This window comes from Rhinatrema bivittatum, unplaced genomic scaffold (genome assembly GCF_901001135.1).
Source record: "Rhinatrema bivittatum unplaced genomic scaffold, aRhiBiv1.1, whole genome shotgun sequence".
NCBI classification, from domain to species: Eukaryota; Metazoa; Chordata; class Amphibia; order Gymnophiona; family Rhinatrematidae; genus Rhinatrema; species Rhinatrema bivittatum.
In genome coordinates, this window is record NW_021820805.1 from 57803 (window position 1) to 175211 (window position 117409).

A 117409-nucleotide genomic window follows, 5' to 3' on the forward strand; every position below is an offset into this window, starting at 1 on the left:
GATATTTGCAGCGTTGCAGGGAGCTTGCTGTTTCGGGTGGAATATTGCAGCGTTGCAGGGTGCTTGCTGTTTCGGGTGGAATATTTGCAGCGTTGCAGGGAGCTTGCTGTTTCAGGTGGAATATTTGCAGCGTTGCAGGGTGCTTGCTGTTTCAGGTGGAATATTTGCAGCGTTGGAGGGTGCTTGCTATTTCAGGTGGAATATTTGCAGCGTTGCAGGGAGCTTGCTGTTTCGGGTGGAATATTTGCAGCGTTGCAGGGAGCTTGCTGTTTCAGGTGGAATATTTGCAGCGTTGCAGGGTGCTTGCTGTTTCAGGTGGAATATTTCCAGCGTTGCAGGGAGCTTGCTGTTTCGGGTGGAATATTTGCAGCATTGCAGGGAGCTTGCTGTTTCAGGTGGAATATTTGCAGCGTTGCAGGGTGCCTGCTGTTTCAGGTGGAATATTTGCAGCGTTGCAGGGTGCTTGCTGTTTCAGGTGGAATATTTGCAGCGTTGCACGGTGCCTGCTGTTTCATGTGGAATATTTGCAGCGTTGCAGGGAGCTTGCTGTTTCGGGTGGAATATTTGCAGCGTTGCAGGGTGCTTGCTGTTTCGGGTGGAATATTTGCAGCGTTGCAGGGAGCTTGCTGTTTCGGGTGGAATATTTGCAGCGTTGCAGGGTGCTTGCTGTTTCAGGTGGAATATTTGCAGCGTTGGAGGGTGCTTGCTATTTCAGGTGGAATATTTGCAGCGTTGCAGGGAGCTTGCTGTTTCAGGTGGAATATTTGCAGCGTTGCAGGCTGCCTGCTGTTTCAGGTGGAATATATGCAGCGTTGCAGGGTGCCTGCTGTTTCAGGTGGAATATTTGCAGCGTTGCAGGGTGCTTGCTGTTTCAGGTGGAATATTTGCAGCGTTGCAGGCTGCCTGCTGTTTCAGGTGGAATATTTGCAGCGTTGCAGGGTGCCTGCTGTTTCAGGTGGAATATTTGCAGCGTTGCAGGGTGCTTGCTGTTTCAGGTGGAATATTTGCAGCGTTGCAGGGTGCCTGCTGTTTCAGGTGGAATATTTGCAGTGGTGCAAGGTGCTGCTGTTTCAGGTGGAATATTTGCAGCGTTGCAGGGAGCTTGCTGTTTCAGGTGGAATATTTGCAGTGTTGCAGGGTGCTTGCAGTTTCAGGTGGAATATTTGCAGCGTTGCAGGGAGCTTGCTGTTTCGGGTGGAATATTTGCAGTGTTGCAGGGAGCTTGCTGTTTCAGGTGGAATATTTGCAGCGTTGCAGGGTACCTGCTGTTTCAGGTGGAATATTTGCAGCGTTGCAGGGTGCTTGCTGTTTCAGGTGGAATATTTGCAGCGTTGCACGGTGCCTGCTGTTTCAGGTGGAATATTTGCAGCGTTGCAGGGAGCTTGCTGTTTCAGGTGGAATATTTGCAGGGTTGCAGGGTGCTTGCTGTTTCAGGTGGAATATTTGCAGCGTTGCAGGGTGCTTGCTGTTTCAGGTGGAATATTTGCAGTGTTGCAAGGTGCTGCTGTTTCAGGTGGAATATTTGCAGTGTTGCAGGGTGCTTGCAGTTTCAGGTGGAATATTTGCAGTGTTGCAAGGTGCTGCTGTTTCAGGTGGAATATCTGCAGCATTGCAGGCAGCTTGCTGTTTCGGGTGGAATATTTGCAGCGTTGCAGGGTGCTTGCTGTTTCGGGTGGAATATTTGCAGCGTTGCAGGGAGCTTGCTGTTTCAGGTGGAATATTTGCAGCGTTGCAGGGAGCTTGCTGTTTCAGGTGGAATATTTGCAGCGTTGCAGGGAGCTTGCTGTTTCGGGTGGAATATTTGCAGCGTTGCAGGGTGCTTGCTGTTTCGGGTGGAATATTTGCAGCGTTGCATCGAGCTTGCTGTTTCAGGTGGAATATTTGCAGCATTGCAGGGTGCTTGCTGTTTCAGGTGGAATATTTGCAGCGTTGCAGGGTGCTTGCTGTTTCAGGTGGAATATTTGCAGCGTTGCAGGGAGCTTGCTGTTTCGGGTGGAATATTTGCAGCGTTGCAGGGAGCTTGCTGTTTCAGGTGGAATATTTGCAGCGTTGCAGGGTACCTGCTGTTTCAGGTGGAATATTTGCAGCGTTGCAGGGTGCTTGCTGTTTCAGGTGGAATATTTGCAGCGTTGCACGGTGCCTGCTGTTTCAGGTGGAATATTTGCAGCGTTGCAGGGAGCTTGCTGTTTCGGGTGGAATATTTGCAGCGTTGCAGGGAGCTTGCTGTTTCAGGTGGAATATTTGCAGCGTTGCAGGGTGCTTGCTGTTTCAGGTGGAATATTTGCAGCGTTGCAGGGTGCTTGCTGTTTCAGGTGGAATATTTGCAGCGTTGCAGGGAGCTTGCTGTTTCGGGTGGAATATTTGCAGCGTTGCAGGGAGCTTGCTGTTTCAGGTGGAATATTTGCAGCGTTGCAGGGTGCTTGCTGTTTCAGGTGGAATATTTGCAGCGTTGCAGGGTGCCTGCTGTTTCAGGTGGAATATTTGCAGCGTTGCAGGGTGCTTGCTGTTTCAGGTGGAATATTTGCAGTGTTCCAGGGTGCCTGCTGTTTCAGGTGGAATATTTGCAGCGTTGCAGGGTGCCTGCTGTTTCAGGTGGAATATTTGCAGCGTTGCAGGGTGCTTGCTGTTTCAGGTTGAATATTTGCAGCGTTGCAGGGAGCTTGCTGTTTCAGGTGGAATATTTGCAGCGGTGCAGGCTGCCTGCTGTTTCAGGTGGAATATTTGCAGCGTTGCAGGGTGCCTGCTGTTTCAGGTGGAATATTTGCAGCGTTGCAGGGTGCTTGCTGTTTCAGGTGGAATATTTGCAGCGTTGCAGGCTGCCTGCTGTTTCAGGTGGAATATTTGCAGCGTTGCAGGGTGCCTGCTGTTTCAGGTGGAATATTTGCAGCGTTGCAGAGTGCTTGCTGTTTCAGGTGGAATATTTGCAGCGTTGCAGGGTGCCTGCTGTTTCAGGTGGAATATTTGCAGTGTTGCAAGGTGCTGCTGTTTCAGGTGGAATATTTGCAGCATTGCAGGGAGCTTGCTGTTTCAGGTGGAATATTTGCAGTGTTGCAGGGTGCTTGCAGTTTCAGGTGGAATATTTGCAGCGTTGCAGGGAGCTTGCTGTTTCGGGTGGAATATTTGCAGCGTTGCAGGGTGCTTGCAGTTTCGGGTGGAATATTTGCAGCGTTGCAGGGAGCTTGCTGTTTCAGGTGGAATATTTGCAGCGTTGCAGGGTGCTTGCAGTTTCAGGTGGAATATTTGCAGCGTTGCAGGGAGCTTGCTGTTTCGGGTGGAATATTTGCAGCGTTGCAGGGAGCTTGCTGTTTCAGGTGGAATATTTGTAGCGTTGCAGGGAGCTTGCTGTTTCAGGTGGAATATTTGCAGCGTTGCAGGGTGCTTGCTGTTTCAGGTGGAATATTTGCAACGTTGCAGGGAGCTTGCTGTTTCGGGTGGAATATTTGCAGCGTTGCAGGGTGCTTGCTGTTTCAGGTGGAATATTTGCAGCGTTGCAGGGTGCCTGCTGTTTCAGGTGGAATATTTGCAGCGTTGCAGGGAGCTTGCTGTTTCGGGTGGAATATTTGCAGCATTGCAGGGTGCTTGCTGTTTCGGGTGGAATATTTGCAGCGTTGCAGGGTGCCTGCTGTTTCAGGTGGAATATTTGCAGCGTTGCAGGGAGCTTGCTGTTTTGGGTGGAATATTTGCAGCGTTGCAGGGAGCTTGCTGTTTCAGGTGGAATATTTGTAGCGTTGCAGGGTGCTTGCTGTTTCAGGTGGAATACTTGCAGCGTTGCAGGGTGCCTGCTGTTTCAGGTGGAATATTTGCAGCGTTGCAGGGAGCTTGCTGTTTCGGGTGGAATATTTGCAGCGTTGCACGGAGCTTGCTGATTCAGGTGGAATATTTGCAGCGTTGCAGGGAGCTTGCTGTTTCGGGTGGAATATTTGCAGCATTGCAGGGAGCTTGCTGTTTCAGGTGGAATATTTGCAGCGTTGCAGGGAGCTTGCTGTTTCGGGTGGAATATTTGCAGCATTGCAGGGTGCTTGCTGTTTCGGGTGGAATATTTGCAGCGTTGCAGGGTGCCTGCTGTTTCAGGTGGAATATTTGCAGTGTTGCAGGGTGCTTGCAGTTTCAGGTGGAATATTTGCAGTGTTGCAAGGTGCTGCTGTTTCAGGTGGAATATCTGCAGCGTTGCAGGGAGCTTGCTGTTTCGGGTGGAATATTTGCAGCGTTGCAGGGTGCTTGCTGTTTCGGGTGGAATATTTGCAGCGTTGCAGGGAGCTTGCTGTTTCAGGTGGAATATTTGCAGCGTTGCAGGGAGCTTGCTGTTTCAGGTGGAATATTTGCAGCGTTGCAGGGAGCTTGCTGTTTCAGGTGGAATATTTGCAGTGTTGCAAGGTGCTGCTGTTTCAGGTGGAATATTTGCAGTGTTGCAGGGTGCTTGCTGTTTCGGGTGGAATATTTGCAGCGTTGCAGGGAGCTTGCTGTTTCAGGTGGAATATTTGCAGTGTTGCAAGGTGCTGCTGTTTCAGGTGGAAATATCTGCAGCGTTGCAGGGAGCTTGCTGTTTCGGGTGGAATATTTGCAGCGTTGCAGGGTGCTTGCTTTTTCGGGTGGAATATTTGCAGCGTTGCAGGGAGCTTGCTGTTTCAGGTGGAATATTTGCAGCGTTGCAGGGAGCTTGCTGTTTCAGGTGGAATATTTGCAGCGTTGCAGGGAGCTTGCTGTTTCGGGTGGAATATTTGCAGCGTTGCAGGGTGCTTGCTGTTTCGGGTGGAATATTTGCAGCGTTGCAGGGAGCTTGCTGTTTCAGGTGGAATATTTGCAGCATTGCAGGGTGCTTGCTGTTTCAGGTGGAATATTTGCAGCGTTGCAGGGTGCTTGCTGTTTCAGGTGGAATATTTGCAGCGTTGCAGGGAGCTTGCTGTTTTGGGTGGAATATTTGCAGCGTTGCAGGGAGCTTGCTGTTTCAGGTGGAATATTTGCAGCGTTGCAGGGTACCTGCTGTTTCAGGTGGAATATTTGCAGCGTTGCAGGGTGCTTGCTGTTTCAGGTGGAATATTTGCAGCGTTGCACGGTGCCTGCTGTTTCAGGTGGAATATTTGCAGCGTTGCAGGGAGCTTGCTGTTTCAGGTGGAATATTTGCAGGGTTGCAGGGTGCTGCTGTTTCAGGTGGAATATTTGCAGCGTTGCAGGGTGCTTGCTGTTTCAGGTGGAATATTTGCAGTGTTGCAAGGTGCTGCTGTTTCAGGTGGAATATTTGCAGTGTTGCAGGGTGCTTGCAGTTTCAGGTGGAATATTTGCAGTGTTGCAAGGTGCTGCTGTTTCAGGTGGAATATCTGCAGCGTTGCAGGGAGCTTGCTGTTTCGGGTGGAATATTTGCAGCGTTGCAGGGTGCTTGCTGTTTCGGGTGGAATATTTGCAGCGTTGCAGGGAGCTTGCTGTTTCAGGTGGAATATTTGCAGCGTTGCAGGGAGCTTGCTGTTTCAGGTGGAATATTTGCAGCGTTGCAGGGAGCTTGCTGTTTCGGGTGGAATATTTGCAGCGTTGCAGGGTGCTTGCTGTTTCGGGTGGAATATTTGCAGCGTTGCAGGGAGCTTGCTGTTTCAGTTGGAATATTTGCAGCATTGCAGGGTGCTTGCTGTTTCAGGTGGAATATTTGCAGCGTTGCAGGGTGCTTGCTGTTTCAGGTGGAATATTTGCAGCGTTGCAGGGAGCTTGCTGTTTCGGGTGGAATATTTGCAGCGTTGCAGGGAGCTTGCTGTTTCAGGTGGAATATTTGCAGCGTTGCAGGGTACCTGCTGTTTCAGGTGGAATATTTGCAGCGTTGCAGGGTGCTTGCTGTTTCAGGTGGAATATTTGCAGCGTTGCAGGGAGCTTGCTGTTTCGGGTGGAATATTTGCAGCGTTGCAGGGAGCTTGCTGTTTCAGGTGGAATATTTGCAGCGTTGCAGGGTACCTGCTGTTTCAGGTGGAATATTTGCAGCGTTGCAGGGTGCTTGCTGTTTCAGGTGGAATATTTGCAGCGTTGCACGGTGCCTGCTGTTTCAGGTGGAATATTTGCAGCGTTGCAGGGAGCTTGCTGTTTCAGGTGGAATATTTGCAGGGTTGCAGGGTGCTGCTGTTTCAGGTGGAATATTTGCAGCGTTGCAGGGTGCTTGCTGTTTCAGGTGGAATATTTGCAGTGTTGCAAGGTGCTGCTGTTTCAGGTGGAATATTTGCAGTGTTGCAGGGTGCTTGCAGTTTCAGGTGGAATATTTGCAGTGTTGCAAGGTGCTGCTGTTTCAGGTGGAATATCTGCAGCGTTGCAGGGAGCTTGCTGTTTCGGGTGGAATATTTGCAGCGTTGCAGGGTGCTTGCTGTTTCGGGTGGAATATTTGCAGCGTTGCAGGGAGCTTGCTGTTTCAGGTGGAATATTTGCAGCGTTGCAGGGAGCTTGCTGTTTCAGGTGGAATATTTGCAGCGTTGCAGGGAGCTTGCTGTTTCGGGTGGAATATTTGCAGCGTTGCAGGGTGCTTGCTGTTTCGGGTGGAATATTTGCAGCGTTGCAGGGAGCTTGCTGTTTCAGGTGGAATATTTGCAGCATTGCAGGGTGCTTGCTGTTTCAGGTGGAATATTTGCAGCGTTGCAGGGTGCTTGCTGTTTCAGGTGGAATATTTGCAGCGTTGCAGGGAGCTTGCTGTTTCGGGTGGAATATTTGCAGCGTTGCAGGGAGCTTGCTGTTTCAGGTGGAATATTTGCAGCGTTGCAGGGTACCTGCTGTTTCAGGTGGAATATTTGCAGCGTTGCAGGGTGCTTGCTGTTTCAGGTGGAATATTTGCAGCGTTGCACGGTGCCTGCTGTTTCAGGTGGAATATTTGCAGCGTTGCAGGGAGCTTGCTGTTTCGGGTGGAATATTTGCAGTGTTGCAGGGAGCTTGCTGTTTCAGGTGGAATATTTGCAGCGTTGCAGGGTGCTTGCTGTTTCAGGTGGAATATTTGCAGCGTTGCAGGGTGCTTGCTGTTTCAGGTGGAATATTTGCAGCGTTGCAGGGAGCTTGCTGTTTCGGGTGGAATATTTGCAGCGTTGCAGGGAGCTTGCTGTTTCAGGTGGAATATTTGCAGCGTTGCAGGGTGCTTGCTGTTTCAGGTGGAATATTTGCAGCGTTGCAGGGTGCCTGCTGTTTCAGGTGGAATATTTGCAGCGTTGCAGGGTGCTGCTGTTTCAGGTGGAATATTTGCAGTGTTCCAGGGTGCCTGCTGTTTCAGGTGGAATATTTGCAGCGTTGCAGGGTGCCTGCTGTTTCAGGTGGAATATTTGCAGCGTTGCAGGGTGCTTGCTGTTTCAGGTTGAATATTTGCAGCGTTACAGGGAGCTTGCTGTTTCAGGTGGAATATTTGCAGCGGTGCAGGCTGCCTGCTGTTTCAGGTGGAATATTTGCAGCGTTGCAGGGTGCCTGCTGTTTCAGGTGGAATATTTGCAGCGTTGCAGGGTGCTTGCTGTTTCAGGTGGAATATTTGCAGCGTTGCAGGCTGCCTGCTGTTTCAGGTGGAATATTTGCAGCGTTGCAGGGTGCCTGCTGTTTCAGGTGGAATATTTGCAGCGTTGCAGAGTGCTTGCTGTTTCAGGTGGAATATTTGCAGCGTTGCAGGGTGCCTGCTGTTTCAGGTGGAATATTTGCAGTGTTGCAAGGTGCTGCTGTTTCAGGTGGAATATTTGCAGCATTGCAGGGTGCTTGCAGTTTCAGGTGGAATATTTGCAGCGTTGCAGGGAGCTTGCTGTTTCGGGTGGAATATTTGCAGCGTTGCAGGGTGCTTGCAGTTTCGGGTGGAATATTTGCAGCGTTGCAGGGAGCTTGCTGTTTCAGGTGGAATATTTGCAGCGTTGCAGGGAGCTTGCTGTTTCGGGTGGAATATTTGCAGCGTTGCAGGGAGCTTGCTGTTTCAGGTGGAATATTTGTAGCGTTGCAGGGAGCTTGCTGTTTCAGGTGGAATATTTGCAGCGTTGCAGGGTGCTTGCTGTTTCAGGTGGAATATTTGCAGCGTTGCAGGGAGCTTGCTGTTTCGGGTGGAATATTTGCAGCATTGCAGGGTGCTTGCTGTTTCAGGTGGAATATTTGCAGCGTTGCAGGGTGCCTGCTGTTTCAGGTGGAATATTTGCAGCGTTGCAGGGAGCTTGCTGTTTCGGGTGGAATATTTGCAGCATTGCAGGGTGCTTGCTGTTTCGGGTGGAATATTTGCAGCGTTGCAGGGTGCCTGCTGTTTCAGGTGGAATATTTGCAGCGTTGCAGGGAGCTTGCTGTTTCGGGTGGAATATTTGCAGCATTGCAGGGTGCTGCTGTTTCAGGTGGAATATTTGCAGCGTTGCAGGGAGCTTGCTGTTTCAGGTCGAATATTTGCAGCGTTATAGGGTGCTTGCTGTTTCAGGTGGAATATTTGCAGCGTTGCAGGGAGCTTGCTGTTTCAGGTGGAATATTTGCAGCGTTGCAGGGAGCTTGCTGTTTCGGGTGGAATATTTGCAGCGTTGCAGGGAGCTTGCTGTTTCAGGTGGAATATTTGCAGCGTTGCAGGGTGCCTGCTGTTTCAGGTGGAATATTTGCAGCGTTGCAGGGAGCTTGCTGTTTCGGGTGGAATATTTGCAGCGTTGCAGGGTGCCTGCTGTTTCAGGTGGAATATTTGCAGCGTTGCAGGGAGCTTGCTGTTTCGGGTGGAATATTTGCAGTGTTGCAGGGAGCCTGCTGTTTCAGGTGGAATATTTGCAGCGTTGTAGGGTGCTGCTGTTTCAGGTGGAATATTTGCAGCGTTGCAGGGTGCTGCTGTTTCAGGTGGAATATTTGCAGCGTTGCAGGGTGCTGCTGTTTCGGGTGGAATATTTGCAGCGTTGCAGGGTGCTTGCTGTTTCGGGTGGAATATTTGCAGCGTTGCAGGGTGCTGCTGTTTCAGGTGGAATATTTGCAGCGTTGCAGGGTGCTGCTGTTTCAGGTGGAATATTTGCAGCGTTGCAGGGTGCTTGCTGTTTCAGTTCTGGCCCTTCATGCTGTATTAGTATGGCAGGCTTGCTCTAGTGGTTCTGAGTGACCTTTTGCAGGTTTGTCTGTTACTTTACAAAGTGCCTGGTAATGGAGGGACATTACTGAAGCGACAACAAAATCTGAATGTTTTTCCTATGGTGAGCAGCAAAGGGAAAATATTCCAGTTCAGCCCAGCCAACCATTTCCGAGCTTGCCTTCAACCAGTGCAGTATGAATATCTTTTCATTGATAAATGTAGGTATTTCTTAGGATTTGTTTTCAGTCTATTTCCAAAAAACACATAATACATATTCATCAGACACTGACATGATTTCTGAAACATATATTTTGCAAAACATAAGAACATAAGAAATTGCCATGCTGGGTCAGACCAAGGGTCCATCAAGCCCAGCATCCTGTTTACAACAGAGGCCAAACCAGGCCACAAGAACCTGGCAATTACCCAAACACTAAGAAGGTCCCGTGCTACTGATGCAATTAATAGCAGTGGCTATTCCCTAACTAAACTTGATTAATAGCCGTTAACAAAAGTTTAATATTTAAAAGTATGATGTCCAGTTATGTGATGTTACAGAATTATCCTGGGAAGGTTTGTGGTGGGGATATAACGATAATTGAGTTTAATTATAAACACTCAGGGGGAGCCTATGAGTCAGAAAATTAATTGAGGGGGGTGGAGGAGAGGGGAGGGGACTCCCGCTACTGGGCAGGGAGTGGGTGAAGGTGAAAGTGGTATGCAAGACAAGTAGTGGGGGGGGGGTGTGGCACGAAGAAAGAAGAAGACCTAGGGCTGTGTTTTGGGACCGCTAGGAGAGCGATCCCAACTTGAGGGGATTGTGTGCCCTTGGGCTTCAGCACGATCCCAGAAGAATCCAAGACAGCACCAAGGGTTGGCGAGACGTGTCCCAGCATGGGTGAAGACAAAGTCTGACCCTCTGCTGGACTTGCATGCTTCTGGAAGCCAACAACACTATGTTGGTTAGTTAACAGTCCTCCGACCGTTCCTAGCCCTTTCGGACCTGCCGCTGGGTATCAGCAAGAAGCAGCAGGCCAGACTGAGGATGAGGGCAGACAGAGACCTTGTGACACAGAAGACATAAGACGTGGACGAGAAGCTTGGAAGACTCTAGACGAGGCGAGGAACTTGGAAGACTCTGGATGAGACGAGGAACTTGGAAGTCTCTCGACGAGATGAGGAGCTGGGAAGGTTCAGACATTGGCACTGTCTCTCAGGGCGCCCTACACAGCCCACCGACACGGGCGGATTCAATGGGCTGGTCACGGACCACCCTGTCCCTGTGGCACGCCCTACAAAACCTGGAGAGTTTGGTCACGGACCAAGCGGAGAACAAGACTAGCGCAGGAAGGAAATCCAGCTGAGACGAAACTCCAATGACGAGAACAGGAACCGATGAGATGGATTTACCTCAACAAGGTGTCATCTGGAGAACCAAAGATGCTGGAGGGTCAGGGGGACTCGGAACGAGCGAAGGAGGAGCGGAACCTCGGAACATCAGGAAGTGGAACATCAGGAAGTGAAACATCAGGAAGCCTGGACTAGGAACCTCGGAACATGAAGACAGGGAACATTAGGAAGTACGAAGACTCAGGAAGCAACGAAGACTCAGGTGAGGAAGAACCAGACTAGGAGTAGCCTCTGGGCCACTTAGGAAGTGAGAAGCACTGCGGTCCAGGCTGCATAGGCACGGCAGCGGCAAAAGGTAGGTGAGAAGCCTGCTCACGGGAAATAGCTCCGCGGGCAGGAATCATAACAAGGGCAAATGGTAGGGGGGATACAGCGCATGGTGAGGAGGGAGAAATAGGATGATTCAGGGCACAGAATGGCGTGGGGGGAGAGGGAAAGGAGGCAGGGATGGATTGGCCTATCGGGGCTTTGGGCATGCCCTGGTGGGCTGATCTGGCCAATCACTTGGACTGGTGTTAGTCACAGCAGTCCCATGCTTATGGAGGCACTGCAACCAACACCAGCCCTGCAGTAGCAGTTTTCAGAGACCTGGAACCTACACCGAGGCTCTTTGTGGTCTGCTTCTTAATTTTCAGGGTGGCAGTGATGACAGCAAAGGACCTGCTTCCCACTGTCCTCCCCAACTGGCTGTACAGCAGGATAGGCCTGGGGCCTGCTTCCTGCTCTCCTCAGGCACCCCTCCCCCTGCAACACTGGTGGCGTGAAGCTCTCTCATGACTTCCCATGCATCTCTGCTTTTGTCTCTTCCTCTACTGGTGGAAGACAGCCAGCCAATCTCCCATGCTGCTGCCTCACCACTGGCTGAAGGCTTCTCACCTTATGCTTGGCCACAGCAAAACATAACCCTAACACAGCATTGGGTTATTTCAGCCCTTCTTTTCCTACACCATGGGGTACTTCTAGGATTATCAACAGGGAGCCCAGCTTGGATCCCACCTAATCATTCTAAGTAAAAGTGCTTTCTTTTTACTTCAGATGCAGAGGGGGTGAAAACTGAGTGAGAGTGTGTGTGAGTAAGCATGCATGAGTGTGAGCATGCAAGTTCATATGCATGTGTGGGAGCATGTGAGAGTTGTGTGTGAGACCATGAATGTGTGAGAGAGTATGCATGTGTGGGAGAGTGAGAGCATATGTGGGAACATGTGAGAGTGAATGTGGGAGTATGAGAGAGCATGAGTGAGCATGCATGTGTGAGAATATGTGTGAGAGAGCATGAGTGTGTGGATGCATGTGTGAGAGTGAGTATGTCAGAGAAAGTGCATGTCTGGGAGCATGTATTAATACCAGTTATTAATAATAATACCAGCATTATTGTTAGTTCTATTGTTACCTGTTTTATTGTTCAACTGTTCTATGTAAAGCCCACTACTCTTTTTGGGCATTTAAAAGTTGTATGTAAACCGGATTGATTTGTAGTTCCTACAAGAACTTCGGTCTATAAAAATTAAAAATAAATAAATAAATGTATTATGGGATTCTGGAATGAATGTGCTTGAGAGTGGATGTCTTGGAGCATGCATGTGGGTCTGAATTCATGTGTGGGAGCATGCATGTGGGTCAGTATTCATGTGTGGTAGTGTGAGAAAGTGTGTCAGAGACATGTGCAAGAGCATGTGAGCAAGCATGCATGAATGTGAGTGTGAAAGAGTGAGCAAGCATGTGTGTGTGATTATGTGTGCCAGTGAGAGTTTGTGAGAACATGAGAGAGGAGAACGTTTGTGTGTCTCCTCCCCCTCCTTGCCCTTAACTAATCCATAACAATCTCATGGTGACTGGAATCAAAAGCTCCCAGATATTGAGAGCTAGGGATTTTTTTTGGTATCTTTATTATTTTTTATTATTGGGTGGTGTTTGATGTTGTAAAATATGGTGATGTTTCTGTTTTCCATTGTTGCACTGTGTACAAAATCTGGCTTGTTGCAGTTTCCAGTTCAGTTTTATCTACACATTTCTATTTATACTTTATGGTCACTTTATTCAGTATTTGGTGAGGGCCTATCTGTGTTCTGCATGTGTGATTGAGGTGAGGTATTCTACTAGTGTACAGCTTCTATGCAGGGATCTATAGCAGCCTGACTTGTTCTGTTTTCTTAATAGGAGATGTATTGGTGTTTTACAACCTGGTGTAATATTTTCAGTGTTACCTTTTCATGGGTAGGGTTGTCACCATGTTTAAGTGCTGGCAGTTAGTGCTGTTTTGATATGGGATGTTTAATATATTGTAATTCTAATTCAGTTTACTCTTGGCTTTCTGAGGGACAAGCCCACACCCAACATGCATTATAATACGCTTAATGCTATATGGGTTCCAAGTATTTTTTTTTGTTTTGTTTCTTTCACAGGGTTTTCTAGTTGGCATCACAATAATGCAAGTAAATATAATATACATGTTGTGATATTTTTACCTCAAAAAACTGTACTTTGAACGTCCTTTTCCATGTAAAATATGTTATTATAAATTCATCATTTTTAAATTGTGTGTGTGTGTGGGAGGGAGAGAGCAAGGTTGTAAGGTTCACCTAGGGCACTTCATTCCTTTGCACCAACCCTGGCTGCACTGGCTCCATGTGGGAAAGCAGGATTCCATCTGGAGCTGGGCTGCTTTTGGTCAGTGGCTCTCCCCAGTATCGGCCAGGACTTAATTTTTCTTTTTCTTAAAGCCCTGGAGGAACAGCATGGATCTCTTGTAATACCCTCTCTGCTGCAGTAGGTAGGCAGAACAGAGTCTGGGGAGCCATAAAAGCAGCAGACTGTGTAGCACACAGGCTACAGGAATGTCCTGGAGTGGTGGTGGTGGGGGGGGGGGGGCATGCAGAAATGGCAAACTACAGTCAAAAAAGGGAGGGGGTGAGCCAGGAGAAAGTGTCTGTGCAGTGTCGGGGAGTCTTCTGTCTGAGGTGGCTGGGGCTGAGCTCTCATAGGGGGCAGCTGGCTGTGGGACCAGTGAGCTTTCTCGAGAGTGGGGGGGGGGGGCCAAGAAGGGTGGGAATGGGAAAGGGAGGGGGACTGCTGTAGGCTGGGGAAGGGTTTGCAGCAAACAAAAACATGGCATACTGACATGGCTGAGCACATGAGCAGCAGCACAACAGCAGAATGTGCATGTCTAAGGGAGAGTGAGTATATGTCAGAGAAAGCACCCCTACACACACACACACTTTGTATCTGTGAGAGAGTGTGTGAGTGGGTGGTGTCTTTCTGACACAAAGTGTGTGTGAGTGTGTGTGTGAGTGTATGTGTGTGTGTCTCTGATCCAGACACATAACACGCTCTCTTTTTCTCTGTGATACAAAGTCACACCCACACACTAAGAGCAAGAATGCATGTTTGTGTGAGTGTGTGTCTTTGGGTCAGAGAGAGAGAGAGACATACACACTCTATATGACGTATTAGAGCTGCTGAAGCTTGCGCTGCTGGAAAAAAGTGTGCGAGAGAGTCAGACAGATCCCGCATGGGCTGGTTTTGAAAACATTCCCCAAACTGATATTTTCTTACTTCCCCTGGAAGCAGGCGAGGGCACGAGCAAGGGATTGCTGGGCATGGTGTGAGGAAAGAGAAAGAGGGGGGATGCTGGGAGGAGGAGAGGGAGAGAGGGCTGCTTTGCTGGAGCTGCCACCTCTGTGCCTTTGCTGCTAAAGAGGAAAGCGCTGTGTCAGGGCAAAAACCTCTGGTTTTGAGCTGGTAGCCTTGAAAGGGCACAGTCTGAAATAGGGATGTGTCTCCATTGCATCTAAGGGCATATTTCCATGCTAACTCAATGGGATTTATTACACTAATCATTAGGAAGTCATTAAGAAAGAACCACTAATGCAAATCAGCCATGGAACTTGGAGCTCATGGTAAAGGGGTTCAGACTTCAGAGGGACCGTAATGGTGGATAAAAAAAAACCAAAACTATGTCCGAAGTCAAGCAAGGGTCAGTGGTGCCATTGAAATTTGCAGATTAATATAATTAAAAAAGAAATACAATTCTAGCATTTAGGGTTCAGCTTTAAGACCTCAGGCTGGGGCCAGAAGGAGATTCAGCTTTGAGTTAGGCTCTGCCGTCTCTCCGAGATGCTCACTGTGGTGCTCCAGGAGGGAGGGAGGGAAGAGATTGGTTCTGAGGGAGGAGACCTACCCTCCCGCGCTCAGCTAACAAGAAAACCTTAAGTTGTACTGGGTCATTCATCTCAGGAAAGGCTAGAAAGAGGGTAAAATATGGAGGGGGTCCGGAGGAACGATAGTGGCCTGGAAGCAGGAGTCCGTGGTGCTGTTTGTTCTCTAGGGCAGGGACCTACCACTACGACAGGTCTCTATCCTAGGAAATTCCCCCAGGGACAGCTGAGCACATGAAGCTGAGTGACGGCACCATCAAAAAATATTAATCCCTAGAGCGCAAACAGGGTGCAACTCAAAAGTCCTTTAGACTGGCATCCTGTTTCTTAACAGTTTCGCCCATAATTCATGCCTCTGGGTTTCATTTTATTTCTGCCTTCTGTTGTAAAGCAACCGAGTTTTTGCAATTGTCTACCCAAGAATATTTATTTATTTATTTAAAATCTTTTCTATACCATCGTTCAGTGTACTACCGTCACAATGGTTTACATAGAGGCACATATAGTACATTGTACATGTATATGTTCCTATTATAAGAAGAGGGGGGTGCCTTGTAGTCTCGGTTACATATTCATAATAATGGCTAGGTGTTCCGTGTTGTTCAATCTGACCTGTGGCTATAATAAAGACTGTTAGATATTGTTAAGAACCTGGAAGTGTTGATAAATTTGGACATATATATTAATGATAAACCAAGGAACCAAAAATCATGAGGAATGAGACCTAATTAACCAATGACTTGATTCAGAGCTGGCAGGTACGCCACGTGTATGGGAAGGGATTTATGTGTTGGAAAAAGCTGACTCAGACATAACTGGGCCCTGATTTATTAAGAGCTGTTTCCCCCACGCTGCGCCTACGAGAAAAACCTTTTTATAAGATCAGGACCAGTGCCTTTCTGTTTCTTATCTTACCGTTAGCCATCTAGGTTGTCACAGCTCCTAAAAAAAGAATATGAACTGATCTTTCCTTTTCAGCATTACCTCTCTGCTCAGGACAGTTTGAGGGCAGTTTCCATAAGCCATTTGAGCAGGTAAAAAAAGCATTTTATCCAACTGAATTGGCCACCTGAAAACCACCTTCCCTCCGTGTTCCACAACACGTGTACTCCCAGGCATATTAAGAAGAGGCATTCCTGGGGTGCGTTGTGCTCAAGTCTTTTCAAATCTTTGTGCATTATCCATGATCACATGTTGCTGTGGACATGGCCCCCTTGTCAAAGGTAGACTCGGTTCAACCTGCACGGGGGAACCCTGCAGGTCCCCCACCATTGGCTGGCGGAGCAAAGGCCCCCTTAGGTCCCTGTGGTGCCGGGGCTGGCAGGACTTAGGTGCAGGCTTCTGAGGTGGTGAAGACCCGACGAGAAGGGAAAAAAAGGCTCAGGCCAGGATCCAGTGCAGGTAGAACGCAGGTAGGAGTCGGACTCCAGGCAAGAGTCAGTGGCAGGTGGAGGTCAATCAGAGCTGGTGTCCAGGCAGTGGTCAGTGGCAGGCGGAGGTCAGAGTCTGTGTCCAAGCAGAAGTCAAGCGGAAGATCTGTCTGAGGAACCAGGAGGAATGAAGAGGCGAAGGGGCAAGGAGAAGCCAGAGTAGGAGCAGAGACACTGAAGACTGATCACAAAGAAGACAAAGGGCTGAAGATGGACCACGAAGAAGGCAAGAACGCCGGGACGTAGATCAGACTGCCAACACAGGAACAGAATCAGGAACAATGAAGACAGGAACAGGAATCTGGGAACACGCCGAAGCAATGCATTATCTCCAGGAAGTCAACCTATTTCCAAAGCCCGGATTGATGGGGCAAGGTCCTTTTAAGGACTGGAGGCAGTGAAGTCATCAAAAGGGGCCGTGGGCTTGTACCGCCATGGTCCCTTTAAATCTAGTCGGAGGGCACGCATTCGCTTAAGAGGCTGAATGTCGGCAGCGGCGTCCAGGCATGAGAGCCACCAGCACCATCCTGCCGCAGACAGGAAGTAGCCCATGAACCACCGAGCCTAACACACATCCCTAGTCTTGCAACCACGACATTGGCTCCCAGTTCACTGGCAGATACAGTGTCAACCAGCGGTCAGCGTTCATAGTCTCCTAAATAACATGACTTCACCCGAGCTTGATATTCCATCTCCGCAACTCAGCACGCGACAGAGCAGTCCCTAGGCCTGCAAATCCTCAGTATAGAACATTCCAGCGTTTCCATCCTTACGGGATTAGCCACCTGACAAGACATCAGATACCAGCAACGTTAGTTTATTGTGTGTGTGTTGATGTATACTATTTTATATATTTATTTTCTGTGTGTATTTTGTGTACCCGCCCCCAAGCTTTGGCAGGGGCAGGAAACAAATAATTTAACATAAAATAATTCATAGTTTCCATGAAAAAAAAAATGAAAACCTGAAGAAAAAAAGTCGACTTTGTACCTGTGGCAAGTTTTCAACCCAGAAGTACTCGCATACTTTTGCTTTCAAAGTTGGAGCAAAGCCTGCAGGTAAAAACTCTGTTCTGATACGGACACAAAATTGCCCCGGGGACACTGGTCACATGACCATGGATCTACCAAGGCAGGGAGACGGTGAATTATTAGCACCCGCCCAGGTAGAGGAAGGAGACCCCCCAAGGGCAGGATCACCGACACGCAATCGGGCAAGTGCCTAGGGGCAGTCGCCCCAGTGCGGCAGCAGCCCTGTCACTGGCTTCGTATCCTCAGCTGTGGTACCGCACCATCTTGTGGTGGGGTGTGTGTGTTGGGGGCTGGGGATATAAATCTGCAGCTGGAGGTCCCAGCCTCAAAGAGCGCCAGTTCTCACATCTAATCATGAATTACACTTCCATTTCTGTTAAAATTATCTTTCCAGAAATCCGAGCTTGGACTACTTTGCATCTTTATAATTTTCGACGGAAATATTGACTTGATTTATTTTGTTTATTTATTTGATTTATAGTCCACTTTGCGACACTTAACTTGTCGCACATCTGCTTCATTTGTTTTTCGTTACTTCCTCATGGACGGTTGCCCCCACCTTCATTGTTAAGGTGGGCTCTACTTCAGATTATATTGTAGCTCAGTTCTGTATTCTGCTGACTATTGTCTATGTTGATGATGAATAATCTTCATTTTGTTTTTGTTAACCTTTTGTCTCCAAAATGCAATCTTGTGCATATTTTTTTAAATATGAATTGTCCAGCTGGAAAAACTACATTTTCTAACTAATTATGAACATGATTAACCCAAATTTAGGATTTTGAAAACTTTCCAGCAGAGGGTTAGTTGCCAAATAAATATATTTGATCGTGTCTTTAAAAATAATTTAGCTCAGAGGTCCTGTGTATTTCAGGAAAACAGAAGAAATCCTCTTTACATGGCTTTTAGGCCCGTTCACCACTTTACATCACATGAGACATTTCCATCTTCATTGCAATATGCGTATTCCTCAATATTTCTTTTCAGACAGTTAGAGTTTCTCTCCCAACATCACTAACATCTGAAATTGGATAGGGGCGCTAAAGGCAAGAAGCCAAACACTTGCCTTGCCCTACATAGCCTCAATTAAACATCCTCTAAAAACACGACCTACTCCTAGGAGTGAATGGGATAAAGGGGAAAAAAAAGAAATGGAAAATACACGAGAAGGAAGTTACAGACAATGATATAGAGAAGTTAGAGAAGCCTCATATATATATATATATACAGGAATCTACAACATGAAAATAAATGCTCCAGCCTCTTCTCATATTTTGCCTTACCCAATTTCCTTATCAGCAGCTTTGCATATCAAGGCATTATCAATTCCTTGACCGACAAAATCTGACCGTTTTTTTATACTCTGAAGTTCATCGTCCGTTTTGCTTTCCTCGGATAGAATGCCCTGACAACTCGGAACTGTACTCCACAAAGCGATCTAGCATACAAAGTGATAGGACGGGGAAAGGGAAGCTTAACTGCCTCCTATAAAAACCATCCTCAACGTCCAAACACATTGCAACACTGGACAAGTACAACAAAGACAACATAGCTCTTCACCCCACGACTATGAAGAAGAGCTTGCAGTTAGATGCTTTTTTAAAATAAATCATCCATATTCTGTATAATTCTTATGTGTGTTGTTGCTTAATATGTTCTGAATTATTGTTCAGTATATGGCAGAAGAAATAGGCATGGTGGTGGGGTGAGTTTTTAATCGAGAAGATCTTTAGAAGCCGTAAAGGAGACTTGTTTGTTAAACTGAGGATGGGGTTTTTGTTTTAAAGACCCCGTCCCTTTCTCATGATGTTAGGCCCAGTTCCTCCATGGAAAAGGGAAGAATTCCAATGGGATGAAGATCCGCAGGAGCTAATAGTGTGGATCAGAGTCGCTGAACCCCCTGCTACTGAGGCCTGCTCCAGTTGCTGGTGCCCTGTGTGAGCCCAGGAGGAAGGGGAGCCAGATAGAATGCTCTGAGCACTTTATTAGGGGTTGGGGTTGTATTTTATGTTTAATTTGATGTTTTACTTCATAGGTTATTTATATTCATGATGTTTTCTATATTACTGTATTATTTTGCTGTTGTTCACTGATTTTGCATTTTATTGCTATTGAAACATGCGTTGAGTACAGTTTTCTATGGAAAGACAAGAACCAAACAAAAACAGAAACTGAAGATTGAAGTATTGTATATGTGGTGTGAAGGAAGGAGATGAGGGAGATCTGTGTACATTCTCTTCTGTGTGAGTGAGATGTACAATGTAGCACTAGAAGTAGTCACTGCGAATGAATTCTGCTTTCAAATATAGCAAGACAATAATATCTATATCTTCTTATCTTTCCTCAGTCCTAGACATCCATATTGCTGTGCAATAAAAGTATGATGTATGGTAAAGATGAGAGGTGAATATGTTGAAAATTACATGTTTGTGTGTGTGTGTGTGCGCAATTGTATTTGAATTGTAATGGAATGTTTATGCAAGAGTTCAAAGGTGTAGGCAGTCAACAGACATGGGGACCTTGTTAGGATTGACAGCAGGGATATAGGTGGCCAACAGGGACTGGAAACAGATCCAAAGGAGTTTGAAAATGCTTGATCATTGCTATACAAACTATCGTAGCATCTTAGCAAACAAATCATAAACCCATATGGCAAGAACAGGAACGATCCAAGGCAGGTCAAACAGGAGTAAGGTAAAGAACGGAACAAGGCCAGGTCTGGGGCAAAAGCAGAAGCTATCCAGGACAAGTCAGACAGGAAGCAGGAAACAACTTCATTGAGCCAGTTTTTAATCGAGAAGATCTTTAGAAGCCGTAAAGGAGACTTGTTTGTTAAACTGAGGATGGGGTTTTTGTTTTTAAAGACCCCGTCCCTTTCTCATGATGTTAGGCCCAGTTCCTCCATGGAAAAGGGAAGAATTCCAACGGGATGAAGATTCGCAGGAGCTAATAGTGTGGATCAGAGTCGCTGAACCCCCTGCTACTGAGGCCTGCTCCAGTTGCTGGTGCCAAAGCGCGTCCAAATGCCGGTTAACAGTGCGCTCCACCGGAGTCTCCAGGTAGTTGCAAAAGAAGGATCATGGAGCAAAATCCCAGCACTGGTTCCAAATAAGCTGACAGTACAAAGGACCAGGAGGGGAAAATATCAAAGAGAGAAAGGGGCCCAAAAAATGCTCTGTGGGCTTATCTAAGAGAGTGATTTGTTCCAGCTTGTGGCAACTCAGTAATGGCTTGGGAACTGCCAGAGGGGCAAGGGAGGCAGACTCAGGCTGTTCCTTAAGTGTAGTTTATTTACAGTGAAAACAAATAAACGTGCACTGCACAGCAAAACCAAACAACTTAAGCAGCTCACCTTGACTTCAGGTATCTCACAAATAACAAAGGATAATGCAAAGCAAACACTTAGAGGCAGCTCACCTTGACTTCAGGCAAGTCCCAAACTTCAACATAGCAGGTCTTCTCATATGATGGGAGTCCTGTCTCTTCCCAAGGGCCAGCTTAACCCTTCTAGGTCTTGTACTCTGGTGAAGGGCTCCTCCCTTCACCCAGGATTCCCTGTGAGTCTCAGTGTTAAGGAGGACCGGGCGAGACAGCTGTGCCCAGTCCTTTAAGGTATTCTGAGGGAGTTTTCAGTACACTCATAAGAACGTAAGATATGCCATACTGAGTCAGACCAAGGGTCCATCAAGCCCAATATCCTGTGTCCAACAGTGGCTAATCCAGGCCATAAGAACCTGGCAAGTACCCAAACATTAAATGAATAGATCCCAAGCTACTAATCTTTATTGATTAATAGCAGTTTATGGACATCTGTTCTAGGAACTTATCCAAACCTTTTTTAAACCCAGCTACACTAACAGCCATGACCACATCCTCTGGCAATGAATTCCAGAGCTTAATTATGCGTTGAGTGAAAACGAATTTTCTCTGATTTGTTGTAAATGAGCTACTTGCTAACTTCATGGAGTGCCCCCTAGTCCATGTATTATCCGAAAGAGTAAACAACTGATTCACATTTACCCATTCAAGTCCTTTCATGATCTTAAAGACCTCTATCGTATTCCCCTCTCAGCCGTCTCTTCTCCAAACTGAACAGCCCTAATCTCTTCAGCCTTTCCTGATAGGGGAGCTGTTCTATCCCTTTTATCAATTTGGATGCCCCTCTCTGTACTTTCTCCAGTGCAACTATATATTTTTTTGAGATGTGGCGACCAGAATTGAACAGTATTCAAGGTGCGGTCTCACCATGCAGCGATATAGAGGCATTATGACATCCACCATTTTATTTGCCATTCCCTTCCTAATAATGCCTGTTTGCTTTTGTTGATTACCACAGCACACTAAGCCAACAATTTCAATATATTATCCACTATGACGCCTATATCTCTTTCCTGGATGGTAATTCCTAATATGGAACCTAACATCGTGTAACTACAGCATGGGTTATTGTTCCCTATATGCAACACCTTGCACTTATCCACATTAAATTTCATCTGCCATTTGGATGCCCAATCTTCCAGTCTTTCAAGGTCCTCCTGCAATTTATCACAGTCTGCTTGTGATTTAACTACTCTGAATAATTTTGTCATCTGTAAATCTGATCACCTCACTCATCGTTCCCCTTTTCAGATCATTTATAAATATATTGAAAAGCACCGGTCCAAGTACAGATTTCTGATACACTCCACTGTTTAACTTTTTACACTGTGAAAACTGACCATTTAATCCTACTCTCTGTTTCCTGTCTTTTAACCAGTTTGCAATGCACAAAAGAGTATAACCTCCTATCCCATGACTTTTTAGTTTTCCTAGAAGCCTCTCATGAGGAACTTTATTGAACACCTTCTGAAAATCCAAGTACACTACATCTACCGGTTCACCTTTATCCACATGTTTATTAACCCCTTAAAAAAAGTGAAGCAGATTTGTGAGGCAAGACTTCCCTTGGGTAAATCCATGCTGGCTGTGTCCCATTAAACCACGTCTTTCTATATGTTCTGTGATTTTATTCTTTATAATATTTTCCACGATTTTTCCCAGCACTGAAGTCAGGCTCACCGGGCTATAGTTTCCCAGATCTCCCTCACACAGTTACTTTCCATTTTGTGTGATGGGGCTTTGCAGTCACTAACATTTGTTGCCAAGTATTATTTATTTATTTATTTATTTATTTATTTATTTATTTATTTATTTATTTATTTTCAATCTTTTCTATACCGTCATTTAGTAATGCACCATCACAACAGTTTACATAGTGGCACGTACATTTAAGTTTGATTGTTAACATTTTTGTCTAACAAAGTGCCAAAAAGGTTTCAGTGACATGTTTTAATGATAATTTGTACTTTTTCCAGCAATGGATATTGGGAGGGGTTTTTGGATATTCAGGATTCTTCCCCTTGCCATAACCCCCACCTTTTTGGAGGAAAGTCTTCAGCAGGGTAGAAACTTCGGCAGCCCACATACTAAAATTGGAACGACACAGAGAAGATTAGCATGGCCCCTGCGCAAGGTTGACACACAAATTCGTGAAGCGTTCCATATTTTTCTAGGCGCCCCGCCTAGCTTAGGCATTATGTTTATGCTTTTGTTTCTTTATTTAGTTTATTCAGTTATGCTGTCCTTTGTTTCCAGCTACCTTAGCCCCCCCCCCCCAAGTTCTGCCTCCTTGTTATATGTAACTTCGTGTCTTGTTAAATGGTTGATTAAGTTCTACCCCTTCTTACATGTAAACCGATTTGAAATGAATTTATTCACGAAGGTCGGTATAGAAAAGTGTTAAATAAATAAAATAAACTCCTCTGGAGCATGCTCAGTGATTTAGTGGGTTGGAGAGTTGTGGATTAGGTGAAGGAGCTTGGCTGTTGGATCTTTTCTTCATCTGTGAGGGTCTTGGTCAACAGTTGGGATTTTGGGAGTTGAGTGAAAAGCGATTTTTGGAAGAAGATTGATTCAGTCTGGAGGGAAGTGCATTCCCCCCAGTGTCGTGAAAGGCTACTTCAAAGATCTTTTTTGCCTAAGCGAACAGAAACAGCAAGAGTGAGAAGAAGTTGAGATTCTTGGGTAGAGGACTCAAGAGACCTGCAGTTTTTTGGAGAGTTGGATAACAGTTTGCGAGTTTTGACCAATCTGACATCGTTTAATATTTTTTGAGCTTGGGGGATCTTTCTGCAACTTTTGATCCATGTATGCTGGAACTTCAGTCGAGTTACCCTACCCTTCAAGGGGAGGGCTTCCTCAACATGCATGGTGGTGCAGGAGAAAGGAAAACTGTAAGATCTGGAATGGACAAAGAAATGAAGGTTTAAATCATTTTAATCTTGTTGATGCTATTCTTTATTGTTTCAGTTCTGGCCTGGATATTCATTTTCTAGTTAAAGTAAACTGCTTATTTTGAACACCACCCAGGACTCGGTGTGGTTATTTTTCTAGTACGCCTTTTATCTGTATGGACGGACATTGGGTCGATTGCTACTAAACCCTTTTGTTAATTTTTGCTTCCTTGCTCCTATTTTCGGCCCTCGTGTGCGTGGTGGGCACCATCCAGCTGGAGTCTGGGATTGTGTACGAAAGAGTTAATGTCCCCCCCCACCTTGGTAGCCCATAGCACCCTTGGATGAGGATTACAGAACAAACTGGGGACTGGCTACATGTGGCCCTTGTCTGGCCACTAGAGGTGTCCTAGTGTGAGTCTACGTCTTAACATGACAGCTGTTCCAACAGTGTTCAGCGGTGTTCTGGAGTCTTTTATATCTGGTAACATTGGGAATCTTTTAGTGCTGGAAATTCAGAGGAGGTTCAAGGGGTGTATATGTGACATTTATTTATGTATTATTTTTTTTTTTAATACAAATATCCCAATGTTGCACTTATAAAAACATTAACATTTACAAAGTAGATATAACATAAAAAGCAAGTGTCCATCAGTATTAATGTAGTAACAATGGCAAATTAGTATGATTACGTAGTTAGATTTATATACTGTGTGCCACATTTTGGCACTTCAGAGTGGATTACATTCAGGCACCGCAGGTATTTCTCTATCCCCATGGGGCTTACAATCTGTTTGTGTACCTGAGGTAACAGAGGGTAAAGCAAGCTGCCCAAGGAGCGAGCCGGGTATTTGAACGCTGGTTCCCATGGGTTGTAGCCCCACTGCTCTAACCACTAGGCTACTCCCCCACTCCGTCTTACTGGCCTGATTGGGGGGGGGGGGGGGGGTTCTTCCCCCAGAGGGAATGGGACAAATAAGGGAGAGTATAAAATATTCCTCCCAGGAAGCTCTTGCAGAGTCGGGAGTTGAAAGCTTCTGAAGCTGGGGTTCCCAGGAGCACCGGCAAAAAAAAAAAAGGGAGTTGATTGGGAGCTCCAGTTGTGGAAGATCTGGCGTTATGCTGAGGTGAGAAGCAGTGAACGAAAGGAGCAATAAGCAGCCGAAGTTTCCTGGCCTGTGGAGTGTGCTGGGACGGGAAGAGAAGCTGTCTCTGGGGGGTATTTTCAGGAGCGAGACCTGCAGCAAGCTGAACCCCAGAATGAGGGAAGGATTTTCTCGGGCCATCAGTGAGTGTCCGTGCTGTGAGCAAGACTGACATCTTTCCGGGAACAGAGAGCCTTAGGAAGATAATTACAACCTATGAAATCTGGAGTTCTGGCAAATAAGTTAGAGAAATAGTGGACTGTGTGGGTGTGATTTTTTTGTGACTGGTTATTTCTACTGTTTTGTCTGTTGTGTCTGTTTGTTTTGAACTGCTGAAGTGGTTGTTTTTCTGAAGTAATCTTCTTTGTCTGTTTGGCGCACAACACTGCTGTGGACATTGCTTTTATTTCTTAGGTAACCTCTGCCCAGTTTGGCAGTGCAGGAGTTCCTGCCCCCCCCCCCCCCCCCGTTCCACTGGAGACTCCCCCTCCCCCTGGCTGAACATAGCCAGGGCTCTCCAGACCTGGAGACCCCGCTGGCCGAGGAGGGGATCAATAAATACAACGTCCAGCAGTTTAAGAAAAGGTTTTTGAGTGGCAAAGTCCTTGCATAGGAAATAATCTCAGCCGTGGCACTGCTCTAGCTTGACATTTTGCCAGCTTCATGCAGGAGTAATATATTTGGTCTGAAGGCTGATGAAGGCAAATATAATGTGTGTGTGTGTGTGTTTGGGTGGATCAGTATTTATGTGCATGTCTGTGGGTGGAGGACAGTAGGCAAATGTAGCATTTGTGCTGACTCCTCTCCTGCATGCATGCTGCAGATAGCGTTTTAAGTCAGGGCATATATTTTCTTTGCTTTGCTTTTCTATTCTTTTTTGCCAAATACCTCATGAATGTCTCCTTTTATGATATCTGCTGTTCGGGCAAAACCCATATATGTTTCTTGCGCTCCAGGGCGACTGCTAGGAGCTGTTTGCTCCGAATTTTCTTCCACAACTTCCAAAGTCCCTGCTTGCTTACAATATTGTTGTGAAGGAAGGAGACAGACTCGTGCGGTGCGTAGAGCGACTGCGATCCCGAGTTTCAGATTCAGAGTAAGCGGCCCTTAGAAAATTCTACCAAAAGGCAAGGGTAACCGCTTGGCATCATAATGCTAACCTCTATAAACATTAGAAATTTATTGTTCTACCAGTAAGCATTGCATTTACCAATGGAAAGCGATACCCTTATTCTTCTAGAAAAACCTATTTCCTACTGAGTCTCTGGCCTCTCCACGCTGTTTACTGCTTCTCTTTCCTGCTCTCATTATTCACAGGCTTTTCTTTCTGTTGCAGCCTTCTATATCACCGTAAAAGTTCATTCTCACTCTCTTTAGGCTTAACAGAGGGTTTCTTAGGGAATAAATCCATTTTCTCCTAAACTCCCTATTGGACAGTTTGAAAAGCGCATTCGACTTATTCAAGTGGTTTAGCCTGGGTTTTCCACTCTAGAAACCAGAACACTATTTCATTTTTATTGGTTTTTAAGACTGCTTTCTCTCTCACATTATGGCGCTCATGCACTGAGCATTTGCCCCATGGACTCAGGATGGGGAAAAACCTTTTAGGATAGCGGGCCCTATGTGGATTTGGATTCGTACGGAGTCCACCAGCTTATTTCACAGAATAAGCAAGTAAAGGCAGCATCTGGAATACTAGAGGGAGAAAGCAGTGACGGGGTGAGATTCCCCACTTCCCTCCACAAAATCTAAACAAGAGTTGGCAAGTGGAATTAGTAATACACACATATAGATAGATAGGTATCAAACTGAGTAAGCCCTCCGACAGGATTTTTCCTGAACCAGCAGCCCCTGGAGAAAATGATAAGCGTAATTACTGAACAAGAAAATCACAGTCACATTTTGAATGTTCCCTAATTTAAACCAATTGCAATGCCTCAAAACAGGCAGCTTTTTTAAATAATAGGGTTTTTTTTCCTATAACTTTGTAAAAGTAAATGAATCATTTTCCTAAAGGCCCCGCTTCGATGATATTGGGGCCTATGCATAAGGTTTAGCATGCTGTCTGGTCCATGAACCTTAGTGGGTAAATTAATTTAATTCTTTTTATTTATTTGTTGAGTTTTATATACCATCATTTGGTAAAGCCATCATAACGGTTTGCAAAGTTCAAATTGCAAGACTTTTAACAATTGAGCAAAAGGCATAACAGGAAGCATGTTAAACAAAAAGAGAGACATCCAATTACAAAGATATTAACTAGAACTTGCACTACGGATTGCACTAAGGGGTGCACAAAGGGGAGAGCCCCTTTGTCGCGCCCCTTCGGCGCGCGGCGCCTGGTGGCAAGGCGCCTTTCAACGGTCGGTGCTGCCCTTGATGACATCAGGGGGCGGGGCTCCCGCTCGGGTCTCTCTCTCATTTGCTGTTTCCTTTCTTTTCTTGCTGTTTTTCTCCTTTTTCCTCTCATGGCGGTGGAGATGTGCTGCCTTGCACACAAAGGAGGCTTTCGTGGGAGTGCACGAAACAGCTTGATAGGCCGTTCACCATGCAGCATATCCAGCACACTAAGACCTAAAATGTCACACCTGCCTTGGAGCAGGTGTTACCATTTTAGCAGGCAGGAAGTCTCAAAATCCCTCATGCCAGAGGCATAAAAGAGAGGATCCAGCCTATGGGGACTCTCCTTGGGGGAGGGGGGGTCCAGGGCAGTATCATGGGGGGGAGGGAGCGGGATCTTCCTTGAAAAGAGCATGTCAGGAGGGTTGGAGAGGGCTGCCACAGGCTGGAACAGGAGGGGGACGTTGCAGGTCCATGCTGGGAGGGCGTCTGGCTTTGTTTGACCTTAAAACAACATAAACTTGGCCTGTCCAGTCCTAACTGAGCTCATCTCCAATGGCGCAGGACATGCATCAAATCAGCAAAGCATCATCCGTCCACTCGCTGTGCTCTGCTAGTGACAAGTTACTAAATGGTCCGCGTGCGTCCACACTAGGGGATAGAAATACTGTGACGCTAAGAGCCCCCCGTTCACTAGTGATCTGTTTGAATAGATTCCCATCTTGTCACCAGCATCCAGAGACAAAGAGGGAAATCTAATCCTCCAGAGAGAGACCCGAGGCAAGCACAGGTGGGCAGTGGTGACGCAGCAGCCCTCCTGTGAAGCTGGAAAGAGGTTTTGTAAGAGGAGGAAACCAGCTGGAGAATAAAAGCCGCCTGCTCCTGTTTCCATCGCTAATACGGTGCAGGGGGGGGGGGCAGAAGAAGGCAGACTGGGTGGAGGGTTGCAGCAGCGGCCGATGAGTGCCTGGGTGGGAGCACGTCCATGAGTCACACACTGAGTCGGATGAAGCAGGTGAGGGATTTGAAGAAGTAGAGGAAGGGGATATGGAAAATCTGCAAGCCAAGGAGGGTTCGGAGCACCTTGTTACACACATAGTAGTGTGATATCCGGGGAGGGTCAGCAGGCAAACAGCATAACCACAGAGGCAGTAAGCGAGCCTGCCTCTTCCCAGATCACCCCCCCCCCCCCGTCGTCGTCAGGAGCTTGAGAGATGCCCCTGGCCTTTCACCTGCTGGACAACCACTGACCCAGCAGCAGTACACAAGGATCGAGAGAGCAGATCCCGCAAGACATCAGAGGTGTGGAGGCATTTCACAATTATGATCGTTATGTATGGGTATTGCTCATGAATGTATGTCTTTATTATTTGGGATGGTTTGTTATGCTTAGTTTTGTATTAAATTGCTTTTAAATTTAATTCACCGCGATATTTGAATGATTGGTGGATAACTGCATTTAATAAATTAAATTAAATAAGTGAAATGGAGAATCAGCGTTTTGCAGAACGCATTCACTGCCAAAGACCACGCATAGAGGGAAGGTACTGGGTCATCTTACGAAACAGTGTTTGCTCCATCATTTGCAAATCAACGCCCGTCGGCCTCAGGCGAGGCCAGTTCTAGTCCCGGAACTCCTTCCTCCACTCCGAGCATCAGCAGGAGCAGAAAAGCAAAAGAAAAGTCCCACTTCCCGAGCTGGCCCCCACCAGCCCCATCCCCCAGAGAGGCAGCGAGCCAGCAGACCCCCCACCTCCACGTCAGCAGGAAGCCACCATGGAGCGCACGGGGATGATGTTCCACGTCACGAACCTGAAAGCAAGAGGCAGGCAGAACTGGAGACACGATTTCCCTTGCAGATGGTTTAAGAATGCGGGATTTGTTTGTCTGCTGCAGATGTTACCCTCAAGTGGCAACTTCCCCTCCAGGACAACACTGAGTAGACGTGTGATCCCTTACCCTGCGCGCTGGTAAAGGAGAGTGGCATCCATGTCACCAGCAACATCTGGACCAGCCAGAATGCTACGTGCACCCACATCTCTGTGATGGCACCCTGGTGAGAGCCAGACAAGGCAGTAACAGGTAGCAGCTCTGGCTGAGGAGCACCAGCAGGATGAACGTGGGCTATGGGTGATGGACCAGAGCCAGGCCTCAGCCCATATCTTCCTGGTGATAAGGGGGGAGAGCAGAGGGTTGGTGGCTGGACCAGAAACATATGCGCCATCCTGATATTTTGTTCCAAATAGTGGTAACAACGTGACCAGGGTAATGGGCATCGGGCAATAGGGGGTTAACAGGGGAGCCAATGCTTTGCCCACTTATTGCACCCGGCAGGAAGGGACTCCCTGGGGCTGGTGGCCAAAGAAGCTAACAGGATAGCGTTAGCAGCAGCTCCGTAGCAAGCAGTCGGGGGGAAACATTTGTACTGCTTTTCCCCCCTCACAGTGCCCCAGGGGTCTTCATGCTGCTGTTGGTACTGCTTTGCCTATTTCACAGTGCTTTTCGGTGTTCATGGCACTATTGGTACCATTTTGCCCATTACATGGTGCCGTGGGGTGCTCCTACCACTCTCTTGGCGTCTTAGGGTGCTGTTGCCTTTTCTGCTGCCGCCTGCCAGCAAGTTTCATATAACTTGAATGGGGAAAACCCCCGTGTTGTAGTCAAAAAATAGGATGCGTTGCTTTCCCCTATTGACTTTAATGGAAACAAATAAGCTTCTGATCCAAACTGAATGAAACAAATGAAACAGAAAATCTGACCGGAAAAAAACAAACTGAACTGAAAATGTTTATATGCAGCCTCCCCTCCCCCCATTAATTACCTATGAGGCTCCGTGGTGCACTCCATTTCTTGGCTAAGCATCTTGAAAAATGAATGCACCGAACCACGCTCAGTGCATCTCTGATTCATACAGCTGTGTTATGTGCTGGAAAAACCCAATTTGCAGACTCCAGGAACAAGCAAAGACAGGTGAAATAATAAATAACATGATTACATGGATCATGCAGATAACAAGGTAAAGGTTATGGACGACTATCTTGTCTTTGGCATGAACTGCAAGATTCCCAATTTAAACAGTATATTGAAGGCACCAGCATGCAGCCACGTGCACCCAATCTTAAGACCCTTCTGCTCCCCTTCCCATCTCCAACTCAAAATTCCTTCCCACCCCCCCGGCCTAAAATTCATGGTAGGTGCTGAACGTGAGACTCTGTCACTGCTTCCTCCAACCATCTCCCTCCTTCCCCCTATCTTCACCCAAGATGCTTCTCGAGATCCACTTGTGTTATAATATTACATTTTCTTGTTTCAGCATCTATCAAGCCAATATAAACAGATGCATTCACTTTTGAGTCAGTACAGGTTCTGATCACAAAGCCATTAATCCTTTTTAATACACCAGTAATTCTGTAACTACCAATAATGAACAAACAAACAAACAAAAAAAAAAAAGCAAACAGCCTGTTTACACAAGCTTAGTTTAGCTGAACATGACAGGGAATGAAGCAGAATGATCCAGCCATCCCACTGTGTCTCCCCAGGCAAGCTAAATGGTACAGAGGATGTAACATTTTTTTGTATTAATGAAGGGAAGGAACGTGTGTGAAATGTTTTCACTCAACGGTGGAGAGCTTGTTTTCTGCCACAGCGGTTTTATTAATGTGAGACAAGCCCGCCTCATGTCTGCCTCTGCTGTTAAAAGGCTAAGGAACGTCCGGCTAATAGCGGCAAATGGTGTTGGATGATAAACTGTGCAAGTTTCACACTTCCCAGCTAGCCAGAGAACACTGATTCATCACTTGTGTTCAGTAGATGGCAGAGGGTAATGCTAGGATGCGTTCTGCTTGCAGGGAAAATTCATCAGCTACCGTTGCTAAAATTGAGGTCACTCCACCTCATCCAAGATGGCGCTTGAATGAGCACAAGTCCTTCTGCCAGTCTGAACGACTGCGACTTATCTTCTGGGTTTTATTTCCTTCAGCTTTGCTTAAATAAATGTAATGTTTAAGAGGAAGGGGGGAGATGCGGATACACTCTCCACCCTCCCTTGCCCCTCCTATTTTCAATTGCATCACCCCAAACATCTATAGAGCACTTTATTCAGCCCAAAGCTGCTGCTGAGTTGAAGGCTGTCTCCATCGCTGGATTTGTTTCAGGAGCAGCATCCCGGCTTGAGTCAGATGCCGTTACATCTGTACTGTGCCTGTTCTACTGGCCTTTGAGCATAATTCATTGAGTGTGCCAGTATCTGCCAAAGATCTACAGAGTGATAGCCATGTTAGTCTGGTGTAGCAAAAATGACAAGAGGCAGGTGACACCTTATGGACTAACCAATTTATTGAGGCATGGCCTTTCAAAGACAGATGCCAAAAATGGCAACATTCAGAAACCAGTAGGAGAACATTTCAACTTTCCAGGACATTCTCTATCTCACCTTCCAGGGCATTTTCTATCTGACCTTATTGTGAACCCCTGTGGCTGTGAAGAGGTTGGCACAGCCTATGGGGGCGAACCCTGTAGGCCCTCAGCAACAGCTGGGGGAGGCTGATTGGCAAGAGACTGGTATAGGGATTCACCTATACCAGCCACTTTCCCCACAGATTGAGCCCTTGGATTCCAGGAGCCAGCAAGACTTAGGCAATGGTCTCTTGAGATATGGCATAGGCGAAGATCCAGGGCCAAGCAAGGGTCAGAGTCCAGGCAAGAGGTCAGAGGCAGGCGGCAATCAGAGTAGTCGATCCAGACAAGGGATCAAAACCAGTGGTCAATCCGAAGGAAGATGAGGAGGAGATAGGGATGATGATAAGGAAGAACTGACAGGCAGATGGGGAGAATAGATATGATGAGGCTGGGCAGAGAGACATGGAAATGCTGAAGAGCAGGCTGGAGAGAAGAGGCAAGGCTGAATGAGGTGGAGTAGGCAGGACAGATGAGGCAGGGCAGGCTGGAGAGATGACAAAGGACGCTGGCAACTCACACTACTTGAAGTAGCAGGACCAGTGGCAGCATTGAAAAGAGAGGATCACCTTGCTGGTGACTGGAAAGAATCAGTAAAACTGCTTGGAGAAATTTTGGGGCGAAGTAAATTATTGGGGTATATTATTTAGTATGTTTGTGTGTTTTATTTTAAATAGGTAGTCAGAAAGTCAGGCAACAAACTGAAGTTTGTGTATTTTATTTTAAATAGGTAGTCAGAATGCCTGGCAACAAAAAGAAGTTTGTGTGTTTATATTTCCCAACCCTCTCATCCCTCTCCCACCCACCCCTAGCTCATCCTTTAATTTATAGGCAGGTGTCACTTTCACACTTAAAAAATAGCCTTTGCCCTTACTATGTCACAGGGGCTACCGGTTGGCCCCTGTCACATGGTAGAAGCAATGGACGGCCGGTGCCATCTTGTGCTCCTACCATGTGACAGGGGCCGACCAATGGCACCGGTAGCCCTTGTGATATAGTAAGGGCAAAGGCTATTGGCACCATTTTGATTACTGGCAGCCGACGGCCCGAGTGCAGGAGATCGCTCCTGGACCCATGCTGGACCACCAGGGACTTTTGGCAAGTCTTGGGGAGGTCAGGAGGGTGGGGGGTTGTAGTTAATTACATTTTAGCCGGGAAACGAATAAGAATGGAATGCATGAACGGATCGGGGGCCCCCCTTTCCGAATGCAACGTATCTGCCCCCCGACGAATATGAATACGGAATGTAACATATGCGGACCCTCTGCACATCCCTAGGAACTACCACCCAGGAAAAAGATCTAGGCATCATAGTGGATAATACTTAAAAATTGTCAGCTCAGAGTGCTGCAGCAGTCAAAAAAGCAAACAGAATGTTGGGAATTATTAGGAAGGGAATGGTTAATAAAACAGAAAATGTCATAATGCCTCTGTATCGCTCCATGGTGAGATCGCACCTGGAATACTGTGTACAATTCTGGTCGCTGCATCTCAAAAAAGATATAATTGCGATGGAGAAGGTACAGAGAAGGGCAACCAAAATGATAAAGGGGATGGAACAGCTCCCCTATGAGGAAAGGTTAGGCCTGTTCGAGACAGCTGAGGGGGGATATGATAGAGGTCTTTAAGATCATGAGAGGTCTTGAACGAGTAGAGTGAATTGGTTATTTACTATCTCAGATAATAGAAGGACCAGGGGTCACTCCATGAAGTTAGCATGTAGCTCATTTAAAACAAATTGAAGAAAATTCTTTTTCGCTCAGTGCATAGCTAAGCTCTGGAATTCATTGCCAGAGGATGTGGTACAGCAGTTAATGTAACTGGGTTTAAAAAAAAGTTTGGTAAGTTCCTTGAAAATAAATCCATAAACTGCTATGATGATAATTCATAAGCAGTAGCAGCTTGTGATCTGTCTAATATCTGGGTACTTGGCAGGTACTTGTGGCCTGGATTGGCCTCTGTTGGAAACAGGATGCTGGGGCTTGATGGACCCTTGCTCTGACCCAGTATGGCATCTTCTTATGTACCTGATGCTGAGGCAAGGCAGGGAAGTCAAGGAAGCCCTTAAGTAGTGCAAGCTTGCTGACATCATCTCAGGGCACCACGAGCTTATCCCGGCGCGCGCCCTTTAAATGGCAGGAAGTCGGGGACGCAGGCGCACATCTAGAAAGAGCAGGAGATGGCGCAGCAGGACGGCAGGCCAGTGTAGGTTCCTGAGGATGGGTGAGATGTGGTCTCCACGGTTGGTGTTGGTCAGTAGTCTCGCCGCGGCGTTCTGTATCATCTGCAGTGGCTTGGTGGTGGCTTTAGGCACAGCTTTGAGAGAAACTATGCTGACCCCGCTCCTGGCAGGGATCTTCCCCCAGGAAGTAGGAGGAAGGTTGGGGGGGTGTTAATTCAGATTGCATGGGAGGGAAGGGCCTGACCTCTAAAGAAGGGGTTTGTCCAGGGGGGGGGGGGGGGGGGCCACGGCGGCTTTGTCATATTTAAAGATATGGGGGCTGGGGGATGCAAGGTCCGAGAGGGCTACTTTAAGATTAAGTGGGAGGAAAGAAAAAAAATTGGGCCATAGGTCCCTTTAATTCTTGGGGGGGGGGGGGGTGGTTCCTTGCAAAGGTGCTACTTATCTGGATGTCTTTTGAAGATATCTGGGTAACCAGCAAGGCTGGATAACTTTAGATCTACTTCTGATTAAAGTTACCCGTCTAATTTGGCCGGATATAGGTGATATGCGTCTACGGCAGCCGGATAACTCAGCTCCGCCCCTGTACACCGCACTAACGCCCCCTTTTCACCAGGATGAAACAGAGCCCGATAAGTGGCTGAATATGCCAGTTGTGCCATTCGGAAGGACAACCTTGGAGTTATCCATCTGAATATGGACCTCACTTACGTTCATAAAACTGGTAAAGGGAGCGAGTGCTTTCTTGTATTGGAGATATTTGTGTCTTCTTTCGGAGCAGAACTGCCTGGTATTTTATAAACTGCGCAGGTCCCACCACACAGTCTATAAAATGCTAGGATAAATCGTAGCGCCGTCACTTATGCGCGCAAAGCCAGGAACATAAATACGTTTGAAAGTTTGGCTCTGGGTCTTCAAGGGGCCTTAGGGGTCGATTTTCAAAGGGTTGCGTACGTAAGACACGCGCGCAAGCCCCGAAAACCTCCCCCTGCCTCCCCCTGCGCGCGCCGAGCCTGTCTTGCATAGGCTCGGCGACGCCCGCAAGCCCCGGGACGCGCGCAAGTCCCGGGGCTTGAAAAAAATGAGCATTCCAGGGGCGGGGCCGTGGGCGGGGCACCGGCCCGGGGGCACATTCCGGGGGCGGGACCGAGGCCTCCGGAACAGCCACCGGGCCGGGGGATGGAGAGCCGGCGCGCACAAGTCACGCCTGCCCGGAGGCAGGCGTAACTTCTTCGACAAAGGTTTGGGGGGGGGGTTTAGTTAGGGCTGGGGGGGCGGGTTAGATAGGGGAAGGGAGGGGAAGGTGCGGGGGGGGGGAGGGGGCGGAAGGAAAGTTCCCTCCGAGGCCGCTCCGATTTCGGAGCGGCCTCGGAGGGAACGGAGGAAGGCTGCTCGACTCAGCGCGCGCAAGTTACTCAATTGTGCATCCCCCCTGTGCGCACCGACCCTGGATTTTATAGCATATGTTATAAAATTGGGCGTAGATTTGTGCGCGCCGGGTTGCGCGCACAAATCTACGCCTGCGCGCATGTTATAAAATCCGGCCCTTAGTGCATGGCCCGCTGTCCCAGGTAATTTTCAGAAGCATTTCTATCAGTAAAATAGTGTTATAGCCAGAAAAAAAACGGCTTTTCACAAAAGTGATCGTTCAAAGTGCAGGTAACGCTATGCGCGTGTGTTCTGCTCACATGTGAGTTTACCCAGACTGAGAAGAGGCGCTCCTAGGAATGGTGTTAGGAAGTTTGGGCTTAAAGTGCATACTTAACGGATTTTCAAAAGAAGGGGGATCATCTTCAAAGGGATTTACCTGCACAAAAGTAGCAAATAGCCTAGAAATTTTCAAAAGTGCATTTAGGTGCATAAAACCGTTTTAAGCGTGTAAATTATTTTGAAAATGACCCCCCATGTGCAGACATTTTCCCGAGAATGTCCCAATACACATAGTAGTGGGTGTAATTGTGCACCGGTAAATTTGGTGGGATAATTTTCAAAAGTGGACTTATCAGGTCAGCTTTGAAAACCGATGTAACTTATGCACGTTTTTGTTGCCTTATCTAAGTGGCTTGTTTGAAAATTACCCCCTTAGAAAACAGGCCCCGATATGCTCTTATCAATGGCTATATGCGTGCACTGATTTTCTTTTTCTTTTCGTTCTTTCCTGTTTCATCTCTTGTTTGTTTCATTTTAAATGAGAAACAAAGGAAAGAGAAAACTATCAGGTCAGGTCAGGGCCGCACCGTGTCAAAAAAAAAAAAGTGACTTCTAAATTTTACAAAGCTTCCCTGAGCTTGTGGCCAGGCCCCTAACTCCATCTCATACCCGTCTAGGAGTCGTCACAAGGCCGGAGCAGATCCCCAATCAGAGTCACGATTAATAAATGTAAATAAACATTGTCAATACACATATAAGGTTATTTGAAGATGCTACGCTGCATGAGCTCTCGGGACTGTGCCGTTCCTTACATCTTTGGCTAATTCTGATGTCGGCCCAGTAGAAGCTGCCAGAACCTGCAAAGAAGCCAAGTTTCTGTGGGACCGCTGTGGCTGGCTATTAAAAATCTGCACTCCGGATAAAAAAAAAATATGGTTGCAAGCAGGCAAATAATCTGGAAGGGTATCTGCTGAACGTGGAGCTCTATTTGGAAATGTGTGGTTCAGCCTGGAGCAGGAGTGGGCCATGGTGGTAGATCTGCAGATGACTGACAGGGCGCCGGCTGGGCTCTAACACTTACCCTCCTGGGAAAAGGTTTGCGGCTGGGATGGTGCCAAGCTGCTGGGATGAAAGAGGAGGATGGGGTGATTAGGTGGGGTGGGTAAAGTGCACCAGAGTGGGGGGAATTTTTCAGTGTCTCGCCTTATTTTTATAGCTTCCACAGCTAAACAGAGAAATAGAAACACACGCAGGCCTGAAGTGGGGGGAGATATAATCATGACACGTAGGGCAAAAATATTGCTATGTAATAATGGGCTACCACACATGGTAATCCCCTGCTAACAGAGCCATATATAGAGATTAGAACTTGGGTGCATTAATTTAAGCGTGGCCGCCTTTGCTAAATAGATAAATCGCATGGAAATAAGCTCATTAGTCATTACGGCAGTGTTTACCAAGGTACAATACATTTACTGCGAGCATGTTGCGCAGGTCGGTTTACCAACGGGCATGCTGTCATTTAACAAAGGGGAGGACGCTGTCTTCCGGCCCCTTAAAAATGATCACTCTCTCCTAGCAGGCAATCACCCTTTCCCCTCTCCAGCAGTAACACCACCCCCCCCCCCCAACTCCTACCAGGACATCATAAGAACATAAGAACACGCCGTACTGGGTCAGACCAAGGGTCCATCAAGCCCAGCATCCTGTTTCCAACAGTGGCCAATCCAGGCCACAAGAACCTGGCAAGTACCCAAACACTAAGTCTATTCCATGTAACCATTGCTAATGGCAGTGGCTATTCTCTAAGTGAACTTAATAGCAGGTAATGGACTTCTCCTCCAAGAACTTATCCAATCCTTTTTTAAACCCAGCTACACTAACTGCACTAACCACATCCTCTGGCAACAAATTCCAGAGTTTAATTGTGCATTGAGTGAAAAAGAACTTTCTCCGATTAGTTTTAAATGTGCCCCATGCTAACTTCATGGAGTGCCCCTTAATCTTTCTACTATCCGAAGGAGTAAATAACTGATTCACATCTACCCGTTCTAGACCTCTCATGATTTTAAACACCTCTATCATATCCCCCTCAGTCGTCTCTTCTCCAGGCTCAACAGCCCTAACCTCTTTAGTCTTTCCTCATAGGGGAGTTGTTCCATTCCCCTTATCATTTTGGTAGCCCTTCTCTGTACCTTCTCCATCGCAATTATATCTTTTTTGAGATGCGGCGACCAGAATTGTACACAGTATTCAAGGTGCGGTCTCACCATGGAGCGATACAGAGGCATTATGACATTTTCCGTTTTGTTCACCATTCCCTTCCTAATAATTCCCAACATTCTGTTTGCTTTTTTGACTGCTGCAGCACACTGAGCCGACAATTTCAATGTGTTATCCACTATGACACCTAGATCTCTTTCTTGGGTTGTAGCACCTAATATGGAACCTAACATCGTGTAATTATAGCATGGGTTATTTTTCCCTATATGCATCACCTTGCACTTATCCACATTAAATTTCATCTGCCATTTGGATGCCCAATTTTCCAGTCTCACAAGGTCTTCCTGCAATTTATCACAATCTGCTTGTGATTTAACTACTCTGAACAATTTTGTGTCATCTGCAAATTTGATTACCTCACTCGTCGCATTTCTTTCCAGATCATTTATAAATATATTGAAAAGTAAGGGTCCCAATACACCACCCCCCCCTTATGGAGCCTCCCACCCCACTCCGGAACCACCTGCGGGCCACTCCTACCCCATAGTACTCACCCCCCCAGGCTGGCAGAAGACTGCCTGCTTGACTGCTAAATCCTGGATCAAAACGGCGACTTTGGCCATTCACATTATGACCTGCACCTACTATCAGCTAATCTTAGGGATGGCGAGCTCCAGTCCTCAAGGGCCACAAACAGGCCCTCGAGGATATCCACCATGAATATGCATGAGATAGATTTGGCATATTCCTCGTTGATGTCCTGAAAACCTGGCCTGTTTGTGGCACTCGAAGTTTGCCAGCCCTGAGCTAGTCAAAAAAGATGGATAGATATTTCCATCTGCATGGGCTTAGAAAGAAATATAAATGTGTATTTGATCAACCAGTAACCACAAAAGCGGGAAACTTTACAGCATTACTATTTGTGTTTAAATCATGAAGCCTTCCTGTGGACCTGTGATGAAAGCCACCCCGCTCTGACCCGTGATCAGTTCTGCAGGCTCAGTGGCTCACCACAGTTTCTTTTGGTCATTTTTATTAGAGCTGCATTCTCCCCAGGATATGAGCTACTTGAAGGGAGAATGGAAATACGCAAAGGAGGAAAGCAGATTAGAAATCCATTTTACCAAGGAAGATATCCTTCCGCACTCTCCCATTCCGGAAACCGAACTCTCTCCGACCTTTTTCTACCCCCTAAGCTTTCCACGGGGCTTGACCGCACGTTGGTACTATTACAGCTGTGGGGAAAAAAAAAACAAAAAACATTTCAATTCCATTTACTTTGAGTGGGCCTGATGGAAATGCTGCTTCAGCTCCTCGTTCAACCAAGCAGCTGCTGAATTAAAACAATTAAACAATGGAGAGAACGGGGATGGTCCAGCATTAATGGGATCTTCCTGTCATCCTCATTGCAGCTCTGTGCACAGCCATCCAAAGAGGTCAGCGTGCGTGGAAGCATTTTGTAGCAACGTAAACTTCTGCTTTAATTATATAAACAATGAGAAAAAAAAACCCCGAAAGAATTACATTTGGTGTTTCAGACATTATCAGCACCGCCATAGCTTAGGACAATAACACTTCACACTCGCACATTTGAGTGAAGTATACAGTAAGCGTTTGCCCTTCTGGTAATTGAATATCTAGTCAATTCCTATATTCTGCTCATTCCCAGAACTTGTAGTAAATGTATTTTGCTACCGCTTGTTAGGATCTGCTTTCAAGATAGCTGCCACTACACATCTCACATCAGGGGTCGGCAACCTCCAGTCCCTGTGGACACCACTCCACTTGGCTTTTCAGGATATGCCTAATGCATGTACATGAAGTAGATTTGCATGCACCCTGCTTCAATTTTATGCAAATCTGTCTCATATACATGCAACAGGGATATCCTGAAAACCAAGTAGATTGGTGTCTATGTGGCCTGGAGTTTCAGCAATCCTGTCTCATATTTTTTCAGATTTGTAGCTAGGATCTGCCATTTTGGCATCGCAGAATCTGATTTCCTAATTGGGGGAGCTGGCAAGGACAGGAAGGGAATTCCAAACGTGCTGAGCCGAAACCATAGAAGAAGCCTGGCAGTGCCAGAGCCCGGAGAAACACTCTCCGATGTAAAACAAACTGAAAAAAACAAACCAAAACAAGAACACAGAGAAGAGAAACACGGGGTTTCTTCTGTTCACGAGGAGAGACATTTGAACACATCTGTAACTGCTCTAAGAGGTGCGATTACTGTAAAGCAGCATTAGCAGCAAAGCAGTTTTAGGTGATTCAGTTGGCACTTAATCAAGTTCATGGAGTTCTTCCTCTCATGGTTCTTATTTATATTTCTTCTCGCAGGAGTGCGTGTGGCTGGATGTTTTCTAAAGCTGGCTCTGCTCGCCCAGCAATAAAGAACCTGCTGCATTTGCGCAATATCAGACCTGTATCCGCATCGATATATATATATATACACACAGGGGTAGGGGTTGGGGGGGATTGCGTGTGCGTGTACTTAAAGCACGAATGCAGCGCAAGCGGGCAGCAAGTCAACTTCAGGTGGGAGATCTTTAAAAAAAAAACTGGGGATGGAGCCATAGCAAAAAGGCACCTACCCTGTTATTTGAAAACAGTGGGGGGTGGGGGAGGGGATAATAATAATGAACACGTATTTGTAGAAAGGTGACCTAAGGATTAGACCCACAGACAGGCCGATACGGTAAAACCTGCGGGAGAGAGCCGGCGCTCCGAGGCGAGTGCCCGCTCTCCCGACGCGCGCACAGGCCGCTCTCCTGTGCCCACGATTTAGTATGCAAATGAGGGCCCACGGTAAAAAGAGCGCGTCCCTAGCGCCTCCTTTTTGACAGGAGCGGCGGCTGTCAGCGGGTTTGACATCAGACGCTAAATTTTGCCGGCATTGGTTCTCGAGCCCTCTGACAGCCACAGGTTCGGAAACCGGTCGCCGGCATAATTGAGCATCCATCTTCCGACCCGCGGGCAGATTTTAAATATATATTTTTTTAATTTTACATTTTTTTTTAAATTTTGGGGCTTCCGACTTAATATCGCTATGATATTAAGTCGGAGGGTGTGCAGAAAAGCAGTTTTTTTCTGCTTTTCTGTGCACTTCCCTGGCGCCGGCAGAAATTAACGCCAGCCTTTGGGCAGGCGTTAATTTTTGAAAGTAAAATGTGCGGCTTGGCTGCACATTTTGCTTTCTGGATCGCGCGGGAATAACTAATAGCGCCCACAACATGCATTTACATGTTGTGGGCGCTATTAGTTTTGGGGGGGTTGGCCGTGCGTTTTCGATGCACTATTACCACTAACTGGATAAGGGGTAAAGATAGTGCGTCAAAAACGCGCCGCCAAACCCGGGCTAAGAGTGCGCTAACCAGAGCGCACTGTACTCTATCGGCCCGAGAGTAAGTAAGTCATGAAAAATAGTAGGCAAGTTGATGTGTTAAAAAATATCTAACTAGTACCGCTGCTTTAATTGACCAAAACAGCCTAAAAGACCGGCCTGCAGATGCTAGGCCAAGGTTCATAAAACAATGCTCTTTACATAGTCCGTCCAGAGGTCTGAAGTTTGAGTGCTCCTGCTCTTAATATTCCAGCGCTCCCGACAGGGAAAAGAAAGCATCAAGCCCTGTTTTCAGGGTCTTAGCTTTGGCCAACAACAGGTAAAGAGTGGGAAGTTAAGTGGGAGGCTTGACCAGCAGACGTTAAAAAGCAATAAAGAATTACACATTTGCTCTTAAAGAGGCAGAAGTTAAGCACTAAGCCCTTCTTCACATGCATCATTAACTATTAATAGTTTCATTATTTTGCGGATCTGTCACAATGGGTTTTTTCATGAATCTGTCTCGACATGCCTTGCTAATTATCCGTAAGCTGCTTCAAGGCACCTTTGTGAGTGCCAGTGGCTTATTGTCAATTTACAGAATCAAGGAGGGCTGCTGACAATAAGGGAACCCTTCATAGTTAATGCATTAGCATTTTCCCTAAAATCGGGTCCTGACATGGGAAGGTTCAGCTCTGCACCTTAAGTGAACGTGAACTTTTCAGTCCCTGCTAACCAAAGGAAAAAGGAAGCCTTCTGGATAGATCACTTTTTTGGAATAATATCAATATTAAAATATTTCATCTCAGAGAGTAAAGTAATGGGCTAATTTATTCGACCAGATTTTTAATGCTTATTTACTGCAAGATTCCAGTATTGTGTTTTTGCCCAACTCTCAATCTCTCTCAGAAAGTCTGTCACTAAGAAATCATCGGGAACCGGAGGTCCCCGGTGCTGGAACGCGTGCGAGTTTCTCGTCTTCCCGGTTTACGTTGGTTTTGTTTTACCAGTATCAAACGTATTCCGGCTTCAAACCGAGCCACCTCGGCTGTGGGTGTTGCAATCGTCTTTTTAGGCCCGCGGCGTGCTTTTGGTGTAAGATGTCATTCTGGACTCGGCTGTACCGTTGCCGACGAGGCCTATTTGCTTTGTCATCCCTAACAGGCCGATACAGTACAGTGGGCTCCGACGGAGCGCACTGTTAACCCGCCATTCGACGCGCGTTTTCCCTTACCCCTTATTCAGTAAGGGGCCGAAAATGCGCGTCCAACCTGCCGAGTGGCCTGTGCGCGCGCCGGGAGAGCGTTCGCCCACTCTCCCGCGGACTTTACTGAATCGGCCCGTTAGTGGGTGGCATCTGTGGAAATGCCCTTCTGTTCCAGCATGACAAGAGGAGAATACAATATTCACTTTCCATTTTGGGTTTTTTTTTTTTTAAATAATGAATGATTCCGGGCCCGGCCCTGTGGTCAGTGCCTTACATTTCCAGGTTCGAGAGTAAGCCCCGGAGGACGAGACCTCAAGGTGCTACTCTCGGCCTCCTGGCCTAGGGGAGCATTTGTCACATTTCTCCAGGGATAGCAGGGGGGTTCTCTGGCTTTTCGGCTTTGCCTCTGCCCTACAAGTTAAGCTGCCAGGAGATAAGCAGACATGAGTTGTTTACAGATGGGGAAAAGATTCAGGTAGAACATGGATCTGGCCGAAAAAAACCAAAATAAAGAAACACATTCCCCCAAATTTCCCATAGACTCACAATGGCAAAAACCCTTCAGTTCATCTGGCCCCTGGCTCTTTTCTCTTTTTTTTTTTTTTTCAAGTGCAGCTTTTCTAATGAAAATGCAGGGCTTTACTCATAAAAACTTAACCAACCACCCTCAAGATCTGAATTAAAAACAGAATTGAAAAACTGCAGAGTTCACCGAGTTTGTTCCGTTTAGCATAATCATTAATTATTTCACTCTGACTTATCTGACAGACTCTTGCAATGCAATGCGGACGACTGAGGAGTGAAAATAGGAACTGCTAAAGGATTCCGCAGAGGGATTATTTCACCTTTTTTTTTCCTTTTTTACTAAATGAAGCCCTGAGAACGGAAGTACCATACACTCTAGAGTCTAGACAGACAGGAGGATATGACAGAGACAGTCAAGGATACTTCAAAGATTAGAAATACAAAAGAACAGGCATTCTTCAGGTTAAATGATCTTTTAGGACAAGGAGTCAAAACTGAAAGATTAAGGATTAACAGTGGACAATATTTCTTCACAGAAAGAGTGGTGGATGCATGGAAACGGCCTCCCAATGGTGATGGTAAAGGTAGGAAGAGTTCAAGGAAGCCTGGGACAAGCTCAAGATACGAGAAGACGTCCCGAGATCGGGTTAAGCTCTGTAGTCTTGCTTCAGGAATGGGCAGAGTAGATAGGCCTTGGAGATCCTTATCTGCCATCATGTTCTCTGTTTTGTGTGCCATTAGGGCTTAAAATATGAGGTGTAAAAGTCAAGCCCCCACCCCCTATGTCTCAGCTGCAACATTACGTACAGTGAGGCGGGTCACCTGTTCCACAGGGCTGCAGAGCTGGCAGGTACCCCAGAATTGGCACATTCCAGCAGCTGGCTGCCACTACCCTGGCAACCACTGCTGCTCAAAGGATGGCCCTGAGGGTTACTTAGGTTTCATAAGGCTGGTGAGGGTTCCATCGTTGCCCAGGCATGTTGGGAAGGGTATACATAGGGAAAATAGAGAAAAAATAAGAGATGCAGATCATCACACAATGATGTGATTTCTTTACTGAGACGAGAAGCCCCCATCCTTCCTCTTCCCTCCTTAACCTACCCTCCCCCCACTCCCTCGTCTTGTATATAGAACGTACATAATAGATTGTATATAGCATGTACATTACTCCTGCTTTTTGTAAATTAACCCTGTACTCCCCTCCCCTGTTCCCAGCATACTCATTAGCTCCAAGTTACTGCCCTGCCCCTTCCCCCTCCTCCCCCCCAGTTAAAATATCAGTTACAATGTAAAGCCCTGTTGGCTGATTTTGCTGTTGTCTGGAAACCGATGTGATGTCTCGTGCGAATGTCGGTATAGAAAAATGTTAAATAAATAAATAAATAAATAATATTTCTGATAGTCTCTAGAAGATGTCCAAAGTTTGGAAATCTACAAATTATATGCCGTTTCACAGGCTCAATATTCAGATTGTCCAGCTAACTGGGTGACGAGTCAAGTTGCAGTAGTGCTCTAGCCTTCTAAACAGCATATATCATGAGAAAAAACCCTATCGTGGTGATATTGCAAATAAGCGTGATAATTTGCATGGCCTTGCTCAGGTTCCCTCCCGTATTACAATGACCTGCATGTGATTTGCATCCATAAATAATGCAAATGCAAGCAACAAAGGTCATTAATAGGCAGTTTCATGCTAATATTTTATCGCAACCGACCGAGAAAGTGGTCAGCTGTTATAGAATAATAACACCTTTTCAAAAATCGATAAATTTAACCCTAACGTGGGTAGCAAGACTCCCGCGTTACATTTAAAGGGCTCTGCAAATGCTGAAAACAATGCCGCAGCAAAAAGTAACAGTTGAGCTGGGGGTCAGGAATGACCCCCAGCTTAACCTGGGACTGGAACTTCAGGTATCCCTGACTCCGCAAAATATAAAAAAGTTAGCAGTCCATGTGCAGCGACTGACTCCCCCAAAAGGTTAAAATAAAATGCATTGGGGGTTCAGGGTGACCCCCCACCCCAATAGTTGGAGTATAGTGCCCCTGGAGCACCCCCCCCCCACCCAAGGTATCAGCGAAAATCATTGGGGTTCAATGGAGGAGAACTCCAATGTATGTAAAAACGTCATTGGGGTTCAGAGAGCCCCCCAAAAGGCAAGGTCAGGTCAGTGCCATTTTGAAAAATGATGTCAACTGGGATGCAAGACCTTCTTCTAATCTTTAAGATTTGGGGGTGCAGGAGGGGGTTGGGGGAACTTGTAGGGGCAGGGGGTTGGTTTGGGGGGGTCTCTAAATCCCCATGAGGTTTTTACATACATTTGGGGGGCAGGGGTTGCTCCCACTGAACCCCAATGATTTTTCCTGATACCTCTGGGAGGGAGGTGGTGCCCAGTGAGCTTATTTTACTATTGAGGGATGGGAGATCACTTTATTTTAACCTTTAGGACAGTGGTGGGGCTGTCGCTGCTTGCGAATGGGCAATTTTCTTTTTTATTTTGAGAAGTGGTGGCCCCGGGTTGAGGCAGGGTTCAGCCCTGACTCCTACTCAACTGGGTTCTTCCTGCAGGCAACTTCTTACACAGCCGGCCCTTTAAGGCGATGGCGGTTCCTGGAGGTCGGGGCTGCCGTCGCACCTAAAGGGCCGCAAGCTGCATCCGCTTGCTCCGTGGTGTTTGGCTGCAAGACAAAAGCATGCGCCATAGATCCACAATATTGTTTCAGATGAGGGGACCCCACTACCACAGCAACACCACCACCCCCCACGATAGTCGGACCCCCTCCTGCAAAAAAAAAAAAAAATGCAGCTTAGTGGCTCTAGACCTATGTGCCCTTCTCCAACTTATCTGACTGATAAGTGTCAGACTAGGGCTTTGCAAGGTAGAAGACGCGTATCAAAGGCAACACAGGAATCTTCTCATGTAACAGGTTCTCTTCACCTTCATTAACTTGACCATAGTATATAGCAGTGAAGTAATGGTGCAGTCCAATCCGAATCAGAATAGTCTAGTTAGCTTCAGGTTCAAACAGGATTACTTCGTAGGTACTCAAGGTTCAGACGATGCTATGGATCTGCTTGACCTGGGATTCACAGCACAGAGTATGGCTCTCAAGCCCTTAAGTTGCCAGGAACACTGGGAGAACCCCGGTGATCCCATGAAGACCAATCCAAGTCCTCAGGGGAAGGGCTCCGGGTCTCAGCTTGCTTGGTGCAAATAAAAAGATGGTCGGCCTATGTGGATCATAGGCCGAGCCCAAGCCCTTCAGTATGGCAGTCTCTGCTTCAAAACCAGGTCTGGTTCTTTCCCCCCTTTATATTACCCCCTCTCCTAGGGGGTGACCTTTGGGCATCCCAAAGAACAACTGGGATCTAGGGTCAGCCACCCAAGACTATGAGCATCACAAGACAAGGCTTGGCCTAGGTACTTGGTCAGAAAACACAGATGCACAGTCTAGAACAGGAGTCCCTACATGGCAAACATAGGCATTAATACAAGACATAAAATGAGAGGGATAATTTGGCTTGGAGTCCAAGGCAAGGTCCCTCTTGGTGTCAGTGCTAGTTCAGTGCAATCCTCGGATGCCGAGTCTGTTGTAGCTTCAGCACTATTTGGCACAGCAGGCTGAGTAGGCACGGGGCCAGGATCAGGAGTTGGGGCAGGGACCAGTGCAGAGTCAGATCCAGGCAGGGCATCAGGATCAGAAGCAAAGTCCAGCAGGGAATCTAGAGTCGGAGCAGGCTGGCAGGCAAGCACAAAGTCAGAAGCTGGCTCAAGGTCGGGCATGGAGCCTGACGCAGAAAGCCTTAGCCAGCATAGCTTCAGCATTGGCTGGAGTGTCCCCTTCAAGCTTCAGCGCCCCCCACAGGCATAGGGTTTGGGGCATCAGCTTGGGCTTGCTCTGGCTTTGCTTCTGTAGAAGCATCTCCTTTCAGTCTCAATGATGTGGGTCTCTGGCAGAAGCCAAAAAAGCAGGTAACCCCCTCCAGAATTAAGGGCGTTGAGTATAAGGCAACAGGAATATAATCCCAGGTTTCTAGATTGTACATGGTGCTTCAAGCAAGAACAGGGTCTGGATCTTGAAGCCAGAAACTTGGCACTGCAATGAGCAGCTGAGCAAGGACTACTCTAGCAACCTCTACTGGTCAAGGGACAGCCCTGAGGGTTAGTTTAATTTCAAAGAAGACTTCCCTTCAGCTCATAAGGACTTGGAACAAGGCAAGGCACTGGAACAGTGAACAGGATCTGGAGCACTGAAAATCTTCTCTCACGGGGCTCAAAGCAAAGGTCAAAGGCAATGAATTGCAGCTGTGGCACCACAAGTGAAGACAAGGTCAGCAGCGGTCAAGGCAGGGCATCACAGCAAGATGTGAACAAGACCAGATCTGGGTCTGAAATCAGGATTTGAAGCAGAAACAAAAGCCTTCCACTCACTGAACAATAGCTAAAGTAATACATTTCCAAGCCAACAACCAGGTAAAGGTTGCCTACATCCCTTCCTACCTGAAAAACAAACAAAAAAACACAGGGGACCATTTTCAAAGGATTTGGGCTTCTAACTTTTAAAGTTAGGCCCCTAAATTGGCTCTTTTGAAAATGTTCTAGGGCCGAGTGCCTATAGTTAGGATTCTAGTTTCATTAGCCTTCTAAAAGTGGGTGTTTTCAGGGGCAGAGTTAGGATGGGGCAACAAACGTAGGGTTTAGCACTGATTTTCAGGACCCTAAATCTAAGCAAATGAATAGCAGGCCTATATTTAGAAGCCTAAAGTTTTAGGACCCTAAATGTATGCAGATTTTCAGCTGAAACCTAATTCAGGGGCCTACATGTAAGAGCTCGGCTCAGCCTTTCTTGCATATCAGCTCTCCTGTCTTTTCTCCAGCCAGGCTAGGATTGTCACTGGCAAAGCGAGGTGCTCCGTAGCCAGCACAGGTAATGTCTTGCAGGCCAATGCAATAATCTGAGTTTTAAAAACAAACAAACTGTGCACTGGTTTGCAGCAGATATTTTTAATGCTCAGATTAAATGGGTTTTTTTTGGTTTGTTTTTTTTAACTCCTGATGCAGTGAGCTAATGTTACGCAAATACACTGGAAGTGAAAAACGATCGAAAATTAGCATAAATTGTAAGAATGTGCGTTCGGCGTCAGCCGAAGGCCCATTGTAACTCAGGAGAGTGGGGGAAGGCCTTCCGGTTTTCCTGCTACTTTCCCTTCTTCTCCAGACTCCTGACTTTTCAAGAGCCTGGGGCTCATGCGCTCGTGCATGGCTCCTTAATCTTTAGATCAATATTCAAAGCCCATTCAGCACTATTTAGCTGGATAAGCAGGACTTGCGCGGCCGAGCAATGGCTGCTGAACATGCGCCCACGTTCAGCGGCCGCCGGTTAGCCGTACACATCCCTTGTACAACTAAAAGGTTAGCAGGATAAGTTGTGGGCGGGCAGTGGGCAGATCGGGCTGGAGCAAGTTAGTCGTACAGACTTAGCCGCATACGTCTAAACGTAACCAAATAGACTTATAAGGCTAAGCGCTCAGTTTGGAGGATATGATAGAGGGCTACAAAATCATGAAAGGACTTGAACAAGTTAATGTAAATCGGTTATTTAATCTCTCAGATAATAGAAGGACCAGGGGGCACTCCATGAAGTTAGCAGGTAGCACATTTAAAACAAATTGAAGAAAATTATTTTTCAATCAGCGCTTACTCAAGCTCTGGAATTCATTGCCAGAGGATATGGTTATAGCAGTTAGTGAAAAAGGTTTGGATAAGTTTCTAGAGGAAAAAAATCCATAAACTACTATTAATAAGCAATAATAGCTTGTGATCTATCTAATGTTTGGGTTGGCTTGGCCACTGTTGGGAACAGGATACTGTGATTGATGGTCTTGGTCTGACCCAGTATGTCATTTCTTATGTTCTTATGTTCATAGCCTGTGCCACTGAATAAACATCATAACTTAGCTAGATAGGTTCTAACCGGCTAAATTACTTAACTGGACAGTTTTGAATATTCACCCCCAGATCTTTAAGGTTTTATGCGGGTAAACGGTGCAGCTGCCATCACTTAGCAGGATAAGTATCAATCTATCCGGCTAGCTTGCAGTGGCAGCTGCTGTCATTTAGCTGGATAAGTTGGTACTTATCTGGGTATCCAGTGCGGGTCACCGTTAGGTAGCCAGATAAGTGTTTACCTGGATAAAACCCTAAAGATCTGAAGAGTAAGGAGTCGCGCATGAGAGCAAGAGCCGTGTGGGCTCATGAAAGAAGAAAGTCTAACCAACACGAAACAAAAATAATTATGAAAACCCATCTCCGAATATAAGGCTGCGATCTTTACCGTCTGGGATGCCCCCCTCCCCTCAGTATTCTGGACATTTTTCACTCTTTTAAAATAGTTTTGAGTGCTTTTAAGCGCCAGCACATTCATGCTGGAAGCTTAATTCCATCTCTGACAGTGCTAAGATGAAAACTCACAATGTTGTAAGCAGCGATGACTTCTTAGCAGAGGTGGTATTCAGGAGCAAGTCTGGGACGTGGGCCCTCGAGGAGCGAGTACCGGTTCCAGACTGCGACCTGAAAAGAAAAAAAGAGAGCGAGGTCCCCAAGGAGGGGGTACCTCTAGTGAAGTCCGAGGAGGCAGAGTAGCTAGGATTGCGGAGAGCGAATCCCATCCATAGTGACCAGGAGGAAGCTAGGTAACCAATCCCTTGCTAACTCGTCTTATTAGCGAAAACTGAGACCTTAAATATCTGGAGCTGGTGACATCATCTCAGGGGACGCCCCTGAGATTCGCGCCAACACTGGTACATTAGTCGGGCCGCGCGCACGCGCACCCTTGGGCATCTGGTCAACATGGCGGCTTGCAGCATCGAGCCGGTCCAGGAACGCCGGAGGAGGATGGCCAGGAGACACCGCAGCAGCTAGCCTTCCATCAACCCTGAAGGGAGTCGCCGAAGTAAGGTGGGCGGAGCAGAGACGTCAGACAGCGACGGACACAACTTAGGGATCCACAATGTTTATCCCATGCCCCTTTGAAATCCTTCACTACTTCCTCCGGAAGGGCATTCCAGACATCCACCACCCTCTCAGTGAAGAAATATTTCCTGACATTGGTTCTAAGTCTTCCCTCCTGGCGTTTCAAATCGTGACCCCTAGTTCTACTGATTTTTTTTTCCAACGGAAAAGGTTTGTTGTTGACCATGGATCATTAAAACCTTTCAAGTATCTGAAGGTCTGTATCATAATCTCCCCTGCTCCTCCTCTCCTCCAGGGTACACATATTCAGGTTCTTCAACCTCTCCTCATAAGTCATTCGATGGAGACCACCCACCATTTTGGTCGCCCTTCTCTGGACCACATCCATCCTGTCTCTGTCTCCTTTGAGATACGGTCTCCAGAACTGAACACAGTACTCCAGGTGAGGCCTCACCAAGGACCTGTACAAGGGGACTATCTCTTCCCTTTTCTTACTCGATATTCCTCTCTCAATGCAGCCCAGCATTCTTCTGGCTTTAGCTATCGCCTTGTCACATTGTTTCGCCGACTTCATATTGTTAGACACTATCACCCCTAGGTCTCTCTCCTGCTCCGTGCACATCAGCCCTTCACCCCCCATCGAATACAGCTCTTTCGGATTTCCACACCCCATATGCATGATTCTGCACTTTTTGGCATTGAATCCCAGCTGCCATATCTTCGACCACTCTTCTAGCTTCCTTAAATCCCATCTCATTCTCTCCACTCTTTCTGGCAGGTCCACTCTGTTGCAGATCTTAGTATCATCCGCAAATAGACAAGCTTTACCTCTATCTCTTCCACAATGTCGCTCACGAAGATGTTGAACAGAACCGGTCCCAACACCGATCCCTGTGGCACTCCACTTAACACCATTCAGGTTGCTAGCCACAGGATATGAAAAAATAGGAATCTTCTCATTCAATGCAAGGTTTACTCATAATAAAAGGCAACAGGTTCTCTTCACTTTCATTAACTTGAACATACTATATAATATCAAAGTCACAGTACTCACAGTCCAATCTGGATCAGAATAGCTTTCACACATATTCAGATTCAGACAGGGTTACTTCACAGGTACTCGGGTTCAGACAAGGTTATGGATCTTTTGGATCCAGGATCCCCAGGACAGGGTACAGCTCTCAAGCCCTTGAATTGCTGGGAACACTGGGCTAGCCCAGTGATCCCTTAAAAATCCCTGAGGATCCCTGCAAGCTCTCTATCAGGGCCACCTAGCCAGATAAGACCAACTTAGCCAGAAAAGTTGGTGGTGCTCCAGCTAACTTATCGGGCTAATTCTAGTCATGCCACAGAACGATCCTGAAGGTAGCCACATAAGTTTATTTAGCTAACTAGGACTTCATCCAGCCATTTTCAGTGAAGTGCCAGCTAGGCTGCGGCCCTCTGAATATTCATGACAATTTAACTAGCTAGCTTTAGCTGGTTAAATTGTCTGCGCACCTTGCTTTTAAATAATAACCTTCTTAAAGATGTAAATATTGTACATCAGGGCCAGTACAAGATTTTTTGGCCAGCCTAGACAGCTTAAAAATTTGTTGTTGCCTATGCCCGCATCCCCACTGGCCCTCCAATCCCCCTACCTCCCACCAGGCATCTACTGCCACTCCCATCTGCACATCCCCCAGCCCCACATGCCCATACTGAGAGACCCCTGGATCAGGGTGTATAACCTTCTGGGAGAACTATGATCCATCACATGCACTCACAGTTTCTGCCTCCCCGTCTGCATATCCAGGTGGCAATAGGGTCGCAGGGGGTGAGGCAACTGAACATGCGTAACCCATGGTTACCAGCTAAAATGGCCCTCAAGCGCCCCTTGTGGAATTGTTAATGTTTTTGTGTTGTTTCATCTGAGCATGCTCCCGTTTTAGTTGAGTCACTCCTTGGAGAGCACTGGATCGACAACATCTCCTTCTCCAACGCGCATCTCTAGAGGACCCAACTCCCTGCAGAGCATTCGTAAGCTGCAGAGGGGGAAAGGCCAACTCTTTCATCGGGATTCCTCTTGCCTAGGCATGGGGCAAACTGTTCTTACGTGAGTATGATGGGGTTGCATCAGGCCACTCAAGAGATAGGAGCAGCGTTGCCTGATGGGGATTATCAAACTGCATTAGACAGTTTTAATATCCATTGTTGTACTGGCAATGAACTGTAACAATTACCTCTGAGCTGGAGTCTTCACTTGCTGTCTTAGGTGTGTGTATGCAAGAAAAAAATCGAGATGATTAGGTTCAATTAGAGTGAATCCCATAGTGTTATTTGGAGTCGCATGGAGGGTGGGTGGCCCAGGAAAGAAGGTACACCCAAAGCTTATCCCCTTGAGAAATCCTGCTGATTTTGAAAGGCAGAGCAGAGCAGGTTACACACGCATGATAGGTCACAGTCCCTGCAGTCAGAAGCTTAAACACCCCAGTCCAGGACCACCTAGAGCCAACATGTGGGGCTAGGGAGTTGCACGTGGAGGGTCCCAGAAGGAGAGAGTTATGACTGCAGAGACCAAGGCAGGCAGAGTGGCAGATGTCCATACTGCCTTATCTGGCTATATATATATGCATGCAATGCTTCAGAAATCAATGAGATCAGAGTCTGTCATACTTTCTTGGCAATGTTTATTAGTTCTGTTTTATGATATAATGGAAGCAGAGAGCTTGTAAAGAAGATGAGCCCAGGAGCACACTATACATCACTTGTTAAGGTGAATAGGCAATTTAATCTGTTCATGAAATCTGTAATGAATTTGATTGGCAGATTCAAGTTCTGCACGTTGTATAATATTCATGGCTTGAGCTTAGGTCACTCTCTTGAACACAATGAATATCTTTTACGTTCTTGGTTGCGATATGAGATCCCAGCCACAACAACACACACGTGCATTACTACATCAGCCACATACTTTGCAAGGAAATGTTCAGACAAGATTACTGGCAAATTAATATATTTAGTTGCTCAATTAAAGTTGGCCACAGCTCTCTCCTCCCTAATGACTCTGTGACCTCCATTGTGCCTAATGTTCAACCAGTTGGTCTGCACTCCCTGGGCTGCTCTGGAAACCTAGCAAGGATCAGAGGAAACTCAACAATGGGAAAGCCACAGATACAGGAGAGTCCTCAGAAAGTTACTGTGTCCCTTTCAGTTCTTTTATGCAAAATACGGATAATGCTGGTACTAGTAGATACCAGTGAGAGAGATGTTTAATATTGCTAAAAAAAACCCCCAATATTTAAAACCTGATTTTGTTTAATATTTGCTTTAGTGCTTAGTCTAAATATTGTATGGTTCAGGTTACTTATCAGATAGGCTCGATGCTGTTCCTCGTGTTCTAAAGCACAGAAACCCAACGCAGTATGGTATATTATTAGAGAAAGAACTAAAATCTCAGAACATGGTAGTCACAGGATGCTGCATGCTGTGCTCAGGGAATTATTTTCCAGAAAACTAGGTTAACATATTAATTCTGTTAGCAAGAATGGAGCCATGTGCGTAACATTGCAGCATTATTTAAAGCTCCATGATTTGTTATTGAATGCAACTATTTGTTATTTTGACAAAGATGTTTTAATGCATTTTTAATGCCATTCACTTGGATGTCCATGAATATACAGCAGCATGATTTCCACTTTTAATTCTTTCTTCCAATCCCTTGTCTTCTCCCCTTTGTTCGTATGTCTAAATGCTTCACATGCTGTGAATAAGAAGATAACAATTAACAAAACAATTGCATTCTGCTGAATAGAAACTGTTAATAAAGAAAATGCATTTATGTCTGATCTCAGCAAATCACTCTGGGATCTAGTCACAAATAAAGACGCCATGCACACAGTATCTGCAAACGTACACGGTTCAATGTATAGCCAACAGCCTGCTTGCTCCAGTTTAGATATGATTTGGAGGGCTACAAAAGATCAAGCTGCAAGTGTCTTAGGAGAGAGGGCTGGACAGAGGGCACTCGTATATGTACACACATGGCTACAAGGACGTTATATTCTATTTATCTTTACATAGATCTGCATAAAGATCCACTGCTCTGCATCCATGCTATTCAAAAGTGCAAAAAAAAAAAAAAGCACAGTCAGTCTGCAGGAGAGGAAAAAAAAAAAAAAAGCTTATTAACAAAATGACAGCCAAGGGGACAAGGAAGGGGCAGATGGGCCATTAACCAAGTGAGCACATAGCAGACTTAGCAACCGAGCTACAGAAGAGCTACTGTCAAATAGATTTACAAAATAATACAATCTGGGCTTCATTTACCCAAATTCTTTTTGACCTTGGGAGGACAGATATGGAGATGGGGGGGGGGGGGGGGGAGGGGGCAAATGGCATCTGTTGTAAAAGCAGATGTTTGGCGGGAAAAAAAAAATTATATTCATCAAAGCCAAAAGAACTAAAAGGTATTCAGAACATGCAGGAGGGAGGAACCATCACTGATGCTCCACTCTGCTTAAAGCTGCCCACAAATCTACACCTACCCAAATACACCCAAGAAGTGCTCAGCCATGAATATTCTCCTCAGGCCAGGCCGAAACAATGATGCATCTGTGCAGTTCCTCGTGCTTCCTAGGAGAGTGATTTCTGACCATTTTAAAAATCAAATTATGTTTGGAAGCTACCTGGAGCAAACATCCTTCTCCCAATTTTTACACCTGCCCGAAGCTTCCCATGCAAAAAAAAAAACAAAACACACTTTTAAAGAGCCAATGCTGCTTTTTGTGCTGAGGATCACGGCATTTAACTTTTTATAAATCATTTGGATATAGCCTAAGATCTACATTAGCCTGAGTCAGGGGGGGTTTCAGCTCTGGTCCTGTAAGGCCACAAACAGGTTTGATTTTCATCCTAAGTAAATCATGCAAATCAGCTCTGTTCAGCCACATCAAATGACTAAATAGCCCGATAATCAGAGTGGCTTGTGGCTCATGCTGCCTGGGCATCCCTGGTCTGAGCAACAATAAGAAAGAGGAATCTTAACTAAAAGGCAAAAGGAATTTACCAAAAATAGCAAATCTCGACCACAGAATTATTTATAGGTGCATTCTTATATTCCGATAAAGATGACGCTTTCGGCTACCTGAAAGATCACGCAGAGCTAACCATATCACACTTAAAATTCTCCCAGACACCATAAGTGTCATAAATGCTGTGTCCAATGAATGACATGCAAGTATTTCACCTAAAGTGCTTTTGAAAAGCAAAAATGTATACATTGTGGTTTAACTAGATTAAACTTGATTGAAGTTGCATGGACAAATCTTGACACAGCCTGTGTCTCACCTATTCAGGCTACTTCATGCAGGAATTGATGTCAATGAGGTTAAACACTAAGCAGCAAATTTTTAGCCAGCTATTTTTTTTCAGAGCAAGCTGGCTATGTTTATGCACTTATCCCTAAGTGCACAAACATGACCTAAATCTGGACTACCATCCATGACCCCTCCCCCATCATCAAACACCCCCCTTCTTCACTGGCACCCTGATCTCCATCTGCTTCTTCCCCTGGAAACTCTCTGACTTGGTGCTGGCTCCAATCTTTCCCCCCATCTCCCCTGCTCTTCTGATCTCCATAGGGAAAACCCACGAGCCTCTAATCTCACCTTTCAGTGTCCTTACCTCAACTCAAATGAAACCCTGAAACTCCCTCCCCATCATCATCTGGAATCTGCACTTAACACAATTCCAGAGAGTCCCCATCTTCATAGGCAGAAGGAATGTGAAAGCCCTCCTGCCAGCACTACCACTCATTGCTCAGCGGTGCCATGTACTGGCATTTTATATTTACACATATACTAAAGCATTGGTGGGCAGCACAGTTCAGCACTACACATATACTGAAGCACTGATGGGCAGCACAGTTCAGCACTACACATATACTGAAGCATTGGTGGGCAGCACAGTTCAGCACTACACATATACTAAAGAATTGGTGGGCAACACAGTTCAGCACTACACATATACTGAAGCACTGGTGGGCAGCACAGTTCAGCACTACACATATACTGAAGCATTGATAGGCAGCACAGTTCAGAACTATACATATACTGAAGAATTGGTGGGCAGCACAGTTCAGCACTACACATATACTGAAGCATTGGTGGGCAGCACCGTTCAGCACTACACATATACTGAAGAATTGGTTGGCAGCACAGTTCAGAACTATACATATACTGAAGAATTGGCGGGCAGCACAGTTCAGCACTACACATATACTGAAGCATTGGTGGGCAGCACAGTTCAGCACCACGCATATACTGAAGCATTGATGGGCAGCACAGTTCAGCAGTGTGCAGCAGTGGTGACAAGAGAGCTCTCACATCCCTCTTGCCAGTGAAGACAGGGACCTTCCAGAATCATAATGGCAGATTCTGGAAAAGTAGTGGGGAGAAGGGACTGAGGGGCTGTTTGTGTTCAAGTTAGTAGATTAGGAGGGGGAATCAGAGGCTCAGGGGGATTCCTTATGAAAATTAGGGAATTTGGGCTGGGGGGGGGGGGTCAGACTTGGGATCAGATACTTGGGGAGGTTTTCTTAAGGAGACTGGAGTATCAGAGGGAAGGATCAGTACCAGCACTGGGTCCAAGGGTGTGAGGGAAGGAGCAAATGAACACTGAAGGCAGGAATCAAGATCATGTTTTGTAAGGATCTACCCCTTCTAACTTAAGGAGTTGGGTGGATCGATATGCTGTAGCTGATCAGGAGAAGTCTATTTTTAAAAATCTCTGAGTGCTGGACATAGCTGACTAGATTTTAACCAGCTAAGTTTGTTTTAGAAAACCTTTCAGCCATAGTCTAGCTAGCAAGATTGTATTTGAAAATTATCCTAAAGATAGCAGGTTAAATAAAAAAAATTAGCCGTATTTTAATTGTTCATTGGCTCTTTGAAAAACTGTACCTGCAAATTACTTTGCAATACCAACATCACATCAAACCTCGCATTTCAAAAGAAAACTTCTTAATCTTTCTAAAAGGGGAGAATCATATCAGGTAGACAGCTACAGCACTAAAATATAGCAGCAGCAAGTTGTCATCATGTACACACTCAAAAATTCTGTATTGCTTGTGTAGACCCCCCCCCCCCTCACCCTTAAGTAGAACTGGTTTAAGGGGCCATACAGTCCCCAGGATGGTATCAAAGTCCCAGGCCTCGCTTTTGCTCTGCTTTCTCCTCTCACAAGCATTTATTTTACATTTTTTTTATATTCCACTTTCTGCAGCACTTCAAAGCGGATTACATTCAGGTACTGGAGGTATTTGCAGTGCTGGGGGTAAATAGTAGTGCTGGAGGTATTTGCAGTGCTGGGAGAAAAAAAACACAGTCACTCAGTCTCACCCTCTTCTCAAACCCCGATCAGTAAATACTCACTCAACAGGAGTTCAGCGAGATGGCAGGATGCGCACGCCGACCCCGGATTTTATAACATGCGTGCGGCAGCGCGCGGATGTTATAAAATCGGGTGTACATTTGTGCGCGCCGGGTAGCGCGCACAAATGTACCCCACACGCGTAATATTAAAAATCTGCCCCAAATTGTATAATGGGCTGTAGTCCAAAGCATTAATGAAGAAGACGTATCACCCAAGACAGCTACAAATTCACTACCCGACAATGACCATTATTTCAGAGAAATCTTTCCTTCCTCAGCTGTCCAGATCTCGTTGCTTATTCAGCTTCCAAATATCAGAAATTCACTTTCAAGTCAGGTCAATCTGCTAAAATGTCTTTGGGGCCCAATCATCTCCAACTTCAAGGCATAAGAGACCACAAAGTGCTATTTGAAAGGAAAAGAACCTTGCATCACCATCCTGTCTAATATTCTGATTGGCTGCCATGACTCCATCCGACCAGTCTCCACAATCCACAAGCCTCGCATCACCATCCTGTCTAATATTCTGATTGGCTGCCATGACTCCATCCGACCAGTCTCCACAATCCACAAGCCTCGCATCACCATCCTGTCTAATATTCTGATTGGCTGTCATGGCTTCATCCGACCAGTCTCCACAATCCACAGGCCTCGCATCACCATCCTGTCTAATATTCTGATTGGCTGTCATGGCTTCATCTGACCAGTCTCCACAATCCACAGGCCTCGCATCACCATCCTGTCTAATATTCTGATTGGCTGTCATGGCTTCATCCGACCAGTCTCCACAATCCACAGGCCTCGCATCACCATCCTGTCTAATATTCTGATTGGCTGCCATGGCTTCATCCGACCAGTCTCCACAATCCACAGGCCTCGCATCACCATCCTGTCTAATATTCTGATTGGCTGTCATGGCTTCATCCGACCAGTCTCCACAATCCACAGGCCTCGCATCACCATCCTGTCTAATATTCTGATTGGCTGCCATGGCTCCATCCGACCAGTCTCCACAATCCACAGGCCAAACTCTACCTCATTTGCCTATACTCAAAACAGACAGATAAGAAGCAAATATTATACAGATATATATAACTTAAAATGATTAAACCACTAACTGAGAAATATCATACAGTACTAAAAACAAAAGATCCCATAAGAACCATGTCAATAAATAAAATACCACCACCACTAAAAAATGCACAAAACCCACTATAATCAAAAGATTGTCACTAAAAAAAACACAACAATCAATCTAAGCATTAAGTCCATTGGGTGTCACACAACCGAAAAGGAAAAATCGCTTCTGTTTCGTGTGCTTTAAACCAAGCTCACAACTTCCTCGCCTGCAATCCAGGTCTATCCTTACAATTGACAGAACCAGAGATCCATGAAGGCACGTCCAGTTTCCAAACAACAGACCAGGAGACGGGCTTTCCTCCCTTTAGTCTTGTGGCTTCGGTGCTCAATGAGGGGGGGGGGGGTCTTACGTGTCCATCTGGTCATGCTCACATACAACTTAATACAGGGGCAGATCATCAGTTATTTCACAAAAGGCCATGGTACAAGTTGTAAAGAATCTCACCGGAATAGCTGTCATGGCTAAGAATGTGAACACCCTCAACGGACCTAGAAAGAGAGCAGACAATGCAGTGACCACGTTTGTAATAACCACAGAGCGTGGAACCTGCCCCATGCCAGACTCGGTTCTCAAAGGGTGCAAGAAATATATAAATGAGATTTCTTCCTCTTTTGAACACCTGAAAACTTTATGCAGTTTCAAGATGTGCCAATATTTGTTTCAGATTATAAACTTATGGTCACTTTGCGGTTGACCCCTTACATTACATTACATTATTTCCCTTGCGAGTAATGAGGTCTGGGGATATTATTGATGCAGCCATTGCATAGCAGCAGAAGCAGGATCTTGTGCGCATCCTTAAACTAATAAAATGTTATTTATGATGTTTTCTAATTGCAATATTGCTTTTGCTGTTTACATCATCGTGTGTCCTTGTGGTTTATTATATGTGGGCAAGACCACACAGTCTTATAGCAGAACATCAAAGCTGCATCAACAAGCCCTGGACGGAGGCTACGCTTGTGACACACTGGTGTCCAGTCCACACGTGCCATCGATCGGCTCTGGTATTTCGTGACCAATAAAATGAACCCTCCCCGGGAGGGGTTAGGGGAGAGAATGAGAAAATGTGCTTCGATCTACGAGGGATCCAACCATGGGTTTTTCTTGTTGATAGTTTGCATCCATCTGGATGCAATTTGAATATGAAACGGCAGGCTTTTGAAGATGAACTATATTTTCATAATTGTTTTGGTTTATTACTGCAATCCATGGGAGTGGTGCTAATGGAAATGATGCTAGCTGGTTAAACATTACAGCATTTTAGAAAATAAAGAGGTACATGTTTTGCATGCAGTCTCACACCCTTCAAGAATAATTCAACTTTTTTTTTTTTAAATATGCTGGCAAATTCCCTAAATGTTTGTTTTCTTATATTTTACACATTCGAAAGGCTATAAACCAGTTGGAGTCAGTCCAGAGGGAAGCTACTAAAATGAACAGAGATCTTCATTGTAGAGCATTATGTAGTTAGGCTTAAAAATCCTAACACGGAGGAAAGGCGAGATAGGGGAGATATGATAGAGACTTAAAGTATCTCAAAGGTTTCCATGCACAGGAGGCGAGCCACTTTCAATGGAAAGGAGACTCTAGAACGAGGGGTCATGGGAGGAGGGTGAAAGGGGGTAGGCTCAGGAGTAATCTGAGGACATATTTCTTTACAGAGAAGGTGACGGATTAATGGAACGGCCTCCCAGTAGAAATGGTGGGGACAAAAACTGTATCTGAATATAAGAAAGCAGGGGATAAATGCAGGGGATCTGTAAGGCAGTAACGAGAATTGTAAGGCTAGATAAGTTGGATGGATGGGCAGATTAGATGGGCCTTATGGTCCTTTCCTGCGGTCATGTTTCTCTTTCTTTCTACAGATATTAAAATTATCTGTAGAATTACCCAATTTGTTGGAAAGAATTTGCTGTAAAAAATAAATTAAACAATAGATGATGAAACCCTCTTCTGATCACTATTGCATGCAAGGTGTACGTGTCCACGGGCGCACAGCATTTTTCCAGAAACTGCGGGGGCTCTGCACGCCAGACTGCACACAAGGACCAGATGAAGCTTTCTGTTCCAGCAGTCGCATTAAAAACTCACGGGCTGCCACTTCCTGTCTGCCACCACCCTCACGATGCAGATCGGCAAACGGGCAGTGCCAGCCCGTGTGTCTTAAACGTGCCCAGGGTGCTGGCCCAGACAGTAGATGTCATGTGGTGCACCGTGATGCAGTGTCAAGTTCACTGGTGCCTTCATGCAGGCAAAGCCCACACTCAGCAGCACAGTATTACTATCGGCCTAATAGTACACGCAGATAGCAGCGGCTGCAGGACTTACTCCTGGAGAAGGCAGGCACTGGCTGGAGAAGGAGGGAAAGAAGAGGGAAGATCCCAGAAAAGAGGGGGTGAAAGAGGGACTGAGGGTGCAGATGCTGGGGGAAGGAAGAAGAAGAAGCACAGAGACGGAGGGCAGATGCTAGGGAACTGGGGAGAGGGGGCGAGGCGAGGGACGCTGGCAAAGAGAAAAAGGGTGGATGATTGCAAAAGATAACCATGGGAAAAGGAGGCCGATGGAGGAACGGGAGGTGGCGATGGAGGGAATGAAAGAAAGGCGTGAAAGGTTAGGAAAGAGGATTTATTTATTTATAGCTTTTATATACTGAAGTTCAAGTAACAGGGTTACTTATCAGTTCAGTTTACATTCCAACAAGCACGCGAACAATGACAACAATTGTCTTATATTGAACAGGGAAGCGAACAGCTTGGATGAACATAACTTGGAAGAACCAGAGAAATAAAGAGTAGTAGTAGGTGGACTTGTGGGGTATCAGGCCTGCAGGTAGGGGAGGGAGTGGCTGAAGGGGGGAAGAGGGAAAGGTGAAACTATCGATTTATTAAAATATGGGATGTATACTTAGGGGAAGGCCCTGGGTGAGGGCAGTCCGAGAAGCTGTGGAGAGTCCGTGATGTTATGGGAAAGCTTGGCAGAACAGATAAGTCTTTAGTCTTAATGGGGTGGAGGGGTAGGTGAGAGCTGAAAGATGTGAGAAAGGAGAAGGAGAAGGGATGACAATGAAGGGAAGACGAGAGACTGAAATTGAGAAGAAAGATGGAGTTCATGTTCTAGTGGCAGAAGCAGTAGAGGTTGGCACGACAATAGAGAAGGCCGACAGGGTGTAGAGGGGGTGTAAAACTAGCAGTAGATGGGACCCGCCTGCACACGCAACACACACACATGCACACACTCTCACTTGCAAACGTTATGTGCACAAACGGAGTTTACTCCCATGCACACCCTGAAAGATTTAGAGGGAATACGGCTTGTGATTGGTTGAACATCTTTTGAGTATCGTTGGTCACAGCTCCTTACTTGCAGAAGCTTTTTTGATTGGAGCACAGTGATCATATGGTGCATGGCGTGTATTTTAAAATGTAGATGCATTTTATTGGCCTTCTTCTTCTTGGAATCTGCTATGCAGCAGCTTATACAAACGCCGGATACTCTCAGCATATTTCCGATTATAGATGTGAGCATCTGTTTCACCATTTTGCTTTTTTTAAACCAAGTAACATCATTGTGAATTACTTTTCTGAATACGTTCTCCCTGAATGATTTCCAAAGATTGTTATAAATGAGTTTTATATATACAAATAACATCTCCATTGAATGTATTCACCTCTTTGATTTTTTGGGGAAAAAAAAAGTTGTGGGTTGTTTTTTTTTTTGTTACATATGTAACTGTTGTTTTTCTTGTGGATTATAAAATTAACAAATATGTCCTGGGAGCCCACACATCTAAATGGGAGGCTATACTGATTGAAATTTCAACAACATTAATTCCTCTGTGAAGCAGCCCGAATGGGCAGCCCACAGATTATGTCAAGGTTTATTAATGCAACTTCAATCAAGGTTCAAAGGCAGTTAAACCACAAAGTATACAATTTTGCTTTTTAAAAAGCACTTTTGGTGAAATGCATTATTCATGGGACACAGCGTTTATGACACTTATGGTGATGGGGAGGAATTTTAAGTCTGACATGATTTGCTCTATTTGACTGTTCATGTTCCGAAAAGCACTAAGCTTGGGGTAAACGTGATATTTATCATAACATAGGAGCACACCTATCTAACTACGATAAAGAGGAATGTTGCCACGCGCCTGCATCACTGGTATGCAAATTGAGCTCTGCCCGTCTCTCTCCCTGTACTCTCCAGCTCTGCCCTCCTCTCTCTCTCTGTATTCTCCAATCCACTCTTTACTATCACTGCGCATATTTATTATTTATTTATTTATTTTTAATTTTTATATACCGAGGTTCCTGTATAATATACATATCACACCGGTTTACAAGGAAATATAACTGTTGCCTCGGGGGCAGCTTACATTGAAACACATAACTTTAAAGAATTTACAGAAAACAAACAAAGGCCTGATTAAACTGCAAAGTAGAACTATTAAGAAACATATGTACAGCAGGAGACAGGATCGGGGTCTATAATGTATTCGTATTCCTCGGGTCTAGGATTCTGGGAAAGTTTGGGTGAAAAGCTAAGACTATTGTTACTTTTTGAGAGATCTATGGCAGGGATTTAGGCGAAAGGGATCGGGGTCTACAATGTCCTCGAAATCCTTGGGTCTTAGTTCTCCGGGAAAGCTTGGGTGAAAAGCCAAGTCTTTATCTTCTTTTTGAATGTCCTATGGCAGGGTTCTAGGCGAAGGTCCGGAGGGAGCGAATTCCAGAGTAGGGGACCCGCCGTAGAAAGAGCGCGTTTCCTCAGGGAAGATTTTGCCGGTTGGGTGAGTAGCAAGTTCTTGTACGCGTTTCTAGTCGGTCTCTTGGTGATGTGCTGTTGGAGTGGAAAAGTTAGGTTGAGAGGGGAGATGTTGTGAAGGGCCTTGTGTATCATCATAAGTGTTTAATCGGCAGCTAGTGAAGGTGCTGGAGGATGGGGGTGATATGATCCCTTTTGTTAGTGTTTGTGAGAATTCTGGCCGTGGCATTAAGGACCATCTGGAGTGGTTTGATGGTGCTGGCAGGAAGGCCCAGCAGGAGTGAATTGCAAAAGTCCAGTTTCGGGAGTATGATGGATTGTAGTACCAGGCGGAAGTCTCTGTGGAGTAAAAGTGGTTTTAGTTTTTTTAATACTTGCATAGTCACATACAGTGCTTCACAAGCAGGTACTTGATAAACAAACCATAAGAAGCATGCTTCCAGATAACAGGTTGATACTTACACCCTGACCTTCTTCCTGGGCTCAGGAGAAAAGTTATAGCAGAAGGGTGCCAGCCTGGCCCCTTTCATCCCGTCCTTGGCCATCTGGATCCCAGGAGGCCGTCATCTCCTCTTCGCCTTCGTTTCTGCTGCTGTCTCTGGGCACGAGACGTTTTCCACCAATTTTACGAGGCTGCGGGAAGGCAATGGGAGGGGAATTAGAGGGAGGGAGGACGTGGCACACGAGGTCTAAAGGAGGCATAAAGTGAAGTATTGAAGACGATGACGCAGTGCAAAGGAACGAAACGGAAGGCTAATGTGGTAAAAGGTAGGGCGGGCGGAAAGGATATATGGATGAAACCTTCGGATGGCGCGCCTTGCAGGAGAGAGAAGAATGGCAGTGCGTGCTCTGAACTCAAGAGATTCCAATTAGATTCAACTCTTTATTACTCAACTGTGCGAACTGAGCAAATAACCTAATCTCCCCGTGTTCACACAAAGCTCTTTAAGACAGGGACATTAGAACCTTCCGAGATATCTTTGCAGGGCTGAGAAGAATTCATTTTTCAATCCCCCCCCTTACATGATCGCTGATGAACTTTTTCCACAGATGAATTTTTTGCAGATGCCGCTGGAAATCAGCTGGAAAAATGTTTTTCCACGGAGAACCCACAACTTGTGCAAGGGAATCAAATCTCTCAAACACGCGCAAAGTTATTTGGAGAATTAAAAAACCCAAAACCGAATAAGGATAAGTGGTCAAAGCAGTAACGCGTTCAGAATTGTATTGCCAAACAGAGATTCGGGATTTAAATAGACCACTCGCATTTTCAGAAAACAAATTCAGTTTCCTTAAATTTCAAACTGTATTCACAATTTTGTTTTAACAGAAGTTAAGTACCCTACCATACGCAATGAGATTGTTAAATAAAGAGTGATGTATGACTAGAAGGGCTCTTTTACAAGGCGATGGAGGAGGAGGATGAATGGACCTACCTGTTAATATTATACATATGCACTCAGCATAATGACATTATATGTAAAAATGTGTGCCGCAAGGTATCTGCTAATGCTGAATAGGCAAGTATTATCCCCAGTCTCAACCCAGCCAGGAAGCTGACATAACCGTCAAGCTTTATGTAAGCCATTATAATTTCAGGCCACTGAACTCGTGCGTCTAAACAGGTCACCGTGCAATCATACTATTCGTAGGGTATTAGTGGGAACTGTTTGCCATGTCGCCATTAAATAAAGAGGGCTAGGCCTAGAAAAGAAAGCCACATTATGATACTCTCCTGCTTTTTTGTACCAAATACGGTCGATTCTGTTCCTAACAAATATGCCAAAAACCGAATGCACCGCCTTGTTATTAAGACGGCTGGAGATAGCCAGATTTCACCTCTATAAACAGAGGCAACATTTTCCAGCTAAACTGTACAAGAAACCGGTTTGATGATACCAATATTACAGGAGGAGGTCGGTGCCTGCACTAGTGCCGAAATGTAGGTTAACAAATAAAACACACAGTGATATGTTTTTATTTAACCAACAACACATTTCTTGTCTAGCTTTTGAGAGCTAAAACTCTCTCCTTCAGCTCAGAATGCAAGTGGCTGAAAGCGCCCATTAAGTTAAAAAGGTGCCCTGGCCTGTTTACTCTGCAATTAAAGGGATACAGTAAATTAGCTTTTTATATACTCTTCAAAAGGTTTGCATTTCAATCTCAGGGGGCCCCGGAAAGCAGACTGACAGCGGTGCGGACCTGGGGGCTGTATGTGTGTGTGTCACATTCCACAACACTGAGGTCTCCTTCTGGTCCTGGAGGGCTAATTTCCCTGGCGCTGTGGTGAGACGGGATTAAAACAGATTGGTCAACCGTTACCAATTACAAAAGTTCTCATTACTGGCAGAAAAGGAACCTAAGGCAATGTCCAGGCTGGCTGTGGTTTCCTTTAGCATCTTCCTTCTCAGGAGGAGATAGATAAAACCCTTTCTTGGATCAGCTTCTGCAGAACCAGCAGGGTTGCCAGAGGGGACCCAGGGGAAACGAGGAGGAAGCCTCTGTTGGTAACTGCGTGCATTTAAATTCAAAAACAGCGTGCCCACTGGGGCGGGGGCAATCATCAACGCCAAATCCGTGGGTAAGGCAGTGCTGAACCTAGAGCAACGGGGTTTTAGGACATTGCCCACCGTAGACGCGCATCACAATACAATGCGCAGGCCCTGTATTATTTACGAGGTTCCCAGGACGGGGTTGGGTTTGGAATTACACACATACCTTTGCATTTTCAAACGTCTGCGTGTCTTTTTTTCATTTTTATTTATTTTTTTGTCAGAAAACCCACCCCTACAGCCGTGTGTGCCTGTTGTTTTCCTGGACTAATTTGCCAAGGAAAATGAATTTAGAGCCTCGAAATAGAAAGCGCCCTAAATGCGAGGTTATTTCGTGGAGACTCACAGCTCTCGAAATAAGTAGCCTCCCACCGTACTCTAAAATGACAGAGACTGCTGGCGCCTTGCACACTAACAGGCTGATTGAGGCCTGAGCTTTCGAGGACAAGAGTCCATGGGATGCACGGCTCTCTTCTGCTACCAGAGTATTTGGCGCCCTAGGCAAAGCTCCAGTCGTGCACTCCCCCAGGTTACCTATTGGCGATAACTCCAGCACCGCACGCCTGGCTGTCCCCCTCTGGGCCTTCTGCTGCTGGGATTCTGCTCTAGGTGACCGCCTAGTTTGCTTAACGGACGCGCCCCCAGCACTCGCAGAGCCATTTCAATTAACTCCACCCGCCTTTCAAATTCAAGGGTAGCCAGGGCCACGGTCCTAAGTCTACGGCTTGAGCGTGTTGGGGCTCCTTTTGGGTCCTGGGTGTGGCTCTTTGAGACCAGAGAAATATTAGAATCATAGTGGGACCTACAATTTAAATCTTAAAAGGTTACAAAGAAGACAGCAACTGATTAGGGTTCTGCGGGGTTCAGCCTGCAAATGCATCACTGAAATGGGGGGGAATAAAAAAATCCGTTTGGCGCAATGCACTTTTTTTTTCTGCCAAAGAGCTCAGAAGAAATGAACTCACTCGTTAATGTAAGAACTGTATGAACGCTCTGCTCTATAAATGCGCTCACTTCTACCTCACTCGGCACCTCAGTCTTGCATGCTGTGGAAATAAATCCGAATACATGCACAATGAATTGCAAAGTCCCTCGAAGGGAAGGCTGCTGTTAGGCATAGGACGCCCGGTGGGATGCGAAGAAACTTTCACTCTTATGAAACGTATTAATACATTGTGAGGAATCACTCTTCATTATTCCTTGGAGTTTACGAATGGGCAGGTTTGTCTGGGAGAAGAGCTTTGCTTGATAGCCGATCTCTCTCTGAGTCCGGGAAAGGACCCCTCCCTGTACCTGCTCTGACTACTCCAGAGTCTGAGGAAGAGGCTTTCCCTTGATATCTGACTTCACTTGCTCTTTGCCTGGCGTAGGAACTTTGCTTCGTTCCTGACCCTGCTACGTCCAACGTCTCAGGGAACCTAATATCATTATTTCTGAGTATAGTGGAAGAAAGTTACTTGATATCTGAGCTCACGATTCCTGATTCTGCGGATAGCTGACCGCGTTTCTTTCTGAGATAGTGGGGGGAAGGATTGCTTGATACGATGTATGCTTCTTAGGCAATAAGGCGAGATACTCGGACCTACACTCCACTATTGTTGGCTCTGAGAGTGTCAATCTTTGCAGTCACTTGCAAACAGAAATCAGTGAGCAAACACATTTTCTGATGACCAAAGGATCTCTGCTAGCTTGTCCTAGATGTATCACAGGGGTGATACCCTCAGCCTCCAGGGAAGATACATGCTGTATCATATCCAAGCACTTGCTTGCTATCTGCCATCTCTACTCCCCCAGTCAATGAACTGAAACAAAGCTGAATTACAGCATAAAGGATAATATATTCAAAGATCAGTTTGTTAACCAAATCTAATGGTGCAGATAGTGAAGGCAACTGCTGGAGGAGTTGCAATGGTCAGTGATTTTCTTTCCACTAGTGGTATTTATGAAGTAGCTGGGAGGAGTTATAGCAGGGTAGGCTGCCTGAATGTCTGCCTGCATTACAGAGTTGTCGCCAGTATCTGATGGCACTCAACAGCACCGAGTGGCCTATTAAAGAACTGAGACTGCAGAAGTCTGACCGGGTATGGCAGAGGGGGACGCTTACCATCCATCATAAGACCCTGGGTAGGCTGCCTGAATTCCTGCCTGCATTACAGAGTTGTCGCCTGCATCTGATGTCATTCAACGCTCCCAAGGGGCCTATTAAAGAACCGAGGTTGTGGCACACATCCACTGATGTGCTGCCTACGCCGTGCCCAAAAGAGGCAATGTCCCAAAGTGGAGATTTGAAGATCTTCGGATTGTGAGTAGCTATGCTCCTCTCCTATCAGTTGGTATGGGGAAGAGAAGGAAAGGTGCCCTTAGAGCTCTTCCATCTGGACCTATGACACCAACCCCCTTTCCCCCAACCTTCAGCTGAGAGTTATATGATTTGTACAGTCATGGATACTGAGCCAGTCAAGCTTGATGCCCTGACAAACGTGTTCCTACCAAGGTAGGGGCTGGGGACAATGAAAGTTGAGTTAAGCCCTAGTGATGATGCAGTGGGTCTTCCTAGAGATGGGAAGGTGCTTGCTTGGTTGGAGTCAATGCAACAGGAAGTTGAAGATAGGGCAAATGTGAACAGTCCCGTTGGAGCTCCCCAATTACCCTGGAGATATTATGGAGAGCTTTGAAAGGATTTGAGCAGTTCCCAACCTGCATAATTAATAATACTTTATCTACGATGGGGACATTCAATCACAGGTTACGTCTCAGAAGATGCATGCACTTAAACTGGCTAACCCTGAAACACAGTGCAAAGCATTACAGGCATGTGTTGCCCCAATGATTCAATAAAAATATAAATTGTATTGGAAATGCTTGAGAACTATTCAGGAAGATTAAATCTTTGATTCTTGAACTTTCCTAAGACATCTATGATTGCCCCTATTGGGATTATTAAAAAATAATTTATGCTGGATTTTTGAAGGTGCCAGCTGCATCAGTTCCCCCTGTATCTAAGGCGTTTTAACTTACATCTGGGTCTACTGACACTGCTTCAGCAAATAAAGAATCACCTGTTGACACTGATGATTTGTGTCTGCTTTCTTTCAGAATTCTCAAGATGAGGTACACACTCTAGGGCAGTGATGGCGAATTTCAGTCCCTGAGTGCCACAAACAGGCCAGGTTTTCAGGAAATCCACAATGGATATGCATGAGATAGATTTGCATTCAAAGGAGGCAGAGCATGCCAGTCTTTCTCATGGATTACTCATTGTAGATATGCTGAAAACCTGGCTTGTTTATGGCACTCGAGGACTGGAGTTTGCTATCACTGATCTAGGGCAACATTACTTGTCACGTATGTGTTAGAACCTGATAATGTATGCACATTGAAGGCATTCTTTCATTCCAAGATGAGGGTTTTTTTTTCTTGGCTCTAGAATTTCAATTTTTCCTGATGTTGCATGTGAAGCTCAATTTTAGACCGAAGTCTTTGTTTATCTAAAAGGCACAGTGTGTTGGCTCTTGGAGCCACACTTATGTTTCAATTTCCTTGTAAGTTTTTGATTAGATTATAATGTCAAGTCCGTGTTTTTTGGATCCTAATTCACTGTAAGGTTTCCTTAGTAATAGAGAATGACCTGTGAGTAGCTCTCCCCAATAATTATTAAGTCATTGCAACGCTTCGTCATCTTCAGCATTAGTATGTAAATAATGAAGGCTGCTTATCTTCTTTTTGGTTTCCTTGTTTCCCCCATGTTGAGATTATATGGGCTTTCTAATTAAGATTTTTGTTGCCCTTTTTAAAAAATTCCTTTAAATATGTAATGGTTCCCACACCATGGCTAGTCTGCACGCACCCTGACACTATCAGGACCTCTTTACAGCAGATATGCCGCCATCGGGCTCCCTCCCAGCTGCGCCACGCTGCCTCCTAAGGCAGATATGTGCACAGCAGCCTTGACTTTGTAGACCCTGCGGCGGGAGATGACATCAGTGTGGGCTGGGGATTTTAACCCTTATGACTCCTCAGCAACAGGTACTCCTGCAGTGCCTGTTGCTCTCTTCATTGCCTTTTCTCTCTGTTGCCCTGTCTCTTCTTGCCTTGCCTTGCTGTGCCCCTGTTTTGCCTTGCCCTGCCTGTCCCTGTTGTGTTTTTGTCCCTTTGTGCCCTGCCCTGGTCTCGTCTATCTCTGCCTGATTCTCAGTTTGACCTCGGCCTGGACCCTGACTACTCTTCCGAATATCTGCCTGCCCTGACCCCTGTTTGCAACTTGACGTTGCATGACCTCTGCTTGTGCTAGCCTTGGCCTGGACCTCAACACCACTTGCTCGCTGCCTACCCTGATCTTGGCCTGCTAATCAACTTCATCTGAATGCTCCTCAGCAGACCTTTGCCTAACAGCTGTTAGCCTCTGGAACCCAAGGACTCAACCAGCAGGGGACGGGACTGGTATGATTGAAGCCCTAGTCCTAGTGCTTGTAAAAGCCATGTCCACCTGGTAATGGCATGGGCATAGTGGGTTTGCCTGCTAAGCTGCCCTAGGAGAGCCCAAGGACTCACATCCATGACAATATATATATTTCTTAGTCTGTCCAATTATTGTGAATATCGAGTTTCTTGATTAAATATGGTCTAAATTTAGTAAAACTAAAAGGTAATAAAATAGCTGGAATCATTTTGGTGGTCTCTCTTTCCACTGGATCAAACTTCTCAGATGAGGGCCTCGTGCGGAAGGACCTGCAGGGTCATGGGATAATGTCTACTGCCAACCCGACTGTAAGTTAACAAGGATAGCCAAAGGCATATTTCAAAGCTGGTGGCAGTCATACTGGCACAATGGACTCTATCCTGGCTACAGTTTCTACACTGAAGAAGTCTTTAACAGGAAGGATTGAGGTACTGTATATGTTTCCTTAAAGCTACAAGGCAAGTTTCGGGCCCAGGAGCAACTGCTTTGAGCCCATGCTGGAAAATCACAGGCAGTGGGTTGTTACATGACATTCTACCAACATTATTATTCAAGAGAAGGATTTAGTACATGGAAAGCTGGAAACACCTGAAAATCAGGCCTAGGTGCCTGAGCCAGCATTTTTTACACATCCCTTGGAGACGTTGGAAAGATATTTTACACATCCCTTGGAGACGTTGGAAAGATATTTTTAGGAAGTTCTGAAAGCTCCCTCTGAAACTTTCCCCTCTGTGAGGGAGTGTACAGGCCTCCTTCAATCTACCTGAAAGGACCGGGCTCAGATATTCCCGCCCGGTCCTCCATAAGCTTGGGCCGCCCCCAAGGTATCTTGGGAGGAGGGAGGAGTCCAACCACTGAACATAAAACCCGAGGGCCTAGGCAGGGTATATTTGCCCCCCCCCCCGGGGAGCTGAGGAAGTCCCAGCGTACTGGCTGAGGCCTTCTCTGTAAGGCTGGTAAACTGCTTGTACTTAAAGCTTAGAGACTGCCTGAGTTCAAGGAGTCTGTTTTATTGTCTGCTGCCCACTTGTGTCTCTTTCATATCACTGTAAATAAAGAACACTTTAAGCGCAGCCGGGCTTTTTCTGTGCGCTTTCCTCCGGCTGCAGCCAGGCCGCTGACTGCTTGAAGGCCACACCCTCCAATTACTAGGCCATACTATTTACCCAAGGGTCAAAAACGGCAACTGACAGGCCGGTGCAATATCTGTGCACAGAAAACGCCTTCCTAACACGCGCCCAGCCGCCTCTCCTGGGCGTGTGACGCAATATATAAAGGAGAGGTCATGCTAAAAAAAAGGAGGCGCTAGCGTCACTGGTGCGTCCCCTAGCGCCTCCTCGGCACTGGGCGCACAGGAGAGGTGGCTGTCACCGTGGGTTGAGAAAAGAGACGCTCAATACGAGTGCTGCTTTCTCCCGCTGCTGGCACAGTATACACGCACACACGGGCCTGGACCGGTCTGTCGCGTGTATATTGGGCTCCCGGTAATTTTGTTTTCCCCCCGAGACTTTTTTTTTTTTATCTAAATCTGCTTTCTGTGGTTCCTCCTGCTCAGTTTCTCGACGATACTAATGGAGGAATTACGGAAAGTAGGATTTTTTTTTGTTTGTTTGTTTTTATCAACGAGCCCTTGAGCGCGGCGCACCCTTACACCAGGCCCCGGGCTGGCGAAAAATTTGCCACATTGCAAAGGGCGTATCGGCCGCTTGGTAAAATTTTTTTTTTTTTAATCGCAGGTATTAGCTAATAGCGCTCGTCCGCGTGGAATTTACGTGTGAGGAGCGCTATCGGCCACGCGGTGTTTTGGACGTGAATTTTGGACGCCCTAATCCCCGTATCACGTCTGGGGGTAATGGACGCCCCCCTCCCCCCCCCCCCCCCAATAACACGAGCGTCCAATCGCGTGTTGAGCCATGGGCTAGCAAAGAAGGAGGGAGAAGGCCAACTAACAGTGGACAGCACGAACCTCCCTGATACAGCAGCAGGCCCCGGATGTAGGCCCGGGCAGGATAAGCAACTGCCTAGGGCGCCAAATATCCAGGCCAAAGAGGAGCCTGCTCTGCCTGCTTTCGGGCAGTGTGCTGGGGCCGCCGCTGCTATGGTCGCCAAAATCTTAAATCCCGCCCTGTATGCCTGCGCCCCCGGGTGCCAATGCTAGTAGAGCTACTCGGCGTTGCTGGTGGAGGATCAGGACCGGGTGCCGAAACTTTACTTTTCTCACAAAGATGTACATTTTTCCGGGGAAGCAAAGTGCAGATCTTTCCTTCTCTCTCTCAAGAGCAGCACAAAATAGAGCTGAAAGAAAACGTGATCATCCACTAAGGGGGGGGGGGGTGGGCTCTCTCTCCTTTCTGACGTTTCCCTTACAACATCACTCGGTGATGTAAAGTCCTTGATGCCGGAGTTTGATCCAGCTGTAGTGTAGCTGGGGGGGTGATCCCTTCATAGCTCCCTTGAGTGATATTTCTTAAGATGTTCCTCCTAGCTAGAGCCTTACCTAACTGAAATTAACTTTACTTTTCTTCCTTTGTTATTTCCCTCTCCTTTTACCTTTGAATTCCCCTCCCGTCACCTCTTTTTATGATACAATTGTGGGGTGAGGATGGGCGCAGAATTTTGCTGCTTTTCTCTCTCTCTCTCTCTCTTCTTTTTCAGTTTTAGTTTAAGCAATGTATCTTGTCGCCGCTGCACCGTATGCTCACTTTTTTATTTAATTTATCATATTTGCAAGTGACCATAAATGAAAAGTTAAGAAATAAGAAAGCAATGGCTTACACGCCAAGGGGTAAATTTATCAAACTGCGTTGCATGGTAAGGCCCGTTTTTTTTTTCTGCGGCACGCATTAAGACACATCATTGCGCAAGCGGTTGGATAAATACCGTCCAAATGAAGTTCCTTGCAGCGTGCAGTATTACAAAGTAAGAGCGGGAAGTATTTTTTTTCTTTCGTGTTAATGATACAAGTACGAGAAAGATTACCATGGAAAGCGGAGCAAATCCACCCGCAAAACCTTTGGAGAAGTTTTTAAGAGGGCAGGATGAACTGGAGAAATTTTGAGAGCATTTTGACTTGAATTTGCCTGCCTCCTTCAAAAGTACCCAAAAGACTGATGCCTGAATGACCAGAAAACCTTCAGAGGCAGTTTTAATCCTCAGATCAGTGACATTTATGGTCTCATCTCAGATCCTGGTGGACAGTTACCCTCCTCAAGAAACCCGCAGATCATTCAACCTTGTAATTTTCTCCCTAGAAGGAGCTGTGGCTGAGCTAACATTAGGCACTAAATCATCCTACAGCTGCAAAAGAAGATGCTCCCCTCCAGGACAAATGCAAAAGCATCCGGCGCAGATTGATTGTGGAGGACCCCTTGTTGTAGACTGTAGCTAATAAAGAGGACCACGTTAATACCTGCACAACATTTTGGCCTGGACAACCCACCTGGCTCCAGCAGGTAAGAGTCCTAGTCTTGCCAGCAAAAAGAAATCACATTAGGAAGAGAGTTAAGCCCAGAACCTGTCAATGTTAACTGAATATAATACAAAATGCAGGGCGCTTATGCCGTTCGCCTTGGCAGTTGTGTTCTTTCCTCAGTCTTCCCATAAGATTGCAGCATGCAACATGCAGATAAAATCCAAGCCAGAGAACAGAAAAAGAAGTAATAAAAGAATCAGACCCTCATTCCTGGATTGAAAAATAAAAATTATATCTGTATTTTTATTTTTTTTTAAGGTTAGCGCCCCCTAGAATGATGCAGACATATAGAGGGGTTTTTTTTGTTTTTTTTTTATAATTCCCCACATAGTGAGGGTTTTCAAGTCAAATTCATGGACATAAGTTTGCTTTGAAACTGTACAGGGAACGGGCCAGGCAGGCGCAGAGATTCACTCGGCGTGAACTTCCGCCTCCTCGTCCGTGCGCATTTTTTTTAAAATCCAAAAGTACGCGTTAAGAGCCGGCTCTGCTTCCCAGCGTCCAACACCCACCCCCCCCCCCCCAAAAAAAACAAACAAACCACTGCTCAGTTTCTGTAAAAATGTTCATGAGAAACCGGGCTATGCGTGCACTCGTACGCAAGCACAGCCCTGGCTGATTTTGTAGCCGGGTTTGTGTGCAGGTAAAATGCCTTTGAAAATTGCCCCCAATAAACTTCAGGCCAGAGGCAATTAAAAAGCAGGCCATGTACATGAGCAGAGGGAATGATTAAGTGTTAAGGTGAAGAGAGAGAGGAGGCCAGGCTGCATGGCGGGGAAGCATCCAATATCTCCCTCACTACAGGACCAGCCTTAGGAGGCTGCGGAGCCCCAGGGCTCTGGGGTACAAGGCTCCGGCGCCCCCTCCCCCCAAAGCGGACAGGACATTATAGCGGTGGAGACGGTGGCAGGGAGCCCTCTAAAGCACGGACCCCAGGGCGGTTGCCCCATCTTGCCCCCTCCCCTCCCCCATAAAGTCAGCCCTGATCCCTGATACCCGCCAGCGGTTTTGAGATGGGCTTGGATGAAGGGGGGGGGGGCTTGGATGGGGGGGGGGTAACTATTCACAGGTGGGCTGGAGAGGAGACAAGTCAAAAATCACCAAAATGTATTTTGGACCCAGTGCCTGTACATTTCCGCACTTTAAAAAGTGGAAACCTGAAGTTTTTTTTATTAACTGCCCCCCCCCCCCCCCAGTCCTCAGTTCACTGAAGGAAAGGTAGGGCCTTAAGAAGGAAAGGCCTCCTTTCTCTCTTTGGTGGTTGCCGGTCAGTTTTCAGGGCCTTTGAGAATAAATACCCCCTCCTTTCCATGTTTTCCTTAGGTGACATGTGCTCCCTAAATACTAAATGCAAACAAGTCCCATGTGCGCTAAGTGCATAAGTGCCAAGGAGACCGTTCCCATGGCAACATCCACCGCACGCAAGCGTTCAGGGCGGCCCCTCCCTGGGCTCCCGTTACGCCCCGTTTCCATTGTTTCCTGGATCCCTTTGCCTCTGACGTCAGCCTGGACGCCGAAGTGGCAGCTGTAGCGCTTGGGCAAGAAGTCTTTTCCCCCCGTGCACTTTTTATTCCTCCCCCTCCTATTGGAAGAATCTGGCACAAGCTCCGCCTCAGCTGCTCTCTCTCTCTCTGTCGTCAGGAAACGAGACGCCTTTCGTTCCGTCGCGGCCCCGCCAACGTTCCATGCCCCCCTGGCTTCTTACAAAGAGGTCGTGGCTCTCTGTGAAGCCGTCATTTGCATTCAAGAACTGCCTGCTGTCGCCTGTGTGCCCGCTAGATATGGGTCCTGCTTAGTACCAAAAGCACCTTTCAGGGGGGGGGGATCTACTCTGCTCTTCTATAAAATGTAGTATATCCCAAAAAATCCCACCCTATAGTATAATCAGTAGTAGCAGCAAAACACATTCCTATCCCTTTAGGTTTCATTATTTCTTTTGGCTGGGGATATATATATATTTTTTTTAATGGGCGACTTGTTTTGGATCTATTTCCGAGATTTATTTGATGCAAACTGATGTGGAGGAATGAATTAATTGCCTGAAAGGGAAAAAAAAATATCTATCTATCTATCTATCACAGTTCTGCAGCAAACCCGAAAGCGTAAATGGCTAATTAGGCGAAGCATTTTCCCGTATCATCACGTGCATGGAAACTGGCGGGCATTAAACCTGCAGACACGGCCTCCTTGCTGCTGACAAGTTGTTGTGCGAAACGAGCCGTGCATTTCTGCCGCGGTCTGAAAATGCTGCCCAGTATGCGCGACTGGGAATTTCTCCGCGCAAGGGGCCCCTTACGGTCACCCCCCCCAGGTCGTCCCTTTCCTCAATCGGGAAGAAACTGTTGTCAATGAATAAGCGTCAGCGCATGCAGGTGGCGTTGATTTCAGGGCTTCAGTCTCCCTATTTACTTTTGGACCTCACCGAGATGTAAGATAAACGGCGAGGAGCGAGTGTTAAGCACCGCAATTAAAATCGCCTTCTCCTTTCCGAAACGGAAGAGCGAGGTTCCAGTGTGCGCAAACAGAGTCGAGAAGGGGGTCACTGTGAATTTCAATCAAAGGGGCTTTAGCAAACAGAGAGCTGTTTTTAAAAAAACATGATCTCAGGCAGGCAGAAGCCCAAAACATGCACAAGATGTGAATAAATCATTGCTTTTACCCAGGGCGAAGATTTTTTTTTTTTTATTTCTCCTTTGCTAAATACAGCTTATGATAATTGGTAGTTATTTTTCATATAACTGCTAGCTCTACTGTGTCTCATTTAATTCATTATGTATCTGTATTATACATTTTTTTTTGTATGCATTGCCCTTCGTCTTGCCAGTCTTACATGGAAGGGAAAAAAAAGAATCACGGTAGAGAGAGAGGAGAAAAGAGAGCCAGGCACAGCGCAGAGGAGGACAAGCTTAGTAAACGTGACCCTAAAAGACCCCCCTGTAAGTGATTGTCTGCAATAACTTAGTGGCCTCCAGTATCTTGTGCAGGGAGCCAGGCTGGTGCTGCTGATTCCACAGGATGCATCACTCCCAGTGCCTCAGTCCAGACGGGAAGCAGAACACATGAACACATCTCCTTGCTGTGCCCCCTATCGTAGATGAGGGAAATCCAGTGATTTAAGAAATTATATATTTGACTTCCCCGTTGGGGGGGGGGGGGGGAACCTATTATGATAAACCCGGTGGCATGTAATTACTCACAAAAAGCAAAAGGGGGAAAAAAAAATTGCACCTTAAGAGCCTGCGTGCAGCAACTTGCTATGGCCCCATGGCTGTGCTTTTTTTTTTCATGTGAGCCCTTAGCTGCTCCTTAGCAAGAAGATAACATCTTTAAAAGGGGGAGGGTGGGCCTCTGAGGATTTCTTGCTGGGATCCCTGGTGTGCTCGGTAAATTTCGCAGGAAGGGGTCTCCAGGGGATATTTCCATGAACACACACACACATGCACACTGATTCTGCACGGTGCCACACACACACATGCACACAGTGATTCCGCACGGTGCCACACACACACACACACACACACATGCACACAGTGATTCCGCACGGTGCCACACACACACACACACACATGCACACACAGTGATTCTGCACGGTGCCACACACACACACATGCACACACAGTGATTCTGCACGGTGCCACACACACACACATGCACACAGTGATTCCGCACGGTGCCACACACACACACACACACATGCACACACAGTGATTCCGCACGGTGCCACACACACACACACATGCACACACAGTGATTCTGCACGGTGCCACACACACACACACACATGCACACACAGTGATTCCGCACGGTGCCACACACACACACATGCACACACAGTGATTCTGCACGGTGCCACACACACACATGCACACACAGTGATTCCGCACGGTGCCACACACACACACACACACACACATGCACACACAGTGATTCTGCACGGTGCCACACACACACACACACACACATGCACACACAGTGATTCTGCACGGTGCCACACACACACATGCACACAGTGATTCTGCACGGTGCCACACACACACACACACATGCACACATGCACACACAGTGATTCTGCACGGTGCCACACACACACATGCACACAGTGATTCTGCACGGTGCCACACACACACACACATGCACACATGCACACACAGTGATTCTGCACGGTGCCACACACACACATGCACACACAGTGATTCTGCACGGTGCCACACACACACACACACATGCACACACAGTGATTCTGCACGGTGCCACACACACACACACACACACACAGACATGCACACACACACACATGCACACACAGTGATTCTGCACGGTGCCACACACACACACACACATGCACACACAGTGATTCTGCACGGTGCCACACACACACACACACACACAGACATGCACACACAGTGATTCTGCACGGTGCCACACACACATGCACACACAGTGATTCTGCACGGTGCCACACACACACATGCACACAGTGATTCTGCACGGTGCCATGGCACCCCCCCCCCCCCCCCCCCCCCCCACGCACGTCTCCTGGGCTGCCGGCCTGGGCTGGGGAGGCCAGGCCTGGAGTTCTGTGTAAATGACATCATCATTCCCTCCTGAGCGTTGCCGCCGCACTTGCCTCCGCAATCAATTTTACTCCGTTTTCAATAGGGTCTTTGACAAGAATGATTTGTTTACGCCGTCACACGAATAGGACCAAGTAAATTAGATCTGTCAATGTTACTTCCCCAGCACAATAGAGTTTGCTAGGGTGGTGTTTTGTTGTTTTGTTTGTTTTTTTTTGACACCTGTACTGTTGCTGCGATTGCTGTAAGGATTATGAAGCCTGGAGAAGTGGAATGCAATATCTGTATCTTTACCCGGCCTGGCTGTGGAGACTGGGGGGGGGGGGGGGGGGGATATGAAAATGCACGGTTCACGTCACTGATGTTACTCCTGGGAGGAGTGGCCTGGTGCTGATTCCAGCTGCGGCAACTCGGGGAGGCCAGGGCGTGAATCCTGCTTCTCCCACTGCTGCTTCTTCTGGCTGTAGGCAAATCATTTCCCCCTCTGTTACCTCAGGTACAAACCTAGGGGCCTGGTTACTAAAGGTTTTCTCCAACGTTGTGTCTCTGGGGAAAGATGTTTAGTGAATACGGGAGGGCCCTTAGATTTACAATCCCCTGGGGGCAGAGAAAGGCCTAAGGTTACCTGAATGTAACTTGCACCGAGCTACCAATGAAAAAGCAAGGCCCAAATGCAGTAGGGGGTGTGCAGAGATTTAAAAAAAAATGTGTTTTTGTTTTTCGGTTCATTTTTTGGGAGGTTTTTTTTTTCCACCATATTTCGGTTTGTGGAATGTTTGATTCATTTCATTTGGGTGAGAAAAAGAAAAGATTCAAACATTAAAAAAAAAAACCAACCGCAAAACCCAAAAATGAACATAAAAAAAACAAAAACAGGCCCTAAGAAGCCGGGTCCCAATGCCTGGGCCTAGGCCTCACACAGTGGCCCAGCTCGGAGACTGGGCCTCAACATCAGCCCGGAGGCCGTGTCCCTGGCAGGAGGCTGGATTCTCACCCCTGGACCTCGGCCTAGGCCAGAGCCAGGGCCCAGGCCTGACGCTGTGGCTCAGCACGGAGGCCGTGTCCCTGGCAGGAGGCTGGATTCTCACCCCTGGACCTCGGCCTAGGCCAGAGCCAGGGCCCAGGCCTGACGCTGTGGCTCAGCCCGGAGGCCGTGTCCCTGGCAGGAGGCTGAATTCTCACCCCCTGGACCTCGGCCTAGGCCAGAGCCAGGGCCCAGGCCTGACGCTGTGGCTCAGCCCGGAGGCCGTGTCCCTGGCAGGAGGCTGGATTCTCACCCCTGGACCTCGGCCTAGGCCAGAGCCAGGGCCCAGGCCTGACGCTGTGGCTCAGCCCGGAGGCCGTGTCCCTGGCAGGAGGCTGGAGTCTCACCCCTGGACCTCGGCCTAGGCCAGAGCCAGGGCCCAGGCCTGACGCTGTGGCTCAGCACGGAGGCCGTTTGTCCCTGGCAGGAGGCTGGATTCTCACCCCTGGACCTCGGCCTAGGCCAGAGCCAGGGCCCAGGCCTGACGCTGTGGCTCAGCCCGGAGGCCGTGTCCCTGGCAGGAGGCTGGATTCTCACCCCTGGACCTCGGCCTAGGCCAGAGCCAGGGCCCAGGCCTGACGCTGTGGCTCAGCACGGAGGCCATGTCCCAACACCGGGGCCTCAGCCCAGAACCAGTCCCAACACTGGGGCCTGACCCTGAGGCCGGGTCCCGATGCTGCGGCCTCATCCCAGACCCAGGCCCAATGCCAGGGCCTGACCTGCAGGCCGGGTCCCGATGCTGCGGCCTCAGCCTAGGGTCAGGCCCAGGCTCGCAGCTCCAATGATGGCGTACCCTTCTTTCTTTTCTTCGAAACGGATACTGTCTGCTGGGATCTTGATGAAGTTAACTCCGGCGTGAGCCCAGCAGAAGGCGTCAGTTTATGAAGAAAGAAGTGGACGCCATCATTGGAGTTGTGAGGCCTGGGCTCCAGGCCTAGACCAAGACCCCAGAATCGTGCTTGGGCCTAGGCTGCGGCCCCTACTTTGGGTCTTGGGCCATGCTCTAGACGAGGCCTTGGCTTTGGACCTAGGCCGAGGCGCCGGTGTCTTGCTCAGGCGTAGGCAGCAGGCCCCTACTTTGGGTCTTGGGCCATGCTCTAGACGAGGCCTTGGCTTTGGCCCTAGGCCGAGGCGCCGGTGTCTTGCTCAGGCGTAGGCAGCAGGCCCCTACTTTGGGTCTTGGGCCATGCTCTAGACGAGGCCTTGGCTTTGGACCTAGGCCGAGGCGCCGGTGTCTTGCTCAGGCGTAGGCAGCAGGCCCCTACTTTGGGTCTTGGGCCATGCTCTAGACGAGGCCTTGGCTTTGGCCCTAGGCCGAGGCGCCGGTGTCTTGCTCAGGCGTAGGCAGCAGGCCCCTACTTTGGGTCTTGGGCCATGCTCTAGACGAGGCCTTGGCTTTGGACCTAGGCCGAGGCGCCGGTGTCTTGCTCAGGCGTAGGCAGCAGGCCCCTACTTTGAGCTTCAGCCTGTGCCCTAGGCGAGGCCCCCAACTTCAGTCCTAGGCCCGATGCATTCTTTGTAAATGAATGCAACAACTAAGGTTCATTTCATTCAGAGGGGCCCTCAATTCATTTCGGGGACTCCCGAATAAAATGAATTGCCCTTATTTATTGCATTTTGCACATTCATTTAACACAAATGACCATCCCTAAAATGCAAATGGTATAGGAACAGTGAGCAAGCAGAAAGTCAGCAATGACTGGGTCGCTCTCATGGATTAATCACCGACTGTAAAATGGTGGTCTGTTTTTTCTTAGGTTCTGGTGTCAATGCAGTACTATTTCAGGGTGCCCTAAACATGCAAATTTGCAATGCCAAACCTGTTTCAATATAATGAATTAACATTAACGATGATGTCACTTCTCTTCATTGTGCTGTAACTGCAACTTTTCTTGTTGCATCATTAGAAAAGTTAAGTTCAACAAAATGATAGAAGTATCGTCCCGGACGAGTTAAGAGTTACGTTAAATGGAAATTGTACTAAAAAAAAAAAATTCCTGTGAGTTCAATAAAAAAAATATGAACATGAAAAACAATAATTTCACCCACAGGAAGGCATTCTGGCGTCCCGTGAGCAAACCCTTAGGATGCATTTTTAATTCCCTCACAGTCTCTCAGGCCCTCTTCAGTTAGCAACCCATCTGTAACTTTGGGTTACTAACTTTGTTGTATTAGCGATGAAACTGCCCTTGCAGGAAGTCAGTGCGGACTGACAAATCTGGATTGTTTCTTAAAGAATCTAAAATGTTCACATCAGCATTTATTTTCTGCTAAAGGGTAACATTTCTAGTTAGTTGGAATTCATCAAAATACCGTTACCACCAAGATCATATCAGAGATATTAAAAAAAAATCACCTTATACTGAGGGGCAGATTGTAATACTTTTTTTTTTTTTTTTTTGCATTGTTGCTAGCTTGCTGTAAATTCAGCTCCAATTCTAATCTGCTTGGCATTCGATTTCCCAGCCTCAGCCTCACAACCCGAATTCCCGGCTGGCAAGTGGCAGCCATTCAGTGCTGCAGGGATCTTGGTGAGAGAGCTCACTTGATGCAGACAGCCCTGGATTATGGCTTCCTCTCCCGCGAGTCTATTTGCCCTGCTAAGATTATGAGTTGCTGTTGCTGTAATATTTGGACATCGGCAGGACATGTCAGAGAAAAATACTGTAGATTGATAACCACCAATATCTTAGCAAGAAGAACGCGAGCTCAAAGTCATAAAGTACTCGGTCATTTCCAATGCCAGCATCCGTCTCAGTGGCCATAACCAAGGCTGAAGTAGTTTTAACTTTAACCTTACTAAAGATATGGATGCTTAACAGCTCCAATATTTGATCAACATTTTCAACGCTGGTTAGAAAGCAGCAGTTTAGAAAAAAAAAATAGAAAGTGTTGACAACAAAGCTTCTCCTTTATTCTTAATGGATTTTTCCATGTATAAATTTCATGCAGACAATGAGATAGTAGTCCAACAGGTTACTTGATGGCTTCAGAAAATGTTACCACTAATCTATGCTTTTCTCCTGTTATTCTTAGTAGAATTAGAATTGCAATACAAAAGGTGGTATAAATTCAAATTATTATTATTATTATGAACCCAGGCCTATTTTTTACAGTAGTAATAGACTGAGCCTTATGATAAACTTGAGGTTGATTGTGTTTCTCTCTTCCTGCGTTGTTGGGGCTTTGACTCGTATATGATAACATTAAGGTATATTTATTTGCAGAAGAAAATTGAACTCTGGAGGTCCCCCAGGGGCTCCACTTTTCAACATCGACCTCAGGCCACTGGCACAGCTGATGCAAACTTTCTCTGTAAAATCCTACACCTGTGCTGATGATGTTAGCTGGCTCTACCAACGGTCCCAGACCCATCGGCAGTAGTAAGAAAGCTAAGCACATTAGGGATGTGAATCGTTTTTTGACGATTTAAAATATCGTCCGATATATTTTAAATCGTCAAAAATCGTTAGAGGCGCGATACAATAACAATTCCCCCGATTTATCGTCAAAAAATCGTAAATCGGGGGAAGGGGGAGGGCGGGAAAACCGGCCCACTAAAACAACCCTAAAGCCCACCCAACCCTTTAAAATAAATCCCCCACCCTCCCGAACCCCCCCCAAATGTCTTAAATTACCTGGGGTCCAGTGGGGGGGTCCCGGTGTGATCTTCCACTCTCGGGCCACTGGTGCGTTAATAGAAATGGCGCCGGCGCTACCTTTGCCCTGTCATATGACAGGGCAAAGGTAGCGCCGGCGCCATTTTGGTTCCTGTCCCCCGTCGTCACGAGCGCAGGAGATCGCTCCCGGACCCCCGCTGGACCCCCAGGGACTTTTGGCCAGCTTGGGGGGGCCTCCTGACCCCCACAAGACTTGCCAAAATCCAGTGGGGGTCCGGGAGCGACCTCCTGCACTCGAATCGTATTGCCGTATTGCAATGGCAATACGGCAATACGATTCGAGTGCAGGAGGTCGCTCCCGGAGCCCCGGCAGCAACATTCTACTAAGTGTTGGTTTACGGTCTGCACAGCCTGTTTTCCGTCAATCCTGTTATTTGTAATTAATACTAATTAATACTGTTATTTGTAAAGCCTGTTGCTAAATTATTGTTAATTGTAAACCGCGGTGATGTATATTCTTACGTACTGCGGTATATAAAAATCTTTAAATAAATAAATAAACTTAAAAAGATGGGTCTGTAGAGCCTTTTTAGAGGTTTTGGCATCATTAGTATTGCACATTGCAGATGGCAGCGAGTTCCAGAGCGATGGTCCAGCTATCGAGAATGAATGCTCTTGAGTTTCGTCAAGACGTGCTATCTTGAAAGAGGGGACGTCCGGGAGGCCTTGGTTAGTTGATCTTAAAGAGGGTGAAGGAGTGGGAGATTTTGGAAAGTGGAGACTATCCGTGGTGAGGTGAGGTTGTTTATGAGGCTGTGAATAACCGCCACATTTTGTATCGACTTCACCATGAGACCAGAGAGCCAACGTGGTAACTGAAGGGCTGGATTTATAGGGTCACATAACAACGTGCCAGCTCACAATATGGCTGCAGAATTTTGGATAAGTCTGGAGAGGTCTTATCGAGGCTGCGGGCAAGCCGGAATAAAGGCATCGCAATAACCAAGGCTGGAAAATATTAATGACTGGAAAACAGTAGGGAAATCAGATGACGTAATAACTGAAGTTCACCAAATGAGCATTGTACTACTGTCTATATTTGATTTTGATTAAGTCATTTAAGCCTGAGCCATAAAAACAGTGCCCCGTCACCACTCAAAGCAGGCTGGAGTTGCTTGGGATTCCATTTACAGTACACAGCATTAAATATAGTTGTATCTAAGGTGCATGTGAAATTACTGACTTAAACAGTCAGTTAAGTATATGATATCAGATAAACCAGATGCACAGTTCTACTTACAGGGAAATTCCAAAGATACAAGTTTTCCTTCGCTTTCATTAAGCAATCCCCCGTAGAATAAATATTTTATTGCACTTGGCCATTTACGATGTGATATTTCCCACATGTTTCGTTACAGCCCATTACATTTCAACGTGAAACCAGTTAAATCAATGAAACTTGATGCTGACCGATGTTCCCTCTACATTGCACAATGTTATCATTTATAGTACAAAACACGCATGCTTTTATCTGCTACAAAGCAGTTTCCCAGTTCATGGTCAGCCAACCAGTAATGCAATAGAATAATGAAAAGCAATAATGCAAAAAAAAAAAGACTAAATGCAACTCTAATTACCCATAATCCCTTTAGGTGCAAGTTTCCTTTGCACTAATTCATTTGGGGGTTTGTCATGTAATATCTCTTTATGATCAACATAAGACCTCCTGACACAGCAATACAGTCGAAATGCAGAACCCCTTGCATTATCTTTTTTTTATGCTTTCCAGCATATGGAATGTTTGAAAGAATTACCGTACGTAAGTGGGATCGATGTCCCTCCGTTTGTCCACTCATCAGTCTGGAAGCACAATAACTCTCCAAAAAAAGGGATAGAAATTCACCACATTTGGCATGCATCTCCGACAAGTTTACAAACCGGAAATATCACATCAGTATTTTCAGACAAGCGAACAGCCAAAAAAAAACCAAAACCCCAAAACTCATTGATTTCAATGACAAAGAAATCGCCATTGTTTTCTATGGGAAATTGTTAGAAGTTGCTGGAACAGTTAGAATGCTGAGCAGCGCTCCATTCCAAACCCCGCCCCCTCCCCCTTTAAGCACTTTGCCCCAGAGCAACACAGGCAGAGAGAGACAGGGAAAATAACTGAAGCAACTGGCAAACAATGGCACAAAAACGTGCTTCCACACACATGCACCTCCACACATTCCCACACTCACACCTATATACCCTTCCCACACACACCCGTACTCTCCCTATCATAAGAACATAAGAACTTGCCATGCTGGGTCAGACCAAGGGTCCATCAAGCCCAGCATCCTGTTTCCAACAGAGGCCAATCCAGGCCACAAGAACCTGGCAATTACCCAAACCGATACATCATATCGGTTTTCATTGTAAACCGATATGATGTATCCAACGAATGTCGGTATATTAAAAACCTTAAATAAATAAATAAATAAATAAATAAATAAATACATACATACATACATACATACATACATACATACATACATACATAAATCCCATGCTACTGATGCAATTAATAGCAGTGGCTATTCCCTATGGGGTAGATTTTCAGAGCCCTGCTCGCCTAAATCCGCCCAAAACCGGGCGGATTTAGGCGAGCAGGGCCCTGCGCGCCGGGAAGCCTATTTTACATAGGCCTCCCGGCGCGCGCAGAGCCCCGGGACTCGCGTACGTCCCGGGGTTTTCGGAGGGGGGCGTGTCGGGGGCGTGTCGGGGGGCGGGCCCGGTCGACGCGGCGTTTCGGGGGCGTGTCGGCCGTGTTTTGGGGGCGGGTACGGGGCGTGGCTACGGCCCGGGGGCGTGGCCGCGCCCTCCGTACCCGCCCCCAGGTCGCGGCCCGGCGCGAAGCAGGCCCGCTGGCGCGCGGGGATTTACGTCTCCCTCCGGGAGGCGTAAATCCCCCGACAACGGTAAGGGGGGGGGTGTAGACAGGGCCGGGTGGGTGGGTTAGGTAGGGGAAGGGAGGGTAAGGTGAGGGGAGGGCAAAGGAAAGTTCCCTCCGAGGCCGCTCCGATTTCGGAGCGGCCTTGGAGGGAACGGGGGGAGGCAGCGCGGCTCGGCGCGCGCAGGCTATACAAAATCGATAGCCTTGCGCGCGCCGATCCAGGATTTTAGTGGATACGCGCGGCTCCGCGCGTATCTACTAAAATCCAGCGTACTTTTGCTTGAGTCTGATGCGCAAGCAAAAGTAGGCTGTTCGCGCGCCTCTTAAAATCTACCCCTAAGTAAACTTGATTTATAGCTGTTAATGGACTTCTCCAAGAACTTATCCAAACCTTTTTTGAACCCAGCCACACTAACTGCACTAACCACATCCTCTGGCAACAAATTACAGAGTTTAATTGTGCGTTGAGTGAAAAAGAATTTTCTCCGATTAGTCTTAAATGTGCTACTTGCTAACTTCATGGAATGCCCCGAGTCCTTATATTATTTGAAAGAGTAAATAACCGATTCACATCTACTCGTTCAAGACCTCTCATGATCTTAAAGACCTCTATCATATCCCCCCTCAGCCGTCTCCTCTCCTACCTGAACAGCCTTAACCTCTTCAGCCTTTCCTCATAGGGGAGCTGTTCCATCCCCTTTATCATTTTGGTCGCCCTTCTCTGTACCTTCTCCATCGCAACTATATCTTGTACCCTTACACCTACCACAAATCCCACATGCAAACATCCCATTCTCACCTCTACATACATCCCACATGCCATACACACACACACACACCCCAAACACACTCCTAGATATGCCCATCACATACACACATATACCCATATCACACTCCCACACACATACATTCACAAGAGTCAGATCCAAACACTCACACATATCCCACACATTCCTATACCCCCCCCCCCCCCCAGTACATACACACAATTGCTCCCAGCACATTCATACCCCCTACACCTATAATACCTCAATGAGACAAGGAAAATAAATGGCACAGCTTCTCAATTTTACGCACACATGTACACCACATCTCCCAGCTGCACCCTCACCTATGCACAGCCATTACTCCCAAAAAAAAACAAAAAACCACCCCAGAAGTCTTCTTACACATACAACCCTAGCCCCCCACACACAAATCTATCCATACACACACATCCATCTCTCAACACACCCCCTGACACCTACAAGTATATACTTACAGCCCCCATAGATATGCATACATACCCATATGTATGGGTATGTATGTAGATGTATGTATCTACTCGTTCAAGACTCCAGATACCTTCAAGTACACAACCCCTCCACACACACAATCCTCCACACAAGCAACCAAACACACACACAAAACCTTCACCAACAAACATCCACATTCCCTCACTACATCCATTACCTATAAATAAATACACAACCCACCCAAAAAAACACAAACCCCACAATCTCTATGCACTCAACCTGAATGTAATCCACTTTGAAGTTTCTAAAGAGTGGAATATAAATCAAATAAATAAATAAAACACAACCCTGCCACCCACCCAACCCCTTCCCACTCAAAGACACACACAAAAACTCCACATCCAACCCCTTACCTAGTCACACATAAACACCCATATTACACATACACAACTCAAATTCCCAAAATGCACCCACCTCCATCACCCATACCCAAACTTCCATCCCCCTCCTCCTCACACATACACACCCTCCTCCTCTGCTTCCTCCAAAAAAAACACTCCCACCACACCCAGACTCATCCCTTCTTCACCTTGAGGGTACATCATACCTTTGATGTACATGATGCCTCCATGGCCCAATGGCTCGGACAACAGAATGCAAGCATCCTGCACTACCTTACTCATTGAATAAGCTCACGATTTTGTATCTTATAAGGAAAAGCCCTAAACACAGTGGATTTGGGTTTAAGGAAGAACAGATTAGCTTTTCAAGGTTGACCTGGGCCCAGTGACAAAACAACAGTTATTTTTCACAAACACAGATTGGTAGCACGAGCGTCTGTGTTCCAATTTATATAAAATAAAATAATTTATACTCACTGTCCTGGGGTAGGTTTTCTAATCCTAACTAAGAGTTTTAATGTACTGTGTGTGTTATTACATGTGCATTTGTCCTCTGCACTTTCAGAAAAGCATATGATCTGGCCTTTAAGAATCGAAAGAGAGACTTTGGGCTAGATTCTCTAATGGTGCAGGCCTCTGTGAATCGCGCGGTACCGGGGGCGGGCCTGAGAAAGCCGGCAGCGATCGCACCACTGCGGTGGCCATCGCTGCCGGCTTTCACAAACCAATAGCACCGCCGTGAAAGGTGATGTCTTCGCGGCGTCCGCCCCGACTCCTCCCCTTCCGGTGGCGATGCCACCCAGAACCCGCCCCGAACTAAGTATCGCACGCGTAAAAATGTCCCCTTTCGCGTGCGATCCCATTAGAAAATGACCCCCTTTATTTGCAAAAAGTCATTACCTAGTACAGTGGTTCTCAACCTTTTTCCCATCGTGACACACCCGACAGACCACGCTCACATGTGTGACACACTGCTCATTACAATTCATGGCGGAAATAAAAAATAAAGGCCCAGTATTATTTTTATTGTTAAGAATGACACAAGGGAAAGATAAATACTCTGTCTGAACAGAAATTGCATAAATAGTAAACATCCCACACCAAAACAGCACCAATTTCCAGCACTTAAACAGTAACCACCTTACCTAAGAAAAGGCAACACTGAAAATATTACACCAGACCTTAAGACACCAATACACCTCCTATTAGGAAAACAGACCAAGCCAGGCTGCTATAGAGCCTTACACAGAAACTACACGCCAGCAGAGAACCTCACCTGAATCACATGTGCTGACCCTCACCTAACAAAGAATAAAGAGACCAAAACGCATAACTAGAAGCATGCAGACAAAATTTAATTGGAAACCGCAACAAGCCAGGGTCTCTGTATGCAGTGTAACAAAGGAAAAAAAGAAACATCACCCATCCTTATAAAACAAATCAAGAAATATAAAATCAGTAGCAGCAAAACCATACTAACAAAAAGAACAGATTATTTCAAAACAGCTGATGAGTGAAATATCCAATAATTAAAAACTCATATAAAAAATTTCTAGATGCCAATAAAATATTTCAAAATAGTGGGCACAAAGACCCAATATTGAAAAATAAGGATAAAAAAATGCTTTGCTTTGCATTCCTGGGAACATTTGATATCCAGGTGCCCTGAGATTGTTTTGAATTAGCAGAAAGAGGGATGGTTTGCTTGCAACTTTCTCCTCTCTCTCTCTCTCTCACACTGGCTCTCAATCACACACATATACACTCTCTCTCTCTCACACACTGGCTCTCAATCACACACATATACACTCTCTCTCTCTCTCTCTCTCACTGGCTCTCAATCACTCACATATATACTCTCTCTCTCTCTCTCTCACACTGGCTCTCAATCACACACATATACACTCTCTCTCTCTCTCTCTCACACACTGGCTCTCAATCACACACATATACACTCTCTCTCTCTCTCTCACACTGGCTCTCAATCTCTCACAAATACACATGCTTTTTCTCTCTCACTTACATAGGCTCTAAATCACACATTTACACACATGCTGTCAGTCTTTTCACATTTACACACACAGGCTTTCAATCGCACACTTACATACTCTCTCTTTCTCTCACACTCAGACTCTTATTCACACACTTACACACATACTCTCTCTTTCTCTCACAGACTCTTATTCACACACTTACACACATACTCTCTCTTTCTCTCACACATAGGCTCTCAGTCACATATTCACATGCTCTCTCACCTATACTGGTTCTCAGTCACAGACAGACACACATGCTCTCTCTCTCTCTTACTTATACACACAGGCTCTTAATCATACATACACATGATCTCTCTCACTTACACATACAGGTTCTCAGTCATACACATACATTCATGCTATCTCTCTCACACACAAAGGATCTCAATCATACACACATACTCTCTTTCACACAAACAGGTTTTCAATCACACACATAGAGGCTCTCAATCACTGACTTACATACATGCTGTCTCACACACACACACACACACACACACACACTCACACAGGATCTCAAACACATATGCTTTCTCACTCTCTCTCTCTCTGTACCCCCCTCCCCACTGAACTAGCAGCAGCAGCCTCCTCCACTTCCAACCCTCGCGGCCTCAAGAAAGGAGTCCCACCCGCCGCAGAGGGGACTGACGTGGCTCCTCTTTTGCTCCACGCCACGCCGCTCTTCCTCAGGCCGCGCCTCTCTTCTTCGGGCTGATGCCGCAAGCACCACCATCGCCTCTTCTTCTTCCCGTGCGCGCGGCCACTGGATACCACTCCCTCTTCCGAGCCGCGGGGGGGGGGGGACGGGGACGGGCGGGAAGAAGAGACCCTGCTGGTGCCGCTGACTCCAGCTCTCCCGCCACGTTCCGCCCGGGCTGCCCGCATTTTAAGCCCGGGCAGAGGAGGAGGAGTTCCTATTTCGTTGGGGGCAGGGGGAGCCGCTGGGCCGGCGGGGGACCGGGAAGTGCGGCGAGGCGACACACCGGTTGAGGACCGCCAATCTAGGGTATCACATTATTTTTTCCAAACGATCCCCCCTCATTTCCAATGTTCTGTCCATTTATAAGTAGTAATTGGAGGCTCCTTCCCTTCAGCCAGTCAGGTCGTAGCGAAGATTTTTTTTTTTTAGAAAAAGCTCTACGTTTTTGAATCGTTCCGCTTTTTTTTTTTTTTTTAAAGACACCTGAGACGCAGCTTTGTTTTTCCAGAGGAGGTGGGGGGAGGGAAGAGAGAGAGAGGTTCTTCCTTCCAGTGGATCACACGTCGGTGGCTAATGATAGAGTGAGACTAGTAAACACCAGTGCTGGGGTTGCAAGCCAGGACATGGCTGGTAGTTGCATTTCAGACAAACAGTAGCTCCCCTGGTAGAAAATGTATCCCTTTTTGTTAATTTAGAGATTTCAAAAGTTAAGTTTGGAAGATCACTAGATGTAGATGAAGCGAGTCCTAAAAGAGCAAAATGAAATAACTTGCAATCTGGACTGCAAACCGCACCAAAAGTTACTTTTCAGTGTTAACAAGGTGTGCGCTGGCTTTAATTTCCCATTTACATATTTAGAAAGCACTAAAATAACCCTGCATTGGGGGCGTGCACTGATAACATTTTCAGTTTGATTTGTTTCTTTTTGGTTTCCCAAGCTTTTTTTTTGTTGTTGTTTAGTTTTGTTAGGATTTTTTCAGTTTTTAAAAATTTTGTATTTAGTGTGCACTATTTGAGTTGTAATAGTACAACCGCGCTCAAATAGTGCACACGAAACTGAAATAGTGCACAAATCAAAATAATGTGCACCAAACGAATAATAAGGAAAAAACACAATTTGTGAAATCTTTTTTTATCGTTTCAGTTTAGAAATGAAACGAAATAGGCAATGTTGCTGACATTGCCTATGTTATTAAAAACAAAAGCACACACTCCTGTGCATTACAAGTGAAACTAAATTGCACTGATTCTGCAGTGCAGCACATGCTAAAGGGATAGTCACCGTATCGGTAAAATACCAATCAAAAATCCTAAACATGTAAACATCGCAAATCAAATTAACCATAATTGATAGGTGGCCAAGATACCAATGTTCTTTTCAACCATGAATTTGGCTACAGCAACATTTTCAACATTGGGATTACATGCACTTTCTCCATCCAAGCTTAGCCCATCTGTGAACACAACCAGCAACCTTCTGGGCTCAAGGTAAGAGCTCCACCGATCAGATGGACAAGAGGAAGCTCTGCTAACTGTAGTTCTCATCTCATACCACTGACAGGCAATTATATACACAAGTTTATATCAAAAAATGTTCAACAGTGAGCAGACACCAAATGCTCCAATACTTTGATGCACTCAAATGGGATTTTCCGGTTCAGGCTAAATAAAACACCCAATTTGATACCTGTTGAGCAATTCCTGTTGAAAACGTCACAGTTGGTGCATTGTAGCCTGCTTAAAGTTTTAAAATTGTAGGGCTTTCCCCACTTATTTCATGGGAAAGGGCCAGCTCCGGCTTATAATGATGTTCCGCCGACCTGTAGGAAGTAGTAAGTAGGGGCTTCCCACCGCATCTGTGCTCTCCCTCTTGCCTGGTGCCCTAGCCGTGCTTGCTTGGGGATGTTTGAGATACAATGCTTGAGCAGGGATATTCTGAGACGGTGGAGAGAAAAAAACATTGCAATGTTGTATACATGCTACATCTGTTAACTTCTCATTATTGAGTCTTGAACTTCTGCAGCAAGTTATGTCTTTTTGTTGAACAAAGATATGGCATTTTTTTTTCATTGTTTCCCTCTTAGAATTCCCTCGATTCCGAATACAGGTTAGGGGTAAGACTAATCCAGTTCCCTTTCTTTTTACATCAAGTTTTATTCATATTAGACCTTTCAAATATTGGCATGTGAGACTACACAGAAACATAGAAATGACTGCAGAAAAAGACCAATCGGCCCATCTAGTCTGCCCAGCAAGCTTCGACTCTTATTTTCCCATACTTATCTGTTTCACCAATCACCAACTTCAGGGCTCTTGTTGGTAACTGTTTGATTCAAATTTCCTGCCATCCCCTGTCATTGATGCAGAGAGTAATGCTGGAGTTGCATCAAAAGTGAGCATAAGGCTTATGGTTAAGGATTGTAACTGCCGAATCAAGCAAGCTACCCCGATGCTTGTTCACCCAGACTGCACAGATCGATGCCTTGTTGGATGATGTCTGAGTACAAATCCTGTTTTCCTCACTTCCCGCTACCGTTGAAGCAGACAGCAACGCTGTATATGCTTTCAAAGTGATGTATCAGGCTTAAACGGTTTAGGGTATAACCGTCGCAATAAGCAGCTACCCCCTCAATTGTTTACCCAGATTGTGAAGTTCAGTCCTTGTTGGTTGTTGCCTGAATGTAAATCCTGTTTTCTACTTTTTTCCCCCTGCCGTAGAAGCAGAGAGCAGCACTGTATATGAATTCAAATTGATGTATCAGGCTTAATTGATTTAGGGTAGTAACCGCCATAATAAGCAAGCTACCCCCATGCTTATTTGTTTACCCAGATTATGAAGTTTAGTCCTTTTTGGTTGTTATCTGAATGCAAATCTTCTTTTCCACGTTTCCCTTTGCCGTTGAAGCAGAGAGCAATGTTGGGGTTGCATTAACCGTGCAAGGGATTTTTTTTGAGTAAGGGTAGTAATCACCAGGTAGTAAACATTCCAGCAAGCCACCCCCATGGCTTTTCTCTTTATTCCCATCCTCTAGCCTCTATGGACCCACAGTGTTTATCCCACACCCTTTTGAAATCCTTCACAGTTTTGGTCTTCACCACTTCCTCTGGAAGGGCATTCCAGGCATCCGCGTCCCTCTCCCTGAAGAAATACTTCCTGACATTGGTTCTGAGTCTTCCTCCCTGCAGCTTCAAATCGTGACTCCTAGTTCTATTGATTTTTTTTCCATTGTTTTTTTGCATTATAAAAGGTTTGATGTTGACCATGAATCATTAACACCTTTCAAATATCTGAAAGTCTGTATCATATCTCCTCTGCTCCTCCTTTCCTCCAGGGTGAACATATTTAGGTTCTTTAACCTCTCCTCATAAGTCATTTTATGAAGTCCATCCACCTTTTTGGTTGCCCTTCTCTGGAACGCCTCCATCCTGTCTCTATCCCTTCTGAGATACGGTCTCCAGAACTGAACACAGTACTCCAGGTGAGGCCTCACCAAGGACCTGTACAAGGGGATCATCACTTCCCTTTTCTTACTCAATATTCCTCTCTCTATGCAGCCCAGCATTCTTCTGGCTTTTGCTATCGCCTTGTCACATTGTTTCACCGACTTCAGATCATTAGACACTATCACCCCTAGGTCCCTCTCCTGCTCCATGCACATCAGCCTTTCCCCCCCCCCCCCCCCCCCCTATCAAATACAGTTCATTCGGATTTCCACACCCCAGATGCAGGACTCTGCACTTCTTGGCATTGAATCTCAGCTGCCATATCGTCGACCACTCTTCCAGCTTCCTTAAATCCCGTCTCATTCTCTCCACTCCTAGCGTGTCCACTCTGTTGCAGATCTTGGTATCATCCGCAAAAAGACAAACCTAACCTTCTATCCTGTCTGCGATGTCGCTCACAAAGATATTGTGGTTGGGTTTTTCTTTTTTTTAACCCTCTTCCCATTTTTCCCTTACTTATAAATCCCCCTTCTTCTCTCCCTCCACCTAAGACAGTATGGTCAGGTGGCACCAGGAGCTGGGAGAGCAACTTCTCTGCGCCCCTCCCTCAGTGCTACTCTCTGCAGCCGGCAGGAGCCGTCACAGTGGCCACAGAGAATAGCATTGAGGGAGGGGGCGCAATCGAGTCTGTCACACCAGTACAGCCTGAGCCAGCGGGCCCGGCCTCTGTAAGGCAAACATTTTCCAAGGAGAGACCAAAACAGGCTTTGGACTACTCAGCAGCGCTGAGAAATTGAAGCTGGGTGGGTAAGTTATGATGGGATAAAAAATAAATATTCCAGTTTTGGGCTTCTCACAGAGCGTCATATCAGAAATGGTTCCGGGATAAGAGAGAAAATAAAACACAGATTTTTTTTTTTTTTTAAAGACGCGGGCTACTTATAAGCCAATATATTAAATGCCCTGAATTGCAGGCTGTACACCAGCTGTTACACAGCACCAGCGGTATCTGCACTTTCACTATTATCCAAGTGTATTAACAGTCAGATAAGACTCCCTGGATCAACTTTACTGGCCTGACAATTTTACACATGCTGCCTAATTAAGACATAAACTGACTTAAAATAAAAAGGGAAAACAATGTACCAAAAAGTAACAACAGTAATAACAAAAGAATAGGAAACTGAAAGGGCAACAAGGGCATTTTGGGTGCTGTTGTGGAATTATTACCCCAAGCAATGTCCACGACAGAAATGCATTGATGCTTCCTTGAGATTGCACACGATAGAAGCATAAGCCTGGTTTAATCACCGTCGTTAAAAAACCTCCAGCCAGGACACCCGCTCTTTAATAAAGAGATATTTTTTATATAGTGTCCTTATGCTTGTTTTTTTTTATTTATTTTTAACTTATTGCATAAAAACACTTGCCTGGTATGAAACGGAGTAGACTTTAAAGCAGAAATATAGCCTCTCCTTAAGAACATAGGAACATGCCATTCTGGGTCAGACCAAGAGTCCATCAAGCCCAGCATCCTGTTTCCAACAGTGGCCAATCCAGGCCTTAAAAACATGGCAAGTTCCCAAAAACTATTCCATGCTACTGTTACTAGTAATAGCAGTGGTTATTTTCTAAGTCAACTTGATTAATAGCAGATAATGGACTTCTCCAAGAAATTATCCAATCCTTTCTTAAACCCAACTACTCTAACTGCTCTATTCACATCCCCTGGCAACAAATTCCAGAGTTTAATTGTGCGTTGAGTGAAAAAGACAATTAGTTTTAAATGTGCCACATGCTAACTTCATGGAGTGCCCCCTAGTCCTTCTATTATCCAAAAGAGTAAATAACCGATTCACATCTACCCGTTCTAGACCTCTCATGATTTTAAAGACCTCTATCATATCCCCCCTCAGCCGTCTCTTCTCCAAGCTGAACAGCCATAACCTCTTTAGTCTTTCCTCATACGGGAGCTGTTCCATCCCCTTTATCATTTTGGTCGCCCTTCTCTGAACCTTCTCCATCGCCACTATATCTTTCTTTCTTGAGATGTGGCGACCAGAATTGTGCACAGTATTCAAGGTGCGGTCTCAGCATGGTTGCTTTTTTGAGTGCCGCAGTACACTGAGCCGATGATTTCAATGCGTTATCCGTAATCGCCGTTTCACCTCAGCTGACATTAAAACACCGACGATGGCCAGCGTTTCGTGAAGGCTGCGTCAGGGCGATACAGCATTTCATTTATTCATTCCAAATCGGCATTTCGTCAGAGCAAACCTCTCTCATTATGTGCTGTTTTTCACTTGCCTGTTATTTGATTCATCTGCCTTTATGGACTGTCAACTCCCCTGCCCCCATCCCCTCCCCCACCCCCCAAATAAATAAATAAATTTCCCTGCAGTTTCTCTGGCTACTTCTTTTATTTTGATCAGTTATCGCAATGGGAAAACCCACCAAACGGACTGGTAATTGGAAAATGAGCAGAGGTTCCCATCTCTTTCGTGCGCGATGCAGTTGTGCTTTTCCTGTGGTTTCACTAAGGGACTGTGCCCAGCTGCCTCTCTCCAAACCATGCCCTCTGCAACCCTGCTCATCAGGTCTCCAGCCCGTCCCTGTGCCAGCTCCCTCGCAGTGCCTGTCACTGTCCCGCAGGAAAAGAAAGGGACTTTGGGGATCCTTCTCGATTTAATTGGGGAGATCAAGAGCACTCCTGCACCAGCCCAGCACGCCGGCCTTGAAACCGTGTCGAGTGCCATCTGGGACCCTTACAAGTAAGGGAAGTGACTCTATAAAAGTGCATTCTAAATATCCCATTCATGTCAGATAGAAGTGACTTTTCAACACATTTAGGTGTGGCAGAGTGGAAGCTTTAAAATTCAGGAGCTGTAATTGCAAAGCACAGTGGTTTTCACTGAAGGGGTTGACTGCAGTGTTTTCCCACTTTTCACTGTTCCCTCCTTGACCGTGGCTTAAATTGATTTAAAAGAAAGAAACAAAATGTAGGTGCCAGCTACTCTCTTGTTTAAGTTGTGGTTTTGGATACTGCCGGCTGGGCTGTGAGGCGACTCCAGAATTCGGCAACTCCAGAAGTAGCTTTCCCCGGCCTTCCCTCTGCCCCCAACCTTATTTCATGACCCCCTTCTCCCTTCAGCTCAGAAATCAATGGAAGACTATTTACGGCCCCCTTCTTTTCAGCCAAACTACAACAAAAGGAGAGAAACTGACTGGACGGTATTGTGTGCAGGAGTGTGGGCTTCTCATCTGAATACAAGTGAATGTGACGGCTTTACCCCTCTCTGGCAGGCACTGGGGCCTGGAAGGACTTTCAGAAGATTCCCTCCCTCCCTTTTATTTTTTTTTTTTGGGCAGTAGATTTCCTCACGGTATTTAACCTGCTGCGGCTCAGCCATATTTCTTGTACTGGAGGGAGAGTGGGGGGTTTTTTTTTGGTGGCAGCAGGACCCAAAGGGGAAAAGGGCTATTTTCCCCCCCCCCCCCCGGGCTCCGCCAGCTTTTAAGTTCGGAGCAGGGAGCGGAGTGGGTGGACGTGGCTTGCCGTGGTCTGATAGGAGCCAGGAAAAAAAAAAAAAAATTCTTAACTGGAATAAACAAGTGAGAGAGGGAGCCTTGTGGGGGTTGATTAGTCACACTCGGTGAGGCTTTCTTGAAGTAACAGTGGCTCAGAGAAGCTCTCCCTTTATGCACCAGGGAGGGGCCTGCCGCTGACAGGCAAGCACACACGGCAGAAGAAATCATTTGGCCTTCAGGACTAAGGAGGATATCAAGGCCCACAGTAAAACATCCTTCTCTGCTCGCCCCTCCTCCACCACCAAACACTGCCCCTTCCCCCCCCCCCCCCCCCCCCCAGCTGCAGCCAGGCATAAAATGAGAAAGCAGGTAGGAGGAGGAAAAAAAGGTAGTTTTCAGGACTTCACCCTCTGCTGAGCCGCAGCGTGCCCGGCACTGCGGCACTAGGGTCACTGTGTATGATATTCTTTGTACTGGACAAACTTAGTGCCTTCCTTGGCCAGCTTCGAAGAGCTTGACCCCTTCCTCCGCTCCAAGTCAGGGAAAGGGAGGGTGAAGCACAGAAAGCTAGTCCAGAAAAGTATTACCTTCGTTCAATAAAACGGTACCACCTTATGTCATTTTATGTCCGTCGGCTAATACCTCTTTCTCTCTGTAGGTAATGGCTTGAAAGAAAGATTGGGCACTAGATCCCTGCACCCTTGTCTTTAACCTTCAAGGTGGGTTTTAAGTTACAGTATAGCATTCGGCTCTATGCATTAAAGTAGTACACACATCAAGAGAGATTTTAAAAGGGCCATGCGCGTGCCCATAAATTCGTGTATCTTGCCGTGCACCTAAATATGTGCTATTTTATAACCCACGCGTGTAGGTTATAAAATGCTCTCCATGCATGTCCCCAGCTGCACACGTGGCACAGTCTGCTGAACTTTGGGAGGAGGGAGAGAGAGACTTTTCATAAGGTGCAGTCTGATACTCTATATATGGACCATTGTAAGGGGGCACTTGGATTCGAGGTGAGTTTTCGGGACGTGGTCTCTCTCTCTCTCTCTCCTGCAGATAACAAATGTGTGCCTTCCCAACTATTTAAAACTCACTTACACACAGAAGTGGCTGTTTTTGCACACACAAGGCTTTTAAAATCTACCTTATTGTTAGAGCACAGTTGTCTTCCTGGCCTGCACTGTGAAATGCATTGCTCTTATTTATTTAAAAATGTATATCCCACTCAGGCACCTATTCTAGGTGAGGCACAAGGAGGATAACTTTCAAAACTGCTTGTGCGCCCATTTACACGTGTCTATGGGTGCAGGCAAATTTATTATTGTACTCTATAACCTTCATGGATACGATATGCACAGGCTGTACAATACAAGTACACATGCAAGCACAAATGCGTAGGAAAAAACCCGCAAAACATGCAAATCCGAACTTATCTGGAAAAGCAGCGGCACCCGGGCAGATAAGTCTGAAATGCACTACTTAGAGGGACAAGCAGCACTTTGTTCAGACGTGTCCGGCTACGTAGCACCTGCTATTATTTAGCCGGATAAGCGTGAGCAAGTGATATCACCGATATTTGTACTTCAGATTTTAGTGAGATACACGAGTAGATTTTACTCACGTTATTTGGACACATTTACCCACCCCCCCATCCTCAAGTCGGCTTTCACATGCATAAGCCGGGGGGATTTTCCAGCGTGTGCGAGGCAATGCAATAACCAGTTTTTCCCCATTTAGTCTGCCGGTTCGCCCAGTCCACCTGCAGCTCGTGAAGACCCTCCCGGCTCTTCAGCCTGAAGTCGTCCCCCCCCATTTCACCCCTGCTCCCCCCCGCCTCGCCCAGCCATTTTTTCACTTTTAAGAAGTTTACAATCATTTACGCCGGATACTGAGCAGAAGTAAACGCGTGTGGGTGAGGCACTAGCATTCCTGTGCGTAAATTGCTCAGAAAACAGCAACCTACCCAAATAAAGGCCCCTCCCCCAGAACGCCCCAGCCTGCCCCCTTTTTCACGTGTAAATTTGCTTGTGGACCCTGATTTAGACCTCTGCGTTGCGGTTTTTAAAATTTGCATGTACTCACACGCGTAAGTGCTACTTTTTACTCGAGCGACTTTTGAAAATTCGTCTAATAAAAGTACACACAAGGTCACACTAGCGCACCATTCAGATCCACTGTGTGCAGATTTGTCGCATAAGTAATATAGTGAGGGCTTCTGATTTTAGGTTTTAATCAATAACCCCCCGACGAAACACCCCCCCCCCCCCATGCTAAAAACATTTAAATAAGGGTTTATTGGCTACACAGTGGAAAAACATCTCTCCCCCAGCTCTCTCTCACCCTCTTTGGATCTTTTGCTTTGTTTTTTTGCCTTCTCCATGCTAACAATGCCTCGGCTACACAAATGTATATACTGGATTCAACCAGGAAAGGTACCCAACAATAATCCCTGCGCCACGAAAACACCAGTAAACATCGATTTTTTGCTGCCTCTGAAGAACCCCTAATTAGCTGGAAAATAAACCTCTACGTTTACAATTTATGAGCACCTAAAATGAGAAGCCTTAATTATAATCTCGAAGTTGGAAAGCGTAGCTAGATATTATCACTTGAAGCCTGTAAATGCAAGGTTTCCAGCCAGGAGGACCCTGTACACAGTCTCCATGAGAAAGGGCTTACAGAGGGGCCGATGCAATACCCCGCGCTCAGCGGGTTGTACAGGCGCTAACTAATCCCCTTAAGCAATAAGGGGATTAGCGCCTCTACAGCGCACGTCCAACACGGAGTGAAACTAGTAGCGCTCATCGCATGCAAATGCATGGAACGAGGCTATTAGCTATTCACTCCCGATGCAAAAAAAAAAAAAAAAAAATGTGCATCTAGGACGCACATTTTGGCGATCAGAAATTAACGCCTGCCCGGAGCAACTAGTACAGAAAAGCAGAAAAAAAACTGATTTTCTGTACTGCCTCCTACTTAATATCGTTGGGATATTAAGTAGGAGGAACAACTCTTTAAAAAAAAAAAAAAAAGTTTATAAAAAGCGCTGGCAGTCAGGTGCAGGAAGCGGACGCTCAGTTGTCAAGCGTCTTGTTCCCTGAGCCCCTGGCACATGCACGGGTTAGGAAAATGGACGCTGAGAAATTCAGCGTCCATTCTCCGAACCTGACCACCGGCACCAGAAGGAGTGTATAAGAACATAAGAACATGCCATACTGGGTCAGACCAAGGGTCCATCAAGCCCAGCATCCTGTTTCCAACAGTGGCCAGTCCAGGCCATAAGAACCTGGCAAGTACCCAAAAACTAAGTCTATTCCATGTAACCATTGCTAATGGCAGTGGCTATTCTCTAAGTGAACTTAATAGCAGGTAATGGACTTCTCCTCCAAGAACTTATCCAATCCTTTTTTAAACACAGCTACACTAACTGCACTAACCACATCCTCTGGCAACAAATTCCAGAGTTTAATTGTGCGTTCAGTAAAAAAGAACTTTCTCCGATTAGTTTTAAATGTGCCCCATGCTAACTTCATGGAGTGCCCCCTAGTCTTTCTACTATCCGAAAGAGTAAATAATCGATTCACATCTACCCGTTCTAGACCTCTCATGATTTTAAACACCTCTATCATATCCCCCCTCAGCCGTCTCTTCTCCAAGCTGAAAAGTCCTAACCTCTTTAGTCTTTCCTCATAGGGGAGTTGTTCCATTCCCCTTATCATTTTGGTAGCCCTTCTCTGTACCTTCTCCATCGCAATTATATCTTTTTTGAGATGCGGCGACCAGAATTGTACACAGTATTCAAGGTGCGGTCTCACCATGGAGCGATACAGAGGCATTATGACATTTTCCGTTTTATTCACCATTCCCTTTCTAATAATTCCCAACATTCTGTTTGCTTTTTTGACTGCCGCAGCACACTGAGCTGACGATTTCAATGTGTTATCCACTATGACACCTAGATCGCTTTCTTGGGTGGTAGCTCCTAATATGGAACCCAACATTGTGTAATTATAGCATGGGTTATTTTTCCCTATATGCATCACCTTGCACTTATCCACATTAAATTTCATCTGCCATTTGGATGCCCAATTTTCCAGTCTCACAAGTTCTTCCTGCAATTTATCACAATCTGCTTGTGATTTAACTACTCTGAACAATTTTGTATCAACTGCAAATTTGATAACCTCACTCGTCGTATTTCTTTCCAGATCATTTATAAATATATTGAAAAGTAAGGGTCCTAATACAGATCCCTGAGGCACTCCACTGTCCACTCCCTTCCACTGAGAAAATTGCCCATTTAATCCTACTCTCTGTTTCCTGTCTTTTAGCCAGTTTGCAATCCACGAAAGGACATCGCCACCTATCCCATGACTTTTTACTTTTCCTAGAAGCCTCTCATGAGGAACTTTGTCAAACGCCTTCTGAAAATCCAAATATAAAATCAATATTAAAGGGTCGGGCACTTAATATTAACTTATTCACTCCTTCACTTATTGCCCATTGGTCCTTTTCACTGACATTTGTCAGTGGTAAGGACCAACCCCCTTTCAGGACAGCCTTCCGAAAGGCGATGGGGCAGCGCGAGCCCTAATTTAAATATTGTATCGCGCCCCCCAGGAGAGGTGCCTGGGGGGCGCATTTTAGGAAAGCTGAACACACGGTGCCCGCTTTCAGCGCAACTTTTTTTTTTTTTTTTGCATCGGCCCCAGAGAACGGGACAAAAGCTTTAACTAACCAGGCCCATAGCCACCCCCACCCCCCACCTAAGGTTTCCTGCGGCAAGCTTGGGGTACATTTTGTGGCAAGAGGTAGAAAATTCTAAGGCAAAGTTTCTGAAATTCTGCGGCACATTTCCATAAATTTGAATCATTTTGTATATTAAATATGTGTAAATCGATCTTGCGTAATAAAATGAAAGTCGTTTTCCCATCTCGCCTACGCGTCTGTATAAATTATGTTGTTTGCTGGAGAGTTTTATGAGTGGGGGGGAGAGGGGATCTCGGGTATCTCAGCTGTGGGAGAGGAGAAGAAGGGGCGAGGATCAGGGATCAAGGGAAGAGAGGGAAGGGGGATTGGGAAGGGAGAGGTAACGGGGGGAGGGGAAGAATGGGGATAGGGATAAAAAGGAGGGGGAGGGGGGAGGAGAAGAGAGAAGGAAGAGGGGAAGGAAGTTCTGGAATCAGGGAGGTGACCCTCTCCCAACTCTGACCTTGCTCCTCCTCCTCCACCTGCCATTCTCACTCCATCGCTTTCCCTGCCCGCCCTCTCTCTCTCCCCCCCCCCTCCCCACCACGGCTCTTTTTTCCTCTCCCTACCCCCCGAACCCCTTTCTCTTCTTCCCTCCTAAGTGTTAATGTATATATATATATATATACACACATCCAAACACCCTCCCTCAGTCCCTCATTCACACAGCATCCCAGCCCCCCGATCCCCCAGCCCCTGTCACACACACACACACACGCCCCCCGATCCATCTGCCACACGATTCTCCCCAGCCCGTGAATCCCCTTCTCCCCAAACCTTTCATCGGGCTGGAGATAGGAGGTCGGGGGCAGTACCTCCTTCTTTGACACGCGAGACCCGACCACTGTTCTGAGCCACCATGTGGTCCTTCCCGTGGCTGTGGGACGGCAGGAGGCTGGGGGCCCTGCCCAGAATGCATTAATGCTTAACCAAGTTAACCATAAATGTTCAAAGATTCTCCTCTTCTCAGGCTGAGTTTATTACATGCACAAGGCTGTCATAGCCCACTCTTTTGTCTGTTCCTTCACAGAGCAGCAATCTTATATTTTTCATGTCTAACTGAAAAGCTTCCACGGAAAAGGAGCTAAATTATAGCTTCATGCACCTCGCTGTCCTACACTGAAACTTCAAGTGACATCCAATTCTGCTACAGAAACTTACAGCTCTAACACTAAAGGGAAATAGATGACTTCATATTTACAGATATGATCTCTGGGGGGAAAAAAATGATATTTCTCTCCAGATTATTTATCTCTTCTTGATTTTAGCATCTAGTGATCTCAATTTTACAGAAAGAGCACGTCTGTGGTCTTGTCTTCTATCTTCTGGTCAACTCGAGAGTGCAATCCCATTAATTATGCAGCTTGCATTAACCGAATCTGAGTTTAATCGACACTGATAGAGCCATTTGTCTGGCTAAGATCAGACTTAGCTGGAGAAATGGGTGGGATTTTAAATTCCGACTGGCCCTGAGATACCCGGATAAGGTATTAACTGGCTAAAAAGGTTATGGCTAGCATGAGGTGGGGGGTGGGGATTCTGGGGCAGAGCTCATTATTATTATTATTATTATTATTTATTTCTTTTGTATACCGACATTCGATCGAGATATCACATCGGTTTCCAGAAAACAGGTTGAATAGAGCCGGAACTGCCCTATTTTACATTGTAACAAGAGAACAGTTGATTAAACAATAAATATAAGGAACATTGTAACATATGAATAAAATTAAAATTAAATATTAGATGTGGGTATATAGAAATGGCATATAGCCTATATACAATATGTACAATATGACTTGGTTATGAGTAGGGTGGGGGACAGGGAAAAGGGAGGTTACGAGAAGGGTGGGGGACAGGGAAAAGGGAGGATAGAGAAGGGGGGAGGGGTTATGCGTTCATGCAGAGTAGAAGTTATGCGGTAAGGCTTTCAAGAGCGTTTATTATAGGATGTTGGGGTTCAGGAGGGAATGCTTTCAAGAACAGCCATGTTTTGAGCTGTTTTTTAAAGACTTGCGGTGAGGGTTCGTTTCTGAGCTGTGGGGGGAGGGAGTTCCAGAGGGTAGGGCCAGCTATTGTAATGGCTCGTTTGTGTGTTGTATTGAGGTGAGCATTTTTAAGAGTTGGGATGGAGAGGAGACCTGAGTTGGTGGATCTGAGATTTCTTTGTGTGAAATATGGTTGGATGTTGTTGTTTAGCCAGACCATTCTGTTGTTGTTTATTTTTTTGTGAAGAAGGGTGAGGGTTTTATACTGGATTCTTTGTGTGATGGGCAGCCAGTGGAGGTCTTTGAGAGTGGGTGTGATGTGGGAGGATTTTCTGTGATTGGTGATAATTCTGGCGGCGGCGTTTTGTAGAACTTGGAGGGGCTTGATGTGGATTTCAGGAAGTCCAAGGAGGAGGGAGTTGCAGTAGTCGAGTTTTGAGAAAATAATTGATTGTAGTACTGTTCGGAAATCATGCGGTTGGAGGAGAGGTTTGAGTTTTTTAAGTGTTTGAAGTTTGAAAAAATCCATCTTTGATTATATTGGAGATGTGTCGTTTAAAGTTGAGTTGGCTGTCGATGGTTACTCCTAGGTTTTTTGTGGATGGTGTGAGTGAGGTTCTTGATAAGTTTGGCATCCCAGTGTTGTTTGCGCTTCCTGTGTTGTTTGAGGGGGTGCTCTCGAGGGGGGAAGCGGGACGGTCGTCCTGGATGTGAATGATTTCTGTTTTGGCTTGGTTGAGGCAGAGAGATAGTTGTGATAGCAGTTGAGATAAATTTGAACTGAGTTTGTTCCATCTTTCCATGGTGAGTTCAATGGATTTGGTGATGGGGAGGAGAATTTGAATGTCGTCTGCATAAACGAAGTAGGTGAGGTTGGCATCAGAGAGGTATTTGCATAGTGGGAGGAGGTAGATGTTGAAGAGGGTCGAGGATAGTGAAGAACCTTGAGGGACGCCATGGGTGAGGGGCACTTGGGAGGATTCAGAAGAGTTTGTCTTGACAATGAAGGATCTGTTAGAGAGGTATGATTTGAACCAGTTGAGTGTAGTGTCTTGCAGACCGATCTCTTTAAGTCTGGTGAGGAGAGTTCTGTGGTTGATGGTGTCAAATGCGGCTGATATATCGAGGAGGATCAGTAGAAATGTCTTGCCACTGTCTCGGCCTCTGAGGATGGTGTCGGTGAGGGAGAGGAGGAGAGTTTCTGTGCTGTAGAGTTTTCTGAAGCCGTGCTGTGTTGGATGGAGAAGATTGTGGGCGTCGAGGTGGTCTGTGAGTTGATTGTTGACAGTTTTCTCGATGATTTTTGCTAGGAATGGGAGGTTGGAGACTGGTCTGTAGTTTGCAGGATCAGATTTGTCGAGTTGCGGTTTTTTTATGATTGGTTTGATGATGGCGTTTTTGAGTTTGTCTGGGAAGATTCCTTGTTCGAGGGATAGGTTGATGATTTGGGTTATAGGTTTGGCAATAATCTCTCTGATGAGTTTTAGGGTTTTGATGGGGATGGAGTCTACGGGGTGGGATGCTGGTTTGGTTTTTTTGATGAAGGGTTCAATTTCTGTAGATGCAACAGGAGTGAATTGGGTCCAAATGTGGATGGGAGGAGGGATATTTGTTGAGTCGTTGTGGGAATGGGGAATCTTGGCAATGATGTTGTCGACTTTGTCCTTGAAGAATTGAGCTAGTTTGTCACTGGAGATGTTGTTGGAGTTTGGCATTGTGTCATTCTGGATTGGGTTGGTGAGTTCTTTGACGTATGAGAAGAGGGTCCTCGGGTTGAATTGGTATTCATGAATTCTGGATGTGTAGAAATTGCGCTTTGCTGTGTTGAGGTCAGCTGTATATTTGTGTAGAAGTGTTCTATATTTGTCTTTCAGGTTTGGTGTAGGTGTTCGTCTCCATTGTTTTTCGGTTTGTCTGAGCGTTCGTTTGGATGTTTTCAGTTCGGGGGTGTACCAAGGAGCATTTTGTTTAGTAGATGATCTGATTTCCTTTTTTATTGTGGGGCATAATGTGTTGGCTATGTCAGCGTTGATGGAGATCCAGGAGTCTGTAGCTGAGTTGGCATCATGTAGGTTGATTGTTTTTAGTGCTTCCGGGAGTAGCTCTGCTAGGTCTTCACTGGAGCAAGGTTTGGTGTATTCAATGAAGCAGGAGTCTGTTTTTGCTGTGTTCGATTGATGTTGGAGCTTGGCTTGAATGAGGTAGTGGTCGGACCATGGAGTTGGAGTAGTAGTGGGTGATTCAGTTGCAGATATTTTATTGTTAATGAAAATTAAATCAAGGGTGTGCCCAGATTTCTGAGTGGGGGTGGTAATGATTTGGGAGAATCCGAGAGCTGTCATGGAAGATAGGAGGAGTTCGCAGGTGGGAGTTGTTGGTTGGGTGTCAATATGGAGATTGAAGTCTCCTAGTATGATGGCTGGTTCTTGTAGGTTGATGTGTGATGTGATGGCTTCGATCAGGGGGGAGAGGTTGTGTTGTAGGCAGCCGGGAGGAGCATAGAGGAGGAGTATTTGTAGATGTTTTGATTTAAATAGGTTAGTCTCGAAAGGAGGGGGTAGGTTTAGGGGGAAAGAGGAGAATTTAAGTTTTTTGTGGGCTAGGAATAGTAGTCCACCTCCCTTTCTTTTGCTCCTAGGTATGGAGAATATGTTGTATGTGTTTCTGGGCAGTTGATTGAGTAGGACTGTGTCAGTGTGTTTGAGCCATGATTCAGTTATGCAGAATATGTCTGGGTGGTAGTCTGAGAGCAGGTCATGAATGATTGGGATTTTTTTGGTGATAGACTGTGCATTGATGAGTAGTAGAGTGATGAGTGTGAGGGTATTAAAGTATATTTTAGGGTTAGTTTGGATTTTGGTGAGACGTCTAGTGGATGGAGTGAATTTGGGAGGGTGGTATTGGTTGTAGTGGTGAGGAAGTTTGGGAATGCATTGTGTTAGATCCATAGCATGTGTTTTTGTTGTGCGAGAGAGCCTGTTTGGTTGCTGCGTGACTGTATAATGTTGTGTGGAGAGTTTTGTTAGTATAGCGATGCATAGAAGATTTCAATAGATAGGGTGAAGGGTGGATGGAGGAGGGTGGGTCGGGAGTTTAGGGTGGTGGGGGGTTTCAGGGGAGGTCAAGGAGGATTGAGTCACTTAATGAGGTTGTAGTCACTTAATGAGGTTGTAGAACATAAAGGGAGTGCACAACGGGAGTGCACGAAGGAGCGCACAAAGGAGCAGGCTCCTTTGTCGTGCTCCTTCGGCGCGCGACGCTAGGCGCGCGGCGCTTGGGTGTCTCACAATTTAAATTTAATGTCTAATCAGGGCGGTCCCCTGATTGGCTGTGCGTGCTCAGTGTTCCCCTCGGAGGCGGAGGAAGGGCCGGAGGATGTCGTCGGCGTCTGCGGCTCAGGGAAGACGGCAGGGGCTGCCTCGTGGTCGGGGTCGGAGGCGGCCATGGATAGGTGAAATAAGTTGGGCCTTACCCCGGCGGGTCTCCGGCGCCGATCGCGCAGGCCCAGCACCGATTTTCCCCCTCTGCTCGGCAGTGCTATCCGGATAAACATCAGTTTTCAGCATTATCCAGCTAACAAGGCTTGCCAACTGGATAGCACTCCAACTCCTAAAGTTATCCAGATAAACTTATCTGGCTGGATATATTCAGCTTTAGGGTAGCCAGGTATATAAGAACATAAGAAATGGCCATGCTGGGTCAGGCCAAGGGTCCATCAAGCCCAGCATCTTGTCTCCAGCAGAGGCCAAACCAGGCCACAAGAACCTGGCAATTACCCAAACACTAAGAAGATCCCATGCTACTGATGCAATTAATAGCAGTGGCTATTCCCTAAGTAAACTTGATTAATAGCTGTTAATGGATTTCTCCTCCAAGAACTTATCCAAACCTTTTTTGAACCCAGCTACACTAACTGCACTAACCACATCCTCTGGCAACAAATTCCAGAGCTTTATTGTGCATGGAGTGAAAAAGATTAGTCTTAAATGTGCTACTTGCTAACTTCATGGAATGCCCCTAGTCCAGCTAACTTTCCTAGCCAGTCATGCCGTCTTTATCTGTTCCTGCTGTGTCATCACATTTGCACAGTCTGAGGAATCACAAGTCATGCCAGCTATGATGTAATAAATGATACCACCACACAGACTGCATAATCTTATTCCATAATTCATGACCCTATTGCAAACATGGCTTCTCCAAGGAATTATGGGAAACTGCAGGTAGAGCTTCCTAAAGAATTTAAGCAATGATGCCGTAGCCATCAATAAATAAATAGATTAATTTTTTTTCTTTTTTTTTTAGGAACAGTAGTTTTCTGCTGCTCCTATGGGCTTCCAGAATTACCCTCTACTGGCCTCTAGCACCATGAACTTTTGTTCGGAATTAACCAGTTTTCCCCCATTTTATAAACACACCCTCTGCCCCTCGCACCCCACCCATCTAGTCTGGCCATCACAACAACAGTCCTTGGCTAAGGGCCATAGCCTGCAGTTCCTTCCGGAACTCTGCAAACTTGCACCTTGAACCTGGCCACTTGGTGTCGCCACTGCACAATGGCTGAGGCTCCGCCCCTTAAGGGCTGAGAGCAGTAAACGTTTTAGCTAATACAGGGTGAAGTATTGTAACTTATCATGAGTGTTTCTGAAAAGCAGAAAAGACCACAAAGATTGCAAATTTCTTCCAACGTGTTCGTACATTTAAATAAAACGTTTTTGTCATCAGACCTGTGGACTGTGTGTTCCTTTTTTATCAACACCGTGGTTTTGTGATATAGGTTTATTATTCTTTTCAAAATTAAAATTCTCAGCCACTCCTTGTGACCTTGGGCAAGTCACTTCACTCTTCGTTGGTTCGGGCACAAACAGGTTGTGACCCCCACTGTGGACAGGAAAATACCTTTAGTACCTGAATGTAATCCACTTTGGAGTGCCTGAAAAGTCGAATATAACTCAAATACCTATGTAAATAAATATATGAGACCTGATATAGTAATTGTTTAACATGTGAGATCACAATGCATGATCAAATCTACAGTTTTTTCCATTAAATGGAATGAAAGATCGTGACAAAAGTACATAATGTATTAAGCTGCAATGTCTTTATGCAGACATGAATTCTCTATCAATAAAGGCTAATATGGCCGCTCTGGTTCATTTGTCATTTTTGTACTAACTGCAAAAGCTGACTTCTTTATTTCAAAGGTAGGTTAATTATAAGGGGAAATGTCTAGACCAATGTCTTTCAGCCTTTCTTTCTTTAAAGAACCCGGTTATAATATATTGTGAAACTCTGTGGAGCCACAAGCCTCTCTGCCTTCTTCCGTCTCACTCTCTCTGTATAAAAGTATGCAGGATCCTAGCTGAAAAGCACAGGTCTAGACCAACAGCAGACACAATAAACTAACTAGGCACCTTCAATTGTGCCATATCAGTTCTGGAAACTTGAATTTTTAAATAAAAAGTGGGTGTTTTTTTTCCCTTCCAGCGACCACCGAGGGATAAGGAAAGCTTAGGATGCCAGGGCCTATCCTGGTGGCTAATTCTGGAGAGTCAGGGATAAGCTTTCCCAAATTCAGTCATCAGGATTCTCAATCAGGTCCTCTTTTCAGGATAATCCAAATAGACCTGATGTATGCAAATACAGCTGATGAATATTAATTACGGCTATCCTCCTAGTTGGATCTGGTTGAGATCGTGAGGTCTGAGTTTGGGAAACCTTGGTTGAGGGATTATCCACAATCAAGAGACGCTCTAGGACTGACCCACTGCCTTGCTCTTGACCTAAGTCACTGTTTGGTCTCTTTATCAAAGTGCATTAACACTAGCACGTGCACTGATGCACGTTAAACATGTCTAACACACATTAAACACACTCAATACCTGCTGAATCACCACTAATGCATTTGCATTAAGGCTAAGGTGGTTTTTGTAACCCTTAATGTGGATTACCACATCAAATATTTAAATGAGCAAAAAAAAAATGCAAAAAAAAAATATGTTAATTGGTTCATTTAAATATAACACTATACATTAAGGCAACAACTACACCTCTAGAGGTGTAATTAAGCATTTATATTAAAATCATCTGTTAACGGATAGATACTCAAGTGTAGTCAGGCAACAAATAGGATTCACGTTATTCCTTCACTTGCCTCCTCTTGCAACCTGTGGTCCGGGTGCAAAAACGTCGCCAATGGACCACAGGATTGTAAAGCAAAAGTCACAACTCTTGCCCGAACGACAGGCAGCTGCCTCCACTTCCCTCAGCAGAGTCCTGCCTCTGCCGGCTCCTCTTTTTTTTTTGCCAGGGGGGGGGGGGGGGGGGGGAATGCAAACCCGAGGTCAGGGTGCACGACTGCCTCGTTCGCCAGGGGCCGCCATATGCTTGCGCTGGCAGGGGGCGCCGGAAGGACGGCTCGCCCGCCCCTGACTTCCCGCGTGGAGAGCTGGGGGTTCTGAATTTGCCACAGTTTTACTGCTAAAATCCCCAATTAACACTTTTTTTCAGCCCTGAATTTCCTGGGGGGGGGGGGGGGAATCTCTCTCTCTCTCTCTCTCTGCTTCCTAACGAGGTTTCTCCTCCCCGCTGTCTCGCTGCGAAAGCTTTCTGCCGTCCGAGGGGGGGTTCGTACGGCGCTGGAGCGCGTTCTCTGACCTTGATTGGTGTTTGGGGAGCCGGTTAAATAGATTACGCCGAGGTTACCTTGACAACTGTCTTTGCTGATTTAGCAGCGCAGTTCATTCTTGGGCACAGGACTCGCCGCGACGGTGGAATTCCACTGACTTCATATTAATCATTAACACAATGTTCTCGATGGGTTCTGCCAAGCTGCTAATACCGACTGCATCTCCATTATTTTATTATTTTTTTTTGCTGGTTAATAATGCAGGCTAAGAAATGTTTACATTACAAAACGGAGCACCTTGTAATAACAGAGAATTATTATGCATGCTTATTTCTATGTTGGGGTTTGGTTTTTGTGGGTTTTTTTTAGTCTTCTCGTCTCAAAGCGAAATATTGTAATTTGTTAATACCTCCCATCAGATCTGACAGGAGAGGATGCGCTTCCAAATGAAACATTCTCATTTACATGGATTGCAGACAGCATTTTTCTTTTCTTTTCCAGCTTGGATCTGAACCTCCCAGACATGACTGATAATTGAATACAGTATGATAAAGTCCCTTTTCTCCATAGGCACTTGTGCACAGACTATACAGTTCCGCTTCAGTGAATTACAGATCGATGTGGGGCAGTATAGTCACTGATAAGAATGGGAGGAAAAGCAAGGGGAAAAAACAAGGTCGAAAAAAACTGGTTTCTGTGGGAATGCAGTGGGAATGTTTGTTTTATCGCCCGTGGTTTTACCTTCACGCCTGTAAATACACCATCTAACACCGAGGACGGGGGTGAAACTTTTCAAGAGTGTGATATGAAACTCTAATCCAGAGACTACATGGAGCAATGGCAGTGGTACTCACACCAGTCCTCTGGCCCCCTCCTCTACCCCACCTGGCAGTCGACTTTTCAGGATATTCCCTAATGCAGGGTTTCTCAAGCCAGGAGAACTCCCTCCAGCTAGCTGAGCTATCAGGATATCCGCCATGAATATGCATGAGATAGACCTGAATATGCTGGGTCTCCACTGCATGCAAATATATTCTATGCATATTCGTGGTGGATATCCTGAAGACAAGTGAGAAGTCCTGCCCCAATGCATATATATACATATATATATATATATATATATATATATATATATATATATATATATACATACACATGACATATGTTTGCATACACTGGAGGCAGTGTGTGCAACATTTTCTCATGCATATTCATTAGGGATATCCTAAAAATCCAATTTGTTGGTGGGGGAGGCGCCCGCCATGGAATCACATATCACAACATGCATCCCAATATTGTTCAACACTTTAATTACTTATAAAGCAAGAATAGAGCTAACTTGTAGGCGTAAGAGTTCCTCAAGCACAAATAAAATAAAATAAATAAAATAAAGCACTAAATAAAATAAATAAATAACTATGATCAAAAGTCACAAAAGGAAACAGAAGCTACTTTACCTTTGGTAAAAACAAGTAAACTTTGTGTGACTTGAATTAGAATATATTAATGAATGCGCACTAGATACTCAGCATAAGTTCAAGAATGGTTTCACTTCCATTCTTCTTGGGATCTCAAAACTGTTCGACCTAGTTTATTTAGTTAGCCATGCTAAGAATATATGTCAGGTACTAAAATATTGCCCAAAATACCTTAACTATGATCCAATAATAGATAAATGTTTACTTTATCATGAAATGAACACAATCATCTAATTTCCCACATTTGCAGCCAGCACACAATTCCTGAGGAGGTGCCTGCAAGGGGTCGTGGTCACACATGAACCAGAAGTCACCCACCCCATGGCTGACTGGCATTTTAAAGATTCACATTACAAAGTGTGTGCAGATTTATCTCATGCATATTCATTGTGGATATCCTGAAAACCCAACCAGCTGGGGGGGCGGGCCTCCAGGAGAGGTTTGGGAACCGCAGGTCTCTAGCGTAGGAGGGAGTGACACTGAGAAGGCAAGTTGTTTATCCTGGTATTGTTTTTTTTAGATACATTTTGTAGCATTTATGTTTCTCTGTGAGGAACATGACTGGGGTGTCATGTAATAATACATATAATAATGAATTAGTACATAAGTACTTATAAACATGCCGTGTCAAATGAATCTGATAGATTTTTTCCCAATTAGGTGACTAGAGAATTAGATCAAGAGCGTGCACTGGATGTGGATCACTTGGATTTCAGCAAAGCTTTTGACACTGCATCTCATGGGTATGCAGTTTTTATCTCATGCCTATTCCTTGTGGATATCCTGAAAGCCCGACTGGCTGGGGGTCCTCCAGGACAGGTTTGGGGACCTCTGCGTACAGACTTTTACAGTATAGGCTTAGTTGAAAGAATTAAGAGACAGCAAATGCCTGTTGCAAGCCTTCTTTCAGAACAAATTGTGTTATTTATCTTCTGCTTTTCTCTGCTTCTCACCTAGGAGTTTGTAAGCTAAGCATCGCAAACCTTAGCTAGAGAGTATTTTTGTTAGGTTTGCCTATCAACCACCCCTTCTCCGTAGAAAACCGAGTAGTAGGGTCCTTTCTGCTGGCATAACAGCTTAGAAAGATATTATTCTCTAAGGCTAAGACTATTAATGCCACCCAAATCAGCAAACTGGAGTATCAAAACCCTTAAGCATAGGAAACTCATCTTTGGTGCGCAGACTGATGGATAACTGCCCTTTCAGCCTGGCAAGGACCCAGCTCCAAACTAGCATGGGGTATGACTTGCCTTTTCCCCTCTCATTGTTGGTGAAGTTTGTCTCGGGTCACCACTGAAAGCTTTGATCAATCAAAACAGCAAAGCCTTCACTATGCATTTATATATCATTTCCGAGCGGATAAAGTGTAACCCTATTGTGCATTCATGAGTGCAAACAAATGCTCGCTGAACTGAGGGGGGAAACAAGGTAAAATGATAAATTCTCTGTGCATAGAAAATATCTCTTGAAAGGAAGCTGAACTCTGTGCACCGTGCAGTATTTCAAGAAGGTGCACAGGGCAAGCAGGCATAACTCAGCTCTATCAATTAACATTTTTTACTGCTAAGACATTTTTGAAATTCTTTAAGCTGCTCCCTTGAAATTCCAAGGACTGGGCTCTGATTGGTTCATGCAGTCCGGGTGATGCCATGTGTGACATCACGGCTAATATGGCTCAACGGGACCCAGTGAGTATGAACTGATTGATGACACGTGCTAACATGGCAGATCCCAGAGGTGCAGGGGAATCAGCGGGGGAGCATCTCAAAGCATTTCTAAAAGAATAGCTTAGACATAACATTTTTGAATTGATCCCACATGAGTAATACCATTTGTTATGGGTCCATTTAAAACACTGCTCAAGACACAGAAAGAAATTTTTCACACCCGGATTTATTCCCCCTTCCTCCCAGCCTCCACGTGCCAGGCAACACTGAGCCCTTCCTTATCGGCACCGAGCACTGGAGGAAAGTCTCAAGACTGATCCTTAGTCAACCGCTCGTTGGGTAGGCGGGGATTTGTTGCAGTAATGGCAGCCGTCTTCTCTCACAGGAAGCCGATGCTTCAGAACGTCACTTCCGCGACGCGCCCAAAACCCCCGGCAGCTCCGCCCAACTCTCTCACCCAGTGGACTCCGTCCCTTGCACTGCCATGCTACCATATGAGACACAGGGGTAACTTAGGACACTATTTGAAGAGATTTTCTGCCCTTCCCATTCTACTACTCTTAGTGCTTTATATTCACTAGTCCCCGAATAATGGCACCAGCGGTCTTTCTTCTTGAAGGTAACTGCTATTTGGCTGATGCTCTAATCCAGTGGTTTCCAGTCTATTCATGGCATACATCGGAGACCCACTAAATGTAAATGTATCTTGGGCATATTCGTTGTGGCAAGCCAGAAAACCAGACTGATTACTGCCCTAGTCTGTATAAATGTGTCTTGCCATCTAATCGTCAACAGTTCCTGACCCTCTTTCCTATCACAGTATAACTTAAACTGCTGAATATCTATTCTTTGACCAGTTAAGCAGTATAGGCCTCATACATTTGTTTTGACATGATGTTGACTGCTCTAGCTTTATTTCAAGTTTGTTGAAACCACCATGCCTAGATATTTTGCCTGGCTTCTTTTATATCAGCCAATTATATCCAGAGCACTTGGTAGGAATGCAGTCCTGTTGTCATATTTCCTATCAATGGATTACCATAGCACTTTATAATATATTTTTACTCTGTTTTCACTCTGTTGTTAGTCAATGTTGTGCTTGTAAAAGCTTCCAATTGATTGACGTCCTCTATTTATCTTCATAGTGAGTACAGCAGCACTGGCAATGCCCGGCAAAGTGCCCCCAAATTTACTGTAGAGGGACCACTTCACGTGGGTTGAGAGTGCAGTTCAATTGCTGTAATATATCAGCTTTATCCTGCCTCTGGAGACTCCGGATGAGGGAACCACACCACGAACTGTAGCCCCAACCTGGACGGTGGATATTTGCGTACGCCAAACACCGCCGTTTCACAGTAACCGAAGGAAAACCCTCCATAAATTCATCAGCAGTTGCAGTCACTGCCACCCGGGCCAGATCTGAACTGGTAAACTAGCAGTGAAAGATTGTTCATCCCTTCATCGGTGCACTAGCGTCTACAACATGACCTCTTTCTCCCTCTTTGGCGGGAAGACTTGGCTTCGCTCTCCTCTGCCAGCTCCTGCAACCGCATTTCAATTTCCTTGCACACTCTTTCTGATTTTTTCCCCTCATAACCGTCTGCGATGCGCGCGGCTCCGGCACTCCCAGTCTCCAAGCGCACTGCTTCTCCTCTTTATGTCGCTGCAGAATTTTTTTTTTTCTCTTACTGACTTCCCTGGTTTTGGGTTTCTTAATTTGTGGCTACCCATCGGTGTGGTTGCTCGGCAGATTCAGCCTCCCACTGGAACCTTCTCCTACCAAATGCGCTCGCCATTGTCAAGGCTCGGCTACTGATTGCTTGCTGCTGCTCATTTTAAGGAGGCCACAGGTGCTGCTCACGCTCCGGTACCAGGAGGCTCTTTTCCTGCCGTTGCCCGCAGTCCCCACCGTGTATTGTGACTTTGTGTTCCACCCGATTTTACCCTTCAGTGGGAGAATATGGGGCGTCTCCAGAGGAGCAGCTGCCTCTTGGTTCCCAAATTAGTTTGGAGAGATCTGCTAGCAACCCAAGGCTTCCTTATTAAGATCTGGGAAGATCCTTCTGCCGCAGTTTCATTTTTTGCTGCTGGAGGCTGCATTTTGTTATGTTTATTGACAGTGATTTACTGTCGCCTGTTGTAAGGAGATGGATGGCTCTCCTTAATGTGTTCTGCCATCTGATATCATGTTTTCTATACGCAGAATTTGTTCCGAATAAACCAGCTATTTCGTACTTCCATAACTCCATTCTCTATTTGATCATTTTCAGAGAGAGCACAAAAGAGACCAATTTGCAGCTTGAGGTTTGCCGTGCTCGTCAGTCCTAAACCCGCCTTCTCTAGTTTTTGTATGCGTTTCAGGCCTGTTTCCTCCTTCTCTTTCCCAGCTCTTTCTCTTTTTTCTCTTCTTCTGTTCGTTTCCTCTTCCTCTCACTCTTCCAGGGTTCACTAAGGGAGTAGACATGATGCAAAAGGAAGGCCTCGATTTTCCATTGTTAGAATGCAGAACAGGATGTATTGTTCCCCCATGTACTTTGATGGAAACAAGATAAACCACTTAACTTGTGAAGCAGGGCAAATGTAATGACACAAACGGCAAACAAAATGAAACACAGAAATGATGGCCGAAAAGGACCAATTGGTCCGCCCAGTCTGCCCAGCAAGCTTATGGATGTAGCTGCTGCCGCGCCGTTTAGGTTACCCCCCATGCTTATCAGTTTCCCACACCGTATAAAAGTCAGGGGCCCCCGTTGGTTGCCATCTGAATCCAGTTACCCCGAAACACCTTGCCGTTGAAGCAGAGAGCAATGTTTGAGTTGCATAAAAGTCTCAGGCATTTTGGTTTAGGATAGTAACAGCTGCATCAGCAGGTTACCTCCCATGCTTATTTGTTTCCCCAGATGATAAAAGTCGGGGCCCTGGGGTTTTCTGTGCATATCCCTGCTTATGACTGGAATACAGCCGAAACAATCAATAAGAGTGGTGCATACAAGCACTTTAAATTGTCAAAGGGACACTCAATATAAACTGGAATCTGGAGGAAACCTCCTATATTCTAGAAGAATACAATCACTGATCCACAGTTTCCTCAATAAAGTACTCAGTGAATTTTACATTTTTTTTTAATAATTCTTTTTTTCATCTTCAAAAAGTTCCAAAGTCTGTTTCCCAATCCAGTTCACTAACAGAGCTTGCGAAGACTGTTGGCTCAACGCCGTCAGATGACCGCGACGGGAAACACCCGACAGGGTCCGTGATTTGAATTATCTGTGCAAGGTGACCCCCGCTTCCAGCAACTTGGATGTGCTAGGGTGGCAGGTGCATGGGCAGGGGGCTGCATGTCCAGATCCTGTCTCGGTGCCCTCCTTGGAAAGCAGAGCAGGAAGGAAGGTGGATAGGCAGGGAAAGAGAGAGAGAGAGAGAGACTGTTAGGAGAACCCCTCAGCCTGAAAGAGAGAGAAATGCAGGCCGTGAACGAATAAGGCTGTGACAGACACAAATAAGAGAGGCAGCGATATGAGGCAAGGGCAGAGATTGTGAGGATGAAAAACCGCGAGGGCTGTGGAGGAAAAGCCACACCCGATGAGAAAGCGAGAGCTTTGAGAACGCTAGGGACCCTACCCTCAAACCCGATCCCCCTCTCCAACCCGCTTCCTGGCTCTCCCTTCACCCCGTGTTGTTGGACCTGCACGCCAACATCTCCGGGGCAATGTTATAGTTTTTTGGCAGGCTGCCCAAAAGTGCTGCTAATGATAGAGAGAGATTAAAAGCAGTCCAGAGAAGGATATTAAAATGGTGCAGAGTCTGCATCATGAGCCTTATGAAATGAGAGCTAAGGATGGAAATCCTTATATCCTAGAAGAGAGGAAGAAGAGATGGAAAGTACTCGGATGTGTCAAAGGCAGTAATCATGCACGAAAAGCTAGTGTTTCCCAGTGGAAAGGAAGCTGAACTGGGGGGGGAGGGCTCATATTCTGGCCCGCAGTGAGGGGGGGGGATAAACTCTAGAGCGGTGGTTCCCAAATCTGTCCTGGGGGACCCCAGCCTCTTGGGCTTTCAGGACATCATCAATGAATACGTATGTTAGTATGCATTGCTTCCATTGCATGCAAATGCATCTCATGCATATTCATTACAGATATCCTAAAAATCTGACTGCCGGGATGCCCCCCAGGACAGGTTTGGGAACCCCTGCTCTAGTGTAACATAGTGAAGTATTTGATACATAGAACGGCCTCCTAATGGAGATCGTGGAGGCCAAAACGGCATCAAAATTCA

At 46.1% G+C, this 117409-nt stretch overlaps 1 long non-coding RNA gene and 1 other non-coding gene across 2 annotated transcripts; one reads left to right on the plus strand and one right to left on the minus strand.

The window, feature by feature from the left end:
• The first annotated feature begins 22465 nt into the window (after positions 1-22465).
• LOC115082153 lies at positions 22466-22574 on the plus strand. The gene has a single exon (XR_003854088.1). It is a non-coding gene; the product is annotated as a U6 spliceosomal RNA (small nuclear RNA).
• Positions 22575-51982: 29408 nt separating this feature from the next.
• LOC115082152 lies at positions 51983-110140 on the minus strand. Its single transcript, XR_003854087.1, has 3 exons — positions 110064-110140; positions 63101-63271; positions 51983-53060 (listed from the first exon to the last, which is right to left on the minus strand). It is a non-coding gene; the product is annotated as an uncharacterized LOC115082152 (long non-coding RNA).
• Positions 110141-117409: the final 7269 nt, after the last annotated feature.